The following is a 106,776-nucleotide window of genomic DNA, read 5'->3' as shown; positions in this document are numbered from 1 at the left end:
ATAAGGCCATATAACACATACTAAACATTTGTCCACAAGCCTCTTGGGAACTGGATCTTGTAGCCTAGAGTTTTTGCTACAAAATGATGTGAAAACCATCCTGATCAATCATTCATACAAAACAATATAGTAATTGAACTTTTGTAAGACACTTTTAGTGTTAGAAAGGTCATATGTGAGGAGGTGTGAACTATCATGAATATGGATTGTAATTCACACCTGAGGAGACAAAAGACCCCTCCCCTGGGCCTATCAATGAGGAATGTGACAGAAAGAGAATGAATATGAGGAGATTTAATAATCAAAATCTAATCTAGATTAAATATAATCTAAACATTCGTATTATTTTTATATCATATTACATATCATATTTATATCATACAGCATACAATTGAAATAGCTACTTTAGCCGAAACAGCATTTAAATGTAACTAAAACTTGCTTATTAGGACATATTTAAAATGTCAGTACTCTGAATCCTGGCTGGCAAGTCTGGAAGCAGTCCCACTAGTAAATGTTTGTCCACATGTTTATATAAAATAGCATGTCAACTAATGAAAACTAAATGACTTACTCCTCCGAAATTATATCCTCTGCTGGATCAAGTCGCTCTTCAAAATACAAACGTTCATCAGAGTCCTGCTCTTCTTCTGAGGAAAATGTTAACTCTTCCTTACTATCCAGGAGTTTTCTCACTTGTGTATTGTGCGATCTTTCAAATGCGCAGAAAATGTAACGAACTTGTTGTTTTTAAGACAAAGTCGGGGGCGTTTACCATTTGCATTGATCGTCTCAGCACATTAGCGTATGAATTGTGCCCTCTGCCCGTGGGTGTGATCACAATTAGAGATAAAATAGCTGAGCCAGGAAAAATCGCTTTGTTTCATACAGATTACATTGCAGGAGAATATTTATTTTAAATTTTAATTGTTTTATTTAAAAGTAGACATTTTAAGCTCTCTTTAGACATATGTTTCATGTTTGTGTGATAAGTATTCGCGGAGTTTCATTTTTTTTTACGTGTTTCAGCTCACCCTTTTTATTTTCTTTGTATTACAAAAGCACAAGGTTTTGTTGTTATTGTGAGTTTACACAAATAAAAGTAGACCCTTCATAGTCTCTAATGATGTCTTACACTTATCTGTATGCCCAAATATGACGGAGAATTTTATGTTGTTTCTGCTGTAATGATGAAAAAATTCCAGCAGGACGCGCCGGTGTGTCCGTCAACCCCAGAGGGATAAAGGGCACCTGTTATGCAAAATTCACTTGTACATGGTGTTTGTACATAAATGTGAGTCACCACCCTACAATGTTAAAAGTCCATCCACTCCTCTTCTATATTTCTATTAATCAAAAACAGTGTGTCAAAATGAACGGTTTTCGTTTCTGCTCTAAAGTGACATCACCTTAAACAGGCCTTGCCCACGACTGGTGAAGGACTCCACCCTCCTCCCTGAGTGATCTATATATATATATATATATATATATATATATATATATATATATATATATATATATATATATATTGTCCTATTGTGTATTCCTATATATATTTTATTTTCTATTCACTTTTTATTTTTATCTTTATTATTGCCTCTGTCTTGTTGCTGTATTGTTTGTGCAATGGAAGCTCCTGTCACCAATACAAATTCCTTGTATGTGTAAGCATACTTAGCAATAAAGCTGATTCTGAATCTGACCTCCCAGCAGCCTTATGGCTGTTATCCATTCATCAGACAAGCAAGCTGCAGTACTCATGGCATTCTAAGTATATGGCACATAGATCTGAGACATAATTTACTGTTGTCCCAGGGGGCAATGAAGAAGATGGAATTGTTGTGATATTATAAAGGATTATAAATCTTCCCTGCACTTCACTTTTTGAATCTGAATTCTTGCTGTTGGCAAGATTTCTTGTGCATCTTGGATTTTGCTTAAAAATTATTTGTATATACAGTACTGAGTGGTAATGAATTACATGTAATCTGGATTACATAATCAGATTAGAAAACTCTAGTATTTGTAACTCTTTTAAAATTAATCAGATTACAGTTACTTTTTTATGGATAACATTATTGCATATTAATAAGGCAACTGCCATCAGTTGTTCATTATTATTGATCTCTCTTATTCTTTTTAAATATTTTACGTTTTTCATCCTAAATCAGGCTACAGCTGATAAACATTTGGTACATCTTTGAATGTTTTCATATGGTGGAGGGGGGTTATGGAATTGCATACACAGACCTAATATGAGCCATCAGCTATAATTACACTGAAGATGGAGCAGTAACCACACATACATTTCGAACCGATTTCAGTTAAATAAGTTTTAGTTGCGCAAATTACTTTTGTACTTGGCTTCAAAATGTACATGTGGTCTGATCAGTTACCGCACTTTACCATTTTTATTTCACTCAGAAACAGGCAAATAGCAAGTAAAACACACATTCAAAATCATACAAATTAATTAAATTTTCTTTAATGCATTTAAAAAGAACTTTGTCAATATGGTACCATATTATCTTACTCAAGTGACATTAAAGTAAAAAGAATTGGGTCAGAAGCATTAAAAAAATTATCTATAATTGATCAGATTAGATTTATTTAAAAATGTAATCCATGAGATTAGGTTACTGACTACAATTTTAGTCATGTAAATTGTAATCAGTACCAGATTACAATTCAGAAGTAATCTACCCAGCACTGTGTATACACTACTTAGATGTCCTTCAATAATATGTTTTAAAGGAATGTTCCGGGTTCAGTACAATTTAAGATCAATCGACAGCATATGTGGCATAATGTTTATTACCACAAAAATGTACTCCTTTTCTTTAAAAAAAAACAAACAGCCTAAATCAAGCTTAAATTGAGGCACTTACAAAGGAAGTGAATGGGGCCAATTTTTGGAGGGTTTAAACACAGAAATGTAAAGCTTATAATTTTATAAAAGCATTAACTATTCTGTTAAAACGTGTATTATTTGAGCTGTAAATTTATTTAGTCATTTTGGCAGTTGTTTTTGGGTTTATGGACAATACATTGTCATGTAATGAAGTTGTAAAATTGGCAATCATTTTAATATAGGTTAGTTGAAATGCACTTTGTTGTTATAATTTTGGTATAATTTGTTTATATTTATATATATATATATATATACACAGGGTTGGGGAGTAATGGATTACATGTAACAGGATTACATATTTAAAATACAAAATATAAGTAACTGTATTCCACTACAGTTACAATTTATATAATTGGTAATAAGAATACAGTTACATTTACTGACTTTTTAATGCATTTTATAGTCATTTGTTTCATTTAATATTTAGTCCTTTCAGATGGAAAACATTTATACATATAAAGTGCACTTGAACAGTGGTGAACCACTTTCTTATGATGTGTTACATTCATATGAGCAGACACAGAAGTACGTTTGAAGTAAGTTTGGAGCAGAAGAAATAGAAATAAACCTTGTGTAAATTGTCGGCTTTACGCTAAGCTAAAATGCTATTTCTTCATTTTTCATGCACGTGTTCCCAGACACGATCATATATTTTTTGCAAGAAAATTCACGTTGGATCATAATACATTTTTTTCTAGTAAGACCTTCGATATTAGGTTAAGAAAAACACAATCTTGATAATAATTTTTTTATTGTTTTCCTGAAAAAATATCTAAAAATCCTTAAAACAAGATCAATTTGATTTCTCTTGTTTTAGAAACAACACTGCATAAGATATTTAGGTTTTTCAGAGAATGTATTTTTAACATGTGTATTTTGTCTTACTGTACTAGCAGAGTTTTTATAGTCAAATTAAGTGAAAAAATCTACCAGTGCTGAAGAAGTAATCCAAAGTATTTAGAGTATATTACTGATCTTGAGTAATCTAATGGAATATGTTACAAATGACATTTTACAGCATGTATTCTGTAATCTGTAGTGGAATGCATGTAAAAATGAACCCTCCCAACCCTGTATATATGAAACCATGTGTAAAACAATTTTTCTTATCAGTTACCTAAATAGTATAGCAGAGAGAATAAACAGAAATATTTATAATCTACATTTACTGTAATACACCGTGGAATGAATGTAATTCCCAAAATAAAGTCTTGTTAATACACAAGTGTGTTGTTGTTGTGTCTGAGTTTCTAAATGTACTATATGTTGCACTGATTTATCAACTACTGTTAATGCTTCCCTTCTGACTGTTTTTAAATAGACCTTATTCAGAGTAATGCCATATTTGATTTTTGACAGGAATTAAAACAAGTCTGTGGAAGATAGACTTCTATTTAATGGTATACAGTGTACAAAGCTGTATAAATATCCAGACACATCTCATCTGAAGGTTTTTGTCTACTGAAATATTTTTGGAAAGATATTTTTTATCATTATTTTTATTTTTATTTTTTTGCCAACTGAACAACTCCTCTTTTGTAAGTCGCTTTGGATAAAAGTGTCTTCCAAATGAATAAATGTAAATGTAAAATTAAATGAACCATCAACACCATTTTACAGTACAGCAGTATAACTGTAAGTGTATTCCTCATAGCCTTGTTTTCATTCCTGTCACAAATTGAAAATGGCACTGCTATGAATAAGGTCCATGCTCTGTTCAAAAAATACCATTATTAAGGAGATAATTTGCTGTAAAAAAAATTATGTCAAGTTCCCTTTAAGGGTGCAGATATGTGCTTTACTTAGACAGTAGGCCTATGTTCTTAAACTGCTATTAAAGTTTTGGAGCCTTTTCAGGATGTTATTGGTTTAGATTATTTTGAATTGCTCTGAAAGTGAAGATGCTGTGATGATATCTTTACTGATGCAAGAGCTCACTGAAACAAGAAACAAGAAGCCATTGCATAGTATAATAAAGTAGTAGACAAGCAGCACAGCCTGTCAATTTATCAGCCAGTTTATCAGCATGTCAATCCACCTTGCCACTGGCCGGCCACAGGTGTGTCGCTACATCATACACAGGTAAGGACAACAGCAAGGTCTTGTGATAATTTGATTATACCATAAACCAATGACTATTACAGTGATTAACTTTGCAAGATCGGCCCACCTAGCTCCCATTGGTGGAGCTGAACTGTGCAGTATGCAAATTAGAAAACGTAACTTCCTGTCTTCCTGTGCGCCATGTTTTTCAGCTGGAGTGGGATGATGTTTTACTGAGGGACAGTCAAAAGTGGGCAAATCTTGTGCTCGGTTCAGATTCAACAGCCGATCACCAATGCGATAAGGAACATGGATTGAGTGCAACTCGGATGCCTCACACTCTGAATTGGCTGATTCCATACTGCGCGCCTTCCAGTGACGCCGGAAGAAAACGGACGCACGCACGTACGCACGCACGCAGACATCATCCACTCAATCGGAAGTTCTGAGCCAGAACAGGTTTATGATAAAACTTATAATAATTCAAGTAATACTATGAGTTAAGGTGGACTAAAGTATAATTCTACAATAAATACTAAGACACGCTTGGTTTCAAATAATTATACTTTACCAAAAGCATCTAACATGCAGGTTTAAAACAGGCGGTAGGTACATGGTTACAACGAGCTGTATGTTATAACTATGTTAAGAATTAAGAATTTTTGGCTAATCTGGAGGAGGCGCTTCGCTTGCTTTGATATGACCACGATTATTATCGGAAAATTAACAGAAAATGTTTTGGTGTGTGACAGGGTGCCGACAGCGATGTATTGCGTTTTCATTTACAGGATCAGCAAAATGTATCAGATTCCAGTAAAGAACCTGACAAAACTCAGACGACCAAGGAAACGCGTCAAAAGTATTTTGTGTGAAGTTGGAATGCAGCAATGTCAAGACCTAATAGAGGTAGATTATAAATCATTATAATTCTGTCTGTCAAATATCTTGAATATCATAACGTCTGCTAACAAATGTTTCACTTCATTTACAACAGACATACAAATGCTTTGATGCTGGTGATGCAAGTTTCAACAACACAGACTGGGATGATCTCAGTGATGGTCATGTTGGCAAATGGAAAAGAAAGGTCTTTATTTCAAAACTCACTCAAACTATGTACTTTTTAATACTAGTATTTCAAACATTCATGCAAGGCTCATCAGTAAGGTTTTTTTTTCTTGCCTGCCAAAATTTTTGCTGGTCCCACCAGAATTCTTTTTTTTTTCCCCAATGAATTTTATTTGTAGTGATGTATTTTTTTACATGCCATGTGCCGGTTTTTATATTTTATTAAATGTTAAGCTTTCTTTAAAAAAAAATTTTTTATTTTGTTTGCCAGAGTCGAGCTATAGCGTAGCTCCACAAAAGCTATACATTTATAAATATTTGTTGGAAAATTATGGCAAATAGTGCTAAACATTATTTTTAGTTTTGTTTATAATTTTCAACCAACACCCACATATGCTTGTAATGCAATCAACAATATTCAACACTGGCGACAACAATATTCAATGCATCAAATAAATGTGCATGTAAGGTTATGTTACAATGCAACACACACTCGCGGACCTATTTGCTCGGATTTACTAAAAAATTTGTACAGACAGAGCCCTTCTAACAAGGGGAGGCTATAAGGTGAGCAACAAAATGTATATAATACGGAAGTCCAATAGACTTTCTAAGGGCGGTGGAGACCACACTGGCAAGGAGACCAGAGCAATTTTTTTTTATAGATGTTTATGAAGGAGATGCTTCAGTGTGCTGAATAAATTGCTTTTGTGAGGAAACAGCTGAACACTTTAATTGAATGATTGCCTGTCTGCTAATTATCAACAGGTTTTCGACTAAACAGTGCTTTTGGAATTAACTATATTTAAAGTTTACTGTTATAAAATTGCTGTTTTATAAGCAAAGACACAGACAATTTTGTGGCAGGTAGGGGTCAGATTATGGGTCCCCCCTTTCATTTGTAAGGTACTTGCAAATGGTGACTTCGTTGACCGTTATGCTCTCTCCAATGGTAATACCTCAGAGGTTGTATTACAGTACAGTCACGGCAAATGTCAAAGACAGAATGTTACACCGTCCAATCAGGTATTGTTTTCCTCATGAATATTAATCAATCTTCTCCTGCTATCCTTATTGTTAAGCCCTGCACATGTGTTTTCTGTAATACATTATGTAACACAGTATTAGTCAACATCATCTCAATAAGTTGTATTGATCATATTTCTTTCGTCATGCAGTATCCATACCGAAGCCAGACACTGTGTTGCAATCTATGTGGGTACTCCAGCCGGTCAGTAACCACATTTAGAAGTCATATTCATCGCTACCACGAGGAGGAGTTGGACCTAGCCAGTCTGTTAATGTGTCCTTACTGCCCATTTGTTAGCGCTCCAAAAGTCACAGAGCAACACATTAGGTTTTTCCACATCCTGTCTTCAAAAGCCAAGCCCACGTTTGTTCAAAACTACACTAGCCACACTTTGGCCCATGCACCAAAAACCGTGTCAGTTACAGTCTCTGCCGATGCTGCCGATGACAGATATATATGTGCAACCTGTGGGTATCATGACTCTTTAATATATGTAATGAAAAAGCATGTCTTGGTAAATCACTATGCTGCATTGTTGGATCGTTACTTTGGGCTTGGCTCAGATAATACACAGAAGGGTGATGGTGAGCAAAAACGTGATGGCACCACTGCAAAATATTACTGCAAAGTGTGCAAACTGCCAGCAGAGACTATTGAGCATCTGCTCTATCATATTTTGAGTTCAGAGATGCACAAGGACCTTCACTGGCAGATAATGCCGTCCATCATTGAAAAAGACTGCACAAACCAAATTGTTGGACAACATAATCTGCTAAACCTTGCACCAAAAGCAATGCAACAGGTCACGTTGCTTGCAAGACCGAACTATATGCAGCAGCAAACAAATGGAAATGGTGTCAAAAAGCCTAACGGTGCAGTATTTCTGGCTGGGCCAAGCAACACTGCTTTGTTTTGCTCTCCTGGCTCAGGGCAGATGTTTCTGTCCCCACAAACACAAGCTTTACTCTCAGGCACAGCTGTGACTACACATCAGCAGACCCCCTCTGGGATCTCACAAGTCATGCCTACCTCACCAGTGGTGAAATCTATTAATATGGTGGTGCCAAACATGCCACAAAATGCACCCAAATCAATGCCCATTACTATGACCGTTCCCAGGCGACCACAAGGTCAGCAACCACGTCAGGTTCTTTTTCCACCCACTGTTCAGGTCAACCTCCCAGGCGAAGTGGGTGTGCGTCCACCCTTCCTTGTTACCCAAGGTCTTCAGCTGAATCAGTCAGTTCCCAGAGCTCCTCTCTTAGCCTCACAGTCTGTGCGTCTCATTCCAACAGGCAACAAAGTAAACGGTGTTCCGACCTACACTCTAGCACCTGTTCATGTCACAATGCCTGTCCAGGGCAGTCCTGCTCAAATGGTTTTGACACAAAACACTCCTCAGGTCAGCCAGCCTACAAATACGGCAGTAGTGCCTGTTGGTCTTATGCCTACAGTTCAGAGAGCAATAAACAAAAATAGTGTACCAAACAAGTTGGCTGTGCTTGCTCCATTTTTGAAAAAACATGATGATCGCACCGTCAGGTGTCTGAAGTGCAAGATTTTCCTGAGAGAGCAGGGAATTTTTCAGCATTTGTTGCATGGCTTGAAGTGTCTGTTCTGCCCTCTGATGTTCTACTCCTTCAAGCAAGTCATGGAGCACACAAATAAAGAGCACAGTCTCAGAATCAAGGAAAACCGTAATTTCATAAAAGAAAAGTTTAATCTTGAAAGTGACAGTGAGGGCAACCTGATGTTTACTACCTTTAATTTAAACACAGATGTGCCCAAGGATCTCCTTGAAAACAGAGAACTCAACCTTGCACTGATCACCAGCTCTCAAGATAAAATTTACATAAAAATGTATCCAGATAAGGCAGAATACCCAACCACATTGAAGGCAACATCTACCATTTGTCCATTTTGTCCAGTCAAGTTCGAGATCTCTGAAGATTACGAGCAGCATCTTCAAGCAAAACACCACACCGTTCCCACCATTCATGCAATATTAAAAACTCCTGCCTTCAAATGCATATATTGTTTTGGGGTGTATTCTGAAAAATCAACACCAAAAACAATCTCCATCCATGTGCAACGGTGTCGCTGTGCTCCCCAAGCAATCAAGGATGCAGAGAGGCAACTGAATCCAGATCCAGTTGGACACACTGATGGTGAATTTAACAATTCTGCTAAGGTGGGAGATTCTTCAGAAATTGCCAATCAGGGTGGGAAGGATTTTGTCAAGGCAAAGAAAGAGGTAAATGTGCAGAAGAGCAGAAAAAGGAATCAGAGAGTTTCAAAGGCAGAAGTCCCTCAAACTCCAGTCCAGCTTGTCTTGGACCCAGCAGGGATGGCGTTTGCATCTTTTGAAGACAGAAAAGAATTCCTTTCAAGGTACTTCCACATCAAGCCATATTTGACAACGGCTGAAACCGAAATGCTTGCTTCCCGTTTGTATATAAACAAAGCTGATGTAAAGACTCACTTTAATTCCAAGCTCACCAAGTGCTTGAAAGCAATTCAGAAGAAGAAGGTTCGTGTGCGTCTTGGGTTCAGAATGAATGATGTTAACAAGTTGAAACATAATCTCTTTTTTCCAGAGGTGCAGCCTGTTAAAAAAATTGTATAAAGGTGTTTAATAGATGAAATATGTTTGTATCCAGCATGTTCAGACTAGGATGTCAACCACTGTAAGATGTTTATTTAAAATGACTTGATTTCCACGTTTATGAGATTGTTTCCTCTTGGCTTTTGTCAGTTCTGAAAAGGGGAAATTACAGCAATGCTGAAAAGTAATTCGATCACCAACCTTGAACTCTACACTCTACATTTTTGTATTTTTGTTGTATATAGTTCATATGACGATGTTCAAACGTTTTTGTACACATATTTTCTGTAAGAAAAAACGCTCAGTTTTGTATTTTATATTGAAGTCATATATGTTTGGAACACTTAATATAAATTTGAGGAAGGCTGTATTGAAATAGTTCTGCATCTAACATTTATACTAGGACTGTAAATAAAGTGAAGGCATGGTAAACTACTACTACTAACTGACAAACCAGTTAGCATTTTATCAGCTGCATCACTGTGGAGGACACTTTATAGTGTTTGTATGTTCATTCTTTCACATAGTACACTTTTATTTCATAAATGTGAAAAAAAATAAGTGCCTCTGTGTCCTCTTTAATGTTTGCAGTTGTATTACAAGTGTGTGTTTCAGTCAGTAAAGATTTGATTGCGATTTACCAAATGTGATTTCCCATTTGTATTAATTTATTGGTAAAGACGTTTCTCATAATGTGCGTTTCAAATATCTGTCAGTTGATTTGGATTAATTTAGTGCCCCCTTCTTCGCTTGCAGACCAATGTAGTCGATGTTGAACACATGGATCACCTTCAGAATAGAACGTGAATGCAAGGTGACTATCATGTTGGCTGTGATGAGAGTAATTTTCTATAAAGACTGAACATTAAGTCTGCATGCAACTGCAGTAATTAGAATATTCTGTAAAATTATATCACAACCCAAGTTACTGCTTGACCAGCGCTTGTCCTGGTCTGTGAAGTTGAAAGAAAGGATTATTCACAGCTGGTAGTAATAAACTGATGAATATGCAGTCCAAGAAGTAAGTCGCCATCATGTTTAATTCACTCAACGTTCTATCAATATATAAACAGAATCGCTCATTCTAATCACGAGTCAATATTCTGTTTCTGTAACAGTGGTGGGTCAATTTTTTTATGTGGTGCCTTTTGTGTCCCCAGTACAAATTATGTTGTATTTTGTCTAAATTTGGACAAATACGAGTTCCATTTGGTTTGTCATGTAAGGTGAATTGTTATTTATTATGAATACAATTATATGGGCTTTTTTATTATTATTTTAAAAGCTTTGTTTAAAGAGGTACCTATGGAATTTTGCCATGTCCCCAGTGTTGTTCATTCAACTTCGATCTAAAAAATAACTGATAAAAACCTATGTTTCCAAACATTTCATTATTATTTAATTTTCCTGGTAAAAATCTATTTAATCAAATGTTGTTTTTATAAAAATTATTAACTTTTGTGCAAAAAACTTAAGGTTTTATGTTCGTCCCTGGTGGTCACTGTCCACCCTGTTAAGATGCATTTCTGTCCCTTTAAGGAAAAAAAAGCGTTTTTCTCAATGATATCACTCTCATGAGGTGACATCACATCAGTGGTGGGAAATTCAACTGTGGTAAGCTGTGTCATTTTTCTACCTCTCATTTTATGTATCAATCTGTCTGTCTGTCTGTCTCTCGCTCTATTACGCACACAATCACACAGCCTGCTTTGTTGTCAATTCTCAGCATTTTGTGGCTCTATACATTGATTGTTGTTGAGATTGGTAGAATATTTTGAATATTAACTCATACTACTGTATATCATCTCTTCTCGCCTCAGGTCCCTGCTCTGATTCCTGTTAAAGGCACAATGAGGATGCACCAGGTGATCAGCCTCTTACCTGGGCAAATCAAGTACAGGGACATCAGTTGTTTCTGTCAGAGGCAAGAGGATCGATTGTGCTTGCTTTGAGCTAAAAGTAGCTACTCTGGGTGGAGTTCCAGTGACAACCCCAACACCGAACAGAGAGACCCCCTGGCAACCAGAGTCATTTGACAGGAAGTACATTGGAGAGTGGTGTATTGTCAAGTATGACGCTGACGTGCACCCCTGGCATCATCATGAACGAGGAGCATAGCATTCAGGTTAAGTGCATGCATCGTAATGGGGTAAAAAATAATTCTGGCCAACACAAAGCGAAGATGTCAGCTGGTATGCAGATGAGCAACTTCTGTGTCTTATACCAGAGCCACAGGCACTTAACAAGCGCTCTTTCCACCTGGATAAATCCACATTGAACTATCTAGAAGACTTCCTTTAAGTAAACTTAAAATTTAAAATGATTTCCCTTTTTGTGTTATTTGTAATCAAATTTATTAAATCACATTAATGTTTTATAATTTGTTGGTGTTTTGTCCACCCTGTTATGTAACTGTCCACCCTTTCATGTTGGCATTTTTCTAACATAGTTTAATGACATTACCAAACATCAAGTGTATATTTGTAGTTACATAAAAGTATGGAAGAGTTTGACTATACATGCTAGAAAATTTGAGTAATTCTTATCATAATTAGCTTTTCTTAAGAAAAAACTGGAAGCATATGTCCCGTTGTCATAATGTGTGCTTGTTTTTCTCAATATATGCTGTTTAAAAATAATTTCATCGTAAAACAAATATCTGATTAGAGTGAAGGACATATGATACCTATAAAAATGTCATTTTATTAGCAATCATGTACTGAAAACACATTAAAACAGTAATGTCTAAGTCCTTAACAGGGTGGACATGTCCTGCGTGTCATGTTGTAAATGTTTATAGGTGCCTGAGCTCGACCAATATGTTTTTCAGCAAGTTAGATATGTCCTTTATATAATAGAACATTAAAATATAGGTAAATCAACAATTTATTTATCCCAAGTTATGAAGTCCAAATGGCACTCTATAAAAAAAAATGACCCTGGTATGAAGCTCCTCAACAGGTAAGCTGTTTACCATCAGTGCTATTGCACCATGTTGGTACAAAAATTAAAGGAATAGTTCACCCAAAAATGACTCACCCTCACGCCATCCCAGATGTGTATGACTTTGTTCTGCAGAATACAATTTAAGGATATCTCAGTTCTGTAGGTCCTTTCAATGCAAGTGAATGGGCGGCAAATATTTGAAGCTCCAAAAATCACATAAAGACAGCATAAAAGTAATCTATAGTACACCAGTGTCTTAATCCAGATCTTTTGAGGGGATATGATTTGTGTCGGTTTGTGAGAAACAGATCAATATTTAATATTTGCTCAAAATTATTTTCCCTGCCGAGTAGGGCGTGTATGCATGAACAATGTGAACTACCAAAAACAAAAAAGTGGAAACTGACTAAGCAGGGAGGAAAATATATAGTAAAACAGAACTTAAATATTGATATTGATCTGTTTCTCACCCACATCTATCATATTGCTTCTGGAGACTTTGATTTAACCACTGAAATAATTTAGATTATTTTATGCCAATTAGATTTTTGGCATTTCAAATTTTTTGTACCCATTCACTTGTATTGTATGGACCAAGAGAACTAAGATCAGTTCTGCTGAAGAAAGTCATACAAATCTGGTATGGCATGAGGGTGAGTAAATTATGCTAGTTTGAATTTTTAAGCCATTTTCCCCTTTCAGTCCACATCTTTAGGTCAGACTGGCTTTTTGAAACCATCAGCGAATAGAAATCAAGAGGACAGTGTTTGTGTGAGAATCCTGAACAACATCATCTACAAAGCAGTGACATACTTTCTGAGCACCTATGAGGTCAACTCTGAGATCCCTGCCTACAATGTACAGATTTCTAAAGTAAAATGTGCCCTTTTGGCATCATTAACAACAACGGGGCTCAAAAATAATGATGGCCTGCTGGGCTGGGGTCAGTATGAGAGAGTTTCGGGCCAGTTTACAAAACTTTCACTTTCCTAAACTGGCTATTCATAGATTTGCACATAGATATACAAACGTACACATTTTTCCACATTCTCCCTAGTTTGTAATGCCCAATTCCCAATGTGCTCGTGGTGGCGTAGTGCCTCAATCTGTGACTATCCTCCCTAGCAACCGGGCCAATTTGGTTGCTTAGGAGACTTGGTTGGAATTTCTCAGCACGCCCTTTATTCAAACTTGTGACCAGGTGTGGTAGTCAGCGTCAATACTCGCTGAGCTACCCAGGACACACAAACTTACACATTTGGTTTTCTGTGATGTACAGTACCACTGTTGGTACGAATTCTGTTGATTTAAAAAATGTCACCATGACAAAAAAAGACACTTTTTATTGAAATTGCAAGAATGACTTGTCATCATTAAGAAACAATAAGGTACAATGGGGCTAGCAACCAAACTTTTTGAGGTAATTTGATCTAATATGTAATATTTTTAAATGTTGCAAATTTATGTAGCTAATGAAAATCCCAGAAATTATCACATTCGTTTTGAGACAAAATACATGTAATTTAAAACAAAAAAAAAAAAAAACAATTAAAGGTCAATCAAAAGTTTTTCAATAACTGGCCAATAAGTGAAAGTATAGTGTTTGTTGTAAAAGGCCCCCACCCCTGTTGCTGTAGCTAACTCAGACAGCTTCATCATGCCAAAGAGGAGGCTTACAGGGGTGGGGATAGAGTCTTGTATAATCAGGCCAGGAACACACTGAATAAGGAAATCAGAGTGGCTAAAAGAAGCTACTCTGAGAAGCTGAAAAACAAGTTTTCAGCTAACAACTGCATCAGTGTGGAGTGGCTTGAAACAACTTACTAATTACAGGACTCCTACCCCCAACCCTGTGGTGGACCAACGACTGGCTGAGGACCTGAATGTGTTCTATTGCAGATTCGAAAGGCCCAATTTCACACCCCACACGCACTCTGACCTTCATTTCACACAAACATTAACACCTCCTGCAACCCCCTCCTCCCCCCTCCTGCTACACAATCTGCACTCAAGATCTGTGAAGACGATGTGTGCCGTATCTTTCGGAAGCAAAGGTCAAGGAAGGCTCCAGGCCCAGATGGCATCTCACCAGCGTGCCTTCGTTCCTGTGCTAACCAACTGGTCCCCCATCTTCACACAGATCTTCAATAGATCACTGGAGCAGTGTGAAGTCCCATGCTGCTTCAAATGCTCAGTTATTATCCCTGTCCCTAAGAAACCTAAAATCACAGGACTTAATGACTACAGACCTGTGGTCATGAAGTCATTTGAGAGACTGGTGTTAGCCCACCTGAAGGACATCACTGGACCCTTTCTGGATCCCCTTCAATTTGCTTATCGAGCAAACAGGTCTGTGGATGATGCAGTCAACATGGGATTGCATCACGTCCTGCAACATCTGGACAGACCAGGGGCATACGCAAGGATTCTTTTTGTGGACTTCAGCTCGGCTTTCAACACAATCATCCCAGCTATTCTCCAGACTAAGTTAAATCAACTCCCTGTTCCCACCTCTACCTGTCAGTGGATTACCAGCTTTCTGACGGACAGGCAGCAGCTTGTGAGGCAGGGAAAATTCACTTCCACCACCTGTACCATCAGCACTGGTGCCCCCCAGGGATATGTGCTCTCCCCATTACTCTTCTCGCTCTACACAAATGACTGCACCACCAAGGACCCCTCTGTCAAGCTCCTGAAGTTTTCAGACGACACCACTGTCATCGGCCTCATCCGAGATGATGATGAGTCTGCATATAGAAAGGAGGATGAACGGCTGGCTGTCTGGTGCAGTCAAAACAACCTGGAGCTGAACACGCTCAAAACGGTGGAGATGATTGTGGACTTTAGGAGGAACACCCCAACATTGTCCCCCCTCTTCATTCTAAACAGCACTGTGGCAGCAGTGGAGTCATTCAGGTTCCTGGGCACTACCATCTCACAGGACCTGAAGTGAGAGACACACATTGACTCCATTGTCAAAAAGACCCACCAGAGGTTGTACTTCCTTCGCCAGCTGAGGAAGTTCAACCTGCCACAGGCGCTGCTGATACAGTTCTACTCAGCAGTCATTGAGTCTGTCCTCTGCACTTCTATAACTGTCTGGTTTGGTGCAGCTACGAAATCAGAAATCAGAAGACTACAAAGGACAGTTCGGTCTGCTGAGAGGATTATTGGTTGCCCCCTGCCCCCCCTTCAAGAACTATACACTTCCAGAGTGAGGAAAAAGGCAGGTAAAATCACTCTGGACCTCACTCACCCTGCCCACTACCTTTTTGAACTGTTGCCTTCTGGCAGGCACTTCAGAGCTCTGAGCACCAGAACCGTCAGGCACAGCAACAGTTTTTTTCCTCACATATCCACTTCTGCCATTACATTCATTGCACTGTACATAATATACTGTATTTTTGTTCTTTATATAACAGATTTGTAATAGATTTGCACTACGTGTGTATGTGGGTATGTATGAAGGTGAGTATATGTACGTATATGTATAATTATTTATTTTTTATTCTTTTTTGTTTTAATTACCTAAGTCTTGCTGCTGTTTTTGGTATTGTTTGTATTGTTGTACACTGGAAGCATGTGTAAGCATACTTGGCAATAAAGCTGATTCTGATTCTAAAGGCCTCCATTAAACTAACTGTTTTTCATTAGTGGGGGGATTAGATTTGTTATGAAGAATGTTGAAAGTGGGCTCAATGACTGATACAATAGCAATGGAGATTAATTTACTTATAGAATACTTTAGATGTTATGAAATGCCAAATGTGATTAAAGATGAAAAGAAATTGGTTAGCCTTTTTCTAAAGTGGTTATTTTAAACAAGAATTTTGCTGTCTCAAAAGTATTTGCACAAGTTTAGGAACCATTACCTTATGACTGTTGTCCCCATATTTCACTAACTCCCCCCACCCCATGGGACCTTTTTCTCCAAATCACCACATAAAAAATGATTACTCAAAACAACCTTCTGTTATTATTTATTTTCACATAAGTTATGTTGCTCCATCAATATTAAATAAAAATAAATACTCTTAATTATTGATACACTAAGTGACTGGATAACAAAACAAACATACATTTTCCTTAAGGTATGCCTTTTCACCCTAATTTATTGTAGCATACGTTTTCCATTAAAAGTGTGTTTATTGTATAGCTGTCATGAAGATATAGCTGTATAATTTCCAGCTTTTATTGCAAATTAAAAATCTTTATATGGTAAACATTTTGTAAATATTTTTTTTTTCTGATGAGACAACTAAATAGCTAAATAAATGTATAATTTTTTTTATTTTTTTTTGTAGTAGGGCTGGTAAATATTTAAACAACTGGGCCAGTAGAAAAACAAATCCTTACTCTTGTGCCCTGATTAAAGGTTTTACTACAACCAGATTTCTCGAATATACTGGAAGTTTGTCACCTGAGCAAGACAGTCACATTCAGCAGGCTTTAGACAAATGTGCTCCTTATATATAATATTTTTCATTGTCTCTTCTACCTTTGGTTTTACAAGTTGAAGGGAATTAAATCTTTTTTTTTTTTCAGCTACCTTTTCACACCAACTCCTCGGCAGAGTTCCGCCTGTAGTTTTCATCAGAGATTAACGATATGCTGCTGTCATGGAGGTAACAGACCGCATATTTACTCTTTTCCTTCAGTCTTTGGCAGTTGTATAAGTGGTTCATGAATTTTGGTGATTGAATAGCTTATTTAATTTTTTAATTTAATGTCATGTTATTATGCATCAGGTTGAAAACGTTCTCAAGATTCCAGATTATGGTTCAGATGAAGATGGAAGAATTTTGTTTTAAGAAAATGGAATTCAGTTCTTTTTTTAATGATATTGTAATTTGTTTGGGTCAGACTGCAACCAATGTAATCTGGAGAATCTAGTGTTGATCATGATGCACTGCACAAACAAACTGAAGCTTATAAACAACAAAAGGCCTCCAGAGACTCGCTCACACAAAGTCCTGCAGGAGAACTAACTCAAGAGCAGCTGGACACACTAGCAGATATCAGCAGGCAGAAACTCATAGAGAAAAAGTAACTCAAATCCAAATGGGTCAAGGATGATGATATCACTTCAAAGAATACCTGCTGGCCAGGAGCCTACAGAAAGAGGAAAAAGAGGAGCAGGACAGCAGTGAGAACAACCTGGTGGATAGCCAGGTCTCACAACTGATGGGAAAGGACAACAGGAGACACTGAAATTAGCATTGTTTTGGTGACTTGAAATGATACTGTTTAAAGTTTTCTATATAATAAACATCTTGGAAAAGAGTTTTCAGGGGTGTTTTTAAGTAGCGCAGAAGGAAGGAAGGGTAGGCCCTGTTATCTGCATGGTCCTTATCAGGCCATTAAACAATCTACTCTAAAATTGAGACCTGGAATAGTCAGTGTCACACAGTAACGCTTTTGCAAGCATGCATGATAATGGTTGCAGGCAATGATAATTTAGGTAGCAAAAAATCATTTAACACACCAGCCTGAGCTTTTGCTTCTTGTGCAACAGGTTACACCTACTGTGGACAGGTTTCATGAATTTTGAAGGATTGAAGGGATCGTTCACAAAAAAAGTGAAAATTCTCTCATTATTTACTCACCCTCATGCCATCCCAGATGCATATGGCATTTTTGTTCTGCAGAACACAAAGATATTTTTAAGAATGTCTCTGCTCTGTAGGTCCTCCCATTGCAAGTGAATGGGTACCAAAATTATGAAGCCCCAACATGCACATTAACGCAGCATAAGAGTAACTCAAGACTCCAGTGGTTAAATCCATATCGTCTGAAATTATATAATAGGTGTGGATGAGAGACATCAATATGTAAGTCCTTTTTTACTATACATTTTCCACTTTCAAATTCTTCTTTTGTTTTTGGTGATTCACATTCTTTGTGCATATCACCACCTACTGAGCAAGGAGGAGAATTTATAGTAAAACAGGACTTAAGTATTGATCAGTTTCTCTCCCACACCTATCATATCACGTCTGATGACATGGATTTAACCTTTGGAGCCGTATGGATTACTGTTATGCTGCCCTTTTGTGTATTTTGGAGTTTCAAAATGTTGGTACCTATTCACTTACTTCAGCAAAAGAAAGAAAGTCATGCACATCTGGGATGGCATGAGGGTAAGTAAATTATGAGAAAATTTACATTTTTGGGTGAACTATCCCTTTAAAACTATTGCTCCTGTGAGTTCCTCCAGTCAGACTGAACTGGATCTAGTTGCTTTTTTCAAAGAATTGCCTTGGAGTTACAGAATGTTACATAAAGCCACTATAAACTTTTTTTTTTTTTTTTTTGCAGTTAACAGAGCTATGACTAGTTACTGATATAACATTTACAATTGTGCTGCTTGGGTCACTATAAATAATAGATGGATGCTAAATTCTTGACTGGGGTAACTATAACTAAAAAGATCACAGACTAATTCAGAACATTTGGGCTAGATAGCAGATATCCCCATGCATTTTGCCAGCATACCCTTTATAGATGCTATACTGTGGTGGTCTCCTCAGTTTGCACAGCCTCCTGAACTGCTTCCTGAACATAGACAATGAATTGGGAGGTATCTGCAACCAGTGTGCACACTGTGACAGTTTTGATGCCCTCCATGTCATCTGAAGCCACAACAAAATGATGCTCTTCTCCAAGGCCCATAGTAGCCTGTAGTGCATCCTGAATCATCAGCTGAATCAACAAGACTGTTGTTCTCCACCACTTTTAGGCAATGTTTGCTTTTCAGGTGTCTGTTCATTTCCCATTTAATGCCATGAACATAATTGCACACAGGACATTTCACTCCACCTAATAAGCACACACACACTTTTTAATTACCGAAGTTGAGTTGAAGTTTGAGGCAACAATATATATCTGGCATTATATTTACCAAACCTCTTCTGGTCAGACAATTAATGCTGGTTTAATTCTGTTGGCAGGACTTATCTTGATCTATCACAGTTTCTGAAGTGGCTGGCCATGTTCCATCATTACTGTACTTTGCTTTGGGAAGCTTCTTGTTATAATGTCTTTTCAGAGAGCCTGAAATGTTGCATGAGTGGTGGCAGTGTGCACAAGGCTGTAAAAAGGAAAACATTTCACATCGTTGTAAGTTAGCGTATTTAAATTAAGTAAAACAAAATAGGTTTTTGCTAAATGTGACTAGAAAGATGTATTCAAGAAAAAAAAAATACATTGAAAGAGCATGCTGCTCCATGTGACGAAGGAGATGTGGTCTTTGTGCATCAGTGAAGTCACATTCGGCGCATTTGAACTATTATTCTATAACATAAAAATGAATAAACAATTTTTCCATTAGGGACTTCTTTATTGTTTATGATACCTACCATAGAAATAATAAAAAGGAATATTATATTTAATGTCAAATGTTTTTAGATTACACTTCCTGTAGCGCCATCTAGCGCTCTGTGTGTGCGTCGAGCACTAGGAAGTGAAATTGAGCTTGAAATCATGATCATGCCTAGAGACTGCAATGGCAAGGTGTACAGTGAAAATTTGTCATATGGATTACTTTTATGCTGCCTTTATGTGCTTTTCGGGCTTCAAATATTTGGTCACCATTAATTTGCATTGTATGAACCTGCAGAGCTGAGATATTCTTCTAAAAATATTTTGTTCGTGTTCAGCAGAAGAAAGAAAGTCATACACATCTGAAATGGCATGAGAGAGAGTAAATGATGAGAGAATTTTTATATTTGGGTGAACTATCACTTTAAAATAAACCTGAAATCAATATGGACCGTTTTTACTGTCTTCTTACATACTCTTGGTCTTACTGAGCACATGTCATCTGTGCACATTATTTCAAATAATTAATATATATATATATACATATACACATACACAGGGTTGGGGAGTAATGGATTACATGTAACAGGATTATGTATTTAAAATACAAAATAAAAGTAACTGTATTCCACTACAGTTACAATTTAAATCATTGGTAATTAGAATACAATCACAATCAAAATGCATTTTGATTACTGAAGAGATTACTTTGCATTTTATTGTTATTTTATTGTTATGTATTTAATTTAATATTTAGTCCTTTCATTTGGAAAATATTTATACATATAAATGATGTGATCCAAAGTGCATTTGAACAGCAGTGAAACACTTTCTTATGATGTGTTACATTTATACGAGCAGACAGAGAAGTACGTTTGAAGTAAGTTTGAAGCAGAAGACCTTGTGTAAATTGTCAGCATTTCACTAAGCTAAAATGCTATTTCTAGACATTATACACTCACCTAAAGGATTATTAGGAACACCTGTTCAATTTCTCATTAATGCAATTATCTAATCAACCAATCACATGGCAGTTGCTTAAATGCATTTAGGGGTGTGGTCCTGGTCAAGACAATCTCCTGAACTCCAAACTGAATGTCAGAATGGGAAAGAAAGGTGATTTAAGCAATTTTGAGCGTGGCATGGTTGTTGGTGCCAGACGGGCCGGTCTGAGTATTTCACAATCTGCTCAGTTACTGGGATTTTCAAGCACAACCATTTCTAGGGTTTACAAAGAATGGTGTGAAAAGGAAAAACATCCAGTATGCGGCAGTCCTGTGGGCTGAAAATGCCTTGTTGATGCTAGAGGTCAGAGGAGAATGGGCCGACTGATTCAAGCTGATAGAAGAGCAACTTAGCCTGAAATAACCACTCGTTACAACCGAGGTATGCAGCAAAGCATTTGTGAAGCCACAACACGCACAACCTTGAGGCGGATGGGCTACAACAGCAGAAGACCCCACCGGGTACCACTCATCTCCACTAAAAATAGGAAAAAGAGGCTACAATTTGCAAGAGCTCACCAAAATTGGACAGTTGAAGACTGGAAAAATGTTGCCTGGTCTGATGAGTCTCGATTTCTGTTGAGACATTCAGATGGTAGAGTCAGAATTTGGCGTAAACAGAATGAGAACATGGATCCATCATGCCTTGTTACCACTGTGCAGGCTGGTGGTGGTGGTTTAATGGTGTGGGGGATGTTTTCTTGGCACACTTTAGGCCCCTTAGTGCCAATTGGGCATCGTTTAAATGCCACGGCCTACCTGAGCATTGTTTCTGACCATGTCCATCCCTTTATGGCCACCATGTACCCATTCTCTTATGGCTACTTCCAGCAGGATAATGCACCATGTCACAAAGCTCGAATCATTTCAAATTGGTTTCTTGAACATGACAGTGAGTTCACTGTACTAAAATGGCCACCACAGTCACCAGATCTCAACCCAATAGAGCATCTTTGGGATGTGGTGGAACGGGAGCTTCGTGCCCTGGATGTGCATCCCACAAATCTCCATCAACTGCAAGATGCTATCCTATCAATATGGACCAACATTTCTAAAGAATGCTTTCAGCACCTTGTTGAATCAATGCCACGTAGAATTAAGGCTGTTCTGAAGGTGAAAGTGGGTCAAACACAGTATTAGTATGGTGTTCCTAATAATCCTTTAGGTGAGTGTACATGCACGTTACCAGACATGATCATATTTTTTTATCAAGAAAATTCACGTTGGATCGTAATTTCTTTTTTTCTAGTAAGACCTTTGATATTGGGGCAAAAATCTTATTCTTGATAATAATTTTTTATTTTGTTCTAATAATCAATCAATCAATCAATTCAATTTTTCTTGGTTTGGAAACAACACTGCATAAGATATTTAGGTTTGAGTTATACATATGAGTTTTTATAGTCAAAACAAGTGAAAAAAATCTACCAGTGCTGAAGAAGTAATCCAAAGTATTTAGAGTATATTACTGATCTTGAGTAATCTAATGGAATATGTTACATATTACATTTTACAGCATGTATTCTATAATCTGTAGTGGAATACATTTCAAAATGAACCCTCCCAACCCTGTATATACAAATATACTTCACATCTTTCAACAAAATTTAATTACTTTCAACCCCACCCCTCCAACAGTCTGGATCTATTCTGGTATGTAATGCCCATTTTTTATGATCCAATCAATAAAATTAAGACACTGCCTACATTTTATTCTTGTTGAATATCCTGTTTCACTCAGAGAACTAGGTTGTAAATGCCATTTCATACTGATTTTAAGTAGGTACATGAATCCAAAAACACTGTGTCCAGAGTAAAAGACTCACCATCAGCTGTGTGCATAAGTTTATGGCTCTTCAGAGTGAATTTAGACTTGAACTTTTTCCCACATAGGTCACAAAGATGTGTTTTCTCAGTACTGTGTCTGTTCATGTGAGCCTTAAGGTTGCTCTTACTTCTTGTGCCGTAATCACACAATGAGCATTTGTATGGTTTCACTATATGAACAAAGCACCACAAATACACTAAATTTTTGATGTGGATAAGTTCTAGAATGCAGAGTAAACCTTCATGACCCCATATGTGCTGCTGCATATCTGCCCCATTCCTTGTGAAGAAGCAGTCAAAGTATGGGTATTTGGAAGTACATTATCCAATCACCCCCTTCACATGTACACGTATTTCCAGTGTCTCTGAGATGTAGTTCAATGACACATCTGTACAGCAAGTGTACATTCATTACTTCCATCCAGGGCTCATCTGGGACATTAGAGAGTGTTTCATTAATTTAACTGGATGGTTACTTTTGATATGAGTTCTATCTTTTGACTGTATATACAGACTGCTAGCAATCACTATGTCCAATGAGTTTTAAGATGCGACTGAAGCTTGTATTTGTCCGGTGTGCAGTACTGGCATCCTTAAGAGGGACACTTGAGTAAAATGTCAGAATGTCTCTGTATGATGTGCTGCTTCAGGCAATTTTTAGTGATGAAGAGTAACTGCATGAGAACAGTAATGAAGGTGTTCTCTCATGTGTGTTCACACATGTATATTGTAGTGCACCTGATACCAGAACAGATTACCTGTGAAAGAGAGTTAAAAGAGAGAGTAGAAAGACTGTTAAAAAAGAAAGGCTTGGGGGCCTGGGTAGCTCAGTGAGTATTGACGCTGACTACCACCCCTGGAGTCGTGAGTTTGAATCCAGTGTTGAGTGATTCCAGCCAGGTCTCCTAAACAAAAAAAATTGCCCAGTTGCTAGGGAGGGTAGAGTCACATGAGGTAACCTCCTCGTGGTCAGGATTAAGGGTTCTTGTTCTCAATGGGGCATGTGGTAAGTTGTGCAGAGAGTAGCATGAGCCTCCACGTGCTGTGAGTCTCTGCTGTGTCATGCACAGTGAGCCACGTAATAAGATGCGTGGATTCACATCTCAGAAGTGGAGGCAACTGAAACTTGTCCTCCGCCACCTGGATTGAGGTGAGTAACCGCGCCACCATGAGGACCTAGTAAGTAGTGAGAATTGGTCATTCCAAATTGGGAGAAAAGGAGATAAAAAAAATTGATAGAATAAAAAGCCAGGCATGCTAGAGGGGAGAGAAATCTTTATTTAAAAAAAAATTGCATTAGGAGATAGAGGTTCATACCACAATATTCACAGTCAAGGTCTCCGTAACATTTCCGAATGCTTTCAAAAACGTCCATGTTAAGTTGTCGCTTTTGCATCTGCTCTATAATCTGCTTGAAAGCAGACTTTTCCTTCTGCCCTGAACCCAGAAGTCATCATCGCCACTGAGGGTAGTGGTAGTCTGTGGAACAACTGCCTCTGTTTTAGTCTAAGGAGGTGCAAAGGTACAGTATCCTTAATATCAGATGCTCAATAGATATAATTTCTGAAATCAAGGGTGCAGATTCTTGAGTAGGATTCTGTTCTTCAGTCATAATGCACTCTATTTGAAGACCCTCATCTTGGAGTCTCTGCTTATTTATTACATCCTCACAGGCCATTTCTTGTGTTTGAGCTATTGCAGATGGGTCTGTCTTATTGGCTGGACTATCTGTATGAAGAATTCCCTCTTGTGAGTTCTGAACGAGCAGGTCAGATTCCACAACTAAACTACCAGTGCTTTGAGTCTGAGTTCCTTTTGTTTCATGCAACACATTTTTTGTTTTAGCTGAAACAGCTCCTTGGTGATCTCAAGCTCATCCTGATTCAACATGTCCTTCTGAATGTCATCACCTGGTTTAAGCAGGCAAAAGCTGGATTGATGGAGTCTGCAAAAGAGTAGGACTTGTCCATTTCTGATTGGAGCTCTCGGAGATGGGACCTCAGTCACACTGAACTAACAAATTTCTGCTGGCAAATGGCACACACATAGTTGAAGGTGTGCTTTCGGATATGGGTTTGCAAGGCTTGAAATTTAGTTAAGCCGTGATCACATAACTCACAGCCAAAGGGTCGCTTGGTTCCATGACGAACACGCTCAAGTTCATTCTTGAACTTGCGGTTGCATATTTGACAGTTGGACAGAAGGTCTTTTGCCCTTCCTGGCTTGGAGGCTGTATTTATCGTAGGACTCTTTTACTTTCTTATCTTTGATGTCGTGGCTCTCACGGATGTGTTTAAGAAGGTTCTTCACATCAGAGTACTTCTTTTTGCAGAAACGGCAGTGCTGCTTAATCTTCTTGTGCACTCGCTCCACGTGCACTTTGAGGTGTCCTTTTCTGCGGCAGATAAATGAGCACAGCTCACAGCTGAATTTTTCGCTTGTGTGCTTGCGCATATGAACACTGAGATTAGCCTTTATAGCACTGGCATAGTCACACTGGATACACTTGAATGGTTTCTCATTGGTGCAGATTCGTAAGTGGACCAGCAGTGAATGCTTGAATTTGAAGACTATTGCAATATTCACAGGTGAAGATTTTCAGCTGCGTTTATACTAACCTGTATCGAGGAACATCATATGTGATCATCAATATACCAAAAATACCATAAGATCAATAAAAATGAAACAAGAAGGAATTTGTTTTTACAACCAACTGCTTTTGTTGTGTTTATAGTAGAGGTAGACCATTATATTGGTTTAACTGATTAATCTGTGCTGAAAGTTGCTTTTTGGAACAGTTGGTAATGAGAAAAAAATGTATGCCCCTAGCTATGATTGTTTTTCGTTATTATTATTCCTCCATGTTCCTCTGTGGCCAGTGCAGGAGGATTCTATAGTTAGAACGGATTGATTCTGCAGTGTACAGCGACCTCTAGAAGTGAAATAAAAGCAATCACTGACACCTTGTAGTGGATTTGCTGCATTTAAATCTTTCATCATTGACAATCTTCATCCATATTTTTATCCTCACTTCAATGCATATTTTGTTATTTTGATTAGATAAATAAAGTGATCTAAATTGAAGAGAGGGCATGCAAAGAAAATTACAACTATTTAGAAACGTGTCAAGTGAGCACATACATCGTGCCTCCAACTTCATATCTTGAGGATAATAAAAATAAAGCTCATCTGGTAATATATATATTTATTAATATGTTCTGTGAAAAAGTATTTCTTCTGTTTTCTGCTTCAATAAAAATATATAAATATATTCAAAAACTGTATTTTGTGTTTACACAGGTTGCCTTTGTTTTATGTTATATCTCGTTTTAAGAACTAAAACAGGAAGGGCAAATACTTTTTCAAAGCACAGTATATATACATATAATTCACCAGAAAAACAAATTAAGATTTGGTGCATAATTACAATGCTCTGCATTGCAGCAATACTATGTATGTATAAATATATATATATATATATATATACAGTGAGGAAAATAAGTATTTGATCACCCTGCTATTTTGCAAGTTCTCCCACTTAGAAAACATGGAGGGGTCTAAAATTGTCATCGTAGGTGCATGTCCACTGTGAGAGACATAATCTAAAAAAAAAAATCCAGAAATCACAATGTATGATTTTTTAACTATTTATTTGTATGATACAGCTGCAAATAAGTATTTGAACACCTGTCTATCAGCTAGAATTCTGACCCTCAAAGACCTGTTAGTCTGCCTTTAAAATGTCCACCTCCACTCCATTTATTATCCTAAATTAGATGCACCTGTTTGAGGTCATTAGGTGCATAAAGACACCTGTCCACCCCATACAATCAGTAAGAATCCAACTACTAACATGACCAAGACCAAAGAGCTGTCCAAAGACACTAGAGACAAAATTGTACACCTCCACAAGGCTGGAAAGGGCTACGGGAAATTGCCAAGCAGCTTGGTGAAAAAAGGTCCACTGTTGGAGCAATCATTAGAAAATGGAAGAAGCTAAACATGACTGTCAATCTCCCTCGGACTGGGGCTCCATGCAAGATCTCACCTCGTGGGGTCTCAAATGATCCTAAGAAAGGTGAGAAATCAGCCCAGAACTACACGGGAGGAGCTGGTCAATGACCTGAAAAGAGCTGGGACCACCGTTTCCAAGGTTACTGTTGGTAATACACTAAGACGTCATGGTTTGAAATCATGCATGGCACGGAAGGTTCCCCTGCTTAAACCAGCACATGTCAAGGCCCGTCTTAAGTTTGCCAATGACCATTTGGATGATCCAGAGGAGTCATGGGAGAAAGTCATGTGGTCAGATGAGACCAAAATAGAACTTTTTGGTCATAATTCCACTAACCGTGTTTGGAGGAAGAAGAATGATGAGTACCATCCCAAGAACACCATCCCTACTGTGAAGCATGGGGGTGGTAGCATCATGCTTTGGGGGTGTTTTTCTGCACATGGGACAGGGCGACTGCACTGTATTAAGGAGAGGATGACCGGGGCCATGTATTGTGAGATTTTGGGGAACAACCTCCTTCCCTCAATTAGAGCATTGAAGATGGGTCGAGGCTGGGTCCTCCAACATGACAATGACCCGAAGCACACAGCCAGGATAACCAAGGAGTGGCTCTGTAAGAAGCATATCAAGGTTCTGGCGTGGCCTAGCCAGTCTCCAGACCTATACCCAATAGAGAATCTTTGGAGGGAGCTCAAACTCCGTGTTTCTCAGCGACAGCCCAGAAACCTGACTGATCTAGAGAAGATCTGTGTGGAGGAGTGGGCCAAAATCCCTCCTGCAGTGTGTGCAAACCTGGTGAAAAACTACAGGAAACGTTTGACCTCTGTAATTGCAAACAAAGGCTACTGTACCAAATATTAACATTGATTTTCTCAGGTGTTCAAATACTTATTTGCAGCTGTATCATACAAATAAATAGTTAAAAAATCATACATTGTGATTTCTGGATTTTTTTTTTTTAGATTATGTCTCTCACAGTGGACATGCACCTACGATGACAATTTCATACCCCTCCATGATTTCCAAGTGGGAGAACTTGCAAAATAGCAGGGTGTTCAAATACTTATTTTCCTCACTGTATATATATATATATATACATATATATATTTGTTTCAGAAGGAAATTGGTACTTTAATTCATCAAAGTGGCATTCAACTGATCACAAAGCATAGTCGGGACATTACTGATGTAAAAAAATTGTGCCATCACTATTTGAAAAACGTCATTTTTGATCAAATCTAGACAGGCCCATTTCCATCAGCCATCACTGCAACACCTTATCCTTGAGTAGTCATGCTAAATTGCTAATTTTGTACAAGAAAATCACTATCAAACATAGTTGAAAGCTATTTGGTTCATTAAATGAAGCTTAACATTGTCTTTGATTTTGTTTTTGAGTTGTCCATATGCAATAGACTGGCATGTCTTATTGCCAATATTAGGTCAAAAGTGGCAAAAAAGAAATAGCTTTCTCTATAAACTCATCATTCAATATTTGTTTTGAGGAATGAAGGCTATACAATGCTTGAAACTACTTTCATTGGAAGGCGCTAAATGACGTCATGTGCTAATTACCATATGCGTGACGTCATTGCTGCGAAATTGTATTCTGCCTTGTGTCAGGAGGCGTCAACCCTTTAAATCTGTTCTCTCCTACTCTCTGCGCTCACATTCTGTACAACTATCATTTTAATAATTCCCAAAAAAGCTGTTCTCATTTACATATTTTCTGTTTCTGTTGTCAGAAAACGGATCGAGTATGAAATAGTGACTGAAACTGCAGCTATATTTACATGTAAATTGATCACTCAGAGAGAAAGTTAGAAGCAACAGAATGTCTTACTTATTTTTTCTCTCACAGCGCAGCCTCCTGTTGGCTATTTTTTTTGAATGTGTGTGTGTAATTTCCAAGGCTGTATGTATTTTATTATGTGTATATAAGTTTAATAAAGTATATTATAATGTTTGAATACAGTAATGACTTGCTAATGAAATGATACTAATTAAATGATCTGAATTCAGAGAGTTCAGAAACGGGAATGAACTAAACCCCCGTGATATAATTAGAAGTCAAATTAAAATGTAACAGAGGAGCAAACAATACAGATTAGTGATTGGTCTTACTGTTTGCACATGCGCAGCTCATTCACGTCTATGTCAGCTGCTGTGCGGTCAACTGAACGTGCCGCTCCTCTCTTGCCACTCACTGAATAGAGTGCACGCTGCGATAGGTGTGTCTGCGGCGTGAAGACCTTGCGCTCGCGGGACAGTACTGGCGAATTTCTTCGACCGGGGGGCGTTGTCCGCTAAAGGGGACTGAAAAGTCGCTACGTTGGCAACACTGGGAAAGGCGTGTGTAACAACGGTTATCAAGAACGGACATAACTGTGAATTTACAAATAAAACAGCCTTAGAACAAAAGTAACTTTTACCCAACTTATCCTTGTCGAATCATCGGTAGCCTAGCCGTTTCCTCGGAGCGCTGTAAACCTAACGGTCCACTTCTTGTTTACCTGCATCCACTGGATCCATTCTTTATAAATTAACACCGGGTACAACACTCAATTTAAATGCATTTATTATGCTTAAATTACTTCTGCAGAGGTTTCTGTCGAATCGGCGATAACAAATGTGGCGATTGATCTCCTACAAACACGCCTGTGTACAAACGTGCGCCATCTGCTGGTTGGAGTTCATTTTTTAAAGAATCGCGTAAAGTCAGCTTGTGTTCTTGAAAACACAAATATGACATTCAGGCATTTTCCCGCAGAGCGACATGACTGTTAAGCCCAAATGAAACTAATAAGCAAAGATTGTAAACATGGCAACACTCTGCCATTGTGCATCAGTATAGAAACTATATAATTAATATTAAAGCAGAGATATAACAGATTCACAAATGTTTTCACATCATCCTCAGCCTTCTTTTTTTATTATTATAGAATGGACATCATATAAACAGAGTAAATATCAATTACAATAAAACACAGAGGAATGAAATGAAAAGAATAAGGGGGTTTTGCAAAATATTCAAAAAGAAATCAAAGTAAAATAGGTAAAAATACTTACAAATATTAATGGTTTTGATACCTTATGTGATCTAAAAAAAAATTGTATGTACTGTTGTAGTTCAGCAAGCAGAACATATTTAATGGGTTTATGGTCAGAAAATACATACAATTTTGTAAACAAAATGAAAAGATACATTTCTCCCCCTTCTATGTAACAGGAGAAAAAGAAAAAGTAAACAATACATTTTCGCGAATAAGCAAAAATCCATTACAATGTTCTCATGTATGAAGTGGGAAAGGCATTTCCCCAATAACTTGTATATTGAGAATGCCAAAACAAATGCACAGTACAATAGTCTCCGGGTGATCCTCAACTTTTTTCCTCTTTAAGCATTCATTTCGTCCAACATCACATAGGTTCTCCAGTCAGTCACAGCAAACACCCTCCTCCCAGCCTAGTATACAAATTACAGCTGAGTGTAGGATGTTTACAAAGACTACAATGGAATAAATGTTAGAGATGATATACATATGATGAACACTAGCATGAGCATTTCATGCAGTCAATCTATCAAGGTATGCTGTAATACATTTTTATGATACATTTAGGACGCAGTAATGACAGTGATGCATATTGATCCTACATCAATGAGGAAAGAACTGGACGATGGCAGCAAACATCCAACTGAAAGCTTTTTTTCCCACTTGTAACACAGCTTCCAGTCGGGGATGTTTACAGTCATGAACAACCAGTTAAAATCACACATATATTGTATATATCATATATAATTTGATTAATAGAATATAACAAATGTAATAAAATTGCATCTACGAAACTGGGGGAAATGTTGAGTTACTGCCCCCTACAGTCCATATGAGAAATGAAAAAAAAAAAAAAAAAAAAAAACAGCAAAAGCGGAGTTGAAAGTTAAAGGTCCTCTCCTTCACGTCAATGACAAAGAGACCGCGATGAGGATGAAGACCTTGCAGATTTTAGAGTGCCATGGTATTATCACATACATATAATACAAACAAATATATACATCTTTACATCTACATTGGGGTGGACTTCAATAAAAAAAAATACTGGATCTGCAGTGTTTTCATATGAGCATCACCATAAAAAAAACACAGCCAGATGCGACCCGAGTTTCAGCCAAACGAAACAAAAATACTAGCTTGTCTGGACTGACATTGGCTCATCCATGTGTCGATACTTCTGGATGAGGAAAATCTGTCAATTTTGAGACAGACTCGGTCATAAAACGCTACATTAAAATAGTTGCAATGATGAGAACAACTTGAACCAAGAAAGCTTAAGCTACAACCAGCTACCAAGTTGGGAGAAGAAGCAAGCAGTCAAACCATAGCTGTACTGCATTTAACCCTCACTAAAGCTATAAAAGCAATCGAGTCGTTTTGTTTGTGTCTAACACATCACTGATATTAAGCTAAAGTCACTGTGCTTTTTAACGGAATAACAGCACGGCTAACTAACGGTAGCTATATGCGCTTACAGCTTTGCTCCAGTTTACAGACTAAACTAGCATGGTCTGTCCTTTCCGCCACACCAGTACCTTGTAGCATGAGTATCCTGTTCAATGTCAGCGTTCATGCGATAACGCGATTAAGCCACAGATTATTACTGTGATTTCCTCAGGCTTTTGCTGCAAACAAAACAAAAAACAAAACAATTTAGTCTCCGCCATTCCGAGCCTGAATCCTTCCGTCTCTGGCTTGTCTTTAGTTTGACCTTTAGTTACCCGACACTAATATTGACGTAATTGTCATGGTTACAGAATCCCGCCTTCTACGTGCGGCCGTGTGCGTCCATGAATGTTGCTGATGATGGAGTAAAAAACCCTGGATAACCAGAATCTCTTCTCATTGCGAATAAAAGATAAAAAGGCTTAACGCAATGAAACATCGTGGAATGATATTTAAACTATACATAATAAATAATCAAACAATTCGGACACATGTCTCCTCAAATTAAGAATTAAAACACAAAATGTGAGACACAAATACCTTTATTATAAGTTTACGCCTTTACAGTAGCTTTTATGCAGCTGTTAATTCAGAGTTGGCATTAAAACACACACACACACACACACACACACACACACACACACACACACACACACACACACACACACACACTAACAAATACACTATGTAGTTTAACTGATTTGAAGTAAATTTAAATTGTATTTTTTTTCTGGAATAAAAGGGATAGTTCACAACAACAACAAAAAAATAATCTCTCAATTTACTCACCCTCAGCCCATCCCAGATGTGTATGACTTTCTTTCTTTTGCTGAAAACAAACAAAGATTTTTAGAAGAATATTTCAGCTCTGTAGGTCCATTCAATGCAAAGGAATCATGGCCAAAATTTGGTGATCTGCAGAAGAAAGTCATACACATCTGGGATGGCATGAAGGTGAATAACTGATGAATTTACATTTTGGGGTGAACTCTTCCTTTAACTACAGTATAAGCACTGGAAAGAGGAGTTTTTGCAAACACCCATGCTATAAATAAGCTTCTATAGGCATAAAAAAAGATCTGCGATCACAGTAGCATGGATGTGTGATTCACTCAGTCTGTACCTAGAGAAGCATGTGTTTTAGCATATCAAGCTTTACTTGTTTTTCACTAAATGCTAATGTATTTGTTGTGTGTGTAGCTCTCAGGCAGGCAGTTCCACTGCACCTTCTTCTTGTCCATCTCCTCTGTTGGCCCGAATCTCCATGAGAGTGCAAGCAAATTTGCTCCAGTCTTCTGTATGGGGCACGGCCAACTGCTAAAATAGGAATTTCACACAACTAACTTAAGTGTTACATGTAGAACAGATAATTAGTATTATTGACTGTTGGCATTTACACACATAAAATATTTTAGCCTATTTTTTAAGATTTACAAATGTAAAATTCATAAAATTTCATCAAGTTAAACCGTGTTATGTTATACAAAATTAAAAATAAAATATATACACTGGCAGCCAAAAGTTTCAGAAGGAAATTGGTACTTTAATTCAACTGATCACAAAGTATAGTCAGGACATTACTGATGTAAAAAATAGCACCATCACTATTTGAAAAAAAGTCATTTTTGATCAAATCTAGACAGGCCCCATTACCAGCAGCCACCTTACACCTTATCCTTGAGTAATCATGCTAAATTGCTAATTTGGTACTAGAACATCATTTGCCATTTTATCAAACACAGTTGAAAGCTATTTGGTTCATTAAATGAAGCTTAACGTTGTCTATGTGTTTGTTTTGAGTTGCCACAGTATGCAATAGACTGGCATGTCTTAAGGTCAATATTGGGTAAAAAATGGCAAAAAAGAAATAGCTTTCTCTAAAAACTTGTCAATCAATCTTTGTTTTGAGGAATAAAGGCTATATATTGCTTGAAATTGCCAAAAAAACTGAAGATTTCATACAAAGGTGTACACTACTGTCTTCAAAGGACAATTGGCTCTAACAAGGACAGAAAGAGATGTGGAGGTCAGATGTACAACTAAACAAGGATATAAGTAGATCAGAGCCTCTAGTTTGAGAAATAGATGCCTCACATGTCTTCAGCTGAGAGCTTCATTGAATTTTACCTGCTAAATACCAGTTTCATGTACAACAGTAAAGATAAGAGTCAGGGGTGTGGGCCTTATGGGAAGAATTGCAAAGAAAAAGCCACTTTTGATACAGCAAAACTAAAATAAAAATTTAGAGTGGGCAAAGAAACACAGATATTGGACAACAGATAATTGGAAAAGAGTGTTATGGATCTTAACCCCATTGAGCTTTTGTGGGATCAGCTAGACTGTAAGGTGTGTGAGAAGTGCCCGACAAGACAGACACAACTATGACAAGTGCTACAAGAAGCGTGGGGTGAAAGTTCACCTGAGTATCTGGACAAACTGACAGCTAGAATGTCAAGGATCTGCAAAGCTGTCATTGCTGCACATTTTCAAATTGTAATAGAAATGTTTCAAGTTATTAATTTCCAGACTATACATTGTGATCAGTTGAATGCCACTTTGGTGAATAAAAGTACAAATTTCTTTCCATAAGAGCAAAATCTGTACATTATTCAGAACTTTTGGCTGCCAGTATAGTACAATTTATTTTAGTGCATTATACTTGGCTGGCATTGTTTGATCTGTCTGTATTTGCCCAAGAGTGCAATACTAGCTGGGTTTCCATCCAACTATTATTGATGAGCATTTTGAAAATGCGCGGAAGAGATCCTGAATGGAAACGCTTGATATGCGAATAAACTCTCATAATTCACATAGAAATGTAATGCGCTAGGAGGAGGTGGATTTACTAGAGTTTTGCATTAGTTAAAATGTGCATTAAGGTGATGGAAACAGTTTATTCGCATATTGATGACGTTTTGATAATTTCTGCATGTAAAGCGCAATGGCATAATGCTCGTCGGTTGGTATGGGTGTGCGATAGCTTGATGTGACTTGCCCAACAAAAGGTCCGACCATGGCACACAATTCTTCCTACATAGCCCTTGACATTCAAAAATGTAAACTCACATCTAGTCATTTTGAGCGCGGGCCCTTGTAAGTATATACGGCCATTTCAACCCTCATTATATGAGATATTACACTCATTCTTCAATGTCTTCTGGCAACACTTATTAAAACAATGTTCAACACCACAAATAACTCTTTTCGAAGCAACAGGCTCCATCATGACAAGACGAGCTCACTCAAGATAATGTGCATAATGTAGTGGATGGAAATGCAATATGATTCGCATTTTCTTTAGTCGAATATTCAGAAATGCGCATAAAAAATGCTAAACATTTTGGATGGAAACCCAGCTATTTCTAAATGTATCTAAACACTACAGAATTACTTATTCATCCACTTAGTAATGGAGGAAGTTTTACCTCTCCAACATCATAGATCCAAACACGGCCCTCTGAATCACCCACTGCTATCTCTTTGCCCCCCGATGCCCATCTGACCCGATTCAGTGCACACCCCCCATCCACCGTTACACTTGCAGAAGGCACCTGGTGCACACAGAAAACTTAAGCTGGTTTGGTTGTGAATCCAAAACATATATGTAATACATTGGTGTGCATTAAAAAAATAGGATTTAAAGGTATAGTTATAGATACCCAAAATGTAAAATTCTTTCACATAAAAGATGCAATGAAAGTGAATAGACTTAATATACTGCCTAACAGTTTATTTTTGTATTCCATGAAAAATAAGAAAGTATTGTGGAGTGTATTGAGAGTATTTGTAACAACATTAGGTTGAGTAAACAAAAACAGAATTTTCACTTTTGAAAGAATTGGATAGCTGAGGATAGAATGAAATATATAATATGACTAAAGAATGCAATGAATTGTGATCACTGTTCCTTCTGACCTCTGTGTAGTTGTTGAGGTTCCACAGGTCAATGCGACCCACGCCATCCACTGTGGCAAAGACGGCTGGATGCACTGGAGACCACATGACATCGTATATATAGTCTGCATTGTCTTCAAAGGAACAGAGGGGCTTGTTATGCTGTGGAAGTCAAGAGAAAGAACAAAAATGGCATAGTTATATTGATTTAATGCTATCGATCGGAATACATATCAAGATAGAAGTGCTGTATAGATTAATGTAGGTGTACCACATGTATCGTTGATTATACAAAAGTAATTATAAAATGTGGTCTGAAATACTAAGTGAGATTCATTTGGTCTGATTCATTGAAAAAATGTACTATCTTTGTGTGCCTGCAGCATCCATTCACATGCCACAGCAACACAGAGATTCAAAGCAACCCTTACTTTGGTTGACCACAGCTTGACTGTCCAGTCAAATGAGGAAGTGGTAAAGAGATGGGAGAAGTCAAGTGGTCCCACAGCATTATGGCAACTGATTCCAGTCACAGGACCCTGATGCCCATCAAACATTTCACCAATACCAGCCTTACTGTATGGAACAAGTTAAGCAAGGTTGTGGAATTAGTAAAGTGGCTTATTGAAGTGTTGTTACATGCACAGACATTGTTAATTAAGTTTCATTATATTGTTTTTCACTAATATCCTGCCCTGCCTTCTATTCTGAATATTCTGTTTCACAACACTCCTAGGCTGGGTGACACATGTACAGTAATCGTTTCTCCCTGTGAGTGGTGTGGCAAAAGGGTGGATATCACGGGAAATTATATTAGTTGCATTGCTGCAGCTTCAAGTGCACTTTAATCACCTGTTGTAAAGGTTCTGGATGTTTTGTTTGATATTTCAGTAAGCCTTCACCCCTGAAGACTTTGTGTATAATTAAAAAAATGGTTTTGTTACTGGTAGGTTCGGAACAGAAGGAGTCCAGTTTATTTTTTTTATCCTACATGCTAGCACTAGATGGAGCATTACTCTGTAGAAAAAGTGGTCACCTGCAACAATTTCTACTTGTCCTAACCCTTAAAATGAGTTTTGTTGGTGTAACTGGATGTATTGTGTTTATTCAATGATGTTAAATAGTAATTTTGACTTGAATAAAACCAGTAAATATACAGATGTTACCACATGAAGCACATTTTTAGCTTAAAATTGTTTCAGTGAGGAATAAATGTTTTAGGGAGGAATCAATTAGGGGTGCCACCCAAAGTTATTAAGAGATTAAAGTTTGAGAAAAGAAGGCAAGGTGGAACAATACTAAGAACATTCTTCTCTTTTAATTGTTTTCAATAATAATGAGCTCTTTGGGAGCAAAAAAATGTTCTGTTGCTGGAACCACTGACCTTCCATGGCGGGATGCAGTGTGAACGGTGCCATCCTCACTTCCTACCACAAAGTTATTGACGTCACCATCAGGGAAGGCCATACAAGTGACTGCCACAGGTTTTGACTTGTTGTAGATTAGCTCCATACTCTCCTGTGATTAATAACAAATAATTGTTCGATATCAGATAAAAGAAAATTCCGGGTTCAATACAAGTTGAGCTCAATTGACAGTATTTGTGGCATAATATTGATTACCACAAAAATTTATACAGACTTGCCCCTCCTTTTCTTTAAAAGAAGCAAATATCTGGGTTCCAGTGAGGCACTTACTATGGAATTAAATGGGGGCCAATTTTTGAAAATACTTTTTTCAAAAGTATAGCCACTAGACAAAAAATGTATGCGTAAACATGGCTTTAGTGTGATAAAATCACTTACTAACCTTTTTTGTTTAAAGTTGTAGCCAATTTTACAACTTCATTGCCATGACAATGTAATGTCAACAAACCCTAAAACCCTGATGTAAATATGCGGATGTAAACAACTTTACAGCTCAAATAATACACAAGTTTTAACAGAAGAATTAATGCAATTGCTTTTATAAAATTATAAGCTTCGCATTTCTGCCTTTAAACCCTCCAAAAATGGGCCACATTCACTTCCATTGTATGTGTCTCACTGCAATGTTGATTTTTGCTTTTTTTGGGAAATCAACATTATGCCACAAATGCTGTGGATTGAGCTCAACTTGTATTGAACCCGGAATATTGCTTTAAGTCAAATCTTAAATGATGATAAGGAATATCTCTAAATCTGTGCACCTGAGGTTGTGTGAGCATGTCCAAACTCCAGGAGCACATCTTGCCATCTGTGGATATTGTTATCAGGTTGTTGGCATTTTGTGTTCCCACCACATTCACACAGTACACCGGATGCTGCAGAAATGCATAAGGTAACACTAAATAACTGAAACTGAAAGGAGTGTGAGACATTTTTGTCATATATTGTATTTTAAAAGGAGAGGTAATGATACATTGAAATTTTTTTAGCCCAAACAATGTACTTCATATGGTAACATTTAAATTAACAGTTTTTATTCAAGTCAACAATAATATATAAAGGCTCTTTCCCAAAAGATTTCACCCAAAAATTTTAATTCTCTCATCATTTACTCACCCTCAGGCCACCGCAGGTGTGTATGACTTTCTTTCATCTGCTGAACACAAATTAAGATTTTTAGAAAAATATCTCAGCTCTGTGGGTCCATACAATGTAAGTGAATGGGTGGCAAAATTTTTAAGCTCCAAAAATCACATAAGTCATCATAAAAGTACTTTATAAAACCACTTAAACAGTGGTTAAATCAATATTTTCAGAAGCAGTGTGATAAATGTGGGTGAGAAACAGATCACTTTTACATTCTTCTTCTTGTGTTTTTGGTGATTCACATTCTTTATGCATACTGCCCTCTACTTGGCAGGGAGAAGAATATCAAGCAAAAAAATGACTTACATTTTTATCTGTTTCTCACCCACACCTATCATATCACTTCATATGGATTACTTTTATGCTGCCTTCATGTGCTTTTTGGAGTGTCAAAATTTTGGCACCCATTCACTTGCATTGTATGGACCAACAGAGCTGAAAAATTCTTCTAAATATAATAATTTGTGTTCTGCAGAAGAGAGAAAGTCATACACATCTGGGATAGCATGAGGAAGAGTAAATTATGAGAGAATTTTCATTTTTGTGTGAATTATCCCTTTAATATCACTGAATCAAACTGAATAAATTCAGTTACTACAACAAAATCAATTTGAAGGACGTATCACTTATCACTTGTTGAGCACGTTATCACGGAGACGTAGCATGTGTGGAGGCTCACGCTATTCCCTGCAACATCCACGCACAACTCAACATGTGCCCCACCGAGCGAGAGAACCACATTATAGCAACCACGAGGAGGTTACCCCATGTGACTCTACCCACCCTAGCAACCAGGCCAATTGGTTGCTTAGGAAGCCTAACTGGAGTCACTCAGCACGCCCTGGATTCGAACTTGCGACTCCAGGTGTGGTAGTCAGCGTCTTTACTTGCTGAGCTACCCAGGCCCCTTCAGCTCAGATTTCTTACCGATCAACCACCATCATCCTACATTGTTACACAAAACATATTTCAGAAGGCACAAGATTATCATTTGTGTTCTTACAGTGTGTGCAGTAGCAGACAGAGGTGTTCTTTGCACTGGTGTTCTCCTGTGACTTCGATTGTCCCACAGTGCTATCTGTCCAGAGTAGGTGCCACCAATCACCAGGTTAGGATGAAACTGAGCGAAGCCCACTGACATCACAGATGACTATATGGGAAAGCCAAAAACTAAAAAATAGTTTACCAGTGCTGTTTTTTATAATTCTGTTTTCTTTTGCTATGGTTAATGTTTTAACATAGATGACATCAGTTCACACTTTATCAGGGACATCAAGGTCAACTTGCACAACGGGAAAATGCAGACAATAAGCTGGACAATGAGAGTGAATTTACTGGCGATGTTTACTCAAAGTGCAAACACAAATTATATTCTATTAGTGACATAGACAACATCCAAAGTTGTGCTCTATAGTTTATGCATTTTAATTTACAAAAACTAAATTTTGATTCAGGTTTTTCAATTAAAAGTTGATTACTCACACATGCACACACACACACACACACACACACACACACACACACACACACACACACACACACACACACACACACACACACACACACACACACACACACACACACACATGTTGTGTTTCCATGTTTTATGGGGACTTTCCATAGACATAATGGTTTTTATACTGTACAAACTTTATATTCTATCCCCTAAACCTAACACAACCCCTAAACCTAACCCTCACAGAAAACTTTCTGCATTTTTACATTTTCACAAAACATAATTTAGTATGATTTATAAGCTGTTTTCCTCATGGGGACCGACAAAATGTCCCCACAAGGTCAAACATTTCGGGTTTTACTATCCTTATGGGGACATTTGGTCCCCACAAAGTGATAAATACATGCTCACATACACACACACACACACACACACACACACACACACACACACACACACACACACACACACACACATTAAACAATGAAACATGTTATTGAAGTATTTTTAATGCAGCTGAAAGGAAAAGTTTTCAAACATTTAAGCTATTTTAATTGGGAGCAATGGGAATACAAACCTGACAGTGGAATATGTACTCTGGGGTTGTCTTCTTAAACTTCATATTCCAGACCAGCACAACTCCGTCTGGCTCATGAGGTGCATCCTCATTAGTGTTGTAAGAGGCCACTAACAGTTCAGGACACTGCAAAATGAATGTGACAAGGACAATTCTAAAAAGAACTGAAACAGTCTTACTGATTTCATGCAATGCATGTTGACATCAGTATGCATATTCTTTCCCTATTAATAGAGTGACTTCATGTATGGATGTAAACCTACGCACCAAAGCAATTTAATATTCTGGTCTGTGTTTACTATGGCTGTGACATACCAGAGATGGGCCACTTCTATTAAAATGAATGGGAGAAATTGGAATGTCTAACAGCCAACGGAAGTTCAAAAGAAGTCCTGCCTTACAGGTAAATGAGCCAATCACCTTTTGGATTCAGACATAGCTTGTCAATCAATTCAAGAATACATATGAGCATTATCTATATGTGCAGAGAAAATCTTGTTTTTTAGCATAATCTGAGGTAAAGAAGCACAATATATGATACCAATGTTGTCAGATTTTACTGATGATTTGAAATATGTTCTTTGATTGTAATCTTGACTATCTGTTTTTGGAGATTTTGGTCTTTCTCTACTCCAGTCGATAGGAGCTGTACTTGTATGCCGCTTGTTTACATAGAAAAATAGCCACCCAGCCTGCCTGAGAGCAATACAAAGATGGCTGCCAAGTGGACTGACTTGCCTTGAAAGGGACTTTGCTAATTCACAGAGTGGGGTTAAAAGTCTGAGTCGGAGACTGAAAATGCTTCTTTTTTGCATTTTTCTAATGATATACAAATACAAATGATATGATGAGCATAACAATTTAAGTGAATTGTTTCATTGTAAAATCAACATGCATTTCAGAATTTCTTAGTATTTGGTAAATCCCAATTTTGCTTTAATGACAGCATGGACTCAAGCTGGCATGGACTTCATAACGATCTATGTTATTCCAGCATGACAAGAATGAAATCGGAAAGTTTTATACAATGAGAGTTAACATGGGCAGTGTCACAAATGTGCTTTTTTGAGTTAGTGATCTATAAACTTAAATATTTATGAAATATATTCATTTTGTCATAACATATCTTTAAAATGTGTCAAAATCCACAATTTCCAGGTTTCAGTTAGATCTGAAATCCCAGATTTTCAGTGTGGACACTTTTAACCACACTGTCTGGTCAAGGCATGCTTACATTAGAATATCAGTTTACATTATTAATGTTGTTATTAATCATGTACCTGTGGTGACCAATCCAAGGAAGTGACGACTCGATGTTTGGACCAATGCTCATTGAAGAAATGTCGATTAAAAGACAAGTTTGATCCAGCTTGCATGTCCCTGATAAAAGACAAACCATTGTATTCTAGTACAATCTCATCTGATTAATAACAACATGATTTTTACTGTTCTGTAATCCTGTGGGAACATGCGTGTCATTTTAAATCTGTGCATGTTAGACTGTTGCATAAAGCAGTGTAAGAAGACTCTGTTCTGACCCTTCTTTATCCTCCATATCACGGCCACTGTAGTCAAAGAAAACGTCTGTGTCCTCGGCCAGCACACGCTCCACTACACGGATACTTTGATCGAAGAAAAACAGGAAATCCTCAGAGTGAATTATCTGCTCTTTCTCCTCGATGGTCAGTTCTCTAGGGTGAACTAAGATACACATATTCATAAAATGATGTATGCTGTTACACTGTAAAACTTCTTGTAAAGTGTATTTATATATTTTTTTATATGATTGTCTTTGCCTTCTTTGGCCTCCTGAGAGCTTTCCTCCTCCAATTGCTGTGGCACAGGCTCAGATTTGATCACAGATAGCTCTTCATCCTCCTCTGTGGAAAATATACAGTAGTTAATTTTAGGAACACTTTGGTGAGTGGTGCACATAATAGCATTGCTCCATGCCCAACTGCTTAGGGTTCAGGCTATTTGTTCAGATAATATTTAGTGTTATTAGTGACATGCAGACCCTTATGTGAATTGTGTGTATTGTAGGCAAGTTCATCATATTAAATGTCATATATATGGGTACATTTAAAATGCATTAGAAATCCATCTTCATTACAAAACAGAATAACTCAAAGCTAAGTTTTCAGATTATTAAATGTAATTTCAAATATTTTTTATATTTGTTCTATAGCACTTTACCTTCAGGTTGATCTGTTGCAACAGGAGTCTGTGTCTCTTTAGAGTATGTCACCAGTTCCTTTGGCATGAAGTCAATCTGAACAATTTTTGATGCTCCAAGTCTTTGCACCCTACATCTAAGAAAGCAAGCGAGCAAGTGTATAGTTTTTATTTGCTTAGATCAAAAATAGACTTCATCAAACCCTCAGTTATTGTATCCTACTACAGTCTTATGACTTTATTCTGTTTCTCTGTTTAGAGACTTGTTTACAGTGTCATTTGGAAATTTGAGGAAGACTTTTTTGAAGAAAAGGTGGCAGTCTCACCCATGAACAGAATCTGCAAGAAGCTGAAGAGCAGTGGGGTCAGTGTCCCACTGCAGCGTCCTAGAGATGTCACAAGAAAAAATCATATAATGATTATGAGAGATAAGATCATGTATGATTAGGCCCAGAAGTGCATAACACTCTTTCATGCATGGTTTCATGACATAATAAGCTTTTACATTTAGACTGTGGCACCAACTAGGTTAAACATAATTACATTCACTGGTGGGTGAAACATCAACAAATGCCAAGTCCTAATAGTAATAAAAACATAGAAATTTCTCCTTACCGATATCTGATGTCCCCATCATAAGATGTAGGGAAAATGAAAAACAAAACAACAAATAATATGTCAATAGCAGAATATTAATAAAAAATATTGTATGTTCATCAAATTCTTCCAAATTCACATTCAAATTATTTTCCCCAAATATATTTTATTCTCCTAAATCAACCATAATGTAGTTTATTTGATCTTCATCAGAAGAATGAGATGTCTATATGGAAATTATTTATAAATTATATATAAATGTAAGTGATCCAACCTTTCATCCGTTAAAACAACCACAGTTTTACTCCCATACACATCCGTTTGTCAAAAAATATCTATAAAAATAATATTATAGCAATTCATTGATTAAATAGTTATGTTTCATATGGCTTAAAGATTGAGATGTGGTTTGGTTTATGAACATTTACACATTCAGATGTCATACCTTCCCACTGTCCCTCCATCTATGGACTCCTGACTTCCGGTTTCACTGATTGGACTTACTGATTGCGAAGAGGGAGACATAGGGGTTGGGACTAAATAATGAAAATAACAGGTATCCCATGTTAAAGGCTGCAGTGGCTGCACTGATGGCCAGCAGTGGCAGACACAGGCAAATAAAAAGAACAGAATGGATTGAAATGGTCAAATCAAAGAGAAAAAATCCAAAAGGAAAAACAACAGGAGACATTGTCAAGGGAATTTTACTTACATTTACATTTACATTTATGCATTTGGCAGACGCTTTTATCCAAAGCGACTTACAGTGCACTTATTACAGGGACAATCCCCCCGGAGCAACCTGGAGTTAAGTGCCTTGCTCAAGGACGCAATGGTGGTGACTGTGGGGCTTGAACCAGCGACCTTCTGATTATCTGATTACCAGTCATGTGCTTAGACCACTACACCACCACCACCACTAAGAAACTTCAGAATTACTTATCTAAGAAACTTCAGAATTTGTATATGGTCATAATGAGTTCATATATAATCTTAATCATTTGTATATTTGTGATTATTAAAATGTCTCATATTAGCTGTCAACATTGAATATCACCTTTTAAATCTATTTGGGTTAGCCACAGTTAAGCATAGTTCAAGCACAGTCATAGTTTAAATGAAAGGAGTTCAACATCATCCTGTGGTACACTGATCTAACTTCTTTACATAAATACAACAAAGATTTTAATAATGGTTTCGAGGATGAAACAATGCAATGAAAATATGAATCCTACTAATTGATGACCTAACTCTGCAATACTGTAAATAAAACACACAATCTGACCACATTTAGATCTAACAAATCCTTGAGAGTGGACTCAAGTCATTTCTGCACAGAGGACCTATAAAAATGTAGGACTCAAATACAGGTCAAAACTGATATGCTCGGACTGATATGTACCTTTTATGTATAGTACACAGAAATATCCTATTTGAGCTCCAAATCATCCATAATGAAAAGCAGAGCATAATGAAATCAAGCCTTATTAAATCAAACCCCTTCTTAATTAACATGCAAAATATAGCATTTAGCTCTAAATGCTGCGGAGTGAGATGTATTAAAAGGTCTCTTTTGCCTTATAAAGACTTCTGATGATGCTTTTGATCATTCAAGCAGATGACAAGCACATTCACAACATAGATAACATTTAAATATGTTCATGCACACACACTGGGATGTGTTTTGTATCATATACCTAAAGGTGGTTCTGGTGAAATTCCCATGCTCTGCAAGAGGGCCTCTGTCTCTCTTCTCTTTCTGTCTAGGTCTGAGACTTCCGACACATTCTCGGCTCTCTGCAGGATATCGGACTGCATCACAGGTCAAACATTGAGAAATAAATATTTGCAGAAGATAAAATGGCAATGATATTCAACAAAAACAGCACTTACCTCTTTCTTTTTCCTCTCTTCCTCCTTTCTTCTCTTTTCCTCTCGAATCTGGGCTAAACGCTGTTTTTTGCGCTCAAGCTCAGCTTTTAGGTCACTTCTATCTGTCATCTTCTATGCCGTTTAATCTAGGTATAGTGTGAACAGTTGTAGTTTGGTTTCATTTTATTACTTGTGCATGAATGTTGTCATGCTTAAACATACATTTACTGTCACACAACTCAGCCTTCCATGTACAGGGCCACCCCAACAATCTGTAGTCTGGTTTTAGTATTATGCATCTGTCTTGTGTGTTTTACAGTTAAATTTACGTTTTTCATTCAATAACAGTTGAAATGTTATACCCTACACAATCTGTTTAGTATATAAATAGTGAAGAACCTGAATAAGACACGGCGGCACAAAAGTATATATAATAGCCTATGGGTGGTAATTGCAGGTCTACATTGAGCATTTGGCCTTATTTCAATGAATTAAATGAAACATCTAGCTTCTTTTGGATGTGTTTCATTTGGATGCGCACAGAGAAGATCAACCAGTGTAGAATTCCAAAACCCCTGCACATAGAGAGAAATGGATGAATGACATGACATTTCTCTGGCACTTGAACTCTGTTCTGATGGCGTTTTATTTATTCGTAAATGCTTATTCGGATCTCTTGTAAACTGACAAGCAATAGGCTAATAGAGGTCACTTAAGAGCCAAATTAATTACAAATATTATTTAAAAAAAAAAAATGGTCGTTGATGAATGTATCAATGCAGTCCGCAACAAAGCCGGTTGTGTGATATAATGCAACGATTTTACTCTACCGTTTTTCTTTGAATACCTCGACCCAACTGGGACTGTGTCTGCTGTATTCTCTGGCGTAAACGCAGAAACAAGAGTCTATAAATCTACACATCAGAACCAAAATCTAAATGAAAACACAAGACATCCTCAATTCATTTTCCCAATCTCATCAGCACCCGAAGCCGGAAGTGTCCATTTCCGATACGTCATCATCGCCTCCCAGCAACAGCGCGCGTCTTAAACATGATGATGACTGTGTCGCAAACCCAATTGTGCTGCCTACCTAAACAGCTTTCGAACGTGAAATTCGCCTACTGCCTACTAAAAAGGCTGTCTAGGTAGTCAGCTCTCCAAGTGTAGAGACCAAAGCCTTTTAGGAGCGCATGCAATATATAGAAGCGGAGCAGCTTGTCATGTTGTTTTACTTCGTAGCCCTATTATTCAACGACCAACAAAACACTGAAACATTATAAATATGAATGTTATAGGTTCATTCATCCTGTACCTTTGCTGATGGATAGGAATTAATTTATACAACAGTTCGCTGTGGTACTCGAATCTGATTGGACAAGCAACATTCCAAAAGTGCTAAAATACTGTCCAACAGCACAAGGACACTTCACTATTTGTGTCACTCTACTTCTCCATGGTTGCGGTTTTCGAAATAATGGTGGGGATTATAAGTAATGATTCATTTAGATTCCCCTTTTACATTGTAAGACATTCAATCTGATTCCAGATTCCTTTAAAACACCACTGAAACAAGGGTAGTGATCGAGAACAACGTATTCCCTTAAAAGGGTTGTTCAAGAACATAGATTCATTTATGAACGAAACACCACTAGTTCAAAACCAGAGCATGCTGTGCTTGATGCTTTGGCTTCTTTTGGAACTATTATTTTTATTGATTTAATTGTTTGTTGAATTGTTGCATATAACTGTTGTATGAAAGCAATATTACATCGGAAATCATGCTATTGTTCCGTCTTGCTTATGCGCGCGCACGCACGCACGCACGCACGCACGCACACACACCATTTGAAGTCAAAAGACAATTAATACAAATTTTACTTGGCACATTTTTCTCACTTTAAAATACAAAACATGAAAAAAAATAAATGACTATTTTAATTTGCTTTTTAAACAATCATGAAATCCATTAAGACAAAGGAATTATACAAATGTTATTTCACATACAGAATTACATAAAATATAATTTAAAAAGCAGGTTAAAAAAATATATAAAAACAGCAATTCTACACTAAAAAGTATAAGGGGATTCTATGTCCAGTAAGAATTAATGTCAATGCAAGTCAAAAAATGCCTGGTTCCGCCACATTGACCCTGGTCAGTGAGAGTATAGAGCTGGCTGAAGGCGAGGTCAGTCACTCTGACCCTGGAAGCTAGTTTTGTCCTTAATTCTCTGATTTCCTGCATCAACTCCCTTTCCTTACAGTCAAGCTCCCCTCGGCCACGATCTAAAGAAACTACAAAGACAAGAGGACATGACACACAGCCAATAAGGAAACTTGTTCCACACATTAAAAAAGCAAGTGCATGAAAGCATATTTTTCCAATTCCAGAAAGTAATGATCAATCTCATGAAATCACTTGATGAGCTCAGTTGATGATGCATGTTGATGCATTTCCAATTGAAAAAAGCAAGCTGGGGTGGAACATGTTGATTGGTTATCATCACCTTTTTTCTTTTAAATAGCCAATAGGCTTAAGTTGACACCACAGCCGTGAACCATGATTTGTCATTTGCTATGGCTAGTCTGAACTGTGGTATTAGGTGGTGAGTCATCTTAGGTGTGTTTGGCTTGAACTACATCTTGCTTTAACCGATCGCAAGATTTGCCAGTTGCAGTCAGGGGAGGAGCTGAAAATAGGCATCAGGCCAGACACTTATGTGTTCCCTGCCATGTGATCAACCAAGTCAGACACGGAAGATCACGAAGTGGAATTCAGATAGACAGATGCATACATTTTAAATAAAATAACCAGAAACATTATTCAATTTAAAGTGTTACCTGTTACTTAAAGGAATAGTTCACCCAAAAATAAAAACTCTTTCATCATTCATTCACCCTTATGCCATCCAAGATGTGCAATACTTTCTTTCATCTGCTGAACTCAAATGAAAATATTTAGAAGAATATTTCTGCTCTGTAGGTCCATATAATAAAGTGAATGAGTTCCAAAATTCTGAAGCTCCAAAAATTACACAAGTCAGCACTAACGTAATCCATACAACTTCAGTGGTTAAATCAATATCTTCAGAAACAATAATAGGTGTGGGTGAGAAACAGATCACTCACATTCTTCTTATGTATTTGTAAATTCATATTCTTCATGCATATCACCCCCTACTGGGCATGGAGAAGAATTTCAAACAAAAAAGGACTTACATTTTGAACAATCAGTCAGAATAAACACCTTGGTAATGGCATACTACAACCCCTGAGAAAGTTATGGAATCATCACACTTTGAGGATGTTAACACAGATTTTCTACTTCACAGCAAATAATAATAATAATTTTAAAAAATTACAAAACTATTTTTGCTTAATAGCTGAACATTATGGCTTCGTGAAACATCCCTCAAACAAATTACTTTATTTTAAGTAAATGGCTTATTTTTTCCAGACCAAGTAGAGGAAAAAAATTATGGAATCACCTTGTAATTTGCATTTCTAAAACAAATACCAGCACAAGTCTAAAAATGCTAATTAGTCTGCAGTTAAAAGAGAGTGCTTACAGTCCTTAACGAGCTGTTGGTCTTGGCTAATTGAAAGGAAACATGGCCCAAACAAGAGAGTTGTCAATTGAAACAATGGAAAGCATTAAAAAAACTAAATTCAAAGGAAATCCAACACGGAGTGTGGCAAAAGAAGTTGGTTGTTCCCAGTCAGCTGTTTAAACTTTGGTATAAAGTATAAAAAAAATGGCAAGGTTATAAAAGGAAAACTTACGAGTACACCAAGGAAGACGTCACAGCGTCAGGATAGAATACTCAAAGCAATATGCCTTGAAAATAGAAAATGCACAACAAAACAAATGAAAAACAAATGTGTGGAAACAGGAGTCGATGTTTGTGACAGAACTGTAAGAAATCAGCTGAATGAAATGGGATTAACATATAGAAAAGCCAAATGAAAACCAGCAACACCTAAACAGAAGAAAACAAGGCTACAGTGGGCTAAAGAAAAGCAATCATGGATTGTGGATGATAGTGATATTCAGTGATGAATCACGAATCTGCACGGGCCAAGGCGATGATGCTGGAACATTTGTCAGATTCCTTTCTAATAAAAGATATAAAGATGACTACCTGAATAAAACAATCAAATTTCTCCAATTATTAATGATATGGGGTTGCACGTCAGCTAAAGGACCAGGGAAGATGGCAATCATACCTCAACCGTAAATGTAAAGGTGTACATTGAAATTTTGGACACATCTCTCATTCCATCGATAGAAAATAGGATTGGTGATGGTAATTTTTCAGGATGATAATGCATCTTGACACAGAGCAAAGAGTTTTTCTTCTTGAAATGCATATCAACTCTATGACATGGCCAGCAAACAGTCCAGATCTCAATCAGATTAAAAACATTGGTGCATGACAAGGCTCCATCCTGCAAAGCTGATCTGTCAACCGCTATTCGAGAATGTTGGAACCAGCTTGATGGAGAATATTGTTTTTCATTAGTGAAGTCCATGCCTCAAAGAAATCAGGCCATCATAAAAGCCAGAGGAGGAGCAACAAAGTACTAATTGTGATTTATTTGTATTTTATTTTTTCACTACTAAAATATGCGATTAATTTAAATAATGTAATTTAATTTTGTGTCATATCTGCGATTTGTTTATTTGCTACCAAGTAAAAAAGGTGGGAGAAAATTGTCCAAGTGTGGTGATTCCATAATGTTTGCCAGGGGTTGTACCATATTACTCTTATTTCTGCCATAGACTGACATTGCAGAAGTAGTAAGAGTAGTATCAGAAGTATGCCTTTGCGAACGCAGCCCATGAAAACATGTTACCGGCCAATCGTGAATAAGCTGTTGTCATTCAAAAGCTTGTGCAGCTGCTTTGGAGCTGCTCTCAAATTACTCACGTGGTGGCGCCGTTTCAAGTCGGATACATTTTCTAAATTACATGCACTGCTTCAAGTCTGGCAACGGCCAGTCTTCGCAGCACTGCATGAAGTCAAACACACCTTTTTTTATTCTAGGGTGCTTTCACAACAGCACTTTTGGTGCACACTCGGGTTCGTTTGACAAAGTTTGGATGATGTGAACACTGCTTGAAAAGGTAGTCTGGGGTAAAGATCACTGCTGATTTGAACACAATTTAACCAAATCACAGAAGTGAACTGCTAATAATGGCATGTAGTTTGTGTCTTTGCAAGCTCCCGATCTCAATTATTAAGGTATAAAGCATTTATCATACCTGCTTGTCTCCAAATGATTCAGCTTCAGAAAGCAGATCACATTTTTCACATTTCTTGCAATGCATCCACAGGATTATGGCAGACTAATGCTAACATTCTTCACATCATAGCCGTAAACCATTTGACTCCAGTGGTTAAATCCATATCTTCAGAAGCAATATAATAGGTGTGGGTGAGGAAACAGATCAATATTTAAGTCCTTTTTTACTCTAAATATCCACTTTAAATTTCAGATATGTAAGTGAAACTAAATAGGCAACACATGGGACTTTCAGAGGTAAAAGTACAAATTTAGAGTAAAAAGGACTTAAATTTTGATATGTTTCTCACCCACCACATCACTTCTAAAGATATGGATTCATCCATTGGAGTCATATGGATTCATTCTGTTTACTTCATGTGATTTTTGGAGCTACAAAAAGGTCTGATCACCACTCACTTGCATTGTTTGGACCAACATAGCGGAGATATTCCTCAAAAAATCTGTTTGTGTTCTGCTCAAGAAAGAACATCATACACTTCTGGGATGGCATGAGGGTAGTAAATGACAAGAACATTTTCATTTTTGGGTGAACGATCCCTTTAAGCTCACTTCTTTAGTTTGTACCTAGTTACAGCTGTAACAGCTGATGCTTGTACTCAAGTTGATGACTCATCCAGAGTTCGGACCTAAATAATATGTTGTGAACAGAGACAAGCGGGGACAGGGAGAGGGGGTAGGAAAGGAACTCAGGTTTGGTCCATGCAATCAAACCAAGTGTGAAAGCACCCCTAGATTGCATTTGATTAGACTTAGACACATCAGTGAGTTTAATTTGTGAGTCATTCATATTTTTGGTTGGTTTATCCTTAGAGAAAGACAATTAGTGCATTTTAAAAGAGCGTGCCTGCTAAAAAATCGTTTCGTCATCCTTTAGGAGTACAATAGCTAATAGACATGGACTAAAAGCCAAAACAAAAACTCACATTTTGGGGTCCCATGGAGTCTTAAAAATAATACTCACAGTAAGAAGAATCATTTGAGCGGGACTGATTGTTCAAGGAAATGTTGGTGGTCTCACTCTGGGTCTTGCGCAGCAGCCCTCTGGAAGAGCAGGAACATTGGCCTTTTTTCCTTCTGATGATCTACAAACACAATAAAAAAAATAACAACACAGTACTCATGGAGGGCTGGAAACCACTAAAAATACATCTTGATTACCAATGGTTGTTAACATGTAAAGTTGATCAGACATGTTTAAAATGATTCCTTCCAGACAAAGAATCATTTCAAAGTACTTCTGTACTGCTATGGCACTTTTAATCTGTAACCATAATAAATAATTTTTTACATAAAATATTTCTCAGCAGGAAACCGATGGAGTACGTACTCCTGGTAGGGAATGAAGTTTTGCCCCAAGTGAAGCAGTTCAAGTACCTCGGGGTCTTGTTCTCGAGTGAGGGGACAATGGAGCGGGAGGTTGGCCGGAGAATCGGGGCAGCGGGGGCGGTATTGCACTCGCTCTATCGCACCGTTAGTCACGTAAAAGAGAGCTGAGCCGAAGGCAAAGCTCTCGATCTACCGGTCAATTTTTGTTCCTACCCTCACCTATGGTCATGAAGGTTGGGTCACGACCGAAAGAACTAGGTCGCGAGTACAAGCGGCCGAAATGGGCTTCCTCAGAAGGGTGGCGGGCTTCTCCCTTAGAGATAGTGTGAGGAGCTCAGTCATCCGTGAGGAGCTCGGAGTAGAGCCGCTGCTCCTTTGGCGTTGAAAGGAGTCAGTTGAGGTGGTTTGGGCATCTGGTAAGGATGCCCCTGGCCGCCTCCCTAGGGAGGTGTTTCAGGCACGTCCAGCTGGGAGGAGGCCTCGGGGAAGACCCAGGACTAGGTGGAGAGATTACATCTCCACACTGGCCTGGGAACGCCTCGGGGTCCCCCAGTCAGAGTTGGTTAATGTGGCTCGGGATAGGGAAGTTTGGGGCCCCCTGCTGGAGCAGCTGCCCCCGCGACCCACCTTCGGATAAGCGGTTGAAGATGGATGGATGGATGGATAAAATATTTCTTTGTGAACTGATTTGCTTAACTCACTTAGTGAATCCTCCAGACTCTTTTGCAGTTTGCCGTGATGTTGCTTAGTCGCTTCTGTTTCCGGAGAGATAAATTACCTCCACTGGGTGTTTACGGCAGCCTGTCTGTCCTCCTCCAGTCCAGCTTGTTTAGCTACCACATCATACCACCGGGACCATACCGAAGTAATGTCATTGTTTTCTTTCAAATATTTTATTCCAAATGAATTACACTTTATTAAACGTGTCTGCTTACCTCAAAGGGCACTAACGCGTATGCAGGTTAAGGCTTCTCACCTGCTTTCCCTCCACTTCCAGCATTAGCTTAACTATTTCTTCTTCCTTAGCAAGTGTTTGTTTGCTGAGGTTTGCCAGTTGTTCTCTTCGCTTTTTCTGCCTCTCCTCTGCTTTCACCAATCGCTTGTTTACCTCAGCCTGCCAATCGGCATCCACTTCCATCTGCCCGACTCTGCCAGAGACCAGAGTATCTGAAAGAGGTTGCAATCTTGTAAATGGTCGCATCAAAACATGTTTCAGCGATCAAATGCAACACGCAAGTCTGTTTTTAATTAGAAAGAAAGGAAGTGTAAAAAGGAAAAGGGAATTGGGTGGAGTGAATTGTCCAAAAAGATAATTAAAAAAGGCACTTCATGAAAACGGTTTAATCTTTGAATTTACAATTTTTACATGTAAGTAACCAGTAACCGATGCACGTAACCAAATTGATTATAACTTTATTTCTGCTTTAAGACACAATAATATCCAAATCATTCATAACAAACAAAGGATGGACTTTGTGGTCTTGATTAGAAGATGTTGAAGTCTTAACTGCAAAGTTGCAGTGACAAAATGTCTTTGTTTTCATAATAATCAACCCATTGCCCTTCTGAGATCAGGTCAAGTAGAGCTCACAGAATACAGTCACCAGGGCAGTTCACCCAAAAATGGATATGTTCTCCCTGTGAGACTATAGAAGAATATCACAGCTTGGTAGGTCCTTATAATGCAAGTGAATGGTGACCAGAACACAGAAGGTCCAAAAAGGACATGATATATGACTCCAGTGGTTAAATCAATGTCTTCAGAAGCCATATGATAGGTGTGGGTGAGAAACAGATCAATATTTAAGTCCTTTTTTACTATAAACCTTCATCTTTGATAGAGATGCACCGATCGACCGGCCAGGGACCGGAATTAGCTGATTTTCCGCATGCTCGGCCCGGACCGGTAACCGGCCGGTCAGCCTCACGTCTTACCGATTCCAAGCTGGTCCGTTTTGTTGCCAGCAGCGCAGGCAATAACGTCACAGCCACATGTAAACATGTCATTGGCGTGGAAGATCATCACTGTGAAGAATACATAAAGTTTGAAATGTGTAATAATTGTAAGGCCAAAGTAAACCGTGGGGGAACCACCACAATAACTTTCGGATCAACAAACCTAATTAGACATTTAAAACACCATCACCCAGCTGAAAATGCCCATTTTAAAAAAGAAGCTAAAAAGTGAAAGCGGCTAAAGCTAGCCAGAGCTCAGAGCCAGCCACAAGTCAGCAGCCTCTACTATCATTCCTTGGTATGAGCAGCGAAAATAAAAAAAGCAATTATGAGGAAACTTATGGAATTTATGGCCCTGGATGACCAGCTGTTCTCCATAGTTGAGGACAGAGGGATCAGAAATCTGATACATTTCCTCGATACAGAGTAGGAGGTACTTTCTGACGTCGCGTTGCCCGAGTTGTTTAATCTCGTGTCATGTAACACACGCAGCCTGTTATCTGTCAACATTTGGGTACACAAATCCGGGAGAGGGGAAGGGGGGTGCTGGATGGCAGAGGCAGGCTAAATACATACAAATTGTGCCGTTGTGATTTAACGTACTTTTTCCCACCGTGTCCGATATTAAAATCGGTGCGACACACATTGCAAAAGGCGTGGGCATTGTCGATATGGCTTCGGGATATGAAATTAAATTCTTCCATCCAGCTGTTGTTAAATTTACATGTATATTTTGTTTTTTTCACCGGAGCACCAGCTGAGTCTTCCTCTCCCCTCTACCAGTGATGCTTGATTTAACATCCCGCGTCTACTGCCTGCGAAGATATCAACAGCGCAAATGGGTTTTGGTTGCCAGATTGTGGTCATAATTGATTTGTGATGTGTATGATGTGTCGACTGTGTGAGTAGGATGCGTTTCATTCAAGATCTGGCAACTGGACCACCTTGGAATAAAATATTGATTTGATTATTCATATAACGTGGTTTGGGCAATACAAATTACAGGAGTCTCCCGGGAAAAACGGGAGTGTTGACAGATATGGTTACAAGCCGTTCCCGAAGCAGTGCTCAGTTTTACAACTGATATTTGGACATCTAACGTAAGTTGAGCATATTGGACTCTTAAGTTTTTCAGATCTTAGGATTTGTTTTGTTAGACGAGTAATAAAGAGAAAAAGGTCCATTTACAAAAATTGTGGAAAATGACATCTGTTATATAAAGCAACTCATTTGCAGGTAATTGTTATTTCTACCTCTTTCCAGTCACAGAGCACTTTATTTTGAGAGTTGTTTAAGTGAGAGAAGATCCTGTAACTTAGTGCATTTTGGGGGAAATTGTAATGTTTAATAATTTATTTTAATATGAAAATAAAATGTAGCATTGAAGAAAGGTAGATTTTGTTTGTATATGTGGTCAATAATAGTTCTTATAAAGAAAATCAGAAAAAATCGCTATCGGCAGGTCACACTTGCAGAAAATTGCAATCGGTGCATCTCTAATCTTTGACCAGCCCCAACCAGTATGTGAATGTATGTGAACTTGAAAGTCACTTCCACACCAGAATGTGGAAGTGAAAGTGTAGATTTACAGTTTCTCAACCACAACCATCAAATCACTTCTGAAGATATACATTTAACCACCTGAGTGGAGAGTGAAATATTCTTCTAAAAATCTTCATTTGAGTTTAGCAGATCAAAGAAAGTCATACACAACTGGTATGGCATGGGGGTGACTAAATGTTGAGAGAATTATTATTTTTGGGTGAACTATGCCTTTAATACTGTGGTTAGCCAACAAAAATAAATTAATTGAACCTGCTTAATTGGCAATGTAAGTGAGTGTGGGGATGGGGGCGTGGTCATGTGTCTGTCTGCGGGAGAGTGGTAAAGCTTGTCATCTAGGTTGTAATTATTTCTAACACCTGTCTCTTGTTATAGTGATGGCAGAGGGAGACGTGAAAAGCCACACCAACCCATTCATTTGGGGAGGAGCGACCCAAGAGCATGGTGTTGGTATGTACTGAGTGCATTAAAAGTTTGTTATCTTATTGAGTGTTGAGAATAATCTACATGAATTGAGTGACGTTATATACACTATAGGCAGAAAATAAAAGACTTGCCTGCACTGCTTCGTTGTCTCCTGACTCCTTTGCCAGAATAGAACTTTCCACAGTAAGACTTGCACAATTTGTCTTCCATTATATGAGATCATCTTTGTTTTGGGATATGTTTAACTTTATCGGTAAACCCAATTTCAATGAAACGATAAGCGATTAAGTGAATTAAGTGTAAATACTGGTTAAAAAAAAAATCTCTCTCTCTAGTAATAAGTAGGACATACCTTGTGTTTCTGGCTGAGATCAGCATCTGTCTCAATAAGTTTGTGAAGGGTATAATCTTCTATCTCTGCCTTACGACTCCATTTTACCACCTCCTCTCTCATCTCCTGACTCACCCGCTCCTGCTCTTTGGCCAGTTGCTAGAAGAACAAACATGTAATAGTCAGATGGATGGATGCATCTTGGCTTAGCAGAAATTTGTCAAGAAAAACATAGTAGCGGAGAAAGTTTCTGTAGGGGCCAACCTGTTAAAAAATGTGTCGCTGTGCATCCAGCTCCATCTGTCTTCTATAACATGAACGGCTGTCTCCTGATCTCTCAACACCATCTAAGTACAATTGAAAACAAAGGACATGTGAAACAAAACATGTTATTTAACAGTTAGTTCCAGTCCTAAATTGATTGGACAAGCAGCAATTCAAGAGTGATGATATTTTGTATTACAGCACTGGGATGCTTCACTGTATGTATCACTCCACTTATCTGTGTTTGTGGATACACAAAAATTGATCTCTTTTTTTTTTTCCAACCAATTTTGTTTGTGTTAGATTACGTGGCTGTGTTTTCAGTTCGAAGTTTTGTTTGATTAAAGTTTTGGTGTTTGTCACTCCAGTTTTCTCATCCTCCTTTCCTGAAGTGTTACACTGGTGCTGAAACCCAGAAAAGGAGGAAGGACACTCTGTCCAGGAGGAAACAGAGAAGCCGTTGTCATCCACCAGGAAACGGAGGACTCGCTGCCCTATGCCAGGGGATGAAGGAGAAGCTGTCGTCCACCAGAGGGCGGAGGAGCGGCTGAAGACCGGGTAGGCAGCATGCCCGCGGGAGCCGAAGAAGAGCGTTTATTTTCTCTCTTTCTCCTCTCTCTCCCCCTACCTCCCCTCATTTTTCTCAGATTCTCGGGAGGCGGGGATGACCACCAAGTGGCTGAATGGCAGAGCAGCATCTCCCCTCCAGAGTTTGGCCGCTTATCAAGAACATCCATAACAACAAACAATTGCGTGAGGGATTCACATTGATCTCAAACCCTCGCCACTCAGGAACAACAAACAACAACAACAAACAATTGCGGTAAGTCATGGCATCCGCTCATATAATTGGTTCCTTCATTACATGCCACATGTTTACTATAGCTTCTTCCATCAGCAATGAGGGATTTACATGTGATAAATATAAGGAATTAGTCAGGCTGATGGAGAAGGTCAATTTGTTAGAGACCCGCATCCGAACGCTAGTGGAGGTCAGTGAGAAAGAGAAGCCGGTAGATACTGTTTTGGATGCGGGTAGTAAAGCGAGCAACACACAAACTATGGTTCTGGCTCTAGAGCCCCCGCAGCATGGTGTTTGGGTGACGTCTCGGTGGCATGCACCCACTGAGAATAATGTTGAAAGATCCTTGGTCATAGGTGATTCTATTGTAAGAAACATGGAAATAGAGACTCCAGCCACCATCGTTAAATACATTTTGGGTACCAGAGCGTATGACATCAGATCAAATTTACACTTGCTGGCTAATGCTAAACATGGATTTTCTAAAATTGTTATTCATGTTGGCACTAATGATGTCCGGCTGGATGTCTGAGTGGTGTCTGGAGAATAGCATAGGATTTATAGACATTTGGAAGAGTTTTTGGGGGTGGACCTGACCTACTAAAGAGAGACGGACTTCATCTCTCCAGGGAAGGTGCCCCTCTCCTCTCTAGTAATTTGGCTCATAGTCTTAATAGTGATAGTATTTGACGAAACTGGGGCCCAGGTAAGGAAACAAACAAACTGGCTGAACCAAACATCTGCTAGCTGTCTTGAGACATCACACAGGTCACATAAACTACAGCACATAGGGACTGTATCACCTAGATATCATTTAGAGATATTCTGTTCCCTGAACTACCAAACAACTACCTCACTAAATCACTTAAGGTCAAACATGGAAAAAATTTAAAATTAAGATAAATATCATATAAAGATAGGGCTACTAAACATTAGATCTCGTTCAACAGAAGCACTAATTGTAAATGAAATTATTACAGATCATAGTTTGGATGTGCTCTGCTTAACTGAAACCTGGCTTAAACCGGATGAATATATTAGTTTAATTTAATCTACTCCCCCAGGTTATTGTTTTAAACATTAGCCTCGTCTGAAGGGTTGAGAAGGAGGTGTTGCTACAATTTACAGTGACGTTTTTGGTGTTGCTCAAGAGGACAGGATAAATGTTTAAGTCTTTTGAACTAATATAGATAATACATAGATAATGAAAATGACACATTGGGATTAGTATTTATTGATATTCTCAACTCTGAGTCAGACAAAATGTGACAATGTGAGCCAAAACATTGATGACTTTATAGATATTATGGTTTTATTTTCTGCTAATGGATGATTTTCTGTAAAGCTGCTTTGAAAAAAGACTTGACTTGTTTATGTAACTTTTGAATAAAAGCAACATCACATTCGCTAATCCCGCTGTTGCACTAAATATTATCAAGCTTGTGATTTACCAGCACTACTCGGCCTGCAGCCAAATCACAGCCACAAGTAAAACAGCACCCCTGCTGGTGTGATATTGCTTTACTGTATCGATAATTTGTATACTATGACGGATCGACCACCTCCCTCATGTCATCATCATCATCAAACCTCTTCTAAAGGACGCCCTTCAAACAGGTTCACAATAGGAGTGGGCAGGAGAGAGAAGACATGCAATTTAATAAGACCAATTTGGCAGCGAAACATGAGGCACACATGATGTGAATAGAGCCTCATCACCGGTGCCTTAAAAATGCAGAGTGCGCCTCTCCTCAGGAAGCCAGCTTCTGTCTCCTTGTGTGCACACACTGGCGTCCTCTCATGGATTAGAGCAGTTAGGGTACCTGCCAAATTAGACATGCTACCAGACCTGCTCCCCCGGAACCCCAGGATGAGTTAAATATGTCGCCGTGGATGACAGTGTAATGGTACACAGCTGGTATGTGATTGCTGTGCAGTGTGTAAACCTCACTCTTCTGGCCTTAAGAGATGCACTAGTGACCAAGGTTAAAGCCATGGCTGTTCTAGCCTCCTTGAAAGCACGTCCGACTACCATGCCGCGGTCCCTGTAAAGACATGATGCCACAGAAGCCGCCGCCCCTTGCGCAAAGGAACCTAAGAGGGGAGCACGTGCAACCACTGGAACCCGCCCATATCCTGGATCATCCCATGAGCACTCCCTGACCTACACAAAGCTCCCTTCTCACAGCGAGAATGCCAGATTCCCCATTTCTTTTGGACACTTTCTCCTGAAGACACTTCATTCCACTTCTGAACATTTATATTGTTTATTATTTAAAAGAAAGCTTCTCCGAGGCCTGACACCACGGCCATTGTGTCTGTTTCATGCTACATGGCAACGCAAGAGTACAAAACCTTTCTCTGAATTTCATCATCAAGTCTCTTCAGCTGGTTACTGTGCTGATCCTGTTGGTGCTTTAGAAAACGTGTTCTGGCAATCAAATGGAGTTCCTTCACCTTTAACTCACGATTCATAGCTGCCAATCTAAGCACAGAACATTAAGTGAGGTGAATTGCAAGTGTGTAAAATTTTGTGTGTTCAGAAACAGCGAGAAAGACACCGACCTAGATCTCTGCTGTGCAAGTTTATTTTCTTCTTCCTGTAGGATCCTACTACGTTGCTCCTCTCCTTGCAGTAGCAGTTCCTGCTGTTTGTACCAGGCCTCAAACTCAGCCTGGTGTCTGACTGCTTCAGCATGCAGCTCCTGAATTTCCTGTCTGTATGGACTAACAAACAAACACAGATTTTGAATAGCACTTTTGTATTCATAAGACAAAAATGTTTAAACTAGTATTATGCAGGTATGAGTGTTACAGCTGAATGAAAGTTTGCACCTCTCTCTTAGATATTCCACTTCCTGCTGACGGATCCTATCACGTTCTTGTGACTGGTACTCCACTATGAAAGTGGGGTATTTGTTAAAGACGGGATACTGCTCCTGTGTCAGAGGCTCAAAGTCACTCAGCGTGGAGCTGGGGTGGATGTCAGTAAGGGTGTTAATACAGCTGGAGAGAGAAAAAAGATAGATTGTTAAAAAATCAAAGGTGCTGCACGTTATGATGGACCGATATTTCAGGCCAGGATGATTACCATGTACTCTTGGCCAATTAACAGGTGTTACAGACTCCTTGTGTCAGTTCCAAAATCGAACAACAGATTTTTTTAACCAATTAAACTAGTGGGTGCAATATCGTGGAAAAGGTTTATGCCTAAAATATTCCTCTCATATTCAAGTCCGGCATATGATGCATCACTTGAAAGCTTAGAATCTGAACTTTTCATAGAATCCCATCAGTTTTGTTTATGTTACATAAAATAAAAAGAAATCTAAAATTAACACCCAATAGAGGTAATGGGGCAGAAAAATGTATATGAACATAAAAGTCTTTCACATATCAAAAGAAAGCTCTCATTCTCAAGAATGTGTCTATAGAGTTTTGTTGCCCTAATACCACAGCTCAAAAGAATCACTAAGTGAATAATGATTTCTGAAAGACATCAAATACAAACTCTTATGTGCCGATCACTGCTGCTGTAAGCCCAAAGTAGCCAAAAACTTTATATCTGCTCTTACCTTAGGCAGTTTTCTAAAAAACTAAAACAAATTTGTCTGTAAGCTTGCTTGGCTGAATAATCCAATGTTATATCTTAGATGTCCAGAACAAATTATGCCACCCAGCAGAAAAAGCATGCTAAAAAAAAAATCATATTATCGACTGTTGATGATAAAATGTTATACAGCATCATTCCAAACAGGTGGATCTCAGTTTCCTAATGACATTTAAATTGAGCATCTAGTCTACACGGAGGCCAATATATTTGATGATGCAAATAGGAGTAAATATTATGTAAAATAAGGGTTTAATTTTTAGAAATGTTGTGTGCATCTGACAATAAAATTATATTATGTATATCTCATTTATATTGGTCATCGGCCATCCTTCTCTCTAGATACTGTTATCGGCATCTGGCATTTTTAAAAAAATGTATCGGTCGACCACTAGCTGTAATCGATATTAGCCATTCTAGAACTTTCATCAGATTTATCAAACCACACCATCCAAAGATACCATTGAGACCATCACCAAGCAGAAGAGCAGTGGTGCGTCTTCTCAGGGTTGTCAAAAACATCAGTAGCAAAACAGAGCCATCAACTGATAACAGTTAGGAATCTCAATACGGCTTTAACTACTACACTCTCACCTTCCTGCTATGAAAATGTGCACAACAACTGCCAGGCAAAAAGCACAAGTCTTCAGATTGGCTTTCAAAGAAATTAACAGTGGCCCACGGTCACAATTTTGTTTTCTGTTTACACAGTCTAGTGCGGTCACAGAGACCAATGAATTATCTCCGGATACTTATTTCAGTGATTTCTTTCAGGGATTAGGAACATTTTCAACACGCCATTCTATATTTAAAAAATGCTTACTGCACAATACAAAAGTATTTGGAAACTTTCTGGTTGTCAAATTTTGTGGAACAAAATGCCAACAGAAAAAAATCCAAAAATGGCTCAGAAAAGAGAAGTTAGTTCAGAGAAAAGTTCTAGCATAATTTGTTTGCAGATGAAATTAAGATATTTTTAACATTGACTTACAGTGATGTAAAAAGTATTTGTCCCTTCCCGATTTCTTTTATTTTTGTGTATTTTTCAAACTAAATAGGTTTAGATCTTCAAACGAGATAACATAAAACGAAGGCAACCTGAGTAAACACAAAATACAGTTTTCATATACATATATATAAAATTTTATTTATTTTTTTTTTTTTATTGAAGCAAAAAAGTTATCAAACATCTTTATCATCCATGTGAAAAACTAAATGTCCCTTAAACTTAATAGCTGGTTTCGGTTTCACTTTCACAATGCTGTGGTGGAATTTTGTCCCACTCTTCTTAGCAGAACTGCTTTAGTTCAGCCACATTGGAGAGATTAGAGCATGAACTACCAGTTTAAGGTCCTGCCACAGCATCTCAATCGGGTTCAAGTCAGGACTTTGACTAGGCCAATCCAAAACTTGAATTTTGCTTCTTTTGAGCAATGCAGAGGTAGATTTACTCCTAAGCTTTGGATCATTGTCTTGCTGTATAATCCAGTTGCACTTGAGCTTCAACTCACAGACTGATGACTGGACGTTCTCCAGTAGGATTTTGTGATAGAGAGCAGAATTCAGGTTTCCCTCAATTGTTGCAAGTCGCACTGGCCCTGAAGCAGCAAAGTATCTCCACACCATCACACTACCACCACCATGCATGATAATCTTTTTGTGGAATTCTGTGATTTACATCAGATGTAACGGGACCCCTGTCTTCCAAACAGTTCCACTTTCAACTCATCAGTCCACAGAACATTCTCCCAAAAACTTTGGGGAAAAAGAAAAATTCAGACGAGCCTTAATGTTCTTCTGGGTTAGCAGTAGTTTTTGCCTCGCCACTCTTCCATCAATGGAATTTTTGTAGGTATGCTACAGGTCATTGGAAGACCCATCCATTTGGAAGACCCATTTACGACTGGGCTTTAACTTCCTGGCTGATGTCTTGAGATGTTGCTTCATCAAACTTTACATCCATATAAATTTCCTTCCTCATGATGCCATCTATTTTGTGAAGTGTCCATCCTGCAGCAAAGCACCCCCACAAAATGATTCTGCCACCCTCATCCTTCGTGGTTGGGATGGTGTTCTTCGGCTTGCAAGCCTTACCCTTTTTCCCCAAGGATGAACAAGACTTGTGGAGGTCCACAATTTTGGCTGATTCCTTTTGATTTTTCCCATGATGTCAAGCAAAGAGGCACAGAGTTTGAAGGCCTTAAAATACATCCACAGGTACACCTCCTATCAGAAGCTAATTGTCTAAAGGCTTGACATCATTTTCTGGAATTTTACATGGTGCTTATAGGCACAGTTAACTTGTAAACTTCAGACCCACTGGAATTGTGATATAGTCAACTAAAAGTGAAACAATCGGTCTAAACAATTGTTGGAAAAATGACTTGTCAAGCACAAAGTAGATGTCCAAAATGACTTGCCAAAACTAGTTTGCTAATATTAAATCTGTGGAGTGAAGACCTGGGTAGCTCAGCGAATACTGACGCTGACTACCACCCCTGAAGTCACGAGTGAATCCAGGTTGTGCTGAGTGACTCCAGCCAGGTCTCCTAAGCAACCAAATTGGCCTGGTTGCTAGGGAGGGTAGAGTCACATGGGGTAACCTCCTCGTGGTTGCGATAAGCGGTTCTCGCTCTCCATGGGGCATGTGGTAAGTTGTGCATGGATCGCGTAGAGTAGAAAGAGCCTCAACATGCGGAGTCTCCGGTGTCGTGCACAACAAGCCAAGTGATAAGATGTGCGGACTGACTGTCTCAGAAGCAGAGGCAACTGAGACTTCCAGATATTTAGTAGCCTACTACCTACTAAGTAGTGGGAATTGGGCATTCCAAATTGGGGATTATAAAATAAAATCTGTAGAGAATTCAACCTAAGTGTACGTACATTTCTGACTTCAATTGTAGCTTTGTAACCCTTCCAAGATTTATTCATTTCAATCACCTTTTTCCTCATCATTTCTGGAATACCTTTTGACCTTGGCATAGTGTGCTATTGGGTGAGACGTTTAAGCAAACTTCAACCGCCTGAAAGTTATATTTAGGTGTTGATTTGATTGAACAGAGCTCGCAGTAATCAGACCTGGGTATATCTAGACCAGCTGAACCCCATTATGAATGCAGTTTCATAGATTTGGGGATTTAGTAACTAAGGGAACAAATTATTTTAAACACAGGCTCAGTTGGTATTGGATAACTTTTTGACAGAAGAAATCAGGCAAATACTTTTTCACAGCATTGTAAATGTCAGAATGTGTCCAAATTAATTTGGCAGCCATTGTATGTTAAATGTAAACACTTGATAAAATGCTGAAGCAGCTCTTTATCATGATGGGCCAGCACATTTTAGGCCAGGTTCAGTACATTATGTGGAGGATTCAGAAAGTATTCAAACCAGTGCTGGACCAGTTCACTGTAAAAGAAAAGTCCAAAAATCTTTAAGTCACTCGCTTATGACCCAAATCATTGTGCTACTGCTAAAGGGTCACCCAATTCTGACCTATTGTTTATCCTACCTACCAATGAATGTAGACACCACTTCAAAGCAGATCAGTGGATTGTTCTGGAAGAGTTTAACCAATGGAAATGCCAGTAGGGGGAGATAAACTGTCTCAACAAAAACAGCTGCCCAGTGAGCAAGGGCTGACAGCCCTCTGAAATTATAAAAGACATACATAGATACCATGTCAATTAAGATTCGGCAGACTTAATACTGGCAAATCTATAGGTTAGAAAACTATATAGTTATATACAATAGGGGTGCACGATATGGAGGAAAAATATGATATGCAATAAGTTGTTAGATAATGTGATATTCGATATGTGATATGATAATCCTATGAAGACGTCATCGGAGTGCACAGAACATCAGAACCCCCCACTGCTCAAATAAACTGAAGTTTATTGGAATAAAAAAAAAATGACAGCCTATCCCAGTGATCACAAACATGGTTGTATCATTATTATCTGAGCAAATGTTGTTTTGATGCTCTTTAATGCTGTGTGACAGATTGCGATAGGTGCCCATTAAAACGGTGCGGCACGAAATAGAAACATGAATGAGCATCAGAGGGAATGCTGAAAGATCCATTACAACTTACTGAAATGTGTCTTCTCTCTGTGCATGTGAACACTGGATGCACACACAACAACTGACAATCGCACACTCAGTTTATTCTCTGTATCGCCATGAAAGTAAATTTTCAATGCTAAAATCATTCGATTATCGGAAACTCTTGCGATATGCATACCGCGATATTTCAATAAATTTGATATATAGTACTAATAAAGGTTCCCACACTTTTTGACCAATTAATTTTCATAACTTATCCATTATCTTTTTGGTCGATTTATGATTACTGGATGCAAATGTTTAAAATCATTTTATAGAAACTGCTGGGGCAGACTTTACACATGTATAAATGTCTCCAGCATAAATCTCAATGAATAGACTGATGTTTCAATGCTGGTTTGCAGGCAAGTTTTACTTCAAACAAGCACTCAAACATAGCAATATCTAGCAGATACATTTTTTTTTAGAGCAGAGCAAAACTAGAGTTTGTTTTTGACTCCCTATAGAAAGGTCCATAATTTTTTCCCATTTCACTCATTTTCATTTATTTTCCAGACCTGGAAATCACTTATGACAGGGAACACGGATAAACAAGGCTTAATTAAAAACAGAACTAATATATATATATATATATATATATATATATATATATACACTAGGGATGTTAATGTACAATAAGTGTTTATTCATTTTGTCAGTCAAACTGATGAAAGCTGTGTGGTTCTCAGGCAGATGCAATAGAGAGCACCAAATAAACATCCTGTGCAATACAAATGCAAGGCACCACAAGTGGACTAAGTTGGAGTGTCCAGCTGCAGCAAGTGTTTTCCCAGCCCTACAAAGAAACAACTGATTACATCCAGCATGCAAGTGGATACCTCACCCATAGTTTTGGGCATAAGACCAACAGTCAGTAGCAAAAGTCTTGCTAAGTAACAGCAAATGTTTTGTAGTGTATTCTGGGCCCATCCTGTGGAAAAGGCAGCTGAATTTCAAAAAAGAGTGTCGCTCTCCCAAGCAAAATTTGAGTCAATCACTAAAGCAGCTGAGAATGGTGTTACTCTGTGGGTGTAAAAACATATTATATTATATATATTTTTTTATTTTCTTCATGCCATTCTCTTGCTATGGTATAATACATGTCAAATATCTCCGCTCTAAACAGCACACAATAACAAATAACTGTGACTGATCACCTTACATATATGACAAATGGCTCCTGTTTAAGTGGGTGGTTCTTGGTCATTTTTATGCGGCAGTACAGCAAGGACCTTTTTGCCTGCACAAGATTAGGCTTTACTTGACCATGGGAACCCTGATATTTGTTTAGGGACCAACTTGCTACCTGTGATAGGTTGTGTATCTAACCTTTTGTATACCAACTGATCGAGGAATATTGAGTTTCCTCTTTCTCTGGAAGGTGTCAAGATTCCAGAGCTGAGTTGTGTCCAATGAAGTGCTGATGGCATAGCAGCCAGAGCTGTGGATGGACAGTGAAGAAACAGCCCCCTCATGACCACGCATCCAGCTCACCAACTGCCTGGTGTCTGTTATAAGAAGAGCGAACAATAGATGGGGCTTTCTCTCTTTATGAGAACACCATAATTAAATCTCACCCTTACCTTTGTCAAAGCATTTAATGGAGTAATCAGCAAGAGTAACCAGGAACTCGTTCGTCTCAAGTTGAAAGCTAAGGCAGTACATGCTTGGCCTGTTTTCTGGACCAACTTAAATCTGGGGAATTAACAAAATTCAGTTGACTTCTTATGGAACAACAACAACAACAACAACAGAACACTTAAGAAAAGTTCAAAATAAATAGATATCTATACCTGTCTTTGCTTATGTCAAACACATAGATATTGCCATGGTGATAGCCAGCGAGAAACGACTCTCCTGTTATGTCAAATGCCAATTGCAGGAATCCAACTGTCTTGGTTTGACGAGCAGACGCGCTTCGAATCAAGAGTGACTAAGGCGCTGTAAATACAGAACGGGCATATAAAGCACAGGGGGAAATAGTAAATATCATGACCATATGTCAAAACAGTCACAGCAATAGAAACTTAACAATAATTGACTAGGGTTGCTAGCTGCCAAATGTGATTGATTGAAACTCTTCTCACTGTAAAGTGTAGTTCCACATCTTGCTCCAAGATGGTTATTCCAAACTTACCCACATTTTGATGATACTAATTTTCGGTGCCATATTTTCCCATGTTCTCTAGATCCAATATGTGTAACTTGCATGTTAAGAGGGACACACTGCGTACTCACAAGCAGACAGCCTCCCGCCTTTATGCATGCATCGCAGCGGGAAATTCAATCACAGCTTAAAAAAAAATCAATTTATTGAGCAATGATAGTCCGTCATACCCGTTATTGGATCTTACTATAATTTCAAGAACAATTCATTGATGGCAACTAAATCATGGTCGTATTTGTTAAATTATGGAAATAAAGAACCTTTCCTGGAAGACGCAAGCTTCAGTTAGCGGAACTGACCCACGTAAACAACACTTTTTGGCATTGTGGGTATTGGAGTTGTTGAAGGAAATGTCACATGGCCTGGTTTAATAGTAAAATTTAAACAAAAATTCATAATTGAAATAAATTTGATCAAAAAGATATCTATTTTGAATGTACATCATGGTTCTGTCTATTTGAGCTGTAAAGCAAAAATTAATACACGTCACTTTTATTTTGTCAACATACACATTTTTTTTTACAAAACTTCATAGAGGTCACAGTTTTAAAACTCTAGAGGCCTATACAAACAATTAATAATCTAAAACATGATGGTGGTATTGTCATAAATTATTCAATTTAAGTTTCATAGCATAACAACATAAAAGTATAGAAAAATATAGAGTACATTTCTAAATACAAATACAATTTCAAAATACAATCTAATTTCCTTAAAAATATAACTCCAAAAGAATGTGTGTAAATGGCTTTGTACCTTAAAAGTTTTTATCATTTGCTAGTCACAAGGACTAATCAGTAGATAATTATGATAAGTGGCATTATGAAATAATTAAGTCCTCAAGTGTAAACGCTATATCAACAGGTATCATCCACTTTAGGCCTCAGCCATCATCAGTCAACACTGTGTCAAAGTGCATTCCAAATAAATAATATACAAGCACAGAAAATCCACAGGATCAACATTGGTCAGCTGAAAAGCCCAACCAACACAGGACAGAAGAAAAGTTTTCCTGTAAAACCCACATTCAAATACACACTAGCAATTTCCACAAGACAAATTTCAACAGAACTATTCTTATGGGAATACTCTGAAAAATGATAGTTATAGAAATATTAAATTTAAAGTTATAAAAATACAGAACATCTACTGAAACATCAGGAAGGTCTGTAAGAACTCAATAGATTTCATGTTCACAAATATCACTGAAAACAAGACTGGAAATAACATCTATAAAAAGTTAAGAAAAGCTTACAAAAACACAGTATAAATAATTGCACTGTTATTTGTATAATGGGATTTCATTTCTGACATTTCTGATGAACACAAATATTAATGTACCCTATAAACATGAGTCTGAAAGCACTGTGAAACAGTAATGTTCTGTAGCAAGCAGGGCCGTTTTAAATGCCATGGCCATATCAAGGCACACAGGTTTAGAATGATCCATGAAGGATTATGTTTCAATGAGTAAACAATTCATGTTTGGCAGCACCTGAACATGGGGTGGTACATGATTGACCCTTCACATAAAACCTTCAGTGTAGAATCTGCTACTTAACCATCCATATTTGGTGCAATCTCTGTATATTCCTCAACTTCTGAGCTATCGCTGACAACCATGCTGTTGTGGTCCCCTATGGTGATATACTCTATGTGGGAGCTCTCCACGTTAAAGCTGTTGCCTCCCATTGTGTCCTGTACTGGAATCATGGGGTCATGGCTCTGACTTTCTTCCATTTCATCGACTGTTTAAATAAAAAAAAAAATGTGTTTATCAAATAAATTGTTATGTATGAATACATACATTATTATGTAGTGATTATATATGATCATTGTCATAATGCAATAATAAAAACAAATTATATATATATATATATATATATATATATATATATATATATAGCTACTGTTTTATAACTTCTACAATTTTTACAAACAATATAATATACAAGTGTCATATTTGAGTAATATCTATAAATACATTAGTATATTAGTATAAGTTCACTGTTAAGTGTGAATTTGACCTAATTTCAAAACCTCTTACCATTGATTGCATCATTCTGAGAGAGCTGACAATGCTGGTCACAGGTAATGCATTGGCTGTTGTTGTTCCCAATAATGCAGTTGGTGAGGGTAGAGTTTTTAATATTTATGATACAAGGTGGAAGTGGCAATTGTTTTTCTTTAAAATAAGAAGACAAAAAGATAGAACAATGGCGTGAGCAACAGCAAACACATCAAATGATGTGAAACAGATAAACAAAGCAATTAGTCGGTACTAATTTAGGGAAGTAACATAGTGTGTGGTTTTCTTTTATAATAACATTTATACCAAAAATGTGTGAGGTAATCATGGAAGCAACCGTAAAACAACAATAGGAAGTAAGGTGTTCGAATAGCAATTGAATAGGAACAGCGAAATGATTTTACCTAATCAGGCCAACTATCTTGAGAATTCCTAAAAACTGAATGTGCCACTATACTAACAGAGTAAAGAAAACAAGCACTACACTACACTAAATATTATTAATATTAATAACAATAATAATAGTAATGTTAAAATGTACGCATCTTAATTTCATAAAACAATTCCATCAAATTGAATCGAGTGATCTTAAATTAAATAAAAAATAATCAAATTTGAAGCTTTATTAATTTAATTTTGTTTAACAATATGATGGAATTTTGTTATGAAATTTAAATGCTTAAATCTTAAATATAGGCATATGCAGCTCAAGCAAATATTAAAGTAATAGTTCACCTAAAAATGGAAATTCCCTCATCATTTACTCACCCTCATGCCATCACAGATGTGTACAACTTTATGTCTTCTCCTGAACACAAAGTTTTTTTTTAGTAAGAATATCTGTAAGTCCATTCAATGCAAGTGAATGTTTGTCAGAAATTTGAAGCTCCAAAAAGAGCATTAAGGAAGCATAAAAGTAATCCATATGACTCCTGTGATTAAATCCATGACTTCAGAAGCAATATGGTAGGTGTGGGTAAGAAAAACATTTATATTTATGTCCATTTTTATTTAAATCTCCACATTTGACCAGCCCCAACCAGTAGATGGCAAGAAGAATGCAAATCGTCAAAAAAACTAAAAGAAGAAGAATGGGGAAGCGAAAGTGGAGATTTATAGTAAATAAAGGCTTAAATATTTATCTGTTTCTCACCCACACCTATCATGTCCCTTCTGAAGACAGATTTAACCCCTGGAGTTGTATGGATTACATTTATTATGCTTTTAAGTGCTTTGTAGAACTTCAAAGTTTTGGTCACCATTGACCTACAGAGTTGAGATATTCTTCTAAAAATAAATGAGTAAATAATGAGAGAATAAAATATTTTGGGTGAACTATCCCTTTAAGAAAAACTTGTATGTTGCTAAAAGCAAAACAGAAGCAAATAAGTCTTTGGGTATCAGTCACAAATAATGAAGGAATACAAGCAAAAATGTCTACCTGAAAATGGGATGTCCTCCAAATGGTGATGGTCCTCGTGACTAATTTGTACTGAATGTCAAACGCATGAAAGAAAGAAAATGGAAAGGAATAACAGAAATGAGTATACACTACATACAATGATACAGGTCTGTGATAGAGGAGTGCTAAATATTTGACAAGTAGTTCAACCTGGAGATCCTGTAACACTCTCATACAATGCCGGGTCACAAATTCCGAAGCAACTGAAGATCAAGCTGCATGCATTGCGACCTTTTTTGATGACGATCATTAGCTTGGAGGCTTTCTGCATGTCGGTGGCCTGCGATGTGACAACCTGACCTTCAAACTTTGTGATTGTGCATGTCCTGCACAAACAGTTGGACATCCTCTGAACTAAAATCTCTGTCACAGACTTACTGAGGGAACATAAATATCGCTGTAATCGCTTTTCTGTTGGGAAAGAAAACAAAAGAGAAATAATGTAGTAAGTCCACTAATGGATATGAGTTTTTATATACAGAGTACAATGGGGCTAAAGGACCCAAGGTGTAAAAGGCACATTTGAACACACTAAACAGCAACATAAACTACCAAAGCACATTCCTAAAGACTTGTTTGTCACTATGCACTGCAAAAGTTTCCTGATCCATGAGATCATTGTGGGTATTGTCTAAAGTTTGATTTTGAGGTCATTTGATCTCATTTTTAATCATTTTTAAAATGTTGCAAATTTATGTAGCTAACGAATATCCTGGAAATTCTCACATTTGTCATTTTCAATTTTCAGTCAAAAGCTTTTTTTTAAATAAAAGTTGCAGGGGCTAAAATGGGGGGAATAGATTTGTTATGATGAAGAATGTTCAAAGTGGGCTCACATTGACTGATATAATAGCACTGGCTTATTTAATTTATTTAATAGAACACTTCAGATGTTATGAAATGCCAAATGTGGTTGAAATTAACAGAAAATACAAAGTCCGTTATTATTTCTTAACACAAATTATGTTGCTCCATCAATATTCAATAACAGAAATGTATTTATTAACTCTTGATACACTTTGTGAAAGGAAAAAGCTAAATGTCCTTTAAAGTGTGATTTAAGACCAGTTGTACCCTATATTTAGTAATTATTAAATTAGTTTTATTACTGAATGCGGCATAAAATTACAAGCGATTATAACTTTGTTGCAGTTCCTTGTTCTCACATTCTTTCCAATTTTGCCAAAACAGGAAACATTAAAGTGACATACGGAAATGTAGACTGGTAAGAACACTTACTTAGATGATATAACAACCGTGTCGTCCATCTATCAGTGGTCGCAGACAATATCAAATACCCAAATGTAAAGTGCTAATCTGAAGCAATTTGAAAACGAAACAGCAACACTGCCCTTGATATGAGTAGCTGCGAGTGCGCATGCGCTTACAAATATATTTCCCCGAGACGAATTCCCCTTCGTCCAGTCATCTTGGTTAACCGCAGTATTTAATGTCAACTAAACAACAAATTAGTCATGCCTAGTGTTCAGTAAATACAATTCAGTTTCACACATACGATGCATTACCATGCATAAATGCCTTTATTCTCAAATGACGGGGAAATCATTGTCAAACGATTGATCTAGTTTATTTTGCACCTAATATAATAAAGCGTTTAAAATAAATGCATTGTATACAAATTAAATGGACTGCATCAGCCGCAAAGTTTACTTTGCACCTTTGCAACGCAACGCTGATCCACATCAAGTCGTCTAAAAGCGTCAGTCGCTCCAAGCTTGATGTCTATTGGTGGTTGCCGTTATAATAGGGAGGTTCCGTCGCTCTTGATTATATGAACATCTCATAAGACAGTGATGCAGGCCGGTATAAGGGGAGCAGAGAGTGAAATTATGATTTTATGATAACAGTAGGCTTCGTTTGGAGGCACTTTCAGTTGCAGAAATGAAGATCTGGAGCACGGAGCACATATTCAGGTAGAGAAGCAACGTAGTGCTCGTGAGCACAGATTCCAACATTGATTTGGGCCTATGATAGCCAGTAGCCTGTATGGTCACAATTATTCATTGCATGCCCAATACGGCACGACTTACAACGAGTTGTAACTCACAATGCATTACATTATAACAAAGGACGAATAATTATGTTTTCACGGAAATGCAGAAGTACATGTATTGAGTGAAGTGAAAATGATATAGTCAATATAATTTATCATCAGTGAAAATTATATAGTGAATATTATTTAATACTAATTCAATATGATCTAATAATAATTAACAATATGTATTGTAGGCTCTGTACAGTATTTCATCAGGCCCATGAAACAGAATTGTGTAAAAGCAGTATAATTAATAATTTCTCTTTTCTTTTTTTTTAATGCAGTCATGAGTTTCACTCAAAAAAATGTCTTATGAGTCAATTAATGATCTTGAACAAACCTCTGTTTTAAGGTCCCAGAATCTCTTGTTATGGACGTGATGCTCATTGTAGATAATAGGATGGACTGCAGCAGTGCGTGCGTTGTGATAGTCCTCATTAACTACAATGGCACAACATCTGCTGCTTTTATTTATGCAACATTTCTCATTTGTGTGTGGCTGATGAGGTCATTGTTAGACCTCACACTTCCTCATAAGCCACTGCAAACAATTGGTATGACGTTTTGTTTATGTGGTCATTGTATTCACACAGCTACCCTTGGGAGACCGTGATCAAAGCAGCTATGAGGAAGTATCCCAATCCAATGAACCCTAGTGTTGTTGGAGTGGATGTTCTTGATAGGAACTTGGACTCAAGTGGACGTCTTCACAGTCATCGGCTCCTGAGCACGGAGTGGGGTCTTCCAGGGATTGTCAAAGCGGTTAGGCATTATGCTTCCCCCATACACTTGACCCCATATCACAAAATTTTGTCTTTAGGGACAGGCACACAGAGATAAGATGCTAAACATGAGAAATATATAGGAAACTTTTGGAAGCTCCCTTTATTATGAGTTAATAGCATTTTTGGACTTATTTTTGAATTTAACTTAAAATAACCAAAAAACTAAAATCATGAAAAGTAGAATATTGTTTGGTTGGTCATTACAAATTTTCAATGCACAATTAAACATTATTGCAAAATTATAGCAACATGATGATAGAGCGTGGGATAAGGATTTTTAACCTTTTTTTTTTTTTTTTTTTAAGATTTTAGGGACAAACCGAACCATCACATATGTAAAAGAGCATTCCATTGTGGACCCAGAAGAAAAGAAAATGGAGCTTTGCTCAACAAACGTGAGTGTTTGTTTACATTTAAACAACTTGTTACAGGAAGCAAATCTTATTAGATTATTAAATGGAGCTTCTGAATATTGTGATGATAATTTTTTTAATTAACATTACGTTTTTTCATTTAGAATTTATTCAACAGACTTTTTATCCAAAGCAACTGATTACGCAAGCGACTGTTTACAAGTATAGAGTAGAAATATAATTGCAGTAGAGAAAAGGAGCACATTTAAAAATAAAAAAAGTTAAATAAATTACTGTATATAAAATACTAAATGTGTATCTATTTTCAGATGAATTTGTGCTAAAGAAATTCATTTTTCCTTTTAGATAAGCCTAACAAATTTAATATCTGTGGATGAAAGGCTTGTCTACAGGCCTCATCCAGAAAATCCAGACGTGTAAGTGAATCAGCTCATAAACATATTTCACTTTATTGTTTTTGACATCTAATGGAAATACTTGAATCTAAATGTACACACAATAAAAATGGTAAGTAATACAACAATATGTAATACAAAAAGGAAATTTAAAATTGGTTACATCATTAGAAAGAAGGCAAATATATCTGGCTGGACAAAGTCAGTTACAGTAATCGTCTGTTGTTTTCAGCATTGTTACTAATCCCATTTCTAGCAATACTACTGAACAGTGCTTTTCATAATTTTAGCTAACTCCGATTTCCTTTTTTAAGTAAAACTTTATGACCAGTGGTGACGATGACTTCTGCTTCACTCCTACAGCACTGTATTAACCCAAGAAGCGATTATCACAGTGAAGGGGGTCAGTCTTAGCAGCTATCTCGAGGGACTGATGGCTCTAACGATGTCAGCCAATGCAAGAAAGGTGGACGCATACTGCTTTCATCGTACTCTGTAAAATAATGACAAAATACAGGATTAAGCTGTTGGAATATCCCTTTCAAAATCATCCTGTTTTCACATGTTGATTAAAAATTCTTGATGGACTTCATGCATAAATGGGAACTTCAGCAGTAGTTCCTATTTTTCTGGTGACATAATCAGAGACATAATCAGAGAAGTGCCATGAATAAGTCACTTCATAGCTAGCAAATATTTTTGTGGATGTTTTAAAAAAAGGAAATAAATAAGTAGTTTCATGTCTTTTTAGCAGTTATGGAATCTGTTTAATACCATTTTATGTAGGATTACTCTTCATACAGTTTTGTAGGCTTTGAAGATGATCATTAAAGCTGAACCTGATTAGATGTGATTTGTAACGTGACTAATCTATCATTATCTGTATTTGTTATAGGGATGGGATGCCATTGAGTGGATAATCCAAAACTCTGAAAGGGAGAATCTCCCTCTATGTGACCTGTGTTGAAACGTTTCATCTAGCATCTGTTTTTGGTTGGTATAAACCAGATGTTACCTCATTAGTGTCTAATTCTTCTGTTTTATCTTTCACATCATATGTATAGGTTAAATTGGAGAAAGTCTAAGGAAGATAAGGCAGACATGTTTGTAATATACAGCACGTATATTTGTGTAGCTGGTTCAATGGTTGTTTCTCTTGTGATTTTAGAGACCATGAATGAAGACCACATGATCAGGAGTGACATAAGCAGCACCAGATCTGGAACCTGGAATGGGCCTGCCTGACTTTACCCCAGCTTTCTTTGTGTTGATGCTTGTATGAAGTGTGTCAGGGTAGTCAGAAGTGTTCATTTATGCACTGATGTGAAAAGGATTTAAAACCTCATAATATTGCACTATTACAGAAGGAACTGTTTAGAGTTTTGAATGTCGTTTTAAATTACGAATGCACTGACTACCTCTTATTTTAGTGTTCTTTTAATGTGACAACAGGGGTCCCAGTATCAATTGGATCTTTATTTGTAACTGAGCACCTTAAAGTTCAGAATAATAGTTGAACTTTTGGTGTGTTCTTAATCTTTTTTTGTGTGTGTGATTTGGAGGTGGTTTTGTCAAAAACATCTTGACTTTGATTCTATCTCATTTTTTCCTCCACATTTTTGTTTCTGAAAGTTAAGGTTTGCATGAGTTTTAAAAGTGTAATTTACCTATAATGTTTAGCTAAAACATGTAGGATAGGTACTATAACTTATCAAAAGTCTGTTTGTAGTGTTAACTAAGAAAGTCTTTCTTAAACTAAGTTTATGCTGCTTTATAATTTATTTAGTTGTCAACACAGTTGTGAGGCTTTTTGTTCATTTATGAGCATTTATGTTTAAAAAAACAACAAAAGTGTATTTATTCTTTTATTCTTATAATACAGCTGTGGTTTAGTATCCAAAGCATGGTTTATTGATTTTTTGTGGAAAAGTATTACACAATATGTTTGTTAAATTATGAATAATGAATGGTTTATTGTCTTTGAAAGTTCTCATTATATTAAATTCAGTATAAGGACTTTAAAGTTTTGGACAAATTAAATTAATTTATGTAAATATGTTAAATATATTTAAGGCATATTAGAGCCTTCTATTGGTGAGAAAGTTTACATGATGAAAAAGTATTTTAAAGGAGAAATGTGTAACATTGACATCAAGCGTTTAAAATGGGTACTGCAGAATGTCAAATTGTGTTGTGCCCAGACTCCAAGCTCACGCGGGTTGCCAGGTGGAGGACACACAACAGGAACGAGCAAACTGACAATGGCCAGCCACGAGCCTTACACTTTATGTATTTTATTTAAAACTCTTTCAATGTTCGCTGGATGTATTGCTGGCTTTCATGGTTGAAGCGTGGTGTGTTTGCCCGCTAACTTGATTCAAACCTGGCAACCCGGGTGTCGAATTACTATTGGGCAGTGGACGGGATCACAGGCCAAAACACAAACAGACATTAAAAAAGTAGAATATGCTGGCCGTAGCATTGTTTTCGGAGAAGCCAGTATTTCAACTTTGCATGTTTCCTAAATCTCTGATAACATATGATAATTTTATGCTTTAGTACAGTAAAAATATTACATATTGCACCTTTACTAGTTACTTAAATTATGCATTTGAGAAAAAATAAAAACTCACTTGTGCAGACTGGAAACATCTTGAGTGATTTATGTTTCGTTTAATAACAAATTATAAGGACAAGATATGCGGTCTCAACATAAATTATCTTTTTAACATGAACTATTGCCGGTTCAAACCATTTTTCACTTGAGTTAAACGCTGATTTTTTTGTTATTTATTTTTTACCTGTTAATTATCAGATGGTTGAATTTGAACCTCATTTACTACATCATTATGAACTATAATCGTATTGTTTTATTTCATTTAAGTTTAATTTAATTATATCCAATATCATTTAATTTAATTATATCCAATAACTTTACAGTTAAAAGCACAATAATAATAATAATACATTTTTAGTCATAGGCCATGAGTGAAATGACCTTCTTGTGACCTTCTTGTGAAATACTGTTGCACTCCTCCACTGGAAAAAACTCGTCAGCATCTCCTCCACCTCCCCCATTTTGGTTAATTGCATTCTTTATGACTGAGAATGTCTTGTAACAGCAAAATATGCTGAACATGACTTCCCTGTATTAACATGGTTGTCAATGATATTTAAATAAAAATATTGTGCTCTGTGATGGGTTATGACATATGCCAAAATATTCGAACTAATGTATAACAACAAATGTTTAGTGCAGAAACCCAACTCGAGAACACTCTGTGATAACAACAAAATAACAAGAACATTTTGTTAAACCATTTTCAAACCACATCTTTAAATCTAGTCTTCAACGGTCTTGGTCTTGTTAAAATGTCTAACAAATTTAAATAGAATAAAATATATTTATGAATATACCATTGGAAAGTCACAAGACATCAGTAAAGGTCTCACAAGACAAGGATAGTTGTCTTTTTGGTTTAATCATCAACAGGACCAGTGACATGTGGCTCTTCATGAGCATTAGACTTGTATATTTTAAACATCCATTAGCCTGTCTTCCTTATCCAAAATAACATATGCAGAGAAATGACGTTACAAAAATGAAACCTCTTGGTATCAAAACCTCAATGCATGCAAGAGTTATTGAACATTCAGTTGTGAGAATTTGCACAACAAAATCTAAATAAATTAACCAATTCCACCATATATCTGAATGAAAATATGATACATGTTTTATTCAGATAAAGCAATTTGCAAGTGAATGACAAACATGGAAGCCTTGGTTTTGACCACTCAAAATGGTACATTTAATGATCTATGCATTAGTATTAACTCATGTATTTATTATATTTAGACGCATGTTTAAACTCAAACTACTAAAAATATAAAATGTATAAAAGTGAAAAAGGAAAACAAAAATGCATTTGGAAAAGTATTGCACACAAGTGTTAAGGCCATTTTTGGTAAACATACAGTACCTTCTTCATGCACTTCACTTGCCACAAGCACCAATACGCCATCTTAAATTTAAAAAAAATAGTCCAACAGATGTTTTTGTTGCTGTAAATCAAACCTATATAACATTCACAGAAGAGACCAGGGAATCCTGGCAGCATAAGGGCTTTTTATGCAAGTAGGAGCTTTTCAAACATTCCTTTTCTAGCCATCGTTCAAACTTTTTATTTGAGTAAACAAGATTCATGCAAAATAAATAAAGAGATCCCTTATAAATAAACGGACCGTTTTTTTGTTTTTACATTTCCCTCCAATAGCTTTTTAGTTTAGATTGTTGTGTATCTTTCTTTTGAACATTTAGTTACCATAAATTCTTTCTCGGATATCCCCAAAGTTTTTTAACATTATATGATACCTGCTTAATCCAATCCATCTATTCCCTGTCTCAAGTCATCCAGGAATCTTTTGCACTATTGACACTATATACATGGCAGCAATGCAGTGCCTCCTAGAACTTGAAAAGGTTGATGAAACCCTGTGGAGACACTGGCTTGCAGCAACTCTCTGGGTTATTAGCCGTGCAAGGGTGGTCTGTATCCTAAAGTGAACAAAATAAAGGAAAACTGTTATTATTGTAATAATCTATATTTTTATATACACACACACACACACACACACACACACACACACACACACACACACACTACCGGTCAAAAGTTTTGAAACACTTGACTTACCGTAAATGTTTCTCATGATCTTAAAAATCTTTTGATCTGAAGGCGCATGCTTAAATTTTTTAAATGAGTTTTGTAGACAAAAATATTATTGTGCCACCATATTAATTTAATTCATTATCAAACTAAAATGTAATAAATAAAACATTTTTGAAATTGATGACTTGGACTAAATAATAAAGAAAAGCAGACAATAAGTGCCCAGCATATAGATGGGAACTCCTTCAATACTGTTTAAAGCATCCCAGGATGATACCTCAAGAAGTTGGTTGAGAAAGTATCAAGAGTGCATGTCTTTAAATTCAAGGCAAAGGGTGACTTTGAAGATGCAAAAATATAACAGTTTTGATTTATTTTGGATTTAGTTGTCACAACATAATTCCCATAGTTCCATTTACGTTATTCTATAGTTTTGATGACGTTACTATTATTCTAAAATGTGAAATATATATATATATATATATATTTCACATTTTAGAATAATAGTAACTATTTAATAATAGTAAAATACTGATTCTTTATTATATATATATATATATATATATATATATATATATATATATATATATATAATAAAGAATGAGTATTTTTGACCGGTAGTGTGTGTGTGTATATATATATATTATTATACATACACACGCACATACATAAAATACATTGTTATATAAATAGAAAGCTTGACTTATTATTAGATTTTAATCTTATAAATCAAGCAACAATTTTGTTTAATCTAATTTAGTACATGTTCTGTGCTTTAATTTAGTCTCACCTTCCAGAAGAGGATGTGGCAGTGTGTGCAGAACTGTAGTGTGTCACTGTACTGCTCTTTGTGAGGATAGCACCGGCCAAGCTTAAAGTACATCTTTTTCCATTCCAAATGCCCTTTATCCGTAATAATTAGACGCTTGCGGATCTGTGAAAGAAATTTAGTGTTAGGATGGGGAGTAATGCCATTCATGAGTATATTTCAGATCTATTTACATTGTCAGTGACATTCCAAAGATTATTGTTCTAGTTCTAGCAACACTTGAATTTGTCTGGTTTGCCATCAAAAACTTAACCTTAAACTCCATATGAAGAACCATAAACTTGTACCTGTCTGTCTGTGAAGTGATAGTGGCAGAGTTTTTTCCACAGCAGACGATCTTCTGTCAGAACACTCAGGTCGGGGCATACTTGGCCCAGGCTGACCAGATCTCGTCCATCAGACAGGCGGTGCATGATATTCAGATGCAAGCTAGCCGGCAGATCAAGAAATGTCATACCTATGTGTGCAGGCTGAAAAAAAAAAAAAAAAAGATGATAAGTGGACAAAGAAGACAAATTTGTGATCTGAATAAACTCAAGGCAGCAGATTGCTTTTTTAAGCAACAAACACGAGTTTGTTTGTTTTTCCATCTCTAGGCTTTAAGAGATAGTTCAATCAAACAAGAAATATTCTCTGATCATTTATTCACTCTCATGCCATTCCAGATGTGTTTGACTTTCTTTCTTCTTGAGAACACAAATGAAGACTTTTAGAAGAATATCTCAGCTTTGTGGGTCCATAAAATGCAAGTGAATGGTGATCAGACATTTGTAGCTCCAAAAATCACATAGAAGTAGTCCATATGATTCCAATGTTTTAAATCCATATATTCAGAAGTGATATAATATGTGTGGGTGAGAAACAATAATTTTTAAATCCTTTTTTTACTCTAACTCTCCACTTTAACTTCTCAAAAGTCACATTTGGTGCCTATTTAGTTTTACTTTCACATCTGAATGTGAAAGTTAAAGTGGAGATTTAGAGTAAAAGAAGGATTAAAAAATTATTGTCATCCCTTGGGCCCACCACCCATTGGAGGAACCGCAGGAGTCGGGTGCGCTGCCATATGGGCGGCAGTGAAGGCCGTGGGCCTCGACGGACCAGACCCGGGCAGCAAAGGCTTGCTCTGGGGACGTGGAATGTCACCTCACTGGGGGGGAAGGAGCCGGAACTAGTGAGGGAGGTGGAGCGTTACCAGTTGGATCTGGTGGGGCTTACATCGACGCACAGTTTTGGCTCTGGATCCGTACTCCTGGATAGGGGATGGACTCTATTCTTCTCTGGAGTTTCCCAGGGTGTGAGGCGACGGGCGGGTGTGGGGATACTCACGAGTCCCCGGCTGACGCCACTACGTTGGAGTTTACCCCGGTGGACGAGAGGGTCGCCTCCCTACGCCTACGGGTTGTGGGGGGGGAAACTCTGACTGTTGTCTGTGCATATGCACCGAACAGCAGTTCAGAGTATTCGGCCTTCTTGGAGACCCTGAATGGAGTCCTGAATAGGGCCCCAGTAGGGGACTCCATAGTGATGCTGGGTGACTTCAACGCACACGTGGGAAATGACAGGGACACCTGGAAAGGCGTGATTGGGAGGAACGGCCTCCCTGATCTGAACTCAAGTGGATGTTTGTTATTAGATTTCTGTGCTAGTCATGGATTATCTATAACAAACACCATGTTCGAACATAAGGATGCTCATAAGTGTACGTGGTACCGGAGCACCCTAGGCCGAAGGTCGATGATCGATTTTGTAATCGTGTCGTCGGATCTGAGGCCATATGTTTTGGACACTCGGGTAAAGAGAGGGGCAGAGCTGTCAACCGATCACCATCTGGTGGTGAGTTGGGTCAGGGGTGGGGAAAGACTCTGGACAGACCTGGGAAGCCCAAGCGAGTAGTGCGGGTGAACTGGGAACGTTTGGAGGAGGTCCCTGTCCGTGAGATCTTCAACTCACACCTCCGGCGGAGCTTTTCAGGCATCCCTGCGGAGGTTGGGGACATTGAACCGAGTGGGCAATGTTCAAAGCTTCCATTGCCGAGCCGCGGTGGAGAGCTGCGGCCTCAAGGTTTTAGGTGCCGCAAGGGGTGGTAACCCTCGAACACCGTGGTGGACACTGGTGGTCAGGGAAGCCGTCCGACTGAAGAAAGAGGCCTTCCGGGATTTGTTGTCCCGGAGGTCTCCGGAGGCAGTTGCAAGGTACCGACAGGCCCGAAGGGCTGCGGCCTCGGCCGTGAGGGAGGCAAAGCAGTGGGTGTGGGAAAAGTTCGGAGAAGCCATGGAGAAGGACTTTCGGTCCGCACCAAAGTGCTTCTGGAAAACCGTCCGCCACCTTAGGAGGGGAAACGGGAACCATTCAAGCTGTATACAGCAAAGATGGGACGCTGTTGACCTCAACCGAGGAGGTTATTGGGCGGTGGAAGGAACACTTTGAAGAACTCCTAAATCCCAACACGCCCTCTATGGTAGAGGCAGAGCCGGAGGATGATGGGGGATCAGATTCTATTTCCCTGGGGAGGTCACTGAGGTAGTCAAACAACTCCGCAGTGGCAAAGCCCCGGGATTGATGAGATCCGACCAGAAATGCTGAAAGCTCTGGATGTGGAGGGGGTGTCATGGATGACACGCCTCTTCAACATTGCGTGGAAATCTGGGACAGTACCTAAGGAGTGGCAGAACGGGGTGGTGGTTCCCCTCTTCAAAAGGGGGATCAGAGAGTGTGTGCCAACTACAGGGGTATCACACTTCTCAGCCTCCCTGGTAAAGTTTACTCCAAGGTGCTGGAGAGGAGGGTTCGGCCGATTGTCGAACCTCAGATTGAAGAGGAACAATGCGGTTTTCGTCCTGGCCGTGGAACAACGGACCAGATCTTTACTCTCGCAAGGATCCTGGAGGGGGCCTGGGAGTATGCCCATCCGGTCTACATGTGTTTTGTGGATCTGGAGAAGGCGTATGACCGGGTCCCCCGGGAGAGACTGTGGGAGGTGCTGCGGGAGTACGGGGTGGGGGGTCCCTTCTTAGGGCGATCCAATCCCTGTACATCCAAAGCAAGGGCTGTGTCCGGGTCCTCGGCACAAAGTCGAGTTCATTCCATGTGGGGGTTGGTCTCCGCCAAGGCTGCGCTTTGTCACCAATCCTGTTTGTGATATTCATGGACAGGATATCGAGGTGTAGTCGGGGTGGGGAAGGTGTGCGGTTCGGTGGGCTGGGATCTCATCGCTGCTTTTTGCAGATGATGTTGTCTTCATGTCATCGGTCCGTGACCTTCAGCTCTCACTGGATCGCTTGGCAGTCGAGTGTGAAGCAGCTGGGATGAGGATTAGCACCTCTAAATCTGAGGCCATGGTTCTCAGCAGGAAACCGATGGAGTGCGTACTCCAGGTAGGGAATGAGGTTTTGTCCCAAGTGAAGGAGTTCAAGTACCTTGGGGTCTTGTTCACGAGTGAGGGGACAATGGAGCGGGAGGTTGGCCGGAGAATCGGGGCAGCAGGGGCGGTATTGCACTCGCTCTATCGCACTGTTGTCACGAAAAGAGAGCTGAGCCGAAAGGCAAAGCTCTCGATCTACCGGTCAATTTTTGTTCCTACCCTCACCTATGGTCATGAAGGTTGGGTCATGACCGAAAGAACTAGGTCGCGAGTACAAGCGGCCGAAATGGGCTTCCTCAGAAGGGTGGCGGGCTTCTCCCTTAGAGATAGGGTGAGGAGCTCAGTAATCCGTGGGGAGCTCGGAGTAGAGCCGCTGCTCCTTTGCGTTGAAAGGAGTCAGTTGAGGTGGTTTGGGCATCTGGTAAGGATGCCCCCTGGCCGCCTCCCTAGGGAGGTGTTTCAGGCACGTCCAGCTGGGAGGAGGCCTCGGGGAAGACCCAGGACTAGGTGGAGAGATTACATCTCCACACTGGCCTGGGAACGCCTCGGGGTCGCCCAGTCAGAGCTGGTTAATGTGGCTCGGGATAGGGAAGTTTGGGGCCCCCTGCTGGAGCAGCTGCCCCCGCGACCCGACTTCGGATAAGCGGTTGAAGATGGATGGATGGATGGATGGATGTTTCTCACCCACACATATTATATAGCTTTTGAAGACATGGATTTAACCACTGGTGTCTTATGGATTACCTTTCTATGTTTCCTTTGTGTGTTTTGGAGCTACAAAAGGTCTGGTCACCATTCACTTGCATTGTATGAACCTACAAACATATCTGAAGAAGAAAGTCACACACATCAGGGATGACATGAGGGAGAGTGAATGATGAGATCATTTAAATTTTTGGGTGAACTTTCCCTTAAAACGATAATTAAATTGTCATTATTTACTCACCATCATGATGTTCCAGACCTGTATGATATTCTGCAAAATGTTCTCCTTTTGTGTTCAAATGAAGAAAGGAAGTCATATGGGTTTGGAACAACATGAGGGTGAGTAAATGACAATTTATATTTTGGGGTGAAATATCCCTTTCGTGTGCACGTGTATCGAGTTATTCACAGACATTTTGCAACATCTGGGGTGGTTACACGCACCCGTTTGATCTGAATGTTGTCAAGCTGTTGTTGCCATTGCAGTATATTCTCCATGCGATGAACCCAGATGTTGATGTTGCCTACCAGGACTGACTTGCCCATGTCCTGAACGAGACTGCACAGTGATGCATATAGTGTCTGCAGCAGTTCTTTGATTGGTCGGACATTTTGCTGATCCTCTAGTACTGAGCAAGCAATGAGACAGAGTATTTACAGTTTATAAAAAGGAATCAAGGACACACAACAACATCTGTTGATGGTATCTGGTTTGTCACAGGATACTTTTAATTTCTTGCCAATTGCTTTCATAATGCACATATCAACAGCATACCTTTCTATTTTAATAAAGATTTCAGACAATAACATTAAAAATCAAGTTGTGTCATTAATTGTACTGAGGAATAAGGAAAAAAGTGGTATGAAATGTTTAGAGATTATTAGAAGCCCAATCATACCAATAAGTCATGACGTACAAGCATGCTATTTAGTTTCCCATAACAGCCAGGATCTTTGTTTAGTTTTGGCTTACATTTGGTTTACAATATGCCTGAGGATTCTGTTTGCTCTCAGAGGCATGCCGCTTTTTCCACTGCAAGTAATTATGAAATTTCCATTCAGCTACTGTTTAAAGCCACCAAACTAATTTTGTAGTGATCGAATGTAGACAAAAGACTAAACACTTATTATGTTATAACAGATATTTGCCTGTTGTCTTATAAACCAAAACAGAATTTCAATTCAAGTTATAATGTGCATGTTTTATAAAAACAATGTTTTATATTGGTCCATAATTTTGAACATTTATGGAACGAGTGAGTGTAAGTGCATGTGTGAGATGGAGAAGTGAGACCTTACCTTTTTGTACTACTCTTTCTAGAATGTTCATGTAGTTTTTCTGTGCCACTCCGCTCAGAGAAGGTAGTTGGGACTTGGCGATCAGCTCCAGCAGCTGAAATGTTAGACATAAATTTGAGTTATATTCCACGGTTATATTCCACTCTCAAGAGCTCTATCCCCTAACACATGCACTCTGGCTTTTGTCTGTCTCAGCAGTGTTGTTGTTCCTAAAGTACAGACATAATCAGGTATCCATTCATTCATATCTAAACAGACTGGAGCAGAATGCACTACTTTTAATCAACAACACCATAAATGGATAAATCACCCAAAAATGTATATTCTGTCATCATTTTCGATTACATCTGTAAAGTCAAGTCATTTTTATTTGCATAGCGCTTTTCACAACACACATCGTTTCAAAGCAGCTTTACAGGAAATCATGCATAAAAATAAAAAAAAATGAAACCATAATATCTATAAAGGGCTTAAGAGTGATCATTGTGTAGATTGATTAAATACGATCACATATTGTGTATAAAATTAAATAATAATTGTATTTAGAACCCCTGCGAGCAAGCTGAAGGTGACTGTGACCGCTGTGGTCACCATGCACTTTCATTGTTTGAAAAAAAAAAAAAAAACGCTTCAACATTCTGCTAAATAACTCCTTTTGAGTTCCAAAGAAGAAAGAAAGTGATACAGGTTCAGAATGATATGAGGGTGAGTATATGACAGAATTGTCATTTTTGGGCAAACAATCCCTTAAACTATGCATTTTTGCGATAGCAATGAAAGGTTGTTTGTGCATTAGTGTTTCTGATGGAAGCGAACGTGCACTTTGTATGCATGCATTTTATTTGGTAAGAGTAGATTGCCAACACCAAGTTCATTAAGCAAGGATAGCCAAGAGCAGATAGTGAGAGGAGAGTTGTGTTCTCAAAGGCTGTCAAGAGGCATGGCCGGTATGTAAGGGCAGCCCAATCCACATCATGGAGCAACCCAGAAACCTGTGTGAGCATCAATGTTCAGCCCGCTCTACTACATCGAACCCCCCATAACAGTCACTTCAAGTACCTTTATGTGGAGTATGATTAGATATGATGTCTCTACCCACTCCTACTTAAACCAGGCAGCTTACACAAATTTTCTCTGTTCACAAGTTTAAAACTACGTTCTATGTCTTTGTAGCAGCTTAATAGTTTCCGCTACGTTCAACTTGACAGCAACTTAAAAAATGCGGTGTTTGTGATGCGACGCAACCAAAGTGAGATGCTCTAAAAGCGCCTGTCATACGTATATGTACATTGATATAATATATCTATCATAGACTAATTACATTTATGTTAAATAATATGGAAATAAACAACATAGTGCCATCTAAAGCCACAATATGTATTGTCTTATCAATGCTTTACTTGTCTGCCACAGTAACGCATTTAAATATATATATATATATATATATATATATATATATATATATATATATATATTACATTCATAATTATTGAAATGATAACTATGATAATAAATGTATAATTATATTCAATTATTGTTATTTAGGGGGTTTTCTTGGCAAATATATATATATATATATATATATATATGATTAAATCGTAATGAATTTGATTAATCGTAATAAAATGAAATTCGTTCGATATTAATCAAATTATTGATTGACAGCCCTCATTTTTATTGTATTACACAGTTATCATGACCTAAAGTAAATTGAAGCAAACAATAATAATGACGCATTATATGGTTATAGCTGTCTTTGTTGAGCGGAAATTAAAGTAGTCTCACGAGCCTGTTTTTCCATCCCTGCTTAATCTGATCTCTGTAATTGAGCTCTAACGCAACACCAGCACAAGGCCAGACAACCACGAGACAAACTCGAAGATAAACCTGACACTACTGTGTCACAACAGTGTCTGTGCTCAAACTGGATATTTCTAGAAAAATAAAAGCATTAAATTAATGAATATAGATACAAAGCAGAGAAATCAATAAATTTTTGTATTGTGCAAGTAAAGAACTATGGTTCACGTGACCTTGATTCTGTGTTTACCTGTCATCTAAGTGATTGCAGGGATTAATGACCCAATTCTTGAGCACCTTAAGCTCTTCATAGTTGAATCTAGACCGCAGTGGCATCAAGTGATCAGATCAGAATTCAGGGTCACAATGCAAACAGAAGGGCCCGTGAGGGAAGGGGGGTTAATATGGCACCAAAGTCATTTAAATTTTCCATTCTGTTTTCATAAGCTGCATTCCTCCTTTCCCAGCTCAGCTGTCTCTTAGGACACTGCGTGACAGTGAACTCAACATCACACCAAACTGTGTTTATCTACTCTTAGTCAATGCTTGTTGCTTTCATCCCTAGAACAACAAAATCAAGAAGCACCACAGCTCGTTTCATGATCCTAAACCTGATAAGTGACAGCCTATTCTGTTTTAGGAGATGGTACATTTGATTTGTATATTCGAGACGTTGAAGGGACAGTGCAATCCAAGAATACAAATTCTGTCATTTAAATGTTGTTCCATATCAGTTTTTTTTTTTTTTTTACAGAATATAAAAGATGTTAGGCAGAATTTTACCATTTTTACTGTATAAAAAGATTCAGTGAAAGTGAATGGTGACTGAAGCAAACCTTATGCCTAACATCCTTTTTTGTTCCACAGAAGAAATAAGATCATAATGGCTTGGAACATTATGAGGGTGACTAAAGGTATGGTGCCTGAGCATCTGCCACAAAAGTGCCCCAGAAGCCCTCTTGTCTGGTGTGAGATGATAAGAACGAAGACAGTACCACACACTCAAAGTCAAAGACTTAACCCTTTCTTCTTATGAAACAGAGCATGGCTTATGTCACTCTTTGCCCTGCCTTCCATGCTATTAGTAGGCAGGGGGAAAACTCACCCTTACAACATAGTTGAAACGCCTGGTGTCCTTGATGGCACTGCAGAAGTCCAAACGATTAAATGCTTCTCCCAAAGTACAATATCCATGACGCTGTGTGATCAAAGTGGAGTTAGTTGACCATTTGCCTGACGTTTTATTCACATTGAAGGCTATTTGGATCATTAACTGGCCTTACCTCTTTGGTACTCCCTTTGTGGACATAAATCCATTGATCTCTGTGAAAATCTGCAACGATTAAACAAAAGGTGTTTGTGTGTGTGTGTTTTTTTTACAACAGACTGTAGTGTATCAACAGCAATCTGGCAAAGACAGCCACAATGCTTACAAGGAATCTTAGCGTTGTTGTTCAGCAAGTCCTTTTTTCGCTTCTTTGCAGCCACATCGTAATTAATGCTGAAGATCAGATTCTCCTTGTCATGTTCTTCTTTGCAGTAGCTGAAAGTAGAGTTGATCTCATTAAATATGTGATTGCGGTAAGCCATTTAATTTTAGTTTATCACAATCTTATCATTGTGTTTATGGTGAAAGTAGAGGCACAGTTCAAACAATATACATGCTTAGTATTCTAATAAGCAGTATTTTTCACCCCACTGCTACAAAGACTACAAAGTCTAGGCTGGTTTATACAGGTTAGTGCAGATCCAGCTGGTGAAACAGCATAGCCATGCTTTTCACGCTTTCTTATGAAGCAGTTTAAAAGCATGGCACTGAGCACTCCATCATCCCTTGCTGGGAGACCAGCACCCAAAACACAACATAAGCTGGTAATGCTGGCCTTTTCAGCAGGGCCATTCCTGGACTGGATCTACCGCAACTCTTCTGGAAACGTTGAGCATATGACCTATCCTACTATCGGTGTATTAATAGCAAGGTGATTAACAGATGAGAAGTAAACAAAAGCATACGACCGCTATTTACTGCAGTGTTGTAATACGAGATCTGCGTCGTCGTCATCCCTCTTAGATCATTGCGCATATACCCCCACAGAACGTTTTCCTAACGTTAGTACAAGGTTCCTATTTGGCTATTACTTTTTCTCAACCATAAAGCGACCTTCTCAGAACGTTACACCTCACTTAATCTTAAAAAACAAATAGTTTTAAATTACGTTATCTAGGCTAACGGTTAATTTGAGGTGATAATGTGAATATTAAATTATCATTATAATCAATCAGTTCTTTATCTTTTATGGTCATATTTTTATTATTTGATAGTTACAAAGAGTTGTTTGATAGACAGCATTGCCTGACATTAGTGTAGTTTATTGATGTATAAGGAGATATTTCGCGTCTGCTGTAACTACGCCATATGATTGATGATGCCACAAGCGTACGACAGAGGGAACCAGCAGTTTAAAAACTTCAAACGGAAATGTCGATATATTAAACACTGACCTCTTTCGTTCTGAAACATTGTTATTCGTCTCGTTTTCATCCGTCATCGTTTTTTTCCAGCCATCGTCTGTTTTTACCCAGCTTTGACCAGGTGACCGCCAGTCCTGTCCAAGAAATGGCATTTTCAAGAAACGAGGCGGCAGGTAAGAAAACTCAGAAATACAAAGAAGAAAATAAAAATGTGTTTAAGAAATGAAGTGTTTTTCTCGGGTGGTGACTGCTATTTTAAATCCTGTTTTGAAAACGTATCTGATGATAAAAGTGCGCAGCTGTATTTATATTGTGAGGAGGAGAATCCGGAAGTTTTTCTGGCTCCGCCCCTTTGGACAGATTCCTTCAACACGTGGCTTTGTTTATCATCTTCCTTAACATTGCAAAACCTCTCTAGAAACATAAACACGCTCAGGGTTCAGTAACTGCTGGATCATCTGTCCTCTTGCACTCGCTTATGAAAAGCATCATACGCTGTAAAGGTAATTTAATATTTGGTAGTGAGTTTAAATTTGACTCTTTAATAATTTAAAACATACAAGAAACTGACTCCACAAAAATCCCCAGACATGAGCTAAAAATAAAATAACTGACTCCTCTTTTGATTTTCCCTTATGGATAGGTTGGCAACATTAACCACATTTGTGTATGTAGGACCCATGCATGAGTACATACTTCTTAAAATAGTAATGAGTGAGGTGTGGGATAGGTTTGGGAATTTAGGTCAACAGGTTTGAAGAATTGATTTATGTGCATAAATTAACTTTGTACATTCCTTCTAATAAGAATTTATACAAACTATACGAAAATAGGCCAAACATAGGCTAGTTAGCCATTATGGAAAAAAGCTTTACTGTGTTTTACCATTCACTGAACCGGTTAGAAACATGATCAAATTCAAGCTGCCCTTTTATGAAGACAACAAAATCAACTTCCTGAAATAACATTTGTTGTAGAGAACTGCACTTCACACTGGGATAATGAAATCTTTTGAAGTTGATTTCATCAAAACCTATTCACTTTTATTAATGAGTTGCACTGTTAAACATAAATGTGATTCTACAGTGGATGTCTCACATTATGATGTAATAAGAGCTGATAGAAAGGATGAACTACAAATTAAGCTTTTATCATTTAATTTCTTTAAGTTAATCTCTTTAATAGGAGTTTGTCTATTTTGATTGTTTCCTTTTAGACATCTTTTTTCATCTGAAAATGGTTGTGTGAAGACCTTCCTTAGGAATGCTTCTGCATGTTTTTATTAGATGTATATTCAAGATGTCTTACACTTGCTTGATGTTAAAACACACACTTTATTGTAATTACCATGAGGACCAATGGTTTCATGTAACACCGAGACATTAGACACGAAAGACACCCAAATTAATGTCAACAACACAATAGATGTGTGCAATCTGATGTGACATCAGTATTTGCCTTCTTTTGTAACAACAAATCACAGTTAATGTAAATATTCACAAATATAACTTGGTTTGAATAGGAAAGAATATTTTTGGAATGTTTTGCCAGACACAGTATTTAGAGAGAACTGAGGGAAAGAGTATTTTCAGAGGGTGAGAGCCAAAAAATGTCTCATACACTCATAAACAGAGAAAATTCATCTTATGCGATTGCTAAAAGGTCAGCTGACATTCACAACTTAGCCAGATGTGTGATTAAAGTTACAAGAAACATTCATTCAACAATTTGTCCACTCATCTTCTACAGTCATTAGAGTGCTGATGAAACCTGACTTACCTCAGTGTAAACAATTCTGCCTACTACTGTGTTTAGAGTAGAGGACAAAACTTGAGAACAGGTGTCTCTACTGCCCCTTACCAGTCTGGTAGATTATACAAAGTGCAAAAGGTCATAGAGTCTTCAACAAGATGCATCAGCAGGGCCACATATCGAGACACATAAGCAAGCACATGTACATAGTGTGACTGTTTTCACATTCATACAGAGAACCATGTTGCTTCATAACACTGACAGAACCCAATGCTTCATACTTTCCAAGAAGGAATCTTCTTCTAAGGATGAGATTGCACCTTGGATTTAGTGTTCCACTAACTGGCATATTGAAAGGCATAATCAATATATTAAGTCAAAAAAATATTTTTTGTTTTAAAAATACTTTTCTTTTGTTATTCAAATAAGTAAATATGTTAAATATTTTGTTTCAATATAATGTTTGTTTTATTCCACAAAATAAATGAATGAATAGTCATGAAATAGCAGTTTCAAGTTTCAGTGCTGATGTTGTTCCTTCTCGTTGAGAATTTTTCATTAATCGTTTCATAATCAGATCTGATCTTTTTAGTGTGGACTCCGGTCTGTATTTCTACACTAGAATTTAAGGAACATTAACAACCTGAACATTTAGGCAGATATCCAGTATAAATAATGTTACTTAAGAACTAGTCTAAACTTGTAAAAAAGATGGATGTTTGAAATGTTTTGGTAATATTGTGGCTTAGGATCCATGTCATCAGCTTCTCATTTCAAAAGGTTAGCTGGTCACATCAGGAAAATATTTGCCTCAATTGCAAGGCACATATGTTCAACAACGTGACATTTATCCCGCTCCTAAAATATCTTTTCCCAAGCCATGTTCACTGTTTGCCTCACATGTCCTATGAGGGGATTTTCTGAACATTAAGATGGTTAATCATACTTCCTTTTTATAAATTGAAAAATGACTTAAAATGACTAAACTAAAGAAGATGGAATGTAAAACTAAATGAGATGAAGGTGATGGAACATTCTCGAACTGTTTTTGTTTTGTGTTCATGTCGGTGGGCACGCACGCATCAGACACACTAACACACCTGTTGCTTTTACTCTTGCACTAATTTCATCATTCCCTCAGATTCACACTGTGAAATGTTTCCATTTACATGCTTGACCAACACATCTTCAACCTGGGCCAGCCACATGATTCTGGTGGTATAATGTTCTACCTTGTTTTGTTTCCTAAAATAACTTGATCACCTATAACCCTCAAGGTCTGAACCCCATCATCTCCCATCTGATAGATTGGACAACATACATCACAAAATGTTCAGATTTAAAGTTCACATTTTGAAATATGAACTGGTTTGAAGTAGTGTAATCAATGCAATCCCAAAAGAGCACATGTAGTACTATAGATCTCACTTTACATTGGCTACTCGTAATACAGATATTATATATATATATTTTTTATCAGCCTTTAAGTTTAATGTCATTTAATTAACATTTACAGTACACAGAACAGAGTATCAGATAACCATAATCAACAGTATTGGTACACCGTGACACAGGATCGACTCAATGGTCTTGAGAAAATAAGTATCAACCATGGGATTGCTGAGCAGATTTGACAAAGTCATTGATGATTACTAGGAGGGGAGGCTTAAATTTGAAATGAGGAATTATGTGTGCAATTTTAGTTGTGTATATATAATGTGCATGTTAATATAATTTGACTATATATATTTAATTTGTATATTCATTGTTTAGTTATACCCATAAATAAAAATTCTCTAATAATTTACTCACCCTTATGCCATTCCAGAAACATTGCTTTCTTTCTTTTGCAGAATGCAAATTAAGATTTTTAGAAGAATATTTCAGCTCTGTAGGTCCATACAATGCAAGTGAAGATTGGCCAGAACCTTGAAGCTCCAAAGAGCACATAAAGGCATCATAAAAGTAATCCATAAGACGTTTAAATCTATGACTTTAGAAGTGATAGGTGTGGGTGAGAAATAGATCAATAATACCTTTTTACTCTAAATCCACTTACACTATCAGATCTGAAATTGAAACTTATCAGGCATCACATGTGATTTTAAGATAAAAATGGAGATACAGAGTAAAATAATTACTTAAATTTTTATCTGTTTCTCACCCACTGTCGCATCTGAATACATGGATTTAACCACTGGAGTCTTATGGACTAAGTTTATGCTGCCTTTATGTGCTTTTTGTAGCTTCAAAGTTCTAACCAACATTTACTTACATTTTATGGACCTACAAAGCTGAGATATTCTTCTAAAAATGTTTTCATTTGTGTTCAGCAGAAGAAAGAATGTCATATATTCAGGGTTGGGAGGGTTACTTTTGAAATGTATTCCACTTACAGAAAACATGCTGTATTCTGTTACTCCCCAACCCTGCATACACATCTGGGATGTCATGAGGATGATTAAATTATGATAGAATTTACATTTTTAGATGAACTAACCCTATTATATAATTTGTGCTAAAGCATAGTTCTGTAAAAAAAAAATTGTTAAAAGCATTGTTCTGTAAACAAAACATCCAATCCAATCTCGCCTAGGGCACCAAGTAAGCCAGAACCGTCACTGGTGTGTTGTAATAGGTTTTCTGTGTAACAAAAAAACTATTACAGTAACTATAGCAAAACTGAAACAGAAATTTAAAAGTTCAAAGTTACTTGGTTTTATTGCAATGTTCTCTTAATCAGACCAAACCAATCTCTCACTGGAAACTCACTGGAAAGAGATCTGATTTTGTTCATGTTTTCTACAAAAGTATTGTTACTGTGTTTTGCCTTTGCGCAGCAGCAGTATTGTGAATACATTCTATTGCAGAATTTTACACATTTAGAAGAGACGATAGCAAAGACTCTTTTTGGCCTCAGGCCTCCTTTGTGAATCATTGCTTCGTGTCTGGGCAAGCTGACACTTGTCGCATACAGAGTAACAAAGTCACAGAAAGATATGCGAGACTCATACAGGGCAATAACACACTCTGACACACATTTCTCTCACACATCTGGTCCCTCAGGTCCTCACATGTTCCGAGGCATGACATATGATGAAACTTTAATTGAGTGTCATCTATAATGGTCTGTGTAGGATGTATACGCATAGATCATAGAGTTATGTCACAGTTTATTTGATTATAAAATACATTTGTTTAAAATTCAAGCAATATTACATATAAAGGATCAAATTAACAGTACAAACAAATTGTTCCAAAAAACAATGCAAAGTTGATGCATAACCATTGTGGTAAGAAACAACAACAAAAAAAGCATAAATATTAAGGAAGCATTTAATATAATTTTTTTTGTCATTTTGAATGCATTACTGTTCAACTAAATTACTTTTCAACAGATAACCATTACATCTTTGAAAAATCATGAATAAATAATCAATTTACAAAATTGAGGAATGTGTTTAAATAAAAGTACCCATGTAAACAAAGAATGCAAGTCTGAAACTATTCAGTATCAAGTGCTAAGTACAGGAGAGAATTGTGAATAGTTTCAAAGGTAAAGTGTATGATATAATAAACACTAATACTATTTAATTATATGTTAGACAGGGTGAGCTTAATGTTATCACATCTGTAAACGCATCTGTTGTGTTGTCTATGTGCTCTTCATTTGAAATATCTTAAAAAATAACTTCACATGGTAACACTTAACAATAAGGTTCCATTTGTTTACATTAGTTAACAACATTAGTTAGCATGAACTAACAATGAACAATACTTTTACAGCATTAATTAATCTTGGTTAATGTTAATGTCAAAGTATACTAATATATTTTTAAAATCAAATGTTGTATTTGTTAACATTAGTTAATGCACTATGAACTAACAACTAACATTAACTAAGATTAATAAATGCTGTAAAAAATATATGATGCCTAATTCATGAACTAATATTAACGAATGGAAATTTACCCTTCACACACATTCAAAATGCAACATGTACAAACATAGAGACACTTAAAGAAAGCTTTCTTTGCCTTTCTATCATAATAGGCGCTGATTTTTTTTTTCTTTAGATCTTCCTCTGAATGTCTTAGTATGATCTGTCATCTACTGTAAATCAAGAATTTTAGTGTTTGCAAACAGTCATTTATATTTGAATCCTTTAAGTTGCTAAGCTATATTGTAGCACAGTCAAATAAATAATGTACAATCATGTAGACAGAGACTTATCAGAGAGATAGACCAGGGGTACGGCACCATGGTCAAATAACTTGAATGGCAAAGTTCCCTTTGACACCCATGAATCTGTCTTTGGATCATAGCAGTCAAAGCAGTCTGAGTCTTCCACACTCTCATTACTATTAAAGAAACGCCCCCCCGTAACACAGATCTGGTTATTTACAGCAGTAGCAGAATGATGCATCTTCCTTGCCTTCATACTTGCACATTTTTCTAACCTGTTGGTTTTAACATCATAGGCTACCATTCTTCTTGTATAGCCTGTTAAAAATAAAAATTTAAAATAAGACCAATATGAAGGTACATTCTTTTGACAATACTAAGATTTCAATGTTTCACAAACCCTTAAAAACCCTCCTTACCACCAACAATGTAGATTTTACCGTCAATCATTGCAGCTGGCGCACAGATGTTCTTCACTGACCTATTCTCCATTTTACACCACAGATTCCTTCCTATGTGGTAGACCTATCAAGAACACACACATATCTAACACCACCACTTCAAATTCATACAAAATCATTTAAATTGGTACTTTATAGAATAACACATTCTTAGAAACCCTGAATTATCAAACCTGGATCATTCGAACTGGTTGCTGCATGGCGTCTTCCCCTCCAAACACGTATATTCTCTGGTCATGTGCTGCTACAGCTGGGTGCAAAACTGCAGTGGGCATTGGGGCCATAGCCTGCCATTGGTTGAACATGGTGTCATATCGCTCTACTTCACTGGAGAGCTGTCCATCAGCCATCAATCCACACAGTACAAAAATGAAATGCAGGTAAGAGGGACTATGATGGGCATATCGAGGCATTAGCATTGGTTCTCCCATTCTCCATTGGTTTGTTTTGAGAGAAAGTGTGTACACAGTGTTGCTTGGTGTGCACACCCCTCCTGCTTTTATAGTTAAGCCCCCCAGCACATAAAGGATGCTGTGCATACACACATAAGATGGCCGGTAGAGCCGCAAAGGAATCTTTGCCAGCCACTGCCAACACTGTGTCTTCTCATCATAGAGCAGTGTATCACGAGACGTCCGCTCACCATTCTTACGACCTCCAACAACTACAAGTGCCTCCTTACAGTTCTGACGTCGAGGTGCTGCCCAGAGAGGTTCCAAGTCACCAGGACAATGAGTGCCGACAGAAAAGAGAAGACGCTGAACAGATTCAATTATTTCTGTGCACAAAGATGAGGACTGGACAAGGGGGTCATTGGCAATGAACTGGAAAAGATACGAAGGGTGGATATGTCTTAGTCTCACTCGACGGAACAAGTCGTGAATGGTGCCACGCCTAGAGAACAGATCATGGTGGATCCAAGTTAGAAGAGTCTCGAATATTTGCTCCTCCCCAACACACAGCCTGTCGTCCTCCAAGTAGCTCAACAATTCAGGTAGCGAGAGTTCACAGAAGTCCTCAGAGACCACTACATCTGAGAAGCTCTTCACTGCCACCTCTCTTGCTTTTTCCTGCAAGCTATTACAGTGCAGGATTTCGGAGAGACGTATCATGCTCAGGCAGTTGTCTGGTCTGAGCTGGGACTGAAGGAAGCTTGAGCAGGTCTCAAAAAGCCTTCCATACTGAAGCATGGAAGAAATTTGCATCAAAGGGAACACCAGTTCCATGGTGATGCTGATGGACCCTGTGTAAACATATTCCACAATACTCATGAGAGTGTCATAAGGAACATCTTGTAGGTCTATCTTTGTCTTCTGGCTCTCCAGAAAACTGCTGCAAAACATAGCATAGAAGTAGGGGCTGCTGGATGCCAGAACATTCCGGTGACATGGGATTTCCTTGCCCTCAGAGCAAAGGACAACATCAGTGAGGATTTTCTCCTTCCTCAAGCTGTTCAGTTGCAGAGGGAGGGTGGAGATCAACTCTTTGTCTTTATAGTGCAGTACATCTGATATAAGACCATCTATGCTGTGATAAACAGATAAAAGATAATGTTGGTAACATTTATGCATTTATGATACTGGTCACCAAAATGGCGTGGGATATTTTTCCTTGGACCGACATAAAACATTTTAGGGCTACAGTTTAGAACGATTTATTACAAATTATTTTAGGCGACATCCACACTAATCTGTTTTTGTTTGAAAACACAGTTTTCAGATTCCTAATGTCATCGTATTGCAAAATATGCATCAATGGATAGTGTTTTCGAAACGGTCCATTTCAGTAGAGGAGAATGCCATTCTAGTGTGGATGAGAGGCATAAATAGAGACTGTTTAGCCTGAGATGGACCACTTTAATTAAAATGAATGGGAGTAATTGGAAAACCCAATAAAGCTGGTGTAGAATAGGAAGTCCTGCCTGACAGGTAAAACAGCAATTCACCTTCTGGATAAAGACATTGCCATTTAACTCGAGAACACACATGCACATTAACTGAAAAATATATTTTTTAGCCTGATCTTTGATCGTAATCTTGACCAACCATTTGAAAGATTCAAATCTGAAAAAAGTTCAAAATTGTAAAAAGTCTTTTCTCATTCAAGTTCATTTTACACATTGCTACTTTTATGTCACATGAATCGATAGAAAATAGCTTCCTAGGTGTTTTACTAAGATGGCGGCCAAGAGGACTGACTTGCCTCTAATGGGAGTTTGACGTTAACGTAGTGAAGTTTATGTTTTTTTAATTTTGTTTTAAGAAAAACATATCAGTGTGGACGTGGCCTAAAAATTTACGTAATCTAACCAAAGAAATCCAATTTTGTCATCAGTTCCTCACTCATTTACTCTTTCGAAACCTTTTTGACAGTCTGTTTATCACACAATGCTTGTATGGTCTCGGGAGACCTGGAATATAGTCGTCTGGATTTATTTTATAATGCTTTTATTTTCTTTATGTATCTTGACAGCCCATTGTCCCCATTCACTTTCATTGTATGAAAGAGAGCAGCTGAGACATTCTATGTCTCTACATGTTCTAAGTCATTTGTGCTTAGAAAAGGTTTGGAGAGTAAATGATGATTACATTTTCATTTTTGGGTGAACTGTCTCTTTAAGGGATATTATATGTGTATGTGTTCACAGTCATGTCTGTTCAAAGAACAGCTATCACATTCCTCTGGGATGGATGCTGCACTGTGTTCTAGACTGAGATTGACTTTATCAAAAGGGTTTTGTCATCAGTCAGCTGTCAGTTTTATTTTGGCATTTTGTCCTTGGCAGATTCTGCAATGGATGTTTGGCTTTATTATTCATTACATGGTTCTATTTAGCGATACACTTATATACTGTTCACTGACAAACATATCCAAATAACAAAGACACACATACTAAGGTGTTAACTAAGTTAATACTTAATGTGGTGTCATGATGTTGAAAACAGTACATGTTTTCATACATTTCTGACTGACAATGATAAGTTTGAACAAGATTGTGAAGTGGCACCACAAAAAGACATCAAAGTGGCACTTGTAACATTCACAGCACATTCTCATGAGCATCAAAAGCAAGTTCTATTGCACAATTATAGATATTAGAAGGCAAAGGAAGCCTTTAAATAATACCTCATTTGCATATTTTACAGTCAGGCAAAATCTATTTTATTGATTTACCACTCTGTCATACTTTTTAAGAGAGAGTGGTTCAGAATGCCTGCAGACTGACATATAATTACAAACACTCCCAAATGCCATGCAGTTATCCACAATCTATGAAGGTGTCTACAGTCAAACCATCTGCTTGGAGACCTGTGTCAGACAAATCTTGCCTTACCTTATCTCAGCTGATTTGAAGCACATTCTATATTGTTCTGCAATTAGCTTTGTATCATCAAGACGAAAGTAGAGCCTAAACTCTACAGTACGATGTCCCTGTTTTCTAAAACAGTTCACTTCTGAAAGTTCTTCAGTGAGTTTGGCAGGTGGATGTTTATAGCGACTAGTGCGACCGTGGTATGTTATTTTGTTGTTCTGAAATTCTTGGAGAGGCCTCTCTGCACATTCCAGTCTCCCTAAAAATAGAAAACTCTTCTCTGTCAGGACTGGAGCTTTCCTACTAACACCTCCTCGTGGTGCACCCTCACCCCCTCTTTTTTTCCATAACACAAGGTTCTTCGCTGTCTGCAAGGCGTGTATGAGTTGCCACATATTCTACAACGCGTGTATGTTTACTGAGGCTGTAAACATGGCTTGTGCCCTAAAGCTATTCTAGGTGTTTGCTGTGTACTTGGAAAGATGCTCCCATTCCTAATCTAAGCCCCCCAGAAGCCAGCATTGTGTTACTACAGCAGTTCTCATTAAACACTGGGCTGGTGAAGGCTCAGGGTGAGGAGATATAACAGCTGAAAGCTTTGAAGCTGAGTATACAGAAGTATAAATTAGATGTATCTGTTTTTCTGAGTGATGGAGGTGTTTGATCAGCTCCATCATGGTTTGCTAATTTAGTATCATGTGCTTTCATATACAAGCCTAACAATGAGCAGATGCTTTTTAGTAATTGTTGTAATGTTCAGTCATGTGGGAAAAAAATCGAATAAAAAAAGCAATTCAATCACATCAATAACTAAAGAGATTATTAATACAGTTTTTAATGCCTTAATGCTCTCAGGTTCTCTGAAAATTGTTGCAGAATCTGTAAATACTACTGATTATAACTGAAGATTTTAAGCATGAATTACTAAGGGCCTTAATGAAATGTAGAATTAGACGCAATAGCCCCATCTAGAGCTATTTCCTTGTACTGGAGAAATGTGTTCACTAAGAAGCATAATGCAATAGTTGCACCTGTGCTGCCATCTGTTTCACATAAGCTACGATGTTCCACAACTACAAATAAATATTGCTTCTCATGTGCCTCTAGAAAACATGTTGTTAACACCAACTGTGACTGCCTGCACAATATACTGTTTATGTAGCATCATATGACAGGCTTTACCTTAATCAGGTCAATAATTAATTTAAAATTAATAATAATAAAAATAAAATGTATATGAATACTTTTATAAACTATACTGTGATTATCTTCATAGCATGGTGCTCCAAAGCCCTATGCATCCCTTTTAATTTACATGGACATTAGAAAAAGGACATTTCTTGCTGTTGTGTCTGAGTGAAAAGGATGTTCTAAAGAAAGAGGAGTAACTTAAAGTTCCTTTATTGATTCATTTATTGATTAACCACAAAAAAGACAACCTGCATGTCACCTGTATTTCTGGGCATCTCTCCATCTAACCAATGTCTCAGCAGAGTATCTTATGGCATAATTCAGTTGGTATGACTTCACTGTAAATAGAGGTAACCTGTAATTGCCATAAATTTGGTCACAGTTGCTGCCTACTTGTGGTGTTGGACTCTATACTGACACCTGTTGTCCTGAATACTGGAAGTTGTTTACTAAGTAGTGCCACTTCACATTGAATATGTTTGTTTATCTTCTGTTTTGTTACTTTTAGTCTGTGTTTCCTCTGTCTCATACTACACATCCCTATTATGGACATTCTTGGATTTAATCTGAATGAATTTTCTCTCTCTGCTGGCTGAACACCACCTTGTGCTCACACTTGTTTGATGCTGTGAGAGCTGTAGGTAGTAGCGGTTTGTTTCATGACACCAGCTGGCACCTCTAGTTTGGACATTTTACCTTTCTACTTGCACTCATTCTGTTCGGACTGTCTGGTAGATCACACTCCAGTTTATCACTATTATACCATCACATTGGGCTGTGCTGTTGACTTCGGCTCCATTGTTGTTTGTAGTAAATATATTGTTTTTGTTGTTTTATCGTCTTGTTTTATTTACATGTTTAGTTTACCTTTATGCTGGAGCATTGGCTGTAAGTGCTATATAATGTAAACATGTTGTTATTATTATTATCATTATTAGAGTTTTTTTGTCAATTGCATGACATAGTGTCATGTACTGTCAACATGACTGCGCCCATGATGGGGCAACCCGCTCCATGCTTTTATTTGGATACTGATATGACTGGAGTCTATATAATTAATTAATGATCATTTTCAACATATTAAAAAAAAATGATATTCATTCTTCATGTGTAAAACTTTTTTAATTAGCAAAACTGAGTGCACCTTCAAGAAGATTTTCTTATGTGTAATCTTATGTATTCAGGTGGGTGCAGACATGTTAAATAACATTAATGTTTTTTCACTATTGTTGTTTGCTTCAAATGTTTTAACATCACCATCTAGGTACAAAATCTTGCAATTCCTAAAACAAAATGAGGGGAAACTGGAATTGTCAGGTTAAGTTATTGGCAAACACATTTTTGCTCCTCCCTACCTATTAAAGGGCTCAAAAGCATGATTTGAGTAAACTCTCTGGAACGTCTACCACAACACCATTTGAAATCAGAGCACAGGCTGTACATTAGCAACATAATCATGAGATCAGCTCGATGATCTACAGCAAAGACACTGACATTTAGATACAGTTACACCTCCCATGGAAGAAATGAAAATAATAATAATAATAATTTAGTCATTTCATAATGATGAAAGTGCTGTTATACCACACTGGAACTTTACATTCTCTAGAACTACCCTTATAAAAATAAGTGCTTTTCAGTAGCATTTTACCTGTCAGGAAAACTCATTGAGCTCTTGAACCACCTTGTTGCCAATTGAGTAGCAACAAAGTGGTTGAGGGGCACACCGCAGTACTAGGATTAGCTCTGTACCAAAGCATCCATGTGTATTACTGTGAGTGCATTGTGCATTTGGTAATTATCTCATGATAAGCTTCCAAATAACCTGTGCCTTAGGGAGAGTATTTTCAATGATTAACGCTGCTTATTATTGCACATTTAAATGAAGAGTATAAGTAACCTTCACACAAAGATGTGGAGGGTTGTGAATTTTCTATTGCTTGCCTTCCATAAATAGTATTACAATCAGTGTTTTAATGTTTTGAAATTCTCAAAGTTTTCAATGTTAAGAATGTACTTTATAGTCTAGTTACCTTGTGCTTTTCTCCTGTATTTTTGCATTATTTTAAATAAAATAGATCTACTTGCAAAATGTGGCTGCATTGTGTTCTTTCATCTGCATGTTTTTTTTTTTACATTAAAATAATTGACGCTTACCAAAATAGTGCCTATTGATTAGAACTTTCTGTTTGACGTGCATCATGCAAAGAGCAAAAAAGTAGTCGTAATACAAAGAAGCCTGGATTTTAGGTATATTAAGGCACAATGTCTGATGCATTTTGCAGAGGGGGAAGCGTTAGGACTGAAGCCTGAGATCACAGCACTTTCATCTTTCGGTTCCCATAATGGACTCCTTTGTGATGCCTCTCAAATGCATACTATAACCGAATGCGTCATTTCTAAAGAGATGACCAAAATGCAAGAGCGTCTCTCCACAGTACAAGAGAAGGAAATAATATACAAGGATTTCATTAAACTGTACAATACATTGGTATTTTTAGTGTAACTGGCAAGCAGATCATTGATTTAGTTAAAAGATTCATGCAACAAGTGCTTGTGTAAGTTGCTTTTTGATATCATATCAGGTGGTGCCACTAATACAGTTGCAATGCAAACTGCAATCAGCAAGATAAATGGTCACTGACCTTTAAATATCATTGCTGTATCTATGACAGTGATTTGTCACAGAGTTTGCTTTGCTCATGCATGCAGAAATGGGAACATAACTAGAGAGATAGCAAATTGGGTCATGTTGTGTCAGATCTGAATGACCTGCTTTTTTCGGCTTTATTTTTTCTGATTTGGCCAGGAGAGGATGTTCCACTTTCAAGTAGTCGCAAAAAGTTCTGAATTTGACGGCATCACCACACAGAAAATACCAATGTTTCTTCTTCAGAATTTAGCAGACAAATCAGCTGCTGTATTAGGTGTCTGGTTTGGGGATTTTGCAGTGTTTTACAAATGCAAGAAAGAGTATAACCTGTCAAAAATCCCCATGAAATAATCAAACATCTGTACAGATTAAAACATTACTTCAAGGTAAAGCAATCTTATGCTCAATTATATTTCTGAGATGAGACCTAGTTTTTAGTTAAAGGGATTGTTTGCCCAAAAATGAAAATTCTCTCATCATTTACTCACCCTCATGTCATCCCAGATGCGTATGACTTTCTTACTTCAGCAGAACACAAACAAAGATTTTTTTAATAATATTTCAGCTCTTTAGGTCCATACAATGCTAGTTAATGGTGACAGACCTTTGTAGCTCTAAAACTGACATAAAGGAAACGTAAAAGTAACCCATAAATCCGGTGGTTAAATCTCTGTCTTCAGGAGCGATATAATAGGTGTGGGTGAAAAACAGAACAATATTTAAGTCATTTTTACTCTAATTCTCCACTTTAACATTCACTTTCAAGTGTGAAAGTAAAACTAAACAGGCACCACATGTGACTTTCAGATGTAAATGTGAAAGTTGAGATTTTGAGTAACAAAAGGACATACTTTTTGATCTGTTTCTCACCAACACCTATTATATTACTTCTGAAGATCTGGATTTAACCACTGGACTCTTATTAATTACTTCTATGTTTTCTTTATGTGTTTTTGGATCCACAAAAATGATCACCATTCACTTGCATTGTATGGACCTACGGAGCTGAAATATTCTTCTAAAAATCGTAATTCGTTTTCTGCTGTCATACACACCTGGGATAGCATGAGAGAAAATGAACTATCCTTTAAATGGTAATTAGGAATTCTATGTCATGTTCCTCTAGAGGACAGTAGAGTATAACTCAAATGATACTTACAAACTTAATGACAAAAATGATTATGTCTTGAACCTGTTACATATGATGGATTATTTATTTTATGAATTTATGAATGATGTACTGACTGGTGAGCACTTTAAATTTCGTTGTACTGGTGACAATGACAATAAAGTATGTATGTATGTATGTATGTATGTATGTATGTATGTATCTATCGATCTATCTATTTTATAAATAGAAGAACTAAATTCATTGCACTATAGAGTACTATAGAGTAAGAATACTGATCACTAAACTACCTACTAAACTAAACAAAAAATTGTTTTGTGATTTGTTTTCAACCTGGTAACCTGCAGTGTGTACTGTCGGACAACACAGCTATTTATTCATGTTCTCAGTTAAAACAAAAAAAATCACAGTAATTAACAGAATTGCAGTTAAGAAGAAAGCAAATAACAGGGTTCCATTCAAAAATATTGACACACCGTATTTCAAACTCCTTTGCTGTTTTCACCTCAGTCTATCAGTGACTCTGTGTGTTCCCACTCCAGTTGTCTGGTACGCTTCATCGGCACATCACAACAGTCTCAAACCATGCACCTTCAGCAATCATACACCTTTGATGGAGTGCAGTTGCCTTTGGAAACCTAAAGAGAGAAAGAGGATCTTAAGGGGCTTACTATTAGCTGCTTATAATTCTTCTGATGCAACCTGTGCATACCCACTGGAAACAAAATGTAACCAGGTTCCCACTAGTGTGGCTCTCTATCCCTATTTTGTTTTCTCTTTGTAGTGTTATGTTGCAACCATTTGTTATTGAACAGTTGAAGAAACTAAATGAGTTCTTTCACTGAGCGAGTCAGTGTGAAGGCAAGAGAGAGGGACTGTTCATCTTTATATCCTCTGCAGTGGCAGACAGCTTCATACAATTTCGCAGGCATACTGACTGCCTTGGGCCAACACTGAATTGTCAAGTATAGTTGAAATTCTGCTGTTTACTCAACAGGACAGAGATGCAAGGTGTGTGGACCTATGTGGCAAATGGCTACAGTGAAAATGTTATCATGCTTAAGACTAACGACTGAACCATAAAGCACTATTATTCATGTGTAATTCACATAAAAAAGTACATGATATAAACAGGATTTTCAATCGATAAAATATGAATGATATCAGCACACTATGCTACAGAGGTGAGTAATCTAAAAGGCACAGGTTAGATATTACGAGAGCAGGTGTGTCTGCTCTGAAAAGACAGTCAGGAGGCTGGGGTAGTATAGGTGTAGGATTTTTTGATGTGGCACAGGGAGATGGACGCTTGGCTTGATAACATTCAATTGGTGATATGCCTTGCGGCTACAGCCAGACATCCCTGCACACGTCTCTGTGCTGTAGTGTACAAATACACAGTAGACTCACTGGCCAGCTGTTACGTTAGGTAATAAAGAGATGAGGCATGCTTCTGAGGTGAGAAGCGCGAACACTGGGGTGATGGACTGCCAGTCAGAGGCTAGCTGTTTGGCAAGCCACAACACTGGACAGAACACTGCAGTTGTTTCTAGACCCACCTGCCAGACTAGATACCAGAAGCTGAAATATATCTTTGGAGACACCTTTGAAGTGCTGCTACTGTGTACAATGGTATAGATATAGAGCAGACACACTAACTACCTTATTCAGAGCAGCGCCATCAGTGGCATCAATTCACCTAAAGCAAAGGTATGGCAAGTTCACCCAATCTTACTTCATCACGTGGCAGCATCAAATCAAGTCCCAAATATTTTAATTAATTCCTGACAATATCATCCTCAAATATCACATTGAATCACCTATTTACACACTACTCTATTGAAAAGCAGCTTCATATCACTCATTCAAATGCACAGGCTACTTGTACTGTACATAGTACTGAAGCCATATGACAAACTGAAATGCAAGCAGAGGTAAAAATGATAATATTAACAAAAATATTAACAACAACCTTAAAATATGATGCACACGTGTCTGAAGATAAATCACATAGCTTTGTTCATAACCCGGCTAATTAGAATGTTGCTGTTATAAGAATAAACAAAAATAAATAACAATAAAGCCAAGTCTTCCCTTATGATGATCTTAATTTCTTTTCATTTGAAAAGCTATCAATGAATCCATTCATTTACATTTATTTAAATGTATTTATTGGCTCTTTATTTAGAATAGTTTAATACTGATGTAAATATGAACTAACAATGTAGCTTTCAAGTGTTTCTTCTAAACATTGCTTCAAGTTTTTAAAGTAATTATTCAAGAGCCAGTAATAAAGCAGAGTAATATAATAAAGAACAGAGTAAATAGTGCTTTAAGTTATCCAGTAACAGCAGCTGTGTTGTTTTTTTTTTTTTTTTTTTTGCATATATCATTGCACAGATCAGATATTTTGAGAAATAAGATTTGTGTCCTGTCATCATCACGTTATACATTAACGGCTGTATTTAGATTTTTGTCCCGTATGATTACACACTCACACATTCATTTCGCGCCAAGAGAGTCATTTTGAAGCGCATTTAAATATTCACACGTGCAGCTCACCACGAGATAGGAGCATTCAATAGAGCACGTGCAGACTTAACCACGGCTGTAGTCAAACAAAAACGGAATTGAATCAGTTAGAATTAAAAATTAGAATTTTAAACTCTGTTACTCCTGTAATTAATATATATATATATATATATTCCTTTGCATTGACCAGGCAGCCAAGCTATGGCAGCTGCCATACGCAATTGACCCCCTGCGTGACATATTACATTTTTGATGAGAATGAAAACGAGGCTGCGAGGGAAACACTGTATAAAGCTGAATAACATCCTAGATCACATCAAATTAGTCCAACATTTTCTTTGTGTTTTTTTTTCCTACTGAATTTTTATGACATGTTTTTCCCTGTTTCATCAGTACAATCTATTGAATGTAAGTCTATACTCGTAGCCTTGTTTCATTCCTATCAAAAATCAAATCTTAATAGAACTGTTCAGGCTGTAGTCCAAAAACCTAGACGATAATTAGCATTTTCCAGCCATGGGGATTCATCAGGATTTTTTTTTCCCCCAAAAAATAAAATATGTATAAAAGTTGCTAGATAAGGACTAAAACAGTTTTCAATTTGGTCAGGCACAAACACTCACATACTTGTGGTAGTTGTAGGCCTTATTTAGGACCAATATTCAAGTCCTTTTTTACTACAAATCTTCACTTTCACCAGCACTCCTACAAGAGGACAGTTCTTCTTCTTCTTCTGATTTTTTACCGGTTCTTGTTTTCTCGTGCATACCACCACCTACTGGGCAGGGAGGTGAAAAAAGGGAGGGAAAAGAAAAAAGAAAGAAATCATCTTTGCAAAACAGCCCAGTAGGTGGTGATATGCACAAAGTATGTGAATCAGCATAAAACAAAGAACTCTCCTGAACCTGCACTTTGTGAAAGTAGATTTATAGTAAAAAAATAAAATAAAATAAAGAATAAAGAAAATGGTCTTAAATGTACTCTTCTGAAGACATGGATTTAACCACTGGATTAAGTTTATGCTGATGCTAATTATATCCTTTT

At 37.6% G+C, this 106,776-nt stretch overlaps 6 protein-coding genes and 2 pseudogenes across 10 annotated transcripts; 3 read left to right on the top strand and 5 right to left on the bottom strand.

Moving 5' to 3' along the window:
• The first annotated feature begins 5,159 nt into the window (after positions 1 to 5,159).
• Positions 5,160 to 12,210, top strand: LOC127657882 (activity-dependent neuroprotector homeobox protein 2-like). 4 transcript variants are annotated; one of them, XM_052146849.1, is made up of 4 exons: positions 5,160 to 5,359; positions 5,743 to 5,860; positions 5,949 to 6,041; positions 7,201 to 12,210. In XM_052146849.1, the coding sequence occupies exons 2-4, from the start codon at positions 5,753 to 5,755 to the stop codon at positions 9,676 to 9,678; spliced, it is 2,679 nt and encodes an 892-aa protein (XP_052002809.1). In that variant the 5' UTR covers positions 5,160 to 5,359; positions 5,743 to 5,752; the 3' UTR covers positions 9,679 to 12,210. The 4 variants fall into 4 exon arrangements, with proteins under 4 accessions (XP_052002809.1, XP_052002808.1, XP_052002807.1 ...); XM_052146848.1 differs by having other exon boundaries at positions 5,160 to 5,413; XM_052146847.1 differs by having other exon boundaries at positions 5,160 to 5,413; positions 5,707 to 5,860.
• LOC127657650 (putative ribosome-binding factor A, mitochondrial) lies at positions 11,729 to 17,814 on the top strand (annotated as a pseudogene).
• Positions 17,815 to 19,231: 1,417 nt separating this feature from the next.
• Positions 19,232 to 25,401, bottom strand: LOC127657649 (zinc finger protein ZFAT-like; annotated as a pseudogene).
• Positions 25,402 to 31,801: 6,400 nt separating this feature from the next.
• On the bottom strand, positions 31,802 to 45,428 carry dync1i1 (dynein, cytoplasmic 1, intermediate chain 1). Its single transcript, XM_052146870.1, has 18 exons — positions 45,243 to 45,428; positions 44,434 to 44,558; positions 44,238 to 44,352; positions 42,986 to 43,127; positions 42,559 to 42,564; positions 42,270 to 42,329; positions 41,965 to 42,080; positions 41,565 to 41,648; positions 41,307 to 41,469; positions 41,049 to 41,148; positions 39,769 to 39,894; positions 38,739 to 38,885; positions 37,351 to 37,464; positions 36,547 to 36,680; positions 35,594 to 35,738; positions 35,184 to 35,324; positions 34,694 to 34,819; positions 31,802 to 32,585 (listed from the first exon to the last, which is right to left on the bottom strand). Exons 2-18 carry the CDS (start codon positions 44,539 to 44,541, stop codon positions 32,472 to 32,474), a joined length of 1,941 nt encoding a protein of 646 aa, XP_052002830.1. The 5' UTR covers positions 44,542 to 44,558; positions 45,243 to 45,428; the 3' UTR covers positions 31,802 to 32,471.
• A 1,074-nt stretch (positions 45,429 to 46,502) lies between these two features.
• Positions 46,503 to 66,565, bottom strand: LOC127657892 (TBC1 domain family member 31-like). Its single transcript, XM_052146864.1, has 11 exons — positions 66,247 to 66,565; positions 65,903 to 66,050; positions 65,693 to 65,804; positions 65,439 to 65,617; positions 59,228 to 59,398; positions 58,958 to 59,110; positions 58,748 to 58,877; positions 55,348 to 55,485; positions 52,027 to 52,217; positions 50,686 to 50,806; positions 46,503 to 46,709 (listed from the first exon to the last, which is right to left on the bottom strand). The coding sequence occupies exons 4-9, from the start codon at positions 65,582 to 65,584 to the stop codon at positions 52,155 to 52,157; spliced, it is 801 nt and encodes a 266-aa protein (XP_052002824.1). The 5' UTR covers positions 65,585 to 65,617; positions 65,693 to 65,804; positions 65,903 to 66,050; positions 66,247 to 66,565; the 3' UTR covers positions 46,503 to 46,709; positions 50,686 to 50,806; positions 52,027 to 52,154.
• A 4,994-nt stretch (positions 66,566 to 71,559) lies between these two features.
• Positions 71,560 to 76,245, top strand: prelid3a (PRELI domain containing 3A). Its single transcript, XM_052146866.1, has 7 exons — positions 71,560 to 71,701; positions 72,417 to 72,585; positions 72,914 to 73,003; positions 73,328 to 73,398; positions 73,741 to 73,843; positions 74,273 to 74,370; positions 74,546 to 76,245. The coding sequence occupies exons 1-6, from the start codon at positions 71,670 to 71,672 to the stop codon at positions 74,342 to 74,344; spliced, it is 537 nt and encodes a 178-aa protein (XP_052002826.1). The 5' UTR covers positions 71,560 to 71,669; the 3' UTR covers positions 74,345 to 74,370; positions 74,546 to 76,245.
• A 593-nt stretch (positions 76,246 to 76,838) lies between these two features.
• Positions 76,839 to 88,834, bottom strand: LOC127657890 (F-box only protein 32-like). Its single transcript, XM_052146862.1, has 9 exons — positions 88,547 to 88,834; positions 87,478 to 87,587; positions 87,328 to 87,377; positions 87,150 to 87,242; positions 84,245 to 84,338; positions 83,390 to 83,574; positions 79,164 to 79,346; positions 78,838 to 78,981; positions 76,839 to 77,932 (listed from the first exon to the last, which is right to left on the bottom strand). Exons 1-9 carry the CDS (start codon positions 88,666 to 88,668, stop codon positions 77,843 to 77,845), a joined length of 1,071 nt encoding a protein of 356 aa, XP_052002822.1. The 5' UTR covers positions 88,669 to 88,834; the 3' UTR covers positions 76,839 to 77,842.
• Positions 88,835 to 93,511: 4,677 nt separating this feature from the next.
• LOC127657886 (kelch-like protein 38) lies at positions 93,512 to 98,559 on the bottom strand. 2 transcript variants are annotated; one of them, XM_052146854.1, is made up of 4 exons: positions 98,249 to 98,559; positions 95,088 to 96,441; positions 94,894 to 94,978; positions 93,512 to 94,771 (listed from the first exon to the last, which is right to left on the bottom strand). In XM_052146854.1, exons 1-4 carry the CDS (start codon positions 98,272 to 98,274, stop codon positions 94,482 to 94,484), a joined length of 1,755 nt encoding a protein of 584 aa, XP_052002814.1. In that variant the 5' UTR covers positions 98,275 to 98,559; the 3' UTR covers positions 93,512 to 94,481. The 2 variants fall into 2 exon arrangements, with proteins under 2 accessions (XP_052002814.1, XP_052002813.1); XM_052146853.1 differs by having other exon boundaries at positions 93,513 to 94,771; positions 94,873 to 94,978; positions 98,249 to 98,556.
• Between the last annotated feature and the right edge of the window lie 8,217 nt (positions 98,560 to 106,776).

The sequence above is a fragment of the Xyrauchen texanus genome, chromosome 17, assembly GCF_025860055.1.
Source record: "Xyrauchen texanus isolate HMW12.3.18 chromosome 17, RBS_HiC_50CHRs, whole genome shotgun sequence".
Classification (NCBI taxonomy): Eukaryota; Metazoa; Chordata; class Actinopteri; order Cypriniformes; family Catostomidae; genus Xyrauchen; species Xyrauchen texanus.
This window is presented reverse-complemented; position numbering and strand designations above follow the sequence as displayed.

What these genes read in the sequence shown, in the direction of transcription:
- LOC127657882 (XM_052146846.1), top strand. Translation starts at nt 5,597, where the DNA reads ATGTTAAGAATTAAGAATTTTTGGCTAATCTGGAGGAGGCGCTTCGCT. An exon ending in AATGTCAAGACCTAATAGAG is followed by an intron (nt 5,861 to 5,948) that starts GTAGATTATAAA and finishes CATTTACAACAG; the next exon opens with ACATACAAATGCTTTGATGC. An exon ending in TTGGCAAATGGAAAAGAAAG is followed by an intron (nt 6,042 to 7,200) that starts GTCTTTATTTCA and finishes TTCGTCATGCAG; the next exon opens with TATCCATACCGAAGCCAGAC.
- dync1i1 (XM_052146870.1), bottom strand. Translation starts at nt 44,541, where the DNA reads ATGACAGATAGAAGTGACCTAAAAGCTGAGCTTGAGCGCAAAAAACAG. An exon ending in GATATGGAGGATAAAGAAGG is followed by an intron (nt 41,149 to 41,306) that starts GTCAGAACAGAG and finishes GTCTTTTATCAG; the next exon opens with GGACATGCAAGCTGGATCAA. An exon ending in ACATGCTCACACAACCTCAG is followed by an intron (nt 36,681 to 37,350) that starts GTGCACAGATTT and finishes TATTAATCACAG; the next exon opens with GAGAGTATGGAGCTAATCTA.
- LOC127657892 (XM_052146864.1), bottom strand. Translation starts at nt 65,584, where the DNA reads ATGAGGGGGCTGTTTCTTCACTGTCCATCCACAGCTCTGGCTGCTATG. An exon ending in GTGGAATATCTAAGAGAGAG is followed by an intron (nt 59,111 to 59,227) that starts GTGCAAACTTTC and finishes TAGTCCATACAG; the next exon opens with ACAGGAAATTCAGGAGCTGC. An exon ending in ATCTCAGCCAGAAACACAAG is followed by an intron (nt 52,218 to 55,347) that starts GTATGTCCTACT and finishes AACCTCTTTCAG; the next exon opens with ATACTCTGGTCTCTGGCAGA.
- prelid3a (XM_052146866.1), top strand. Translation starts at nt 71,670, where the DNA reads ATGAAGATCTGGAGCACGGAGCACATATTCAG. An exon ending in TTCCAGGGATTGTCAAAGCG is followed by an intron (nt 72,586 to 72,913) that starts GTTAGGCATTAT and finishes TTTTTTTTTAAG; the next exon opens with ATTTTAGGGACAAACCGAAC. An exon ending in TGGAGCTTTGCTCAACAAAC is followed by an intron (nt 73,004 to 73,327) that starts GTGAGTGTTTGT and finishes TTTTCCTTTTAG; the next exon opens with ATAAGCCTAACAAATTTAAT.
- LOC127657890 (XM_052146862.1), bottom strand. Translation starts at nt 88,668, where the DNA reads ATGCCATTTCTTGGACAGGACTGGCGGTCACCTGGTCAAAGCTGGGTA. An exon ending in AGAAAGAGTAGTACAAAAAG is followed by an intron (nt 83,575 to 84,244) that starts GTAAGGTCTCAC and finishes TTGCTTGCTCAG; the next exon opens with TACTAGAGGATCAGCAAAAT. An exon ending in GCCACATCCTCTTCTGGAAG is followed by an intron (nt 77,933 to 78,837) that starts GTGAGACTAAAT and finishes TGTTCACTTTAG; the next exon opens with GATACAGACCACCCTTGCAC.
- LOC127657886 (XM_052146853.1), bottom strand. Translation starts at nt 98,274, where the DNA reads ATGTGCTTCAAATCAGCTGAGATAAG. An exon ending in AACCAGTTCGAATGATCCAG is followed by an intron (nt 94,979 to 95,087) that starts GTTTGATAATTC and finishes TGTTCTTGATAG; the next exon opens with GTCTACCACATAGGAAGGAA. An exon ending in TAAAATCTACATTGTTGGTG is followed by an intron (nt 94,772 to 94,872) that starts GTAAGGAGGGTT and finishes TATTTTTAACAG; the next exon opens with GCTATACAAGAAGAATGGTA.